Genomic DNA, 118,967 nt, shown 5'->3' on the forward strand with positions numbered 1-118,967 from the left:
TGGCGCTGAGGTGTAGAAGCGATCAGATGGTGGTGTACTGTTCTCCGCCCAGTACAAAAAGCTGGATGATGAAAATAGAACATCCAGCGCTTTACTCCACTACATCTACCACAGCAAATAGGGTGTTTTTTTTTTTTTGTTTTTTTTTTCTTTTTTTTTATGATTCGGACAAAATAAAACTGAAAAAAGAATGTCTCATCAAATTGAAAAAAGGAAAGCGAAATTCGAGAACCTTCCGCGAGTGTAGTAAACACTTCAGTGAAAGCGACTCCGTGTATCCTGTTGGTTCCATTGTGTTTTGTAAGTGCTGGTCTTTTACTAGTTCCAACTTGACTATTTTTAAATTTTGTAAACCAGTAAACAAACATTTGGCAAAAATTTCCTCAAAATTCCTTGCAGAAACGGTGACTGGCTTCCGGAGTCGTTTCAATGAAATCCCTGCTTATTCACGCTGTCGACGCGAAACGTGCGAGACCCCGTCGCGATCGAAGTCTTAAATCTAGTAAATCCACCCCCCCCCCTTAAAAAAAAAAAAAAAAATAGGCTAACGCGCGGCAAAGCCTGTTATAAATTACTACCGTTCGTATGTTTAATTTTGCGGACCCAAATGGCCATAATGCATGAAGCTCTTCTCAGCGAGCGATTTTAAACTTGTAAACAATTCTTAGTAAAAATTGGATAGGACAAATTAATCAATCGCCTGAATTCGCCAGGCCATGTCCGACAATTTAGGAATTTGTGAATATTTCTGCTTTTCTTTCGAGCAGAAGTCGCAATGTAACAAGCTTCTTTGCCACGTATTCGATGCGGGAGGAGCTAACCGTCAGTTCCTAACGAGGTCAGCAACTGTCGAGTCACACTTGGATGGAAGCGTCGGTATCGGCAAGCTCAATGTAGCTAAGTGCGCGGTGCTTTGCAACACAACTGTGCGCGCTTGCACAGTTAAGAAGGCAGCACGTCATTTATTCTGGTGAATGCAAAACCTTTTTTTACAGTAGCCTTCAGATCCGAAAACAAAACTAGAATCAAAGAGGCTGTGAATAGTCCTGGCACTCGCAGCGCAAGCTGTAATGTGAAGCTCCAGGCTTGTCTCTCAGCATTTTAAAGTTTTTAAATATAAAAATCAACTTCAAGGGGCTGTTAGTCATTAGAAAGCTCGGTCGCAAAAACGTCATACAAGTTTCTTTCATAAAAAAACCGGCATTGATGCGAACTAACATAGCCACTCCGTGCTTGACAGCGCGTCGTCTCCTTGCATTCTACCAGGGGGGCTATGTTCGCCAAATGTTTCGTTTCTCCTAAGAAGAAACGGAAGTGACGGTGTCGCGTCTGATTTTTTAGAGGCTCAAATGACAAAAGAGAGAACTTTTGTCATTTGAGCCTCCAACCGATCAGACGCGATATCGTCACTTCCGTTTCTTTCTAGGAGAAACGGAACATTTGTCGAACATCACCCCCCAGCTCCGTTACAGGAGAACGCCTGCGAGGTGACGCCGCCTAAACATCACGTCGCCAGCGCTGATCACGCGAGCGAAAAATGCCGAGTTACTCAGCTGCGGACGCATGCGCAGTGTCTGATATACCGCACAACAGGGCTACGGCGCATACTCAGAAGGTATTTCACAGCTCAGAAGACAAAGATGGCGACGCATCAGCCTCCTCGTCAATGTTACTCCTGTTTATCTTCCGCGTTACGAGCACGCGGTTACGAGAAGATGGCGTCTACGGCTTCACTCATTCTGTCCGAGTCTTTGACACTTATTGCAGCAGCGATGAGTGATTGTTATCAAAAGATGTTGGAAGCTGGTCATTTTGCTTCGACACACTCGCAACCAGCTCTAGCGACGACGAGATTAACGAGATCATCACGGACGAACTCGCCGACGTTTGCCACGATCTCGCACGTGCTTGCAGGGTGGAAGGCCAAAGGGCAAGGGGATCAGAGCACTAAAATTCGCGAAACTTCGTCTATACACATTGTTTCAAAGCCGACCACGCCGAGAGTCCTCGTTTTGTATTCTCCCCGCCAATGAAGCTGACAAGGGAGGCTTGAGAGGGTCGCGCACTACTTCTTGGAAAACTGTTTACTTGTAGTATTAAATTCGTATCTCAACAATAACGAGCTATGACAACAAAGTGTAAAAGGAAAACCAACGTTACAATTTCTCTTTACCACAAAAGAGGGTCACTTTGTTCCCTCCACCTTGACATTAGTATTTTATTTACGCAAAATTCCCATAATAATATTGGCCTTCTGAATCTTTTATTCTTGAAAAACGTCATTTAAGTCATAAAAGGTAAATTCATAATTTAAGTCATAATTAAAATTATCATCTAAATCTCGATTTTTGTTTGCTCTTAACACTATGCAAGGTTTCCATTGATTTTAAATGTAAGTGTAACCATCATACATGTTGCGGTCTTAAGAAATGTTTTTATTTTTTGTCCTGTAAAGGCAGAAAGGAGACTTTCTTAGAGGAACTTTCATTAAGTTCCAACTTCTTAAAACAAAAGGAACTTTGTGAAATATGTTTGATCGTGACTGGAAACGCAGGTAAAAATTAATAAATTGAGCTCCTTCCAACCTGTTCAACTAACATCTACAAGGCGAGTGAACAAAACTACACACTATACACAATAACACACATAAGAAATATTTTATTAACATGATAGAAACACTTCTTCATTCACTTATTCTTCTGGCATCCTTGAAAGAAAACTCCCCTTGGTCAGTGCTTGAGCAGGTGTATAAATAAGGTAAGGATCAATAGTCCGAAACTTCGTGCTCATGAAACCTTGCGTTGTGGCTATCTGTAAAAGTGCAATCAAGACCAAATGCATCAGAATATTTTCAACAAAGTAGCTGATGTGACAGTCATACTGCTGACTCCAAACTTGGGAAAATTTGAATGCCAGAGAACCTAAATTCTTCATGCATGTCATGACACAGAAAGTGATATGTATTGTTTTCAAAACACGTTAAAGTAAGTACATCTTTCTAGGTTGCTTGCCTGCCATTGCTCTAAGACAACCACGGAAACTGGTGCAACGCCGTAAACGCCACATAAAGTAGAAAGACATGCATCAAACGGGGCAACTGGGCAGAAAAGGGAAAAAAAAAAGCTCAAGCATGCAACATAACATACACAAAGGTGACAGCTTTGGACGTTTTCTATATGGATCAGTGGTCGCCCCTTGTCCCCCTCCGCTGTAGCAGCGGAGGGGGACAGGCTTTGTTGACTTCCGCGTGTCCCCCAGTCACGTGTCATTGTAGTTTCCGAAACCGCCAACGCGGCTGCACATCGGCAAATATTGGGTTTTTTCCTTTGCGATTATGCAGCGGAATAGCTGTTTTTTGGGAGCAAGGTGGCACATTTTGTTTGTTAGCTGTGCCTATAAAAAACAATATAAAAAAATACAAACTGAATTCTTTCAAGATTAAAATTATTACACTACCCTTTTAGCTCTGTTCCATCATGCTTTCAACTGTGAAGTCCTAAGTGGGGTGGTGCCAATATTACACTATCTTCATATTTTTCATGTGGCTTTGGCATTCAGTCTAGGCTGACTGAACCAATGTGTTCCTCCGTTTACGAACGCGGCATCCGGGGCAGGAGCAACAACGAAAATGGCCAAATCGACAAGTGCAAACGAGTCTAATTTATTCTCGGTGGCTTCACCGCGTTCGCACACACTCCTGTAGAGACTGTTGCAGCTCTGGCAATCATGCGCTGGATCGGCGAGAATGCGCGAGGAAGAAAATTCAACGTGCGCAAAGCGGTGGGCGAAGTTTTATCTTCGAATCACGGGCACACTTTCTCTTGCATGAGAAACTCTTCTCGGACGCGTCCCATACACCTTGCTTGTTTTCCAAGATCGTCGACAGTGTCGAGCAGTCGATGCCGAAATGTTGAATTCCTTGGCGATCTTGGACTCCGGCCGTCCACTTCTACGAACCTCACAGATCGAAGCGATTTTCGGTAAACACTGCCATACAATGCACATGTATGCCGCAGGAGTGCAAATCGGATGCTCCCGAAGGGACGATCTCGTCCGGGCTCCTTCACTTCCTTGTTCGACATCGTTGCTGACGCCACGACAAAAGGCACTTGTTCATTCAGGTGCTGCTCCTGTCCGCTACTACCCCACCGAAGCTTGCAGTACATTACCTGACCGAAGCCCGTGGTCCCAGGCATCTAGAAATCATTCTTGCAACACTTCAGAGAATTGAAGCTTCACAAACTGAGAGTTTGGCAAAAGTAGCGTCCTCAGAAAGTGGACTGAAGGCAACTGACGCAACTGTTCAGCAACTGTCTACCAGGTTATCTGCAGTAGCAACAAGGCTAGATGTGACGAGCCCTATATCTGGGATTTCACCCATCCTTAATACGTCTGTCGAACTAGCCAATATACCGAAACAGTGCGAAGATAACGAAAACTGGCTTCGAAGATTGAATCTGTTATTTTTTTGGCTGCCTGGATGACTAAGTGCAAACACGGAGCCAATCGGAAAGAAAAATGATCGACTTTTGCACAAACATTGTAGGCGTACAGCTGGATACCTCTAATATAGAAAGATCTTATTGCTCAGGGAAATTTCAACCAGATAAAAATAGACCAATTATCGTCAAGTTTACCTGACTTGAAAACAAAGAGCATTTTGGCTGCCCGACTCAAACTGAAAGATACCCCTTTCGCTGTTTGCGACGATTTTCCCGAGTCTGTACGCTTTACCTGCAGTAAGCTTTATGAGTATGAAAAGAGACTAAACATGTTGTTTAAAGTTTGTTTTAACAAACTGCACATCAATAACAAACGTTTCGCCTTTAACTTGGAGTCTCAGTCTGTAGCAGAGCTCGCATAACTAAGTAGATGTAAAAAGAAAAGTATTGTCATCTTCCTCTTTAGGGTGATTTCAGATAAGATCGACCAAAGGGTGGCTGGTCGACATTTTTAAATCAACTGATGTTTTTATATGACATTGTCTAGTGTCTGGTATAAACGAATCCACACTTAGTTTTGACCAGAAAAAAAATTTGGAGACAAGAAAAATCGTAAGGCAGGGAGAGGTGGACAGTTGCAATAACGCGCACTGATGGAGGGGGCAACTTTGAAAGTGAATAATTAAAACAATAAAATTAGGAGAATTTTAAAACTTTTTACAAACAAACTATGGGTACAACTTGCTTGTAATATAAAGTAATAATATTTATTAAAAATTTATTTAGTTTTCTAAAAATTGCCAAACATGCCTGCTCGAACGACAAATGGCAAACTTTGGAAATCTGTATCTCATGAAATAATTTAATCATTAATACATAACTTGCAGACATTATTTTACTAATATATGGCTATTATTGAAAAAATAAATAAGGTATCTGAGTGACACAATAGTTACAATATATTTAGGCAAACATGGAAAAAAATCAAACAAAGAAAAATTCCAATGCAAATAAAAAAAAAACACCACCTTCGATTTTTTTTAAATTTGGGTACCCTGTTATACTCTACTTCGGCATTCATTTCTATTAAAAACATGTTGCATCATTGCACTGTGAAAGAAGAAACAACTCCCCAAAGTAGGGTCCTTTTTCAAAGCCTACACTTAGCAGTGTCCTATACAAGAAGTGACTCTGAGTTCCAGTTTCATGAAACTTGCACACATCTTTTATATACATTTATTCAGATGAGGTCATTGATAAAAAGAGTGATCGGTCACACAGTAAAAGGGAGGAGAAACTATATACAGCATTTTACATAAGCGTACAAAGTGGTATCATATTAGAGACTAATGATTTGAGAAAAGATGATGCAGTGTGAAGTTGTACCTTCCGGTATATTTTACATCTAGAGTAAAATAAATAACTTTACTTCCACACACAAAAACAAAGATATAATAGTAAGATATTTAGGTTGGCTGTATATTTACGATTACAAACAATTTCAGGTGACGGATGCCATAGTGCTTAACTGGAGCAGCTTCGATGCTCTCGGTGTATGAATGAATCATGGCAAGCCGATATATCTTATCCTGCTCGAGGATAACATTTTGGGATTTTTTTTATAGTGATCAGATAAAAATTATTAGTAACCACCAACAAAAACAGTAGGTTAAATACCCCGTGAAGAAAAATGTGATAAATAAGATGTCCCTGCATTCAAAATGAGCAGTCCTTGGGAAATCAAATTCGGCACTTTACGCTAAGGTTTTCCTCGCTGTACCCATTTAATAAAGTTGCTTCCAAGCAGATCCGACTGTCCGTGCTACATATACGTCACAGGTCCCTTCTGTTGATGACTTGCTGAGCTGCCACGCGTGCCAAGACTGAATGCGAGGGAAGGCGCGCACCGTCAGCCACTCTTCTTTTTTTTGTTCACGATACCGAACAACCTCATTTTCGTCCAGATATACAAGATGCACGCCTTTCAGTTTCTTTGATAGAACGCTCACCATTGTCCTGGCCGTCTGAATTGCGCTTACTGAACGTTCTCTCAGGTTGTTCAGCGTGGCCTGGTGCTTCACGAGTCCGCCAACTCCGTCACATGCATTTTTCCCATGTCCAGATGCAGAAAATAACCACTGGGCTTGTGGGCAATCGTCCTTTGCAAATTGGTGAAGCTGGTAGCGATTCTTGAAATGACTGGCGGCGCCGTCACGTACGTCACGTACGAGTATACCGCAACGTTGTCTTCAACCCACTCCTTCACTTTTTCTAGAGCCAAGCAAGCGTGAGCGGCGTCGTGACACAGGTCCTCACTGATGATGGCAAAGCTGTTTGTAGATTTTCTTGTTGTCACTACACATGTAAATATCGAAACTTGTTTTTTTTTTCCAGTGATATGCTTGCACTTCGTCAAGAAGCACGATGGTCCAGTTTTCAGCAAAGTCAAAATGAAAGACAATGCTCCCGCGTTGCATGCACTGTTTTTCATCGTAGATCGCTTTACCTTGCGTTTGCCGGATATGGTTGTGAAGTACCCAACTTCCAACCGTCACTTGGATGACTTTTAGGAAAGTCTCAGGTTCCAAAGTTTTTTTCACAAGGTCGCCGGACTCCCATGTTGCAAGCACAATCTCTTCATCCTCCGGGATATCAAGTTCCTGGAGTGTAAGAAACTGGCCTTTTGGGCAGTGATCACAGTCTCCTTGAAGGCACAGTTCTGTTGCTGGGTCGCACAGAAATGCCGAGTTCATTTCACCAGTGTTGAATGTTGAGCCTGTAACGTTCTCTAGAGCGGCAATACAAAGATAATAATTGGCGCAGCGCACACAAACACACACTTCCTGGTGTGGAATACATTGGACCCATCTAGGGCGCAACGAATAAAATTTCGTTAGCCCAACGCCGGAATCGGGATGCTTGTCTTTGTATATACGGAAGGCCTCTCGTATTGAGCGTGTCATGAAGCGTTTTGGCACGAACGTTTTCTCTCCGTTGAGCATGACAGAGATGACGTCCTTCTGGTTGGGACTTTGGCGCGAACATTGTAGCTCGTCTTTCGTGAAGTACTCTAGGGCAGCAGACAGGTTCTCAGGGCTCACCTTGCACCTCGTGTAAGGATCCGGCTCATACCACACGCCATGCTTTTCCTTGCGTTTTCGGGATTTACTGATGAGGTACATTGAGGCCTGTGGAATCATCTTTTGAACCTCATTCTTCGTCAGTGTTGACGGCAGGAGTGTAAGCAGTTGACAATGTTCCCGGAGAGAGGTGGCGGTTTCAAAGGCCTGCCGAAAGTTGTCCACCCACTCAGTGCATGTGGAGCATGTTGGTTCGGACGACCCCGATGGTGCGTCCCTGTCGTACGCAATACGTAGCCTTGAGCGTATATTCTTGACAGCAACCTGCTCCAGTTCTGTCTGCTTTCTCTTGACATAGGCAGGCCTGTCCCGACTTCTTACGACGCTTGGTTGTCTCAGCGGCGACACATCTGTAGGTAGTATGCTGCGATTTAGTTCTTCAATTGCTTCTTCAGCTGGCACAAATATGTCAGGGCACTGCTCTGAGCTTCGCATCGAGATCTCCTTAGTGATGTGCATGAAGCAATGGTAGCACAGGTAGTCCGTCGCACTCACTTTGGTGGAACAGTCAGGCGGAAGAATTTGCTTCAACGAGTTTAGGTCCAACTCGCCAACACTTCGAAAATTCCGCTGCTTTGGTATACCGTAAAATACCGCGTAATCGCCCCCCCTCGTGTAAGCGCCCCCTCCCTTTTTCCGCACATTTCGCATTTCCGTAAACTACCAAGTAAGCGCCCCCCCCCCCCCCTCCCCCTATTTCCGCTGCCGGTGGCCGCGAAAAAAGTTTCGTTCTGGAAGTTTTGTTTTTATGTGTAGCCAGGGATCCAATCCAATCCAAAAGTAAACGTGAACCACGTGAACCTTTTGTTCGCCATTTTGTTGTTTGACGGCGCCGGAACCAGTCGCGTTACTGTGTGCGCTATGCACTCGTACATTGTGCAAAAGAAGATAGAGGTCGTCCAGTGGCACAGGCTGGATGGCAAGAACGTGCATCGGACATCGCGTCAGTTCAAGCTTGATCGCAAGAGAATCCGCAAATGGGACAAGAAGTATGAAGTGCTTCTTCAACAGAACTTCGGAAAGTCGAAGTTACGACGCAAGTTGGGAAACGGAGCCCCCGTTTTCAGCGAGGAAGTGGACGACGCGCTTTTTGAATTTCTTGAGTGCGAAAGAAGTGCTGGACGTGCCGTCAGCAACAGGCTCCTTTCTGAAGAAGCTGTGAGGCTAGCAAATAACCTACAGCTGGGCAATTTTGTGGCCTCCAGTATGTATTTAAAAAGGTGGAAGGCGCGGTTCGGTGTTTCGATGCGGCAAGCAACTATTGAGAGCCAAAAAGTGCCCGAGGACTGCGCGGAGGAGACGCAAGCATTCCGTGCTGCAATCGGCTCTCTGCGAAGTCGCCACAACCTGACTCTATTCAACATAGCGAATATGGATCAAACAATGGTCCGAATGGACACTCCGGCGAACCGGACCAACAACCTCGTGGGAGAAAGTACTGTCCGGATTACAAACACCGGCTGTGCCAGGCGGGGTTTCACGGTTGCCTTAGCAGCCTGCGACTCTGGTCACAAGCTCCCGGCGTTTATCATCTTGAAGGAGCCGAGCGGAAAAATTTCAGTGAGGGCCTTCATGAGCCTTCGTGTACCAGGTGAGAACAACATTTTGCTTGCTATTTTGCCAACGAGAAATAGTATAATGCATTATGAGCTCGCGTTAAATACAATGTCTTTTTTTTGTTTCATCTTTAGCAAATTGCCACGTGACCGCTTATAAAACTGGCTGGATGACTTCGGAGAAGTTCAAGGAGTGGCTGACCAAGGTATGGGGCCCTAACAATGACGACGTACGGCGGCTCCTGGTGTTGGACCAGGCGCCAATACACAAGACCCGAGCGGCAAAAGATGCAATTCAGGAATGCGACACTGACATCGTGTACGTGCCAGCCGGTTGCACCAGACGTCTTTTGGAACAAGCCGTTTAAGGCCAATCTTTGGAGAACCTGGGAGGCCTTTATGCGGAAGGGAGAGAAAACGCCGAAGGGAAACCTGCGGAAACCATCACGGCAGGATGTGCTGGACTTTGTGGCTGAGGCGTGGGCTGCCGTCCTAGAGGAAATCGTAGAGAGCTTGTTCAAGGGCTGCGGCATTACGAACGCGCTCGACGGGTCCGAGGACGGTGAGCTGCACGATCAGCTCGCTGACATCGGCGCCGTGGTCCCGTAAGACCGCGACAAGCTGAGGGATGAGTGTGTGGACCTGGTTTTTGGGTCAGATTCTAAGGAATCCTTTGATGGTTTCGACAGCGAATAAAAGGATAAAGTTCGCAAAGAAACTGTCTACAAAAAACATTTTTGCTAAGACTGCAGTCTAGATTGCATACTTTTAGTGGCCGCCATTTCTTTATCCGCCATCTTGAATATTGGTGCGGAACCGAGGAAGGGCCCCCCCCATATTTTGGTTGAATTATCTCTTGAGTTGGGGGGGGCGCTTTCTCGGTATTTTACGGTAGTCTTTTTGTGTTTGCAAAAGTAATCTGCACAAAACACTCGTTCGGAGCTCCAGGACGTCTTCATAATGTATACATAAATAATAGAAATTAAACTTCAACTGATGGCATATAATTGCCAAGTGAAAGAACTACTGGGTGCACAAGTGACAAGTCCGAGGCTGAGGAGCTCACTCACTGCAAACGTACATTTGAAAAGAGAGGTCACAACTGAGGCTGTCGGCAAAGCTTGATCCACGTCAAAGGAAGAAAGAGGGAAAGTCTCCAGACAAAAAATTGTGGTCAGCGGCCTTCGAAAAAGACTTTCCGGAATCGCACTGTCGTCCCTCCACGCGCTGATATGAAAGCACCCGAGCTTCTACCACGTGGTTCATGACACAGCCTGAGTCATGTCGGCGACCGGTTCGCGAGGGGTTGGCGGTGGGGTTACGTTGATGGTCACTCGGATTAGCCCTTGCTGTACTGAGCTACCGCCTGCAGTGCCTTATCGCCGGCTGGTGTCAACAACGAGAACACACACACCCTGTCTACACCAAAACTACAAGCGTTCACCGCACACGCGTCGCCGCCGCTTTTAAGCTTTTGTGAAATTGCTTTCTTTTGCCGCGGAGAACCGCCTTATCTTAACTACGCGCCTGAAATCCTTCCAGGCGGGCGTGCACAATATCAAGCGTTTCGAGAAATGCCCGTGGAGTAGAACTATGGGAAAATTCGGAGCCCGCGATGTCGATATCGTCGCCGTTGTGTTAGTACGCCGTCGCGTACTGCAGTCCCCCGTTGGGGGAGGGGGGGGGGGGGGGGGGGGGCGGTCTTACTACGATAACATGGCGACAGCGTTTACACTCTATGTATTTACGCGAGGCTCGAGTATTTGGGGATAATGCTGCCGGTTGGTGTGCCCCTTTGTGCCTAATATTATCGCCCGTGACGCCAGCGAGTGAGATGACGACAGGCATGACTGCTCAGTAAACAGGCGTCGGCGGCCATGTTTTGCTGGTTGAAGCGAACCCCCTTGTCCTTGACAGCGAGCGGGGAAATGCGAAAAAAAGATTGTATCGGCCGTTTTGCCAGAACTAGCGACGAGTGTCGTCTGCGGTTTCCGGCAACTATTTTGCCATAATCGTGAGCTTAGCGAGGAAATGATTTTTGCTAGCCACAGAACACTACCACGCAGAAAGGGAATGCTTGAACATGTTTTTGTTCTGGATATATATCAGGGATATATATGAGAGAGAGAGAGAGAGAGATGAAGGTAGAGCGGAAGAGGGAATAGCATATAGTGTCGCAGGAGAATAAAGTAAACAAAGTTCCTAGTGGCCGATGGCTGCATGATCTTTTCTCGGATCACTAGTCCGTAATATGATACCTCTTTGTACACAGTAGTTTCTCCTTAATTTAAGTGTGTGAACGATTTCTTTAGTTATCATTGGCCTCATCTGAATAAATATATATAAAAGATGTGTGTTGGTTTCATGAAACTGGAACTCAGAGTCAGTTCTTGTATAAAACACTGCTAAGTGTAGGCTTTGAAAAAGGACCCTACTTTGGGGAGTTGTATCTTCTTTCTCAATAAAATGATGCAACATGTTTTTAATGGAAATGAATGCCGAAATAGAGTATAACAGGTTACCTAAATTTAAAAAAAATCGAGGGTGGTGTTTTTTTTTTATTCGCATCGGAATTTTTCTTTGTTTGATTTTTTTCCATGTTTGACTAAATATATCCTAACTATTGTATCACACAGATACCTTAGTTATTTTTTAAATATTAGCTATATATTAGTAGAATAATATCTGCAAATTATATCATAATGATTAAATTATTTCATGAGATACAGACCTCCAAAGTTTGCCATTTGTCGTTCGAGCAGGCATGTTTGTCAATTTTTAGAAAAATAAATAAATTTTAAATAAATATGATTACTTTATATTACAAGCAAGCTATACCCATAGTTTGCGCCTAAAACGTATTAGAGTTCTCCTAATGTTATCGCTTTAGTTATTCACTCTCAAACGGGCCCCCTTCATCAGTGCGCGTTAATGCAACTGTCCACCACCTCATGCCTTACGATTTTTCCTGTCCCCAAGTATTTTTTCTAGTCAAAACTAAGTTTGGATTCTTTCATACCAGACACTAGACAATAACATATAAAAACATCAGTTGATTTGAAAATGTCGACTAGCCATCCTTTGGTCGATCTTATCTGAAATCACCCTTTATCATAACGCGCAATAAAAGCAATACATTTTCTGTCTTTATCACCAAATATTTGCAGCATCATACAAAAACAAGACGAGCTGCATAGTGTTCTTGAGGACAATTTGTGTGACATAGTCATTTTCACTGAAACCTGGTTTAAACCTGATATTGAAGATAAATAACTTTTCCCTATACATCTATGTTATAACAATTTCCGGCACAATCGGCCCAACCGGAGAGGCGGCGGTGTGCTAATTGCAAAACGAAGGCATATTTATTTCAAAATTTGTTTAATAAACCATGGCTCAGAATTTGTGTGCATACTCATTTGTACACCGTCTAGTAAAGTCATTCTTGGTGTATGTTTTAGGCCACCCGATTGTGCTTCATCCCTTCATACTGAACTGTGCTGTCCTTGTGGACATAAAAATTGGCTCATGAAAGTTGTTCTTAGATATCTGCCTCACTTTCAACTTCACGCAGTTAGTTCATAAACCAACACGTACAGACAACATTCTTGACTAGATTTTAACTCTGTCATCAGACCTTGTCATCAGACCTTGTTAATCTGTTCACTACTGCGATGGGCTCAGTGATCACAAAGTTCTGCGTGAAGCACTCCATTTCCAAAATCATTCACGACTATAGCAAGGCTGACTACACATCAATTAACCGTGAGATGACAATTTTCTTCTACCGTTTCATTTCTCATTTTTATTGCAGATCAGTAAAAGAAAACTGGGCATTATTCAAAACTAAAATGAATAATCTTGTTCACATGTTTGTTCCAACAATTTGTTCCAACCATTCTCTATCTTGTATACAACTTCATTTTGCGTTTTACTAGTTGTATGATTTGTGTAATTCTGAGCAGTCCTGAGTGTGTAGTTTTAGTTTCCTTTTGTGTTTTTCATGTATTTGCATTTCTTTATTGTATAAATCTTGATTATCCTTCCCCCCTTATGTAATGCCCTTCACGTGCTCTTAGGGTGTAAATAAATAAACGAATGAAATGAAATGAAATTCCGACAAGAGTAGTGCGGCGGGTATCGTGCATGGCGTTGGAACATGGATGCTGCCCCCTGGCCACGTAGGCGCATCGACATTGGAAGCAGTGCTTCGCACTCCGGCATCCATTTACTCTGTTTTCTGCTTGCCCAGTTTACCGTATGCCTCAGTGGACGAGGAGGGAGTGCAAGGGTCTCTCGTGCACCTCTGTGTAGGCTCGCGTTCCTTTCGGCCCCTCGGCCTTCGTAAAAAGTGTGTTCGGTAGCCGATACAATTCAAATAATCTAGTTAGAAATGCATGCATTTCAGTCGGAACCACAGTGAATTTCAAATAAAGCGATTTTGTTATAACGAGGGACTACAGTGTTTTTCCCTCTGTATCTTGCACGACCTGGCACAGCTACTTGTAGGCTTTAAATCTCTTGCACCCACACTAAAAAAAAGCATTACCTATTTTTAGAAATGTTAATTCAATTGAATTAATTTAGTTTAAATCAAATTGATTTAATTTAAATTGATGCAGGTAGAAGTTAGCGATTCTTTATCAAAAGATTTATTTCTTTTAACGTGGCAGATTGATTGATTCATCAGTCCAATCACCAAAAACAATGTGGGAGAAGGAGTTAGCGTAACCTAAGGTGCCATATTTTCCCGGTTACAGTCTACATTTGGTAAACAGTCCACAAAAACCAATCTAGGCCAAAAAAAAAATAATATTTTGCATTCAGTGTATAGCCCGCAAGCTGTGCATGGTCCCTACATGGTGCTTAGCCGACACGAAAATCTTCTCATACACAACACACCTCGACAAATGTCTGCTTTCTTGCATTATACAAGACATGATTAACACACTCTTTGATTCACAACGTCCATCCAGTCTCGTCATAATGAACAATCTTGAAAAACAAAATTATTGTACAGTCCGCATGCGTAAATAGTCCACACAGTCTAAAATTTCAAATTTTAAACGTGTATAGTCTGCAGACTATAGCCCGGGATATACGGTAGCTTAATCAGCAAATTTTTATCGAAGTAAACCCAGCCATACTAAAACAAAAACAGCTAGATTTTCTACGTAGAAAAAAGCTCAATTTCCCTTTTATTTTGTATTCAGATTTGCTTGCAACAGGATGTTACGTAACTGACAGACAAAGCGTTAAGGCCCGTTCACACACTAGAATCTTTAGGAGTGTGAGCCTTAAAACAATACACTGGTGCCATCTATTGGGTAGCCGAGGAACATTTTCAGTGGCTGCACCATTCCCATCTCTTTCACGCATCATTCCTTCTTGGCTCAAAAAAAATCGATGACAATGTTATAAACAACCCATTTTGGTGATAGTATGTACATTTGGTCTTGCAAATGCCGCAAAACCTTTGTTCTATTGAAATTAGGTTCCAGGGCCGCCTCATAAATGGCGCCAGCGTGTTCTCTCGACCCAAAAGGTTTTAAGAGTTTTAAGACACAAGGTCCCAAGAAAACCCAAGTGTGTGAACACGGACATTAAGGTAAAAATCAAGCTCAACGCCCAAATTCGCTCGTAAAAGCGCGACTTTTTGATTATGTAGTCCTTTTGAATCTTTCTTGGTTGACAATTCTTAGATTTAAATCCAAAACAAAATTCATATAGAAATAAGCATCAAATTATAGACAAACGGTAAATAAAAAAATATTTCCGGAATTATTTTTGTGGGAAAGGTTTGATCGAAATCACCACAGCTTGATCAAAACTGGTCCGATATATAAATCATAATTTAGGTCATGACTTAATGCGGAATTAAATTGTATTGATTTTTATATTCCACTCTGCTTGCACACTGTTGCGCGTCTCTCTCTACTCTTCGTTTTGTCCTCAAATATGACAACTTCCCCATTCTCCAACCCATCATCATACTTCCCTCCTTGACATCACACTGGTTGTTTTCAACTAGTCTCAGGCACCCCTTTTTCTACCACTTTACGAAGGGTGTATACCCAAATGTTGCATTTTATTCCCATCACTATCCCTTTTCACGTGGCACATAATTTTTTTTTTCTATTTGTACTTCCATCCCAACACCAACAACATCAAATCCACCAAACCCATAACAGATTCTATATAAGAACAAACCTCATAATAAGGGGAGTTCGAGCTGGGTCCGACAAGCTTCACTTTTGGGACACACCCTCTTACTATACAAAACTATGTCACATAAGTAGTCAAATTAGAATAGCCGTCTCACCTTGTTCTGTTGCATCTTTCTTGGGCACTTTGCTGGCAGCATCAGCGTTCTAAAAAGTTTGAAGATGAGCCTCATGATGAGAAAAGGGCCACAAAAGAAGTCCCAGTGAGACACGGGCATGAGGAGGACTTACTTTGGTAAACTGCTTGTTCACAGTAGCTGCAAGCCTCTCTGGACTGGGAGAGTCCCTTCCCCTTCCCGAGCATTGGTCTATGAACATGCTTGGGATGTCCTTGCCAAAGTACACCTTGCTGTTGGCCGAAATAGCTTCGTATCGCTTAATCTCCAGGAACTCGGGTGTCAAGAGCAGCTGTATGGTCGGAAGGGAAAGGAAGTGGACGTCTCAGATCACAACCTCTTTAGAGACTTCCACAGATATGATTATGTTGGCATCGTCTGCAGCAAAATTTGTAGTTTTGAGATTATGCTAAACGAGATACCAAAAAAGATTCAGTACAATACAACATGCACAACTGTTTTAAAGATCATACAAAGATAAAGCTCCTTCATATGATCTGTATTATAAGCTACCCACATCTTGACAGTGAGGGAGTGAGAGCATCAATATTCAAACTACAGTCAGCAGAAGGCTGAAGGTTTGTTCACACACTTACGTTCAGAGCAACCGCTATGACAACGAATAAATGCAACTGGTTGGAACGACGGTTAGCCGTGGCCATGAAGCACCGGACCGCCGTGTCGTTTGTTCACAACGCAAGGAGTTGAGCTGCGCTCAACTTTTTCACTACATTTGGAAATGAGCGGAGAGACCACGCCGACAGACCAATCATGAGCCAAGGAGAGCTCAGCCGCACGCATTGAGCAACAGTTGTGCTTCCTGCTATCTGCTGAAAAACATTGCGTCAGTGGTGGTCGTCAACATCTGCTCCGCATAGAGCACAATCCTTGGCTGTCAATTCTCGTTGTGTGTTGCAAAGATCAACCAGCATGTTCTAAAAGAAAAGATGCACCTACTCATGCGGCAGTGTCGTGACGGTACCCTCTGTCTCGGAATTGAAGAGGTCGTGTGGGCGTCATATTTAAATCAGGCAATTAACGTAAAAACAAAACACAAACTGTATTTACACTAACAAATCAATCGAATATACATTACACAGAAGTGTCTTGATCAACTTGTCTGTCGTTCGCCTTGTTCCACTCGTGACTTGAAACTTGTTCTTTCTTCTCGTTTTCTTGTGAGCTTCAAATTCTTTCCAAACTGCAACATCCTCCCCCCCTTTCTTTCTTTTTTCACGTGAGAGTTGCCTTGGTTCATTCACTTGCCAGTCCAGGGGGTAAAGGAGCTGCACGGGGTGCCGAAGCGCTAGCCCCCTTGGTAGGCGCACCAGACAGGAATGCACGTGGTTGTCTCTGCCCAGCTGAACTGTTTCGATCCTCCCCGTTCTCCACATGAGCCGTGGAGCCTTGTCTTCGTGAACAAGAACGAGGTCCCCGTTCTGTAGGTCATTTGTTCGCGTCTCGGGCGATCGGTGTGCGAAGCGGAGCTGAAGGAGGTATTCCTTCCGCCACCTCCGCCAGAATTGGTCCAGCAGTTGCTGCCTGTGTAGCCAACGTCTGGTGATGTACCCTCTCGCAGAACCTGGAATAGTTTCTACGTTGACTGATGGGAAAGCCGTCAGACGCCTGCCCAACAAGAAGTGCGCAAGCGTTAAAGCATCCTGCTCGTGCGGAGCGTCGTGAACAGGGGCCAAAGGTCAGGAATTCACGACGGCTTCCACCTCGTGTAGCATGGTTGTCAGTTCTTCGAAACTAAACTTATTCCTTCCTAGTATATTCCGTTGACTATGCTTCACTGTCTGGACCATCCTTTCCCAGAACCCGCTCCACCAGGCTGCTCTCTCGGCAATAAACTTCCACTTTATCAAATGCTGTGAGCAGTGGTCCTGGAAGCATCGGTTCGTGAGCACGTCCCATACGCCGCGTAAGTCCTTTGCTGCCCTCTTGAACATGAGGACACTGTCTGAGTAAACGACGCTGGGTAAGCCACGTCGAGCAGTAAAGCGCTGGAAGGCCATGATGAACGCTTCTGTCGACAGGTTGGAGACAAGCTCTAGGTGTATGGCTCCCGTCACCGCACGTGTGAAAAGCACAATGTACGACTTTTCATCTGATGCTGTAGTCTTTACCATCAGTGGGCAGGCAAAGTCGATCCCGACTACCCCAAAAGGATTCGCTTGGGTAATCCGATCCTGCGGCAAAGGTGCGGTCGAAGCGTTAGCCGGCTTGAGTTGGGCCAACCGACAACCATTACATTTGTTGATGACCTTCTTGGCCAGCTGTCTTACTCGCGGTATCCAGAACCGCTCTCGAACTTGGGTTAAGGTGTCCTGAAGTCCGCTGTGCAGTGTTCGACAATGGCAGTCTCTTACCAATAACTCAGTGAAGCGGTCATCGGGAGGTAGCAAAAGCGGGTACTTGACCTCGATTGTTTCGTTTAATTGTTGCAGTCGTCCCCCCACCCGCAACAATCGATTGGGGTCAATGAAAGGGGCGAGCGAGACTATGCTGGATCGCCTTTCCAGATTCTTATCTGCCATTAGATTGTCCAATTCTTGAGTAAAAGCTTCTTGTTGCGTTTGTGCAATCCACCAAGTCTCGGCTCGTTCAAGCTCTTCGGACGCTAGCGGGCCCTCACCTCGATTTCGCCGCGTAGTTCTTTACAGACAAAATAATCCATGCAGTAATCCTGAGGATCCGTTCCAGCGCCCCGTACCGTTTAAGTTCCAATAGAGGTGCAATCCCCTCCGTTGCATTCTGCAATACGTGATGTTCCAGCTTTCCCTCCTCTGCAATAACTGTTACTGGAACGTCGTCGCCCACGATGAGGTTCGGCCATACGTCTTCAGTTTTACCAAGCCACTTTGAACCCTTCCCCCACAGTTGCATACCTTGTATAGTTTCCGCAGATATTCCCTGCGTCATCAAATCTGCCAGATTTTCTTGTCCGGGGCAATGCTTTCGTGTATCAGGTGACCTTCCAGACTGGAGCTCTGGCACTCGATTTGCCACAAAGGGCTTCCACTGAGTTGCTGACCCGCGGATCCAGTGAAGTGCGACAGCGCTATCTGTCCAGTAGAATGTCTCTTGAATGTTCATGATCTCTCCAAGATACTGGCCCATCCAGTGAAGTGTGATAGCGCTATCTGTCGAGTGGAATGTCTCTTGACTGTTCATGATCTCTCCAAGATACTAGCCCATCCATCTTCCAATCAATGCAGCCATTAGTTCTAGTCAAGGTAGTGTTATGCGCTTTATGGGCACCACACGTGATTTCGAAAATCTCAAGTTCACCTCTACCTTCTCCCTCAGCTCTCAGGTAGGCACAAGTGCCATAGGCCACCGGACTTGCATCGCAGAAGACGTGTACAGTATAGACCACTTACAACGTAACCGCTTATAGTGCAGAACCGCATATAACGCGGCTTTTTTAAACCACCGGTTCGCCTCCCATAGGACTCCATGTAATTACATACCGCTTAAAATGCAGGCACGCAAAGGGAAATACCGGTTATAGTGCGGTTTTCGGAACAGCCCGGCGACCGCACCGACTGACCGACGCAGAGAGCACGCTTCCCTGTGCGACACTAGATAACGGCGCGAGCCGCAAGCGTCACTCGCGGGACAAGGAGGTTGCTCGAAGAAGCGGGGAGAAGTGAAGAGAGAGGCTTCAGTTGCCATAGCGATGGAGGGACGCACGCACAAGTCATTCACGTGCGTGCGTCTCTCCGCTGCGTTGGAAACGTTGGAAACAACCGCAACGACAGACCAATCGCAGGTCGAGGAGAGGTGTTCGTGCACGTTACATGCCAGTCGCGGGCCGGCCGGCTGGCTGCTTTTATCCGCAAACATGGCGTCAGTTTTGATCGTCGACGGAGACGGCGTGGTAGAAGCTCATTGTTCCGCGTAAAAGCGCTATCCTTGACTGTGAATTTTCGTTGCGTGTCACTATGATAACCCAGCACGTACTAGAAGGGAAGATCCACCCACTCGTGCGGCGATGTTGTGGCGGCACTCTCAAGACGGCAGAAACGCCCGTGTCGTCGTGTTTGTTTACTTCGACTACAATGGTGCTTTCTAAGCATTTGCGTTTTTGAACATCGCCCGGATTTCTTATTTGGAGCATTTCATGCCTGTGCTCAAGTTGAAGGTATTACTGGCGCGTACCGTATAAAGGATGCGAATTTTCACGCGTTTTCATCGCCGGAGAAAAGTGATTAGGGTTAGCAATCCTAAACACTTGCAACGTCCGTCCGCAACCCGCGACGCCGTTAAAAGGCTGCGCCAGGCAAAAGTCGCTCATTTCTTTCAAAATCTGTGACATACTTGAGAGAGAAGTGTACTAGTTTCGTGAAATAAAGACTTTCCTCAAACTAAGCTTTATTTTTCATCTAACATAAAATAAATTCTTTTACAAAGGTAAGTTGTCTGATTGCATGCATTTTGGCCTGAAAAGTTGATGTTTTGGTTATAGCACGATACCGCTTATAGTGCGGATTTTTGCGACTCCCGCGACATACGTTATATGCGGTCTACACTGTAGTAGGAGAGAACATATGACTTCTCTTGGCGTCTTCACGATGCAGCGAGGAATCACAACCTCTTCTATTTGTGGAAGTTCTGCGCACCATCGCCGCCATTGCTCCTGCAGGTCGTCTGTTAAATCGTCGTCCCAACCGATTCCTCGTTCCCAGATCTGCTGAAACAAAACCTTGATTCGTATGACGAACGGAGCAAGGAATCCAAACGGGTCAAAAACCCTAGCTGATGCATGGAGTAGATAGTGCTTCGTCGTCCCACTGCACATGACGAAGTTCAGGATCCTCTCCACTGGAATGGCCAGCGTTTTAGCATCACGTCGCCAAAGCAGTCCAAGTACAGCTCTCGGCTCGGAGAGTACAGACGTTGATGCAGCTTTATCTAACAATCTTTGCAGTTCTTTTGCGTTGGTAGACCACTTTGGGAGTCTCATTCCTGCATCTTCTAAAATATGGTTGGCTTATTCCTGTATTCGCGCCGCTTCTTCGATAGCGGGGGCTCCGATCAGGAGGTCGTCGACATAGAATCCCCGTTGAAGCAGTTCCGCAGTCTATCTCAATTCTCCATTGACGTTGCTCAGATGATGAGTAAGAGTGGCGGTTAGTAGAAAGGGGTTGGCCGATGTCCCAAAGGGCACTCTCGTAATCCTCTGCTCTTCAACGGTTGGTTCTGAGCTTGCTAACGACGATTCTCTTTGAAACCTCAGGAAGCGTAGGACGTCTCGATCTTCAGGTCGAGCGCTGACCTGCAAAAACGCCTTTTCTATGTCCACTGTTAGGGCAATTGGGTGTAGACAGAAGCGCACCTAGATTCCGACCAGATCAGCGTTCAAATTCGGTTCCTTCTCCAGGTGTTCATTGAGTGAGGCAGCTGTTGGGAGAAGAGAAGAAGCGTCGAAGACGACTCTCAGCCTGGTGGTCTCGGATTCATTCCTAATTACGGGCTGATGGGGCATATAATAAATCCATGGGTTTGTCGTTGGAACCTTTTCTGCGTGTCCTGAGGTCATGTACCTGCATATGACGTCGTAATCTTTTGCAAAGGGCTCGTCGCGTGACAATCTCTTCTTCAAACTCTCAAGTTGTTTCAATGCCAGCGTGTGGTTATCCTTCAGTTCTCCCGTGCCGACCCTGAACGGTAGACCCACTTCGTACCGTCCATTCACTTTCCGTATTGTTCGGTCAAACTTGTTCAGCAGTTCGTTCTGTTCTTCCATCTTGTTGGAGGGCTGGTCAGAAATGCCAATGCTCTCCAGCTCCCAAAACACAGCAGGATGTCTCCGACGTCTTCGTTTTTGGAACATTCCGTTCTTAGCATGAATACCATGCTGCTGGCGCTGCCTTTGACAGAGCTGTGGTTTGACACTGGGCCTTGAAAGGTCCAGCCAGAAATGGTGCTTATAGCTACCAGCTTCTGATTTTCCTGGCAATGCAGCACTTGGTCACCGTTTACTCGCCACAGCTGGTCTGAACCGGCCAGAAGAGAAATGCCCTCTTCAGCAGTGGCCAGAGGGGAGAAAAGCATGTCTGCAATACGACGGCCATTTTTCATCATACGGCGAACAAATTCGAGGTCGACGGGTACCTGCACAACGTCCTTAAAGATGAAGGGTACCTTGACGGCCTCGATGACGCACTCTTCTTGGCCGTATTGGCTGTGCAACCGTACTTGTACTAGTCGCCGACGTTGCGGTCGTGACGTGGAGTGGCAGAACGTATTTAGCCGGAGGCTAACATCTCCCAGAACCTTGAGGCCAAGTTTGCGAGAAAGGTCCTCACGAATGAACGTTCGTTGGCCACCTCCATCGATAATAGCTCACACGTAAAGTCTTTGGTTGCCTTCCTCAGCCCAGGCTCGGAACGTTTGAAGAAGCACTTCGGAATCCAATGGAACGTCAGCACTGTCAGAGATTGCGTTCTGGACGCTTGCTGCAGGGGCACCTCTATCCGATTTCTTCACGTTAGGTTTCCAGTTCGGGTCGCACATGGATGTGGCATGTCGACTGGAGCAGCAATCGGAGGGCACCCTTGCCCGGTGCCCTCCGATTGTGCATCTGAAGCAGCGGTTTTCTTCCGCCAGCCTCCTTTTCTTCACCTCTAATGTGAGGTTGCCAGTGCATACTTCTGCTGCATGCTTTGTGGACCGGCAAAACAAGCAGGGGCTTGTGATATCTGCATGTAGCACAGAGGCTGCTGGCATTCTGGGTCTTTCAGTCCTTTTCTTCTGCGTCTCTTGCTGTTCTACTACTTCGACTCTCTCCCCACTCTCAACATCAATCCGAAGGAAGCTTAGAATATCGGCGAGCTCATCTTCGGCATCAACGAAAGAGGGCGACCTTGAAGCGCTCCGGGTGGAAAGTGGTCTGTCGACAGAGTGTCTGGTGTCCGGCACCGCTGGTGAAGTCAGTGAAGTCGGACTGTTTTGCGTTTCTCCCGACGACCTGTAGGCAGTGCTGATTGCCTGCTGCCGGTGATAATTTACGACGACTGCACTCGGCAAAGCCTTGAGGAGGATATCAGACATCATCGTGCAGTACGTTGCCAATCCCATGCCGAGCCCCTTCAGACCGCGGATGTTCATCTGAACGTGATCGTACATCAGACGTGTACATAACGTGTTACAAGTAACGAGTTACATATACCTATTTACTGTTTTCGGTAACAAGTAACATATTTAGTTACTTCTTTTTTAGAAAAGGAACAAGTAACATATTTAGTTACTTTTAAGGCAAAATAATGAGTAACGGTATCTCGTTACTTTTGAGGAGTAACATGTACAACACCGCTTAAACGGCCTCGTTTTTATTCGAACCTGAGTATGCGTCTATTCCGACAAAGGCAGATGGGCAACCCGAAAAACAACTAAACCGCAGACAGTATTCAGCAATGTACATCGCTGAACACATCGGTCGAACAGTTAGACTGACATGTCCAGCGATAAATGTTGCTGTCCTGAACTCTACAGCTGGGAATGCTTTTCACCCAGCGAACACAATAAGGTTCGTTGGTTGAACCTTCTAGAACCGGGTACAGACCGAATGTAAACCCGGAGGTTGCGAACTCGCGAAGGCACATAACCAATTACCCGCTGTCCTCAGTGATGGCGCAGTTCCACCAGCTCTTCCAGAAGCACAACACTGCCGTTCCTTCGAGTGCGTTGGTAGAAAGACTCTTCAGCGTCGCTGGAGATGTATTTTCAAGGAAGCGGGGAAACATAACTGATGAAAACTTCGAGAGGCAGCTACTGCTTAAATGCAACAACTACTAAAAAAAAAAAAAAAAAACATGAAACAAAAACAGTTGTGTATTTGGTCGTCACAGTAACGTGAAAAGTAACTCGTTACTTTTGAGGTAACTCTCGCATTCCTTTTGAGAATCGGTAACGAGAAACATACTTAGTTACATTTCGAGCGAGTAATGAGAAACAGTATTTAGTTCATTTTTTTGGGTAACGTGTACATGTCTGTGGTATATCTTTTGGAGGCCTTTCATGTCTTTCGCGGAGGCAACAGGAAGCAGTGCTCGGAGCTTCGCCAGATGATTTGGCTCAATCCTTCGTTTATCACCGAAGCGCATTGCATCGTCGTAGCAGGCCTCAGTTGCCTGCAACCCAGCGATGGCCGCCGCCGCTGGTCCGGTGACATGGTTGCGCAGGTACTGAAACTCGTCCGATCGTGGAATGCTATCGTTTTCGTGGAGAGCACGACCGAACTGCTCCCAGAAGCTCTGCCACGCGCTGACCTTGTCGTTGAAAGTTTGAAGTCATAACTTGGGAAGCTTTACGCCGCTAGTCATGTTGGTGCGAGTTCTTCCCAGGTCTGTAGTAGCAGTTGCAGATGTTGTCACGGATGTGGTCATCTGGATGGCCTGTGCCTGTTGTTTTTTACGTCTCATTGAGTCAGCCTTGCAGTCCAACAGCACCATCATTCGAATGGCCTCGTCGTCATACTCTGTGACTGTAGTGTATTCTGTGACGAGATCTTGTTCCGATACAAGATCTTCTGTCTCCACGTTCAACTCTTGAAGAGCCCTGTTATTGGCCTTCAGCCTTTCTAGCCAGGCAGTCAGCGATGCCAGGTCCGCTGTCTCCATCCCCGCTGTCGCCCCGTGAATAATTTTTGTGTTTTGCGACCACTTCACCCCACGCTTTGCCTTGAGACGTTCCATGTTTGACGATCTCCCACACAGCTCTCGGAAACAGCGTTACAGGCAGGTGTTGCACAAAGGTGGAAAATCCGCTCACCTCAATCGTTCCCGATCCTGGATTTCGGCACCATAACGTCTCAGAATCGAAGAGGTTGTGTGGGCGTCGTATTTAAATCAGCAATTAACGTAAAAACAAAACACAAACTGTATTTACATTAATAAATCAATCGAATAGACATCATTACACAGAAGTGTCTCGATCAGCTTGTCCGTCGTTCGCCTCGTTCCACTCGTGACTCCAAACTTCTGCTTTCTTCTCGTTTTCTCGCGAGCTTCAAATTTTTTCCAATTTGCAACACCCTCGAGACAGCAGAAATGCTCATGCTGTCATGTTTGTTCACCTTGACTCGGGCACGTATCCAGGGGGGGGGTAAATGGTAAATTTTTTTTCTTTTTCGAAATTACTAGGCACGGGACCTCGAGGATTAGTAGGCCACTTCAATATGCTTCAAATCCTGGGTACTTTTTTTTTTTTTTTGTACACTGGAGGTTACGTTTGGGTATGAAAAATGATTTTATCCAGCCTCTTGTGAGTAATGTAATTAAACAGCGCTTTTTATTTGTATTTTTTTTTCATGAGAGCGATTGGGTGTGTTGGCATCACTCACTCAGCTTTAAACAAAAACAATCAAAGCTTTTTTTTTTTTTTTTTTTTTTCAGAACTATTGAGCACGAGACCTCAAGGATTATGCTACCGTAATAAAATAAAAAGTTGAATGAAAAGTAACGCGGGAAGTAATCGATTACTTTAGAGTAATTTTTCGATTACTTTAGAGTAATTTTTCGATTACTTTTTTAAGGCTGTAATTGTAATCGGTTACTTTTTTTCAATGTGTACAAGTCTGGCCTGAAGGATGCAAATTTTCACATGTTTTTGTTGTCCAAAAAACTGATTATAGTGTCGACACTTCCACACTGTTGCAACGTCTATGTGATCACGAATTCATATCTCTATGTTGCTATATCGCTGCTGAAATTGCAGCGTCTTCTGTAATCATAGAAAAAGCCTGTGGTGAGATTTGTACCACAGTCGCCGACCTATTTTTTGGACTTACTGAAAGTGGAGAAACTCCACCTTTAGTACGCACTCGCTTTCTTTCACTGGGCTCTGGCTGAGCGTGTGACGAAGCGTTATCAGAGGCAGAAAGCTTGCGCTGGAGACGGAGCATCTACCGAATTCTTAACACATAAATGACTACATAGTAAGGTATTTTGAAACTTAGGTCGAAAAGATGGGACGAAACGATTATGTCAACATCGGCGCTAAGATATGAACATTGCAAATTCACTTTTTTTTTTTATAAAAGCATGGTAGTCTATTTGGCTGATGAAGAAGACCTGCTCTGCCCTTCCTTCAACATTTGAATGCCCGGTCCTCAATGTCTACTTGTCTCCTTTCTCCTTCACGAAATGTTGCCTAGCCAATCACAGCTGATGAGCCATTGCTGATGTTTGTAGCAAAGAAAAACCACAATGAATTTAAACCCTCAAGCACTGTATACTATGCAAGAGAATTACCCTAAAATACCAAGTATGTCCCCATGTTCCAATAACAGTGATGGAAACAGCATTTGACCTTTTGTAGCAGGCAAAATATTAGTGTGGAGCATCCACTGACAATTTTGGAGCAGATGCCAACATCTGTTTAACACACCACTTGAAAATGAAAAAAGTGATAGCACAACAAAATGCACACATTGCAGACGTCTGAACTGCATTTCTTTGTCTTTGATGATGATTGAGGGTTCCTCTTTGGTACTGTACCATATTACTTATTACCTTTTTAGCATGCAAAAGGAACACACCTTATCAAAAAGAAAAAGGCTCAGGTCAGATAGGTTCCCCTTACAGTGGGCATTAAAGAAAAATATGGTAGTTGAAAAATTAATCATAGTGCTACCCTTCAGTTAAGATAGAGCCTTTCTCCCCCTCCCCTTTTACACTCAGTAGTTTATTTAGCCTATCAATATATTTTTTGTAAAATACCAGCAAAATTAGCATACTATTTGCTAAAATGTCTATCAATAAAAATATGTCCCCCCAAGTTTTATGATCCTATTAAACCCCAGATTCCAATATCATGAGTTGCAAAAACAACCACATACAAATATTATGAAAATCTACAGTTGTGCTTTAAAAGTGACACTGCACATTAACGGCATAGTAGCCAGAGTTGAAGAAGAGTTCGCTATTCTTTCGGCCAACTACTGTATGAGAACTACTTTGATTATTGTATTTATTTAAATATAGACCCATGTTTACTTTTCCTTTTCTCTGAACAGCTTTTAAAACTAGAGGTCAACCTACAATCAAGATGAAAGAAGGTCGACTTGTAATAGTACCTAGCATAATTCCCGAGCCAATTGCGCTCACTAAGGCGCTTCCTCATATCAGCCACTGCTCCTAGCACTCCGGTGAAAAGCAGTGAAGCTTGATTTGTTCCCTCCAATGGGACGTGGTGAATGTTGTTGCAAGCAGCACAAGTGCCACGGTACGCCATAGTCAAGACATGGAGGCATGTGACAGGCATAATAATCAAGTGATCTCATCAGGAGTAAAAGACCCTGGTTCTGTCTTATCACAGTAGCTGCCATCCCCCTAATGCACTAATTTTTATCATGACCTTTAGCTCCTGATATTGCCGACATTGCTGAACATTCAGACGATGACGGGCCAGTGAAGTTGAGGAGCAATCTCTATACTTCTTTTCGCCCGAAGTCAAAACAAAGCCGACACTACGAGTCAATGAGACAAATCAAGCAGTGTCAAATTTGTGACATTATGAAATTCGTTATCTTTCTCTACATATTCTTTTATCAGCTAAACCAATCAAGCGCTTTTACTTGCACTTTTAGCATGTGTGTTTGTGGTTCCCTGTGCTCGAGCCACTGACTTTATTATGACCAACAATGAAACATTATTATTATTTCGTTTTGCTTTGCTTATTAAGCTTATTTCAGGGCAAAAAATGGCATTTTGGAGCAAGATGTAGCAGATTTTCATTCATGGCAATTTGGTAGAAATGGTACAAACAAACAACTCCCTGCTTTTGAAGCCACCTAAATATAAGCAAATGTCATATCAAATTCCCAGCACAGCAGACTTCCGATTCCACCAAGCTAACCGAGAGCTCCTCCACGTCAGCTGCTTCTCCGAGTATGTCGGTGCAAGCGGCAAAGCTTTACATGCACACACAGGTGCAAAGCGGTGAAGCTTGACATGACAGCACTGGCACAAAGTGGACCTGACAAGAACTGTGTGTGTGCTTTAGAAGCCAGGGATTCCAACACACCCTTATTCTGCTACTGTACCATTCCTACCAATTAAACAAGGGCCAAGCAAGGGACAACCCTACCATGCATCCCTTCTGCTTTCAAACCTCAAAAAACACCAACACCTTTTTTTTTTTTTTTTCCAGTTTTTTTTAGCTTTTGGGTGTGCGCTTGCTCAGTATTTTATGGTATGTTTACTGGAACATCTGTACAATTTAGAATTTTGACCTACAAGTTCCATCTTGGATATGCTCTCCATAAGTAGAAGTCACTCAAAAGTTTGCCTGCCAGTTTGGCCAAAAGATGTATAATGCCCTTTCATGGGTAAAAGTACAATAACAAAATGCAAATTACCTTGTTGGCTTCAGCCAGCTTCAGTTTCGAATAGTATTCCCCATCTGCTTTCATTTTCTCACGCGAAAAATGCATTTCATCTGAAAACAAAATACTTCAATCATGAAGTAAGCCAAATACCACGAGTTTACCATTAAGCCTCACTTTCACATTCTGCGGATGCACTAAATCTTTCACATACCTTCGATGTATGACATCTTTTTCAATGACTCTTGCTCCAGGATTTTTTGGGTGTACTGGATCTTGGCAACTTGGGCGACCTTCTCAGCATCTAAAAGCGGAAATGTGCAAGAGGCATTAATAGAATACTTGCAATCAATCGAGGAAGTACAAGTTTAAGTATAACTAGGGTTCCGTGTTTTCGGACAAGTCCGCAAAACTCCAAAAAACACTCACCAACAAAAATTTTCATCAATTTAGATTTAACCAAAAAGCTCCATATTTCGAGATCACCATGGCAATATAAAAAGCAAAAAAACTGTATTTAACAAATTAATTTCGTAAGAGCACAGGGTCGGTAATCCTAAGGAGAAGCCATTTCAGTTTCCTTTGAAATTGCAGACTACTGATGAAAGGAGGTTTCTGGGTCGCGAAAGAAATCACTGACCCGGCTGTCGATTCAGACAGCACTAGTTGTGCTTCTTAGAGGGAGGAGGGGTCATGTTTTTATAACACTGAAAGCTATGAACCTGTAGATTTCATAGCAGAGGAAAGGCAGTTGAAGCTTCCATGCTTCTCAGCAACTACATCCAGCAGTCATTTCAAGGCATTGACGTTTATTGAAGCAACACTTGCTTGCAAGACTTTGTCGTAGAAGAGTTAGTGTTGCTTATCACAAGGGCGCCAACAACAGATGCAGCAGCAGAAGTATCATTCGACACAGGCTAGTTTTTAACAATTTACAGTACTTTTGTATTTGCAGATTATTCATTTCAAATATTAAAAAAATTTAGAACATAGTAAAATTAAACTTCGAATATCTGAGAATTGGGAATTTAAAGAAAATAAACTCCAATAAGCCCCAAACTTTCGGCAAAAAATGAACTCCGAAAAATATTCTCCGAATTTCGTGATAAATGAACATGTAACTTTAGGTATAACACATCAAGCCATGTCATCCTAACCACAACCAATTGTGTGTGCTGTACTTTCCATAATCCCCTTCATATTCACTTTTTACAATTATGTGAGGCGTTCTAATACTGTATTCTTTATTTACTTATTTCGACACAATCAAAATTCTACCGTAATAACCCGAGAGATAGCCCACCTAAAATCGAGCACAAAGGGAGTGAAAATAAGAAGTGGGTTAACTTTCGGTGTATACAACCAAGAAAAGTTGAAAAACAAAACTTCATATGTAGATTATGCTTTTCTGCCAAACTTCCTATCCTGGCAAGGAACAATGAAGCAAAGATGACTGCAGCTCCCAGTCAGCAATGTTCGCTTATATCCCGCCATAGCTACCTAGCCGCATTCACACCGAGATTATCACTGATCCAAAAGATAGCCCAGTCCTAGTAATCGTAACTAGGACTGGGCTATCTTTCAGTGTTTAAAAGAAAATAGCAAATCAAGTTAAGCAAAGGGGTGGGTTATCTTTCGAGGGTGGGGCATCTCTCGGGGTATTACAGTAGGCAAAAGCCATTATAATAGACAAAGAGCAAAATGGGCAAACACAAAGTAGAGCCAAGGACAATGGAAACATAATAGAAAATAAAGGGCAAACATATCTGACACATACCATAAAACCCTCAGTGTAGGAAGCCCTACTTTCCCACTAATCGGGCACGGTGAACACATTCTCAGCTCTCAAATTTTGTGAATTTTAGAGACTAGGACCCAGGACTTGAGCCAGAATGTTCAGCACAGTACCTACATGAGGCATTCCAAAATCCAATGACCTTGCAGCAAACATTACCTATTCATTGTTGAGGAACTCAGCTGACCTGTTTTCTTTCAAAAGTGTCTAGTAGCTCAAGTTTTTTCCAAGAAAAGAAGGTATCTGAGAATTGAATATTTAGAGATAAGCTATTTACGAGAGGGAAAGTTTCAGAGTTATAGTTAGCAGTCAGGGTAAAACTGATCGCTACACTTCTCTTTTTTTGAGTTTCTCCCTCTGGTTGTGTTTTACCATATATGCTATTCTTGTTTTATTTCTACGTAAGCTTAAGGGAAAGCAACCAAAAGCAACCAAACTCCTACTCCTCAACTCCGACAGTTGTTAGTTGACATGAGCAATTTGTGCCGCTGGTTGAAGCCTGCGAGTGGAAAGGGGGGGGAGGGGGATCCCACGTGAAGGACTCAAACCAAGAAGCCAGTGCAGCCTAAAGCCTTGAACCAGATGTCAAACTCTGGCAAAGAAAGGAAAATGTTCAGGATACACGACCAGGCAATAGTAGAACCTCATTGCTGCAGTCTCAGTTTACACGTTTTCTTAAACTCTAGCATTCACAAATAACATTCCCATTGAACTCCCATATGGTCATGTATGTATCGATTTCCCAATTGTTGTGCTTGCCTTCCTGGTTCTTACATCTATCAAAAAACGGGCAGACTGTATTACGACACAGTTGCAAGTTTTCGACATGACGATATCTATATGCCAAGTCTATTGAAATGAAACGCATGCATCGAATGTAACAGAATTATTTGTAAGTCCTAAAATTAAATAGAAGGAAACACAAGTGTCAGTGTCCGTGCCAAAGAACTATTAGACAACGACGAAGAACATTCCCGCATTCCTGACCCGGCTGCACCGCTATGTACCAGCCTCCTTTCTGTAGATATTACAAAGAGCTTTATGCTTTCAGGCGCCCAAGTCAAGCAGTTTCCACGCCTACCGATTCAGAAGTGGGATGGACCGCAACTGCGACCGTACAATGAAATCGTACGAGCAACCCGCTGCAACGAAAATCCGAACAAGTCATTTAGGCCTAAGGGGCGATGGGCGGCCGGGAGCAGGAGTTGCAATGAGCTGATCATCTGAGAGGTCAGCCGCCTCCCAGTGTTTAGCATCACCGGTCGACGATGTGGGACTAAAAGCTCGTTTATTCACAAGTTCAGGCCACTGCTCGCCCTCTCCCGAGCTACCAAAAAACCAGAGGAGCAGGCACGGCGGCGGAGACAATGCCAGGGGCTGCCGGCCTTGGTGCCGCTGTCACCGCCTGGTTCTGGTGCGCATGTTTGTGCGTCAAGCAGTTGTAACGGAAAAAGCGAGTGCGGTAAAATGGGAATAGACCAGTGCCACCAAGCGAAATGCACAGGTGTGCGCTTTCCGGAAGTGGTGTTGCTGCCATGAAACTTGTAATCTTTGCCTTCTGGCTTCCCAGCTGTGTAAGGCTGTGGTGCACGTATATCATCGGACATCATTGTTTAGGACACCCTGGTATCAGCTTGAATTCTCCTGCTTGTCTGTACTTATTAAGATTGCGTTGTTTGTGATGCCTTAGTTTGCCAGCAACCAGAAAAAAGCAGTTTCAGCCGACTTATCGCTTTAGAATAGCTTTGTCATCTGCTTCTTCGTATTCGTGAACGCGTGGACCCACTGCGTTCATGCGGTGGTCCCGCTGTGACCGCAGGAACAACAACAATGTCACTACTCCAGCACTCAGGCTGCTTGGGCGTCTCAATGAGCTTGAAAACAATTGAACATCTAGTTCAATGGCGGAGCACTAGAAAATTCTAGGGACCATCAGCTCGATGTAGCACCGCGGAACAGTATTAAATGTGTCAGAAGAAAACTGAGCTTGGTAGTGCTCAGGCTTCTGCATAATGCTTAATTGACAATAAAGTAAAAAGAGGCAAATAGACCTTCTTGGGGAGCAACAGTTTTCTAAAAGTCATCTCATTCTGGTTGACAGCCTGTGCGACAGGGTATTAGTGAATTGCGGCGAGAAGCCTGCACACAAAGAAGAAACAATCTTCTGAAAAACCATGCCCGATATGCCATAATAACTCACATCTGACAAAAAGAAGCAACCATACCAGATGCCTGAAATCTTTGGGTGGAGATGATTTTTCGTGTACAATTTCTATTCAGTTTTATTTTGTTTGCGCAAGCTCCAAATGCCAACAGTCGCCCGACAGTGGAAGTTTTTTTCTGCGGTCTTGATTGATGTTAATGCAGAATGGATCAGTAACGCCAGTCAAAATCAAGTTGTGGCATAATAGGCTACAAGGTGGGTGAGGCTTTTTGCTATCTTTTTGGCAGTAAGTGTTGCACTACTAAATTGCGCTATGCGGTCATTTCACTTTTTGTATGAAAAAAATGGACTGCTTTCGGAAAAGAAGTTTTATTTCAAGTGATGCATATCGGGAATCACTGCTCTTTTTTTAGTGATTGTCGTGATCTTTTTGAAGCACAGTCGTACGTGAAACATGCCACAATAACAGTTATAGCCACCAAAATACATAGAGAAAAAGTGCACAAACAGCCACCGCAAAGCAGAGCGATGGTCCCGACTGAGATAGACCAGTGGTTTTCAAATGGGGGTCCGTGGACGTTTCGGGGTCCGCGAAGTCATTTTAGGGGTCCTCGAAGCCCTGCCACATCAGTCAAGCCCGGCAATAAAAGTTGCCTTTTTTCAAATTGAGAAGAAACATTCCAATTTTTAGTTGAGCTTTCTCGTGTGCATGCTAATGAGAGAAGTCTACTTCACACAGCCTTTAGTTATATCCATTTATCAAATCATTACCAAAATTAACCTATACCCTTTCCCTTCCCCTCACTACGAACGGGGTCATCCATCATCTGTGCCAACCCTCAAGGGGTCGCGAAACACCAATGGTTGAGAACCACTGAGATAGACTAATGGATAGACTGCTACGGAGCGAGTGATTGGGGAAATTCCAACAAATGGAACACGGTGGCACGACCTGCTATATGTCTGGTGCCCTGTAATCTCACACTTTTTAGCTAACTTGCGATGGGGTGGATATAAATTCAGAAGCAAATCTCTAAACAAATTAAACAGACTCTTTTTCTTGCCACTCTGTCCAGCTCTGTTTACCTTTCTTAGCCACTCTTTTCGGAGGCTGCTTCCTTTCGGAAAGACAAAATCCGATGCCCTTTTGCCCGGCGCTGTTATTGTAGCGCCCTGGCACACAACAGGTGAAGCCACCCATTAGAAACCGTGAGTAAACACCTGAGTAAAAGTGTTATGTACTTCGGGGTTCGGGATTAACATAATACTTTATTAACTAACAAGCGGCCGGAATGACAGCAGCCTTCCATCCACACGGTTCCAGAGTTGGCTCCCTCTCACGAGAGTTCCTTAGCCTTCCTCGACACGGTCGTTACGGATTTTGTTGTTGTTTGCGAGTTTTATGGAGCAAGAGCTACGATGGCCATACTGCGCCAAACTAGGTAAACTAAAATTAACTAGAAACAATGTACCAAGAAACGTTGGATTTTTTGGGGTCCGCTATAGTTTGTATAAAATCGCTATATTTTCTAGAAAAGCTAAGAGACGGCCAATTGATATTAGAAGCTGCTCCCCTAGGAACAGGGTAGGATGAAAAGGAACACAGTACTTGAAAAGCTCAGGAAAGAAGAACTTGTGTTGTTGTAGAAGACCAGGGCAAACAAAAACATGTAGAACGGACAATGTGTCTACACAGTGGTCGCACACTGGTGGTTCCCCACCAACAAGTATGTATCGATGGGTGAGGAAGGTGTGGCCGATCCTCAACCGGCACAGAAGAACCTCACGGAAACGGCTCCGGTTATAGGAGCTTTCTCAGGTACCGATGCTTGGCTTGATGATATGAAGTTTGTTGTTATCGGCCAAATCCCACTCGGACTGCCACAGTTTTAGAAGTGAAAGCCGTATGGGCCTTGTTAGGTCTTGGTATGGTATGCGTGCGTGTGATGGTCAAGGTTACACGACGAGGCGGCCAGCCTATCTGCAGCCTCGTTGCCTGCAATGCCCACATGGCTCGGGATCCAACAAAACCTAATACCCCTCCCATCTCCGAGGCCCAGTTGAACTTTAGCACGTACAAGTTGAGTCAGCTCGTTCTTGGTTGGATTAAGTGAACATGCTGCAGTAACAACGCTCCAAGAGTCTACAGAAAGAACTGCTTTCATCACTTTGCTCCGGATAATATAGTCAAGTGCTGACAGCACGCCATGTAGCTCGGCAGTAAAATTGCTAGCGACATTATTTAGCCGTGTCACATGTGTAAACAAATTAGAATGAACAGCAGAGCCTACATACATTGAGGACTTGGCTCCATCAGTGTAAAATTGATGATAATTCTTGTACTTTTCTTACAGTGCAAGAAATTCCTGTTGTAAAATGTAAGAGGAGACATTATAATTATTAAATTTTGTGAAGTACCAATCACAAGCTATAGGCTTGATATCCCATGGGACAATATGACATGCACTTTCTATGAGGTAGACGTTTTCACGAGGCAGGCCAAGAGAGAGACGAAGGTTCTCAAAACGAAGGCTCGGGGGTCGAACAACAGTTGGCTTGTGGTCAAAGGTACGACAAAATCTAGACTCTCGGATATAAGTGTGAGCTGGATGACTAGAATCCGACAAAACTTTGTAAACATAGACTAGACTAAGGAGCTGCCGCCTTTTCTCGAGTGACATTTCGTTAGAGTCAACATACAAGCTTGGGATAGAGGATGTTCAAAAAGCACCATTTGCTATACGCAACCCAAGATGGTGCACTGGATCAAGCATCTTCAAAGCAGATGGCAGTGTGAAATGAGAGATGGCGGGAAAAACCATGCAGGACCGGATGGACGATTGATGCAGTGTACTAGTGTCAGTCTAGAGGTTTTTGCGCGACACAAGGGACAATCACAAGCGAGTAGACACGGACAAGCACTTGTCTGTGTCTACTCGCTTGTGATTGTCCCTTGTGTCGCGCAAAAACCTCTAGACTGCATCATGGACCAACTTGGCCAACAACAAGTTTTAATTGACTACTAGTGTCAGGTGGCCACTTGCGCCCCTAGCTCATGCATACTTAATTATGGTACTCAGTTCAGTTTCGGTTTTGAAAGGCGACCAAAATTGGTCCTTTGGCGCAGGCTTGGCACAGATTACCTATATTTTGGCAAAATGTAGCAGGATGTATCAGGGTTAGCCCTTTGGTGCAGTTTGGCACAATTGGCGCAGCTGTCACATCCCTGGTCGTACTACTTGTGCCGTTTTGTGGGCTTCTATTAGTTCTTCCATGGTGTTGCAGACGCCTAGCTCGAGGAGACGATAGGTAGAGGCCGTCATTGGTATGCCCAGAGCTTGTTTATAGGATCTGCGTATGATTGTGTTGATCTTGTCGATTTTTAATCTAGTGAATTTTAAATATGGGGTCGCATATACCATTTTGGAGATGGCGAAAGCCTGCGTGAGGCATGGTAGGTTCCATTTGGAGAGTCCATGCCCTCTATTTGCTGCACTCGAGATCATGCTGTTCACCTGGATCGTATGTTTGTAAAAGTTCTGTATGGTCGTGTTCAAACCATTGGTTTAAATCTAGGATCTTGATGGTGTCCACCGCCTGTATTGGGGTACCCGACAGGGACCACAACTTTATGCGCTTATTCTCCAATGGTGTTCCGTTGCCAGGGTAGATTGCCGAGAGCCCCGACTTGTGCGGGGAGCACTGCAATCCCTTGGGAGTGACATGTTTTTCAACTTCTATTGCTGTTTATAGAGAATCTTGGATGTCTCCGTTACTGCCGCCCATAGTCCACAGCGTGATATCGTCCGCATATAGACTGTGGCGGAGAACCGTGATCTGGAAGTGCTGTGGCAGATCGCGCATTCAGGGGTGAGACAAGTGAAACAGGTTTTGGAGCAATTTTTGGAGCAGAAAAATCTGGATTTTGGAGCAGCACCCACACGAATCCAGAGTCGGCTCCCTCTCACGAGAGTTTCTTAGTCTTCCTCGGCACAGTTGTTATGGAGCGGGTCAGTGGCGCCATCTAGTGAGGGCGTATAAATACACAGCAAAAGTCTCGTGCTAACCTTGAAATTTCTAAATGTTGGGCGTACAATGTGCATTGACGCGACCGGAAGACCGAGAACTACAGGTACCAGAACGCACCGCAGGAGCGATGGTGTCGCGGAACTCCCGGTGAGATCGGTCTATTGTTGTGTTTCACATCACAACAGTGTTGCATGAAGCGGGATGTGTCATTTCATTGGGGACTTTTTGTAGATCGCATACGCTGCGGATTTTGGGTCCTACAGTCGCCAGCTTAATCTTTGCTCAACGTGACGGCAAAAGTTCCCGCTAGTAGTGCAAAGCTCTAGCATATGCTCTACAAAAAGTCTTTTCTTTTCCAAAAGTAGGAGAGAACTGCTCGAGCAACAGTGTGTTGAGCAATAGACATGAGGAATAAATTTGCGCTTTAGGTGCTGAAAGGCCGTGACACGGAACATGATCGTTTGCTCTAAGCACTTACAAAAGACTTACTATGCGTACATGCCAGTGACGCTAATCGGCAGTTTTAGTATAGTGTAACTGCAGGCTATCAAGGGTACGGCAAAGCTCCTGGCGCGCGCTGGAAATCATGCTTCAAAGTCGCAGCGCGAGTGTTTAGTTGCAATGCCACACCGTACGAAAAACGGCGGTCACAATATGCTAAATCCGCACATAGACCTTTCACTAAATTACCTAAGCATCATGGAAAATGTTCAGAATTTACATAGACGCACTGCACGTACTCGTTTCCCATGCATAAAATTTTTTTAAGTAATTAACTGAAATAAGGCATTTTGGAATGCATGTATGAAGTGTCATTTCTTTTAGATTTTCGCTTTTAAGTAGTTATGTTTCCAGCATTCTTTTTGGTGCTTGTGTAAGTCGGCAAAAGGTCTATTAGTAACCATGTCGAAGAACCGTGGCACACGGCTAAGCAGCCAAGCCAAGCATGGCAGCGGACACGAACATCACAGCACATCACAGCAGTAATCGGTTTTTTGACAGTGAAACCGTGCAAATGGTTAGGCTGGCACTGACACGTAGCTTCCCATATCAAGTGGCAAGAGTGCCGCTAATGCAGCAACTACATTGGGTACCACAGAAAGGTTTGCAATTGGCAGAGCAAAGCCACTACTGCACATTTCCGTTAGCAGAGGCAAAAAAACATCAACAACTCCTGAGTAGGTACTGATTAAAAAAACTCATGGTTTAAAAGTATGTTATTCTTTTAACTCAAAGTATCTTAATTCAAAAAATTTCACTGTCCCTGCGAGCTTCATACTATTGAGAGTCAACTGTATCATGCAGTGCAATGTACACTTCCGTGATCTGGCCGCGGAAGCGTACATTGCACTGTCAGCATCCAGATGGGGGTGCCACCGACGATAAAATTATTTTATATATAATTCGCTCGTGGCCATTAATAGTCAGAGGACGCTTGTACATGCTATAACCATAAAAGTAAATTTTGAAAATTCCTGCAAAGGCCTCTCAATTTCAGTCATGTCAAAGAACTCATGTCTTGACATCCAATATGCAACATCAAACAAAGATTTTGTTACTATTCCGCAGCTCTATCTGTTTCAGCTGTTTTTTTTTTTAGAAATGCTGGTTCATATCACTATGGGAATGTACAATGCTCACAGAACTTATACAGAACATGCAAACTGTTTATCTCATAGGAACACTACCCTGGCAGTGGCAGAAGCACTGCTCCATGACGTGGCGCTCGATGAAACAGCCCAAACAGGGGTGGTCACTCGCCCAAAACCAAATTCATTCCGGCAATGTAAGCAATGCCGGATCCAGTGATGTGATTGCACACGGGGCGTTTTTTCATGCAACCTATACTGTAGACTGAAAATCAGAGCAGTCCAAATGCAAGAATGCATTACAGTAGCATAGTTTGCAATGATCCTCCAAAAAATTAGGGGAACAATTTACAATGATCTGGTAGCAACGGATAGCAGCGGGAATGCTGATAAAATAGTGTACCTATTCGCTAGCCTTGAGTGTCTAAGATGACCAGGTTATAATGCAGACAACCCCACTCCTCTAACTTGTGTCAGACTTGAACACAATGTCGCAAGCTCATTCCATAAAAAAAAAAAAAGAATAAACTCCTGCTGCTCACCAATAAGCGCCTTCTTCCGATCAGTCTCCGCATCTTTTTCTACAACCTTCTGCTTCTGCTCAGCGATCAGGAGCTTTGTCTTCTCAGCTTCCCTGCACACATATGGCAATAGAAAATGTCAACTTTGCAGTTTATCAGCCCCCTTGGAAGTATAAACCATGCAAATGACCAAATACTTTGTTTTCTCTCACAGGATATGTTCCAGAAGAACAGACAGTTTCAACTACAGTATAGACCACTTACAACGTAACCGCTTATAGTGCAGGACCGCGTATAACGCGGCTTTTTTAAACCACCGGTTCGCCTCCCATAGAACTCCATGTAATTACATACCGCTTAAAATGCAGGCGCGCGAAGGGGAATACCGGTTATAGTGCGGTTTCTCGAGCAGCGCTCCGACCGCGCCGACCGACCAGCGCAGCGAGCACGCTTCCCTGTGCGACACCAGATAACGGCGCTAGCCGCAAGCGGCACTTGCGGGGGCAAGGATGGCAAGGAGGTTGCTCGAAGAAGCGGGGAGAAGCGAAGAGAGAGGCTTCGGTTGCCATAGCGACGGAGGGACGCACGCACGTGTCATTCACGGCACAAGGCGCAAGGCATTGGCGAGCCCAACCAGCCGTTCGCGCGCGTTGCATGCCGGTCGCGGGCCGGCTTCTTCTACCCGCAAACATGGCGTCAGTTGTGATCGTCGACGTAGACGGCGTGGTGGAAGCTCATTGTTCCGCATAAAAGCGCTATCCTTGACTGTGAATTTTCGTTGTCTGTCGCTATGATTACCCAGCACGTACTAGAAGGGAAGATCCACCTACTCGTGCGGCGATGTCGTGGCGGCACTCTCAGGACGGCAGAAACGCCCATGTCGTCGTGTTTGTTTACTTCGACTACAGTGGTGCTAAGCATTTCTGTTTTCGAACATCCCCGGATTTCTTATTTGGAGCATTTCATGCCTGTGCTCAAGTTGAAGGTATTACTGGCGCGTATTGTATAACGGATGCGAATTTTCACGCGTTTTCATCACCGGAGAAAAGTGATTAGGGTTAGCAATCCTGAACGCTCGCAACGTCCGTCCGCAACCCGTGACGCCGTTAGAAGGCTGCGCCAGGCAAAAGTCGCTCATTTCTTTCAAAGTGTGCAACACACTTGAGAGAGAAGTGTACTAGTCTGGTGAAATAAAGACTTTCCTCAAACTAAGCTTTATTTTTCATCTAACATAATATAAATTGTTTTACAAAGGTAAGTTGTCTCACGGCATGTATTTTGGCCTGAAAAATTTATGTTTTGGTTATATAGCACGGTACCACTTATATTGCAGATTTTTGCAACTCCCGCGACATACGTTATATGCGGTCTACACTGCGTCAAGATTCAATTCAAGTGAACAAACATCATTCAGCAATGAGCTCCGACAGTTTCCATGCACTACCATGCTCCTGGAGATACCATGGCATATGCTATAAATAACCTGTGAAGGCAGCCTTTGATAATCTTGAAAAGACACTGACACCACCACCACCCAAATTTTGTTTTAATTGTTTGCTAAGTGATTTATTATGGTTGTCAAGAGACTACCCAATCAATATTTTGCTACAATATCCCGTATATATTTAATAAAGTAAAAAAACTGAACTGCTCAAAACCAAAAACCAAAACTGGACAGGGGAGGAAGAAGAAATATAGAAAAGGAAGTAACCAAAAATCACAAGGCTATGCAACTTTTTTTTTCTTTTTCAGTACATATTTTCAGCTTTTTAGAAACCACAATAAATGGGTATCAAATTTTTTGTCCATTTATAGTATTGAGTGCATGCCTTCGATGACCCACAACTTTGATTATCTTTGGTGGTTGTGTCTAAACCACAGAAAATGGCACGAGACCACAGAGAAGAGAGTGAGCGTGACTCAAATCGGCCAGTACTCGATCCGCGGTTTTCAGGCAGAAAGAAATAGAAATTCGAGCCGCAAATTGTGTTTTGGGTAGTTGGGCTCTCATATGTCATGTACAAATAAAAACCTTGGTGAGCATAAATACCCTGTCAATGTCCCTTTAATAAAACTTTCGGATTCAGCCTGGTTTTGCTTTGACAGGGGCTCTAAAGTGGTGCCGGAAGTAAAACTGATCATTTTCTTGTGTAAGCCAGAAACAAGGCTTGCAGCCCATCAAGTGAGTTCGGCAGAACAATAAACAAGTTAGCTTTTAAGCAATGGTTTACAATTAAGTATTACACTTTTCACTCTAAAAAGAAGCAAATGGTTCTTATGCATTATCTAGTACCGATAACGGATGGAAGTTAATAATTTGTCCATTCTAACAATTCACTCCTACTTAAATTTTGCCACAACTTTAGGTATGCCACCACTAGTGAAAATAAACCCGTTGCAAAACGTGCTGCACCGCCCATGGAGCCACAAGGAATGCCGGAAACAGCCTGTACAGAACTGGCTCTGGCAGACGAAGGAAATGTACTTGAGCAGAGGAGGGCAAGAAAGCATCTACACTACCCTTTCTCTCTTCAGTGTCATATGATAGATGCTGCGAAGGCAAGGAGAAGCATATGGCACTTTGCGCATGGCCTTTTCGGGACTTTTAAGCGAAGTCTATTAAGAGTGGGCACTTCTATTGACATAATAGTTGTATCGGCTAAGCCTAATAGGCTTGACACTCGCATCACACGTGTATGGAAAGAGCAACCTTCTGTTATAGCAGTGGCTCTCAAATGAAAGTCCATAGGCCCTTTGGGGTCCGCAAAGGCATTCTAGGGGTTTGCGAAACGCTGCCTTATTTGTCAAGCCTGCCAATAAAAGTTGGATTGAGAAGCAATGTTCTAATTTTCAGATGAGATTTCTCGTATGTATGTCAATGAGAGAAGCCTACTTTCCACTAGCCCTTACTTAATACATTTATTAAATCATTATCATAATTAACCTATACTTTTCCCTTCCCCTCACCACAAACGGGGTGAGAACCACTGTGTTGAAGGGATGCTGAAAAGAAATCTGGATTTCACAAAACACGGCGGCAAAAGCGTGCAACGCAATGCTACAAACACCAAAACACCACTCACACAACGATACCTCGAACGGATGACTGTATTTCTCAAGAAAAGGAGGCGCATTTGACAGATATGTTTACGTCTTGTTTTTCTGAGGAGGAGAGGGAACGGCCTCCCGTCTTCTCCGCCTCCCTGCTTTCAGGGGGCGAAGCCAAGAGAGGAGAAAGCAAGATATCTTGACGTCACATGCCTCATCGGCCTCGTTCAATCTCAACCTTTTTTTCCAAAAATACGGCCGTCCATTCGAGACATCGCCTTACGAGTAGTGTTGTAGGGATTGCAGCGTCCCGCCTACAGCTCCTGCATTGTTTCCTGAAGTCCAAATTTCGGTTCACCATCCGTTTAAAGTATCCCTCCCAAATCTGGAAAGTACTCTACCGACAGTGATTGATCAAAAGTGTCACGAGATAGGAGCTTCTCGATGGCCGAGAGGCTACAACAGCCATGGCACACCTAGCCAATGAGCGGGTTGGTATATCTAGTAGCAACAGAGGTTGCAATTTCACCTTTATTTTGAGGAGTGGATATATGTTTAGAAACTGGACTTTTTTTACAAAATAGGATCTGTTTAAACAATCTTACACTTTAATATCTGTCCCCTCAAATGTGGTCCCTTCTCTGTACACGCTGCTTCATTTGAGTTTGGCACTGTTGAAAGCAATGTTACAGGTCATCTTGCATCACACTCTTCAGCAAGTTAGCTGTTTTCTCCTTGTAATGGTGTACACAGTGAAAGCAGCACACATGGACTAAAAGCATCATAGTGCCTCTCATGGACAGTTGACACATTAGGTACCTATTCGATCATGCTAACACTCCTGATGTGAAAAAAAAAAAAAAAAAGCAATAGTACATATTGCCTCCAGTCTCAATTTCCTCGTCTAAATTTCCTTTTTTTTTTTTTTTTTTTTTTTTTTTTAAAGTTTTGGACAAGTGGAAGTCTTTCAGTGCATGGATTGATGTTTTGACTTTGGATCAACTAGGGCCCCACGTTTCACACATGTGGTGACACTTCCAAGGCAATCAGGCTGGTCTTTGACTTTTCCGTATATATTCTGCCGGTTTTCCCTCTGTTGTGAAGTAATTAATCAGTTTCTAACTTTGGACTCTAATGTCTATAAGCCCCACACTTAGCACAGTAACTGGCACAAGTCGCATGCATGCAACGTGCAACAAAGAGCCGGCCGATTCAAACTGATAGCAGACAATCTAGCAAAAGAACCCGAATTGGCCAGCGCTCCCTCGACGCGGTTTACACCATCTGTCGGCAGCACTTCTCTCTATGCGTGCATCGTCTGCAAAGTGTTTGCAGACGATCTATTTACCCTGTTTGGGCAAATAGATTGCCCAAACAGGGTTCTGTTTTTTTTTGTTTTGTTTTTCTATTGAAAGAGACAAGTTCATTCCTTCATTTTTTCAATGCAACCTTCCACCACCTGCTTCCACCTCTGTAGTAAATCGCAGCGCGATACGTTACGAAACCGATTTTTCCGGGCCGTTTAAAGCACCTTTAAAGAATTAGTCTACATGCCGTAGGGTGGTGGTTGGTGTGACACGGGAGGGCGCAACCTGAACCGAGCCACAAGTTCATGCAGAACAGCTCAAGACCTAGGACTGCCAGTGGTGCAGCCGAACTACCTCAGAGGAACACCTTTTCTTTTATGTTTTTATTGTAACGATCAAGATCTGCTTATTGATTTTTGCCTGCAAGTATCTACTTGGGCACCACAGGACACCATACGAGTAACGGGCGAGCGTACAACCGACCCCAATATTACAGTAGAGCTCTTGATACAACAGAACGGGGTGAAACTGTTTTGTCAACTACAGTCGCTGACCGTTTCTTCGAATTCCGATAATTCAAACTTGTTCAATATTTCGGACCCAAAGGAGGAACCGTGACTTACCCCATAGAAATAGTGCATATTCACGATCAATGTTTCGGACAGCTTGAAGTTTGAAAGTTTGATTATTCGGACACAATCGTCGCGAGCGACCAGTGGGAAACGCTACCGAGAAGTGGCCATTTTGAATTCTATGTTGGCTGCGAATGGATTGGCTTGGTTTGGCAGTACTACTTGAGTACTCCCCAGTCCTACTGCTAGGTGACGCTATGCTAGCCCTTTTTTTCTCATTTAGCTGCACGTCATCATCATCATCATCATTTTGTTTTGTTTCCTTCCATCCCTTCGCGCCTCCGCCCGTTCGCCCCACTTTCGCATCGCTATTTTGCGCTCCTGGATTTGCGCTTCTCATCTCGTTCGGACAACACTGGCTCGGACGTCATGGCCCCATCTGCTCTTCTGCCGCCGCGCTGTGTCGTTAAGAAGCGAAGAAGGTACTCGACCATAAGGCTAAAAAAAAGCAGCGATTCTCAAGCTAACAGAAAGTTGTTGAACGCAAACGGAGGTGTAACCAAAAGCACATCACGCAGGCGTAACCTGGAGCAAGGCATTATTTACGGCTTTTTTAAGCCCACTTGGAAGTAATAAAAGCAAGTTTTTCAATCTGGTGATTTTTTGGACTGCTCTATTATTCGGACGTTTTTTCGGTCCCTGCGAAGTCCGAATAATCGGTCGGCGACTGTATACTGATTTAAACGTCTCTAGAGTCTTACAGTATCAGACACACATACAAGAATAAAACAGGATGGTTTCGAACAACCCAAAAACAGCAAAGGACAACAACTCACATCATCTCATAGTTCCGTCTGATCGTTTCGGGGATCTTTGGCTTTGTCACACGCACAGCCTGAATGAACAACCCGGGTGCCATGATGATGAGGTCCCTCTGAAGAGCAGTCTTCAGATTCTCATCGATCTGGTCTGAAAGAGAAGCGATAACAGAGGTCAGTAACATGAGCAGCAGGAAACGCATCCAGGTCCTTGAAACCAGAGTAAAAAAGGAAAGCTGGCTGAAATACTCTACAAGTCAAATTTCCAAATGATCTGCAGCTATACTCCAGTGTACAACACCATCAAAGGTGCTAATGCAAGCCTTTCATGGTTTAGCCTTTGATCAGCATGCACTCTGATGCAAATTATAGATGCTAGATGAAGTCCCATGCCAATACCAGTAGTTTTGGTGGCTTCGTACACTAAGTATTAAAGGGAGGGTAACAAGCAACCAAAGCAATCTAGGAGCTTTTGAACGACAAACTGTCATGGGTTTCCTTACTAAAATGACTGAACATTTTTAGCTTGCCGAATGAATGACTGCAGTTTCCAACCTCTTCACATCCCATTTAGTAATATGTTACACTTTGTTGGAAAGCAGCCCTCATTTTGAAACCCACCGTGTCGTGCCATTGTGCCTTTTACATCTAGTTACCCTCAGGGCATTGTATGACATTGTAACTAAAAAAAATCCATCAAAAACCTACCAAATAAATTGATGTAGACCTCCTGAAGGTTATGAACGCTGCAGAACTGATTCAGTTCGTGATGCACCTTATTGAATATAAGGGTCCTGTCATAGTCCGCAGTGTAGTTCTTCACCATGTCGTACACTGAAATGAAAACCTAGGAAATATAGCAGGAGCATGAAGCACAGTATCGCAGGAAGAGAAATTACTTTTGACCACCAGTCAAAGACATGGCTCGACACAGATGGTCAGCTTGGAAACAAGCAAATGATGGGGATAACATGAAAAAAGTAATGTTAATGTTCTCACAAAGGAATGTCATATGTTATTAACGGTAGGATTAAATATAGGCCGGTCATTGCGCTGAGTGGCTCTGGTAATTATGCCAAATGGCATCGACAGATGCAAAGCACCGAGTGTGCTGAAACAACCAGTTTCTCATAGACAGCCTGTGCACCATCCTCATGTCTAGCCTTTCACATTAATAAAACAACACATATATATGACACTGAAGTGAGGGGATAATCCAAACATTTTGCACTGCACATGTGTTCAAACCTTCTGCACACTTAATGAAGTTTGAGCGTAGCATTCCACGCTTTAATTCCTTCTTCAATGTTACAGGGGCCATGAAACGAATTCGAAATCAAATTTTGTTTACCGCACGTCGTAGAAGGTGTGAAAAGAAAACAAAAACACAAAAATAGAGAGCCAAAAAACATTTTCGCTGCGTAACTTCTAAAGAAAAGCTGACTCGTTTATATCTTCTTCCCTTCAAAAGGTCTCTGCCTTTTCACTGCAATGCCTCCGCGGTGCCAAGGCACGTCTGCAAAATCCACGTCGCCTTTTGGGTAAGAAAGAGCCTACCTCACCAGCACCGCAATCATAAACAATAAATAGCCGGCAAATGCTTCTTAAAAGCTTTGTTAAGGAATACTCTGATCCACATTTTGTTGAATAATTAGCGATATGACGGAAATTGCCCAACTTTATAACGCTCGGAGCTATGTGCCATGTATCGTGTGGTAAACAAAGCAAGAGGAAGATCAGACTGCGCCTGCGCATAGCCACCTGTCTGCTGAAAAACATGTCATTGGTGGTTATAATCGACGAGGTCGGCGTAGTGGAAGCTCATCGTTCCGCATAGAGCGCTATCTTTTTGCTAAATTCTCGTTGTGCGTCACAATGCTAACCCAGCGCGTCCTGGAAGGGAAGATCCATCTACTCGTGTGGTGATGTTGTGGCGGCACCTTCAAGACAGCAGAAGTGCTCGTGCTGTCGTTGTTGTAAAATAAAAAGAAGAGAACTTGGAAATGCCTGAGCCTGGAAGAGGGAAGGGAAAACGACTTCGAAGACGAGCCGAAACCGAAGAACCAGCCCCTTTCCAGTAGACCGCTGAGAGGGACGGGGAGCCGCGGGGAGAGCGCGCCCCACCATGGGGTCACAAACGACGAGCCCCCTCTGGACCGAAGCTCGATGCGGGCGACTTCTCCCTTCTTGTTCGAACAGCCGGTCGAAGGCGGACGTGCCTTCGCTAACTTTACTTAAATGAATTTTCACTAGTAATAAACCGTGCTCTGTTACTCTAAAAACCAACGGGTCCTTTCCCTAATTCCACACTGTTAAAAAGTTGGTGCCGAAACCCGGGAATGAAGGAAATTAGGACATGACTTCAACGCAGAACATCCAACGACTGAAAAGTGAAAACGATGAACGAGAAGAAGGCAGGAGCCATCTTGGATAGCCATCTTGGATTCACCAATGGCTGAGGCAGCGAGAAGAAGGCAGGAGCCATCTTGGATTCGCCAACGGCTGAGGAAACGAGCTCCGGACCATGGAACGACTCAAAGGGAAACGAACTGCACTGCGAACACAGGTGACCAAACTCCTTTCTGAAATTGATTCGTACATCGAAAGCAATGAGAAAAACGAAAAGAACCTCAGCGTCTCCTCCGCAAGGCTTGGCGCCCTCCAAGCCCAACTGAAAGAGGTGGACGCCGCCATCGAGCCACTGGTGCCGGAAGGAGAAGCTGAGCAAAACTTTGTGCAAACAATTGAATACAATGATCGGGTCGTCACCTGCATTGCAACACTTCAGGAAGAGCTGAAGGAAGTCCGAGCAACGGCACTACGAAATTTGGATTCATCGCCGATGAGCAACAACGGAAAAGCGACAACGACTGCCTGCCGAGTGAAGCTCCCGAAGCTCGAGCTACACAAATTTGACGGCAAAAGCATCTCTTGGCAAAGAGTTCTGGGTGCAGTTCGAGCAAGTAATACACACCAACGACCAGCTAACGACTTTCGACAAGTTCGGGTACCTCAGGGCTGCGGTGACCGGCGAGGCGTCAAGTGCCATCAGGGGTTCGCCTCCCACATCACGGTGCTACGAGGACGCGGTGCTTCTGCTGAAGAAACGCTGCGGAAATGAGGACATCCTCGTTCAGACACACATGCGGAAGCTCCTAGATCTACAGCCAGTGCGAGACGCCGATGATGTCCGGGATCTCCGTCTACCCTACGACACCATCACCTCCCATCTCCGAGGACTGGAGGCACTCGGACAGAAGCGTCAGACCTTCGGTGCTCTTTTGTTTCCTGTGGTTCAGCCTGTTCTGCCAAAGGAAATCCTGCTAGATTTTAACAGAACGATCGTGAACGAGCAGGCATCGGACGTGTTGACGCTGGACGCTTCAGCCAGAGGAATGTCCACAAGATCCGAGGACTCTCAGGAACGACCAACAGAGACAAGCACCACTGAACGAGGTATCGTGACACTATTCTCACGACAGCTTGCCATTTTGAGAGTCGAAGTCCACAGCCGCGAGAACCTAGCTGCACAACAAGCTATGCACACAAGGCAACAGCCGCGTGGATTAAGGGCAGAGAAGAAAAACGAGAAGAAGGGAAGTCAATCCTCCGCAGCATTACTGCATCAATCAACGAAACCTGATAGCTGTTTCTTCTGCAAAGAAAAAAAACCATGCGACAGCTGCCTGCCCTGCTGACATTTCAATCGAAGAGAAGAAAAGACTGCTGCGCTTGGAGAGACGATGCTTCCGTTGCACGAAACCTAATCACCGCTCGACTGAATGCAGAAGCAGCATGCAATGCACAAAGTGTTCGAGACGGCATGCGACAACGATGTGCGACCCAGGTTACACGCCAACCAAGGTAGAAGCAAACCGAAATGCAATAACGAGCGCTCCAGTGAAACTGGAATCTGCCACAAGCGGAGTTGCCGGGCCAGCTGTCCTCCTCCAGACTGCAACGATCTGGTGTGCAGGAGAAACCAACGGGACGCTCGTCCGAGCTCTCTTCAACGGAGGGAGCCAACGTTCATTCATTACAAAGAACGCGTCCGAACATCTCGAGTGCAAGATCTTGGGACAGGAGACACTGACCGTCGGAGTATTTGGCAGACACCAATCAGAACGAGTATTTAAAAGGGTACTGGTTGCATTAACGGCACAAAACGGCAAGATACATAAGCTCAAAATTGTTGAAACGGACCTGATATGCGATCAGAAGATCCCTATCCCCGAACCCAACCTGAAGAAACTACTTGGGCAATTGAAAATGGCCGACTCGACTAACAACAAGCAACGTGGTGATATTGACCTTCTCATCGGCTCAGAGCACTACCGGGACCTTGTGACGGGGAAATCCAAACCACTAAAAGAGAAACTAAGAGCGGTCGAGACTGCATTCGGATGGAGTATCCAGGGTCCCGTGAGAGCAACAGTTAACGACGTACATTGTACGCAAACGATCGCCCTCAAGACATTCGTGGCAGAGGCTGAAGCAACAGACTGCTTAGAGCGGTTTTGGACACTGGAGTCAATCGGAGTGACTGAAGACGAATGAGTTGACTCGGCAAAACAACGGCAGCTAGACTCCTTCGAGGAGAGCATCAAACAAGTTGATTCCCGATACGAAGTTGCCCTTCCCTGGAAACCAAACGTGAATCTCGACGACAACAGGGAATTAGCAGAAAAACAATTGACCCAGCTGACGAGCCGTCTCCAAAAAACGCCAGACCTACTTCGCGAGTATGACGCTGCAATGAGACAGTAGTATTGTTCGGAAGGAATGACGGAACCGGTAACGAGGAACGACGTCGACGAGCAGAAGCCGACCTACTACGTGCCACATCAAGCGGTGCTCCGAGATTCAAGCAGTACGACGAGGTTGCGCGTCGTGTTTGATGCTTCATCCCATGGCAGCAAGTCGAAATCACTAAACCAAAACCTTGAAAGCGGTCCTAACTTGATTGCTGACCTTGTTGGTTTGCTACTCAACTTCAGAAGCCACAGAATCGCGTTGGTGGAGAGAAGGATGATTGAGATCCTTCAGGCAACGAGCTCCACTGCGGTTCCCTCAGTGCTGAACATTGAACGCTACAGTGATGCAGCACGCCTCTTTCGGGTGACAGCGTGGATTCTGCGCTATGTCGGAAAGCTACGGCATGTAAGCAGTAACACCGGTCAACTTACAGCCATTGAATTGGATCGGGCCGAAAAATACTGGATACGTCACGCACAGCGGGAAAAGCTGCAACGAGAAATCTAGAGTACGCAAAAAGGGGAGCGTCTTCCTTCGGACTCGCCTTTACGAGACATCCCAGTGCACATTGGCGATAACGGCATTCTTCGTGTCACCGGTAGGCTTCAACAGAGTGACAAGCCGTACTCTGAACGACACCCCAGCGTATTCAAAGCCAGAAACAACGCCAGGGAAAACTGCTGGAAGAGGGTGATCTGGTTCTTCACCATGACGGCCTGCAGCCCCGACAGCGGTGGAGACTCGCTAGGATCCAGAAGGTGTTTCCGGGAAGAGACGGCAAAGTACAATCATGCCTGCTCGAGATGCCCGAACGTTCAACGCACAAAAGACCCATACAGTTATTGTACCCTCTAGTGATTGCATTACGGAACAAAAAAAATGACGCTGTCATTTTGGGGGGGAACATGTTGTAAAATAAAAAGAAGAGAACTTGGAGATGCCCGAGCCGGGAAGAGGAAAGGAAAAACGACTTCGAAGAGGAGCCGAAACCAAGGCACCAGCCCTTTTCCAGGAAACTGCGGAGAGGGACAGGGAGCCGTGGGGAGAGCGCGCCCCACCGTGGGGTCATAAACGACAAGCCCCCCTCTTGGACCGAAGCTTGGTGCGGGCGACTACTCCCTTCTTGTTCGAACGACAGTCGAAGGCGGACGTGCCTTCGCTAACTTTACTTAAATGAATTTTCACTAGTAATAAACCGTGTTCTGTTACTCTAAAAACTAGGGTTGTGCGAATATTCGAAATTTCGAATAGTAGTTCCGAATAATTCACTATTCGATATTCGCTTCGAGAAGAACTTCACTATTCGCGTTTTTCGAAGTGTTGATTGCGGTGGGTTAGCCCCGTTGAGTGCGCTTCTTGCCGAGCACCGGTGCACTGCGGAGAAGCAATACCCGCGGAAGCAAGCTCCGCAGGTGTTGCTTCTCCGCATTACATCGGTGCTCGGCAAGAAGCGCACTCAACGGAGTAACCCGCCGCAATAAACACCTGGAAAAGTATGAATATCGCACTTGCGTGCTTGGGCGAATACCATACATTCAAAGCGGCATGGTGCGCGCGTGCCGGCTGTATATGAAAATAAATGGAAACTTTGCGAATGAGTATTCTACATTGTAGTAAAAGTTTTGAAATTAAACTGACTGTTTTGCAAGAGTATAATGTTGAGCAGAGATGCCCTTACAACCTGCGTTCATCATAGGCGAGTCATTCTTTTTTAACTCGAAATTAAAGAAAGAATATTTAAGATTTGTAAATTCACTCAATTGGGTATAGTTGGCCATTTCCATTGGATTTATTTTACGTCAAACTTGTTGTTTACTTACCATCCCAAGACATCAGACCTTCTGAGGTCACAGTTCATAAATATAGATAGATTAAACTTGGCTTATAAATGAACAGGTGGAACAACCTTCACAAGTTTCGCTGGGGTATTGTCTAAGCCTTATGTTATGGTAGTGAAAGGCGTGGAAGAACTATTCGATATTCGATTCGGAAATATTCGGCCAAAACCACTATTCACTTCGAATTCGCTTCGAACTCAAAATCGACTATTCGCACAAGACTACTAAAAACCAACGAGTCCTTTCCCTAATTCCACAGTCGTCTTTGTTTACATCGACAACAGTTGTGCTTTCTTAGCATTTGTCCCCTCGAACATGGCCCGGATTTCTTATTTTGCGCATTCCATGCGTGTGACCAAGTTCAAAATACTAGTGGTGCATACTGTATTTAAAGGCTTCGTATTAAGAATGCGAATTTTGATGCGTTTTCATTACCCGTTAAAAATTAATTAATGTTAGCATTCCTTGAACGATCGCAACGTCTATGTGATCACGAAATCATATTTCTACATTGCTATATCTCTGCTAAGATTACACTGTCTCTTGCAATCGTAGAAAAGGCATGTGGCGAGATTTGTACTATTAGTAAAGTTGTGTTTTAAAGTTGCGATCGTCCAAGACGGCGTACTGTATCTTTTTCTTTTCTTTTTTCATCCACTCTGCCCTGCGAGCCTATCCTGACAAAATAAAAGTTAACAAAGCTTGAGCCCAGAGAAAACTCTGTGTATTTTCTGCTATGCCAGTGAGTCACAGCGCGTCCCCTTCTTTTTAAAGATACCACGGAAACGGCTGTCGTGCCGACCACCTGCTGCGCTTTGTACCGGCATATATGGGACCAATCCCATTCTATCGCTGTAGCGCAACATATCTAAATTGAATTTCGCTCAGCTGTAATGTGTCCATGGCTATCGCAGTAACGAGAGGCACCGATTCAGAAAATATGTTGGTGGCATCGGTGCCATCAGCGCAGTAAAACCTTGTGGTAAAACCTACCAGCACACCGCCAGCTCGTCGCTAATGCTCCCATTCTCCTACTGCCGAGAGAACTTCCAGTTCCGGTGACAGCGCATGTTACGACCGTCAAAATTACGCCGTGGCTTGTTTTGCGGTGAGTTGGAGAAGAAAAACTCAATATTTCAATAATTTATCGAGTAGAAGTTAATAAACCGAAACAAAAACGGAGGCCTGTTCGGCGTTCAGTGAACATTGAAGGTTTAATGTAAAAGTTATTTGGCGAAAATAAAAATGTGATTTCATGGTCCCTTTAATGAGGGCAGACAACCAAGTTGAACATGTCTAATCAGTTAAGTGGCTAGAAATGTCTAGTTTAACTACCTATGCCATGTAAATGTAAATGGACCCTGCAATTAATTTCAACCATCACATGACCACAATTACGAACGCTTCCTTTAGAGTGCTGGGAGCCATTACACGAGTGACACACAATTTTTCTAAACCACTTTGTATTTTACGTTTGTTTTCTTCACTGGTGCGTAGTCGTGTTGAATATGCCTCAGTTGTCTGGAACTGTATTGGAGTGGCCAATTCAGGTTTAATTGAGAGTGTTCAACGTAGGTTTGTTCGTGTTTTGTTTGATCGTTATTTTCAACCGAATTATTTCTATAGGTATGAAAGGATTTGTGAACTCGTGAAGTTAGACTGGTTGCACAACAGGAGAACAACTCGTGAACTGACATATTTGTATAAGATTGTAAATGGTATAATTGATTCCCCAGAGCTACTCAGTCACATCTATTTGCACGTTCCTCGCAAGTCTTGTAGACTTTATACTTTGTTTTATCCTATCGACTTTTACCATGCTGGACCCATGACACGCCAACAACTGACTTATAACCATTTAGAACCGATTTGTGCGAATGCTAGCCTTGATATATTTGATGAAAAGCGTAAATTTCGACAGTGTGTTGAGGCTATTGTTTTTTCCTAACGTTTTGCTTTTATCCTGTTTAGCGTTGCATTTCTGAAGGAACAAGTGCATCACTAAAGAGGCGTCAAGCTGTTTGTGAGTCACTGAAAATAAGAAAATAAGAAAAAAAAATAAGAAGAACACTTCCATCATTCTTTTTTTGTTGTTGTAATATATGAGGCAGGATTTTTATACTTTATCATAGATTAGATAGAGAAGAGCCACTAAACAGGGTGTGTTCCTTGTGGGTGACCATGGAAACTTGAAACAATAAAGTAGGTCTAGGATCGAGGTGTGGCAATTCATCCAGCTCAACCAAAATACCATACTTACTCGAGTAACAGCCACACTATTTATTAACAACGGCCTTGCGTATACTTTCCCGCAGAATACATATACAGCCAATCATCTTGTTGCGCATAAATAACATAGCGAATAACTAGATCGAGAACACGATTCTCCATAAAATGCAATCTTCACAGATGACATCTTTGCGCCAAGACGTTATCTCTGTCCCGTAAACCGCTGCAATCGCACTGTCGATCGTGGTGATTGGCAATCCGCGTGCTCCGCGGAAAAGCAAACCCTCAGGTTTTCTTCATAAACAGTGTGGCTATTACTAGAGTAAATACAGTAATGTAGGAGTCAAGGATGCAAGCGATTTAAATGACTGCTTGGAGACAACCTTGCACTTTACTGTTCAAACCATTAGAGTCACTAAAATTGATCCCATAGCTTGAAGTTCCCAGAAAATGTAACATATACCACGCCAGTGATGCTTCATGTGACCCACTTCACATCTATGACCGACTAGTATTGAATAATCAACAAGCAGGAGCTGCTTTTAGGAGCGCATGTGGTCTTTAAACATAAAATCATTTTAGTTGCTAAACATAATACCTACACTAAAAGGTGCTCAATTTAATGGGCACCCAGGTTTCGTGTCACACAAATTACTTCTAAAGGACTTCGTAACTGGTAGTAAGATGTATGAAAAGACAACACAAACACATGGAGTTATCAGCAAAGTCAAAGTAAACAAAAGCCCCTCAACACACTGTGTTATACAAGAGAACCACTCAAATTTATCCTTACTTTGTCCACACTTGTCACCAACAGACTACGTAATAGCACGGCTGCCTATGGATCGACAAAATCATGGCAGAGTTCTGTTACAGCACAGTAATAATTAGTCCATAGTTGTGATCCTTATACACAGCCAAACACACTTGTAATTAACATTCAGTACCCAACTCACCACTGTCTGGACTCAAGATGTTCACAACTTCAATTCGATCAAAATAGATCATCACACCGCCACTGAAATAAGACAAGAAATAAATCTGGTCATAAATTTCGTTATTTGAGCATGAGCCAAAGAATGCACCAAAGAGTAATATAGCCTAAAGAAACGACCAGAAAGCGAGCTTTCTGATTGGTTCCTTGCAACCACACTGATGCAAGCTCAGTCAGTCCAGCAGAATAAAACAAAACAATTAGCATAGTACAAATGCTTGATAAGAATGGGGTATGCTTGCTTAGTTTAGCATGTCCAAAGCCACTTCTGCAGTGGCAAATTGAGTAGTTTTAAACATAGCCGCCTCGTGAGAAAGGACGACCAACATGCTCCAATAGCCCTCGACCATAAATTCAGTACCATGCCCCCATGGTGCCTTGATTTCATATGAATACAAACTATGCTATAAAAGCTGGAGATGTTTTGTAGGTGGCAGCACCATCTATGAAATCCTATCAGCATAAATCTGTATGATAAAAGATGTCAATGAAGGATCATCATAGCTGAAGCCAGCCAAACATGCTGCAGAAAAGCTTAGGTCATATATTGATAAATAGGACTATACCATAAATACGAAGCATTCGCCCATTCCACAATAAGCACCGACCCCTCAATTTTGTAACATTTGAAAAGTACAGAAGACATATCTTCACAGACTGCTGATGTAAGAAGTGTCCATCCACCAGTTTTACGCGATTGTCTTCAAATTTTGAGTGGGTGCTGGATCGGGATTTTACGGTAATCGCTTAACTGGGAAGTGTGAATGTCGCTGCTCTGTGCACTGCTTCAAATAAGTGTTGAAAGTGGATTTCCACCATATCAATTTAACACCATCAAAACTGTTGTCAACAACAAACCACAAGGTATTTACTATAGTTTCGAACAGAGAGCATGGATCAGACCTCCCCCCCCCCCCCTTCTTCCTCCTTCCTTCCTTTCCCCCCCCCCCCTTTATGGACCAGCAACGATCAGAATGGTTAAATGTGCTTGATACAATACACAAAGATAGAAGTAGCCCATGGAAGGAACTCAAAAACAAACACCCTGGAAAGCCTCAGACAGACAGCCAACATAATGAAGACTAAGTCTTGTTTAGAACCCCAAAGGTGCAATCTTTTAGCAAAAAGCAAACTGCCAATTAGCGTATGCCCTGAAATAAGAAACTTAAAATAGCCGGTGACACCGTTTTCTTACTCAAACACTCTTGGCAGCACGGACCTTTGCTATCATGACAGATAACACGCTATTGGGAAAGAGGCTGTTACTTGCTGCTTGTCAAACACTCTGCAGAAAAAGCTAGTGTTACGTCATTGAAAAAATTAACTGTGCATAGCCGAACACTCCGTATGGACCTGATGCCAAGGTTTTATAGCTTGCAGTTGCTTAAATCATGGGTTATCAAACTGGGTTCCGCGGAGTGCTCGCTTGGGTTCTGCAAGCACAGGAACCGACTGAACCAGGCAGCAGATATGAGGCTGGCCCTAAGCGTGACTGAGCCACGCATCGATTCGCTGTTGCGATCAAGGCAACCCCACCCTTCACACTAATATGTATACTGTCTTTCACTGTATTGGAACCCTTCAGTCTAACGTGTATTCCGCTCTTTATTGTTTTATCTGTGCAATAAATATTTTGTGGACTCTTCTACTGAAAGTGTATCCAGGCAGCAAAACACCGGGGAAGGGGGGAGGGGTTCTTCGGCACCCTTTAAAGGTTGCTGGGGTTCCAAAAGCCAAACTGGACGTTTTAGTGATTTATACAGCGTAAGGTTGGTCTGCCAGTAGGGGCGACACTGGTTTACACTGTAGATGAGCAATTTCGCCAGTGCAGTACGACTGCTAACATGGGGTCTTTAACGTGGTCACACAGTAGTGATACACGACCGCACGCCGGTACGATGCTCATCCAGATCAAAACGGGCAGGGGTGGGGCTCGAACCCAGGATCCCTGGGTTCGAGCCCAGGGGTCCTGGGAATGTTGACGGCTGCTGAGAACAAGCCCGATATTCTTATTAAAATATTCTGGCAATCACTTATAAATTTTTAATCAGATAATGGCAAGCTCTGAAACTTTGCCATCTGGTCTGGACTGCTAGAGCTGCATTGGGGCGAACTAGGGTGCCTACATGTTTCCGCTCCGCTTTAGGGTGGCGCCAACTTCTTGTTACCCTTTCCCAGACCCTCTCCCACCACCATTTTGACCCACTTCTTATTTAGCTAAACGTACACAACGTTGAGTTTTCGTAGTTTCGACACACCGGCAACACTGTGAGGCCACTTCCGTTTCCGTTCACAAGAGGAGTCGGACGGGACGAGTCGGAGGCTCAGCGGGATGGCGGTCGTCGTGGCTATCGCTCTCTTTATTCGGGTGTTTCATACTTTGAAGTTGCGAGCAGGAATTATGCGTTGCGTTTATCGAAACGTGAGTCCCCTCGACAAAATGGAACGCAACAGACCGGCATCGCACGCCGAAACCTTGCCGTCGGAACGAGAGCAGTGGGCGCTCCTTAGCCCTAACGAGGATTAGCGTAGTAGCGCGAGCATACGACTGGCGAGCGTGACAAAATGGTCGACGAAACAGCGGAGGCTGCCATGGTAACGAGGTAGGCAACACTGGTTTGTCGGCAACAGGTATCACAAACGTTGTCGCCACCCTAAACAGCAGAGCGGCAGAAACACGTAGGCACCCTAGGGCGAACAATAAGCAATCAGTGATTCATAGTTTATTTTTGAGGTGGAAAAACACTAATTTTTTTTGCCTGATACACTGCAAGCTCGAGAACATGCAGTGATGTGATTGGCCTAAGCCATTTTGGAGCACCTTTTGGAGCAGCCAAAACAGTGTTTTGGAGCAGAAAAAGTGACTTTTGGAGCATATATCTTACAAAAATAAATATTTGTTTTAAGTGCTGGACAAACGAAGGACACTGTATTGTGTTGTGATGTGACGTGTTGGGGCGGAACTCGCTGCTTGTGTTTTTGCTGCTGAGATATCCCACAAGTATACAGTGCTGTAGACGTTGCTGAGCGATTCCGAAAAAAAAAAAAAAACTTGCTATCGTTTTACTGGTTCCCGACGTGGGAGATTTTTACAAAAAGTAAGCAAACGTAAAAAAATGAAATTGCAAGCGTCCCGGCTGGTGCCCCTCGTGAGGGCAACTTCGGCAGGCTTGCAGTTACAGGTGCTTAGTCGCGTGAGCGGAGACAACGGCTGTTCGACCGAAACCGAAACCATGTCACTCCGCGCAGTCGGCAACTGTTTCCCAAAATAGTATGTAAAATGTAACTGTCCAGCATACGACAATAAACAGTCCAGCGGCGCGTGCTTGCCAGGCCGACAGGCGAGGTGCAGGCTAAACACACAGAAAAAAAGAACCTGAGCGTATCGATGCAAGACATTGCGAATCAGGGTCAAAAAGTTCTTGGAGCGCTTTGTGCAACGACTGAACTCGAAACAAACAAGCGCGGTGTGCGGGATCAGCATGCAGACATTGCCTTCTTTGCTTTAACTCACTTCTCGTCATCAACTTTCTTTCGCGGCAGATTTTTCACGTACCGGGGTCCCTCTCGAAAGAAAGCCCACCGAGAGAAACCTAAGTAACCAAAACTTCGCCAGGCAGTCATTGAGTTAAACAGGGATTTCTATAGCAGCGTATGATTTAAACAAGAGCAGGAATGTCGATGCGTTTCAGTTTAGAAAGCGCCATATCTGCAGCGACGTGGGAACGGCAACACACGACGTCGCGGGACCACGGCAACTGTGGTCGCGCGAGCGCTTCAGTTCACAAAGTAACTCTCGCCGGGCAAAAACGTGGTTTTGTTTCACAGCATGACGGCATGGCTGGCACCCGGCACACTAACGTCGGAGCGTCCGCACACGGCCGCGTCTTTCGCTAAAACAATTTCAGAAAAATAAAAAAATAAAGAAAGACGTGAGGCAAGATTTCCGAGACGACGACAGCGCGAAACGCGAGACGGTGGGAAAAATCATGCAAGACCGAATAGACGATTGATGCAGGGTACTTTGTGTCGGGCGGCGTCTTGTGCCACCTAGCTCACGCATGCCCAGTTACGGTCCTCAGTTTAGTTTCGTTCTTGAAAGGCAACCAAAATTGGTCCTTTGGCGCAGGCTTGGCGCAGATTACCCATATTTTGGCGAAATGTAGCAGGATGTAGCAGGGTTAGCCCCTTGGCGCAGTTCGGCGCAATTGGCGCAGCAATCACATCACTGAACATGACAAGACGAAGGCAGAGGTAGGCAGAACACGGCGCAACTCTCGACTGAATAATTTAATCAATCAATTCACACTTTCTAAACCCCAATATAGTGATTGAAACTGCCCACTGCTGCATACCGTCTCATCTTAGGACATACCGCAGGGAAGGCTAAAAGCCCGAGCTCGTAGCTTTTGGCAGTTGTTCCTGCTGCATACAACAAAGGTGCGTCCGTGAGCAAGGAGCTCGTGCTTGTAGCCTTCACTGCTGCATATCTAAAGGTGAAACATAATAACATCACACTTAACAGGAATTCACAATAGGCTTCATATTGGCATTTTGTTGCTTTCTACACCTGCGTGGATGCTGCTGCGAAAATGGTAAATTTTGTGTCTCCTTCGGGCTTTTCTATATTCATCTAACGGCTTCAGCAGGCAAAAATAGATTTGCTGGGAATGACATGCATCAGTTCAGTCAGTACTTCAAAGCCCGCTTGCGACTACAGTTGAACCTCGACTTAACGAAGTGACCGGACCCGCCAATTATTTTGTTAAATGGGGAGCTTCATAAAATCGAGAAAGACATTTTTTGGGCAAAGATTGCACGGGGAATCCGAATTTGTTCGTTAAATCAGAAAATTCCTAAAATTGAGTTTCGTTAAATCGAGGTTCAACTGTATTTTGTGGGAAATAAGCACAGTACGCACCGCTCAGGCTTCTTCCAATGTGCGCGTGTGATCCTGGTGGCTCCCAAATTCTCTGGTCGCATAAGCATGCATGCAGCTCATGTGGAGAAACCCCATAGACATTTGAACCACACATATTAACTGTTTACGCTGCACACAGCTTGCCTATGATGTCATTTTGGAGCGATGTAAGCCGTGGAGTGCTATTTGCATATGTAAAATTAATATGGTAAATGTAAGAATACACCAACTCAAACCTCCAACGTCCCACCACTGTGGTGGCACTGCTGTTGTGCGCATTTGCAGACGCTTCCTTCCCTTCCCCTTCCTTTCCTTTCCTTTCCTTCCCTTCCCCCCCCCCCCCCCCCCCCCCCCCCAAATGTGGTTTCTGTGCAAGCGCAGTGCCCACACCTGGTGTGGGAAAATGCAGACTAAATTATAAACAGTGTGTAAGTGTATAAAAAAAAAAAAAACAGCAGCAACACGAAGCAACGTCCATTCAAGGTATCACTGAATGGGTTAATTTGAGAATGAATGTTTATAAGGCATTAAGCCCTATGACTTCCACGGAAATGTCGCCGGTGAATTCACTTACTGTACAGCTCAATGCACTAATCCCAACCGAAACGAAGTTAATTATTAGCAACATGCATAAAAAGGTTTCATTAAAAAAAATAATCCACCAAAAAAAAAAAAAAAGATGTAAACTAGTTGTAGGATGCTAAATTGTTTACCTAGTTCCACATGGCACATTTTTCACCTCATCTGTCTGAAGGGTTACCTGAAAGAACAATTTAATAAAGAATAGAAAAGTTTGCAAAACTTTGAGGGAAAAGAGTACTGAAAGAAAAATTCGCTCGAGGTAAATCTTTCAAGAAACCGAGTAAAACTTACTTGAATTGATCTGAATGTTGTAATGAAGGGTATCATCATATGAAAGCCTGGACTACTCGTTTGCTTAAGTAATGCACCACCCTGGAAGAAAACAAAATCGGCAACAGATTAGAAACACCCATGGAAACTGAGCATCGCTTCATAAAGCCGGCAAAAACCGTGCTTACCCTGTAGTAGACGCCGACATGACCTGGAACATTGGGTAGAAAACAAACACAAATGCAACAGGCAGTTAGAAAACCTCGAGACAGCAGAAGGTTACGCTAGGAGCTGTAGGATCGAGGAACGACACTACAGATTTAGAGATATCTCATGGAACCTACCTTCATCAATCTTGTGTAGGGAAAAATTCACAACAAGAAACAGAACAAATGCAACTGAAAGAGCTGCAACACCGGAGTTCGGCATGGTATTTCCTGCACAGAAATAATAAATGAAAGGGCAATCATGCCTGCTCAGTTCGTTGAATTTGGATGCACATCTAAGAAGGCGTTTCAAGAAATGGGCGCGATATTTGCTCACCAGTTTCGCTCTATCGATGTGACGATGATGCACAGCTTACAATATTATGAGCACGTTCAAGCATGCAGCAGACACACGCTCTACAACCAGGTTTCCTTAAAACAACAACTCGTAAACACTACTAAAAGTGGAACATAACACAACAAAACGTCGGCAAGGCAGCACCTACACCGACATGGTGTCCATGGTGTACAGTCAGGAACTCGTTCGCCAAAAACTCGGTTCCAGCGTTGCCGACACTGTTTCTGCTGCCCGATAATGACGACGGCGAAGTAGTGCGGTTTTAATGGTTATGGATGGTTAGCCCAAAAATTACAAAACCAAGAAAAAAGCGACTAATGTTTCTTAGTGAAAGCCACAAAATAAAATCTCAAATGTTTAACACTACGTTAACTGCACAAGTTACGTCATTCATGAAATCAAAACCAGATCGAAACACGTGCGAGCGAAGCGAAAGCCACCAAAGTTGCGTGTGCGAATCTGTGCTTTCATCATAGCTGCCGTACATACATTGCTCGCACATAAATTGAAGAGAACTTTTGTCGCCAGTCCTTGCAGCTCTGGATCCGCTGCTCCCAATAAAACTATAAAAAAAAAAAAAAAAGAACGATAAGCACACGCGATTTGCGGGACAGTAAACATGCAGCCGATTCTCTAGCGCTCACGGACACTGTACCACCAGGCGACTTTTTCTAGTTGTTTTAGCCTATAAATAATGTAAATGAATTAGTTAAAGTTCAACGACATCCTCAACAATGAATAGGAGTCTCGTAAGAAATCATTTTTGAGCGACGACGGCGGTGGTATAGATATATTTTGGTTTCTTTCGCTTTCATTTGTAACTTTTTGCGCTCTATTTCGTGGACATAATTATTATTTAATCACAATTTATTTCTGTCACTCGGTGACTTTTTAGTAGCAAATGATCACGCCCCATTGTTCTACATTCCGTCCGCTTTTTGGCGTTGCTTTTCAGAACGTACCGCCTTTTCTGCTATTTGTTCCCCGCTCTGCTTTTACATACAGCTGCAGCACGCAATGCTATTAGTTGCTTTATTTGCACCAGCATTCCCGCCCAGTGAACTATAAATACCATTAAGATATCCCAGCAAGTTTAGAACACCCCAACCCTGGCAATACGCGTTGGAACGTCCCTGGGTCATCCCAAAGTGGTGTCCGTTTTCTACTCACAGAAGGATTTTTTCTAGGCATCCTAGGAATGATTAATCAAGACATAACCTGGATATAACCTTTGATAGGCCCAAAAACATGTAAATGCTACTGCAATCCACCAGAGCAAAAAAATTATAAATCTGGAGAGCCTCCATCTCCAGAGGTGTATGGAGCACCTGTGCTCTTCATTTATTCGATGACATTTGACTTTAACATTTTATGTAGGCCTGTAATTAACAAACATTGAAAGTGCTATAAAATAAAGAACTTTAATAAGTTATTAAGATAGAAAGCCCTGGGGCTTTCTATCTACGTTGGTTTGGCGCATCACTCCCTCTTTGGGTAAGTGCCAGCAAGTGGTACCAACCACGCCTGGAAATTACGACATTGAAATAAATCGCTTTTGCGAATCACTTATAGCAGCCACGGGATACTGCAGCTGCCTCCCACGAAGTCTGTTGTACGCACGCTGACGATTGAGATCGCGGAAGCACAGCCGATTCCGCGTAAGGTCAGGACCACCGTGGTCAGGACTCAGGACTGTATATTTCGCTTCACCACAGGTCAGTCTCACAAAAGGGGAGCTCCGGTTTCAATTTGAACATTTTCAACTAAACATATTTTTCTGAAAGGGCAGAAAAAAACTGGACCTGAAGCAGCAAGTACATTTCTCAAACATTTTTAATATCTTTTATCGCAGAAATGCTGTATAACCGACACCGAAACTAACCTGGAACTTATCTGTCATTTTGTTGTGACGTCAGATGTTGTTTTATCATCTGCACATGAGAAGCCTGAGCCCGTTTCGCCAGCGTCAGAGGCAGCCAGAAGGCCGTCGCGATCGTATTGGGAAATAAAGAAGGGAAACACAAATATAAAACTAAGCTAGGGACAGCATGACTTTTACACCTTAACATAGAGCAACACCGATGCACTGCCCTTCAGCCCTTGTCGGTTGTAAAAATGTCTCCTTGGAGCCGACGTCGTGCGGCAACTAACTCAATTTGAGTAAAGGTTTTTTGTTGTTTTTCATTTAGATAGGTCTTATGTTACTCAATGTTTTGACATCAGTTCAAGTCACTGTAAGCAAAAAGTAGTGTTTAAAAAAAAGTGGAGCTTCTTTGTTAATTATTGAAGTGCATTTATACGTGTTTATTTCACGTGTTTCGTAAATTTTCTTTGATAAAAATATTTTAATGTAATTTTTAGCATTCTGCGCACATGATGTAAACTTTTTAAGAAATGAATTAAAAAAAAAAAAAGAGAAGAAAACACTTTACTGCGTGCATGCTTCGGAATGAAATTGACGGATGTGCAAAGTGTCATAGAGAAACCCTGGCAATCTTCTCGACTCGAGCTTCGAACTTCCATTTCTCCGGAAGAAAATTAGCTACGGCGTTCGCATTTAGCTGAATGCTCCTCCCAAGAAAATAGCTTTCTTTTTTTACATAAATATGTAAAAAAGGACCCGGACATGCATCATTGCACGATCTGACGTGGAAACACGCTGCGGACATCTGTGATATCAAGTATAAGCGTTTCGGAGTTTTTTCCCCCTGCCGTTTCTGTATCCTTCTTCTTTTTTTTTTTCTTTTAGTTTTTAGTTTCAGTTTGGCGTAGTTTGCGGAGACGTGTGTTTAGCATCTGGCTAACACTCTTCAACTGTTGCATGCTTCATTTCTCAAGAAGAAATCAGAGACAGCATCGATAAGAAATAAAATTTGCATTAAAAGAACTGGTTTGTGGAATGTGAACAGGGAAAAGAATCTGTAAAGGCTGCGCTATGCGAGTATTCTCGGAAGCCACGAACGGGCGATGCAACAATTTTAACTTTAAAATAATCAGCATTTTTTTTACTTTTTACATAGTTTATCTTACCGGGAGGGATGGAGAAACCGCCTCGTTATTTCGAAATATTGTGATTCCGTTGCGTAATAGCAAAGCAAGGAACGGAAATATTTCGCAATTTGCGGCCAACCTGGAACCTGGGTCAATAAGTTGGCGAGATGTGCCAATTTGGGCTCAATCTAAGTCTATCTCTTATAAATATTGCCGTTTCAAGACGAGTAAATGCGTCCATTGCCTGATAACATCGACATAATTGTACTCTAATCAGTTTTAGCGACGTCATCTGCTCGATGTGAACAAAACCATTCCTCTCGCGAGTTTCACCCCGCCGCCACTTGGTCAGTCCGACTTCCTTACGGCAAGGCAAGCGCATCGCCCCTACATCCCTCTCCCCTCCCCCTCTCCACATCGCTCAGACCAACACCAATTTTTCTGCGTCACTAAAGAACGCCACCGAAGGCTTGGACACGACTACGACGCCAGCGTTTGGTTGAGACTCGCGCTCTCGCTGATAGGAGACGCGTTCCGGCCGAATGTGGGAGCAGCACTCGCGTCAAACTTGTGGCATAGATGGCCTTCTTTAGCAACGCCTCCTTACCTAGGAGGCGTTGCTCACGCCAACCTTCAAGGTCGCCATGTCTGCCAACAATCGCCAAACTTGTTGCACGGCCTCTTTAATTATCTGCGCGCACAGGTAGAGTGACAAAATGCTGAGGCAGTGATATGGACGTGGCGTAATCAGCTCTCGCTTACGGAGGCGAAACGCACTCGGTACGGCTATAGATTAGGACTCCCGCGCGAACATAAAAGCGGCATTTGTGATCGTGACTGGATTGTGCTTGTGGGATCAACCTTCAACGAAGAACGAAGACTCCCAAGGTAACTTATCCCTGGGTACATATTCACATTTGTGCGCTAGTTGTCCATATAGTAGTCAAATTTCGAAATTCAGTGACTGTTCTAGCAGATAGATTTCAATTTTAGTAACAGATCTGTGGTCTGGTTCGACTACTGATTGCCGTCAACCACGGTCAAGTTGAATGTATGCCCGAAAAATATGGCTACGTGTTCGCTTTTTGAGCGCGTTTACTCTAAAAGGCCCAAACACAAACAGGGGTTTCAGTGCTGTTCAGAAAAGTTAGAACATAATAGTTCCATAAAAAAGCAGCTCTGTGTCGAAAACTGATTGATTTTTTCACAAAAATTATCTTTGTTTTTCCAGCTGTCGAGTTTCCCAAAAACTGCGCATATACTTTCACGTATCAATTCATTCACACCATTGTTACAAAAAGAAATGTTTAATTTTTTTTTTTTTAAAATTGCGAATTCGCTGTTTAGGGCAATTTGCATCGTAAGAACTGTGACGTAAAGCAGCATTCGTAAGTAAATAATAATAATCAATCAATCAATGTTTTTATTGAAGTGCCCAGGAACAACCTTGCGGTCTTAGTACAGGTGCACTCAGGAAACATGAAAAACAACACTACACACAATAAACAAACAGTAAGCAATAAAACACTTAAAAAAGATCACATATGTCACATAAACTCGCTAGGCTATACCACCACGATAGCGAAAGGAAAGGAAAGCGAGAGTATAAAAATTGGTTCAGAGCAACTTAATCAGGTGCAAAAAATAGGAAGCCAAATTTAGGTGAGGAACTTTAGCGCTCTGATGAACTCCGGTGTGTTATTGTTAAATATATCAATAGAGTCTGTAAAAGAGGAATTGTAGGTGTGCCCAATTCTCGACACGGGGTCGTGAAGATTAGTTACGGGAGCATTGTAGAACGATGCATTTTGCCTTGTAGTTTTTACGGGAATTTTCAAACGCACATTTGATATCAATGATGTGCAGTCAGTGATGCCATGAATAAGTTTGTACAGAAATAGGATGTCGGCATGTTCTCTCCTACGCCGCAGGGTGGGCAATGCCAAGCTATGTTGGACTGGGACTGCTGGATCATCGTTTGAGGTTGACGCATTGCGCGACGAGAAACGATGTCTGTAGATACATAAGAACTTATTCGGAACATGTTCGATTCTAGCCGAGGTTGTCGCGCAGATTCCATTCCATACAATAGAGGCATACTCGACGTGTGGTCGACATAAAGCACTGTACAGTGTGACAAAAGTACTAGTGTTATTAAACTCTTTAGTAATGCGGCACGTGATACCAAGCGTACGTAAAGCTGAGCTCACAATATGGTCAACATGACTCGAAAAGCGTAATGTACTATCAAATACAACTCCAAGGTCTTTGATTTCATTCACACGTGTCAAAAGAACTGACTGAATGTCATAAGAGAATATAATATTATGTGTCTTTCGAGTGTAGGACATGACTTTAGTTTTCGAACTATTTAGTTTTAGGGCATTCTGACTGCACCAGTTTTCGAATGCATATACATCATTTTGTAGCAGAACACAGTCGCGTTCGTCTCGTACCTCTATAAACATCTTAATGTCATCTGCATATTGTAGAAAGGAAGAGTGACGGATCACAGCCGAAACATCATTCACAAAAACTGAAAACAGAAGGGGGCCAAGAACGGAACCTTGAGGTACACCCGTCGTAGCCTGATAAGCAGCAGACGAATTACCATTCGAGCTGACAAAACACAGTCTATCACGCAAGTAACTTTTGAGCAATAAAAGTAACGACCTGTGGACATCAAGCCTTGACAACTTTGCCAGCAACATGTCGTGATCTACAAGATCAAACGCTTTGCTTAGATCAAAGTAGATTACATCAAGTTGGCCTCTATTAGAGACGACCTGAGCAGCAGTTGACATGAAACAAGTGAGGTTAGTCGTGGTTGAGCGACCCGCCATAAAACCATGTTGGCTAGGGATGATAGAATTTTTGAGCTTAAACGACAATATTTTGTGTAAAGCTGTTTCGAAGAGTTTTGAAAATGTACAAAGAAGAGATATAGGCCTGTAATTTGAGATGCTTGTTCTTGAATCGGACTTATGTACGGGTACAAGTGCTGTTTTCCACATATAATAATAATAATAATAATAATAATAATAATAATAATAATAATAATAATAATAATAATAATAATAATAATAATAATAAATTTATTGCAGGTGCTTAAACGTCCTCAGAGTATCATTTCGGGACCGTCAAAGTCCTAAAGACTTGTAGGACTGATCCCAACAAAATATATACAAAAGCACGCATAACAATGAAAAAAAATGCACACACACACAAAAAAAAAGAAAAAGAAAAACAGAACAAAGAAGTTACAGATTCAGAGACGCGACAAGGTAAATATTGTTAACGACGAATTGCACAGTACAAACTCATTACGAAAAGTCTTGAAGGTTGGCGCTATTTTCCTATGGACGGGCACATAGTCTTCAGTTTTCTTTTTAACTTCCCACGAGAAGTAATGTCACTCAGCACAGGTGGGAGTTTGTTAAAGGTGTTTGGAACATAGTAACTCCGAATGCATGTCCCAAAATGAGTACTAATTCGCGGCGTGGCATATGGTGCCACTTTCCGAAGGTCACGACAAACCACGTTGGGAATTAAAGGTATTGTCCCAGTAATGTCGGAGTATCACGGTATGCAGAAATAGGGCTCGAAAGGATGGTAAAGAGAGATCGTCAAAGATGTTGTCGGATGTTTGAATATTGGAGCCATATGGCCACGCTACGCAAATGCCCTTTAGGAGAGAATTCACTTTAGTTTCTAATAGGTTTGTGCACTGCCCGAACAAGGTAATTCCATATCGAAGCACACTATAAACGAGTGCGTGCACAATGAGTCTTCGGGTTGACATGGGGATAAATGTTTTTATATTGTAGAGGGTGCAGGATGCTGCTCGCAGCTTCTTCATGATGTAGAAAAGATGGGAGTTCCACGATAAATCAGAGTCAAAATAAATTCCTAAGTATTTTGTAGTGTTCACGTAATCTACTGGCACACATTCACAAGAAGCACAGTCTGAAGCGTGCAGAAGTATTGGCTTGTTTAAAATTACTCTCTTAAGCGGACATCACATCACATCACATCACATCACATCAGTTGCGTTTTTTTCGTGTTAACGCTAATAACATTTCTCGAAAACCAATCCATGATCTTAGTTGAATCAAACTGCAGTAATTCTACTGCCTTACTATAATGTAAATGACTTGGTACTAGAACGGTATCATCTGCATATTGAAATATCTTACTGTGTTTCACTACCTGGGAAAGGTCGTTGACATAAATATTAAAAAGAAGAGGCGAGAGCACAGACCCCTGAGGTACGCCAGATTTCAAAGATATTTTAGCACTGTATTGTCCAGATATCGAAACTAACTGTGTTCGGTTTGACAGAAGGTTTTTAAACAGGGAATAAAATGGACCCCTGAACCCTAAGCTAAGGAGTTTTTTCAAAAGAAATTTGTGTGACACAGAGTCGAAAGCTTTCGAAACATCTAAGAAAAGCGCACACGTAACAAGATTATTTTCGAAGGCAGTGTTCAACAGATCGGAGAAGTCCTCAAGAAGAGGTTGTGAGCCTTTTCCAATAACGAAACCAAACTGCTGTGGAGAAAAAAGATTAAATTTATCCATAAAATCAGTCATTGTTATAAAAATATGTTTCGCCAAAATCTTCGCTATTGAAGGCAAGATCGAGATAGGGCGATAGCATTCGACCTTACCGTGATCTCCACTTTTAAATAAAGGCTTTACAATGGCTATTTTAAGGTCGTCTGGAATTATGCCTGAAGCTATAAAACCGTTCAACATCCGTAGAAGTATATTTTTTTAGTGAGTTGTAATTTCTGCACAGATCGGACATTCGTACACCATCAATTTCAGGAGACAAACGAGGTTTAAAGCTCAACAACAGAGTTTGTAGCGCTTGCTCTGTTATTTCAGGAAGGAAAGCGGACGCTACATTTGGAATGATTGAGAGCGAGACATCAACATCATTATCGCGCGATATGCTTGAGGTTTTTCCGAAATAGGTGTTGAAAGCATTGGCGGCAGATCATCATCATCATCAAATTATTATTATTATTATTATTATTATTATGATGATGATGATTCGTTGTGTAGCTTTGATCACAAGTTATCCGCTGCTATATTGTCACGGGTGGTGACCAAAGGAACACTAAATAAACAGAAAGAAAGAAACGTTTAATGTGGCGAACTTGTGCCAAAAACTAAAAGGGTACAAAGATAATAACAGAGCGTCGCGGGCGTCGAAGTCGGCGTAGCAGCACAGTCGAACGCTGGGGCGAAACTGACTGCGGCTCGCCACGCGGAGCCCCTTATGTACAGTCGGCGGCAAAAGTTTGCGGGGCGCGGGAGCGTCAGCCGGAATGACTAGTTGCGCCCTCTGACGGCGCGCGGCCGTTCTCAGGATTCACGCTTCGAGAATGTGCTTCCTTTCGTGCTCTCTTTTTTGCTCGCTTCCGCCCGACGTGCACAAGATTACCGGGACCGGCGCCAGATGCCGCTATGACAGCCATCATGCCGCGCGTCTACCTCAGCCACCGTGATGGGTGACGGAGCACACGCATGCTGCAGATAACATTTTGCGGCATCTTGCGCCAGTCCCTGTTATCGCGTGGGTGTCGAACGGAAGCAAGCGAAAAAGCATGACCGCGAACAAGAAAGAAAGCGCATGCGCAAAGCGCGAGTCTTGAGAGCGGCAACGCGCCGTGAGAAGGCGCAACCAGTCTTTTCGGCTGGCGCTCCCGTGCCCCGCAAACTTTTGCTCCCGACTGTACATGCGTGGTCTTCTGGAATAATCGGCGAAGAAACTTCGACGCGTGGAACATTCGGGCCTGGAACAAGCAACATGATTCTCGAATTCTCCAGAACACTAAATTAGAGGAATAAACAAAAAACATGTCGCTCCAGGATTCGAACCCTAGCTTTTCGCGTGGGAGGCAGGCGCGATAACCATTAGGCCACGCGCGCGCTGCCTACTTGGCGAGCGCGCGCGGCATTACTCCCCCCTTTAAAAAGCGCATCGCCCCGATGCAGCACAAAACAAAAAGCAAACAAAAAGAACGGTAAACTAAAGAGTCATTTGGAATACGTAAGGTCCACTGTCCTATCGAGCGTAGTACGGCTTCATGCGCACGACGTGGACGACTTCTGGTCGTGGAGGGCGGCGTGATAGCCCGTGTTCCATCGGGCATCACCTCGTAGTTCAGATCACCGAGTCGACGAAGTACTTTGTAGGGTCCGAAGTAGCGCTTTAGGAGTTTCTCACTGAGACCATGGCGGCGGATCGGTGTCCACACCCACACCCTGTCTCCGGGCTGGAAGTGGACGTCCCGACGACGAAGGTTGTAGCGGCCAGCGTCGACACGTTGTTTGGCTTGAATACGGTGTCTGGCGAGCTGGCGGACTTCTTCTGCCCGTTGGGCAACCACCTGGGCGTCGTCGCTTCCGTCGAGAGCCGGTTCGTGGGGTAACATCGCGTCCAGCATTGTCGTTACCCTGCGCCCATGCACCAGTTGAAAGGGTGTCACTCCGGTGGTCTCTTCTACGGCCGTGTTGTAGGCAAAGGTGACGTACGGCAGCACCTCGTCCCATGTCTTGTGCTCCACGTCGACGTACATGGAAATCATGTCGGCGATGGTCTTGTTGAGTCTTTCCGTGAGCCCGTTGGTCTGCGGGTGGTACGCCGTGGTGCGACGATGGCTGGTGTGGCTGAGACGCAGGATTTCTTGGGTCAGCTGTGCCATGAACGATGACCCTCGGTCTGTGATCAGGACTTCGGGGGCGCCATGCCGGAGGACGATGGACTCGATGAAAAATGGCGACTTCCACAGCAGTCCCTGAAGGGAGGGCTTTCGTTTCGGCGTACCGCGTGAGATAATCTGTGGCGACGATTATCCAGCGGTTTCCCGATGTTGACGGCGGAAAGGGGCCAAGTAGGTCCATTCCGATCTGCTGGAACGGTGCGGTCGGGGGAGCAATCGGCTGCAGGAGACCGGCCGGTTTTGTTGGCGGTTTCTTACGTCGCTGGCACTCGTGGCACGATCGGGTGTAGAGGTGGACGGCTTTGGGGAGCTTTGGCCAGTAATACTTTTCACGAATACGGGCCAGTGTTCGGCTGTAACCGAGGTGTCCCGAAGTCGGGTCGTCGTGACATGCTTGAAAGATCTCCTCCCGAAGGTCGGTCGGGATTACCAGCAACCACGGTGTGCTGTTGTCGCCGAAGTTCTCTTTGTAGAGTACACCTTGTCGAATGGCGAAGGTCGGCAATACTCGTGAGAAGACACGTGGCACGGTACCCCCCCCCCCCCCCCCCCTTCCAGGTGCTCGATTAATGCGCGCAGCTCAGGATCGTCCCGTTGACGTCGTGCCATGTCGTCGGCGTTTACAGCTCCTAGGAAGCTCTCGTCGTCATTGTCGTCGCTGCAGCCGGAAGGGGTTTCGACGGGGGCTCTGGACAAGCAGTCGGCGTCGCTGTGCTTCCGGCCGGACTTGTAGACCACTGTCATGTTAAACTCTTGTAGTCGGAGGCTCCATCGAGCAAGACGTCCTGACGGGTCCTTCAGGTTAGCAAGCCAGCAGAGCGAATGGTGGTCCGTGACTACACGGAACGGGCTCCCGTACAAGTACGGGCGGAACTTCGTGATTGCCCAGACGACCGCAAGGCATTCTTTTTCAGTCGTGGAGTAATTTCGCTCCGCCTTGGACAATGTCCGACTTGCGTAGGCGATGACTCGCTCGGTGCCTTCTTGAACTTGAACCAGTACCGCGCCAAGTCCTGCGTTACTTGCGTCCGTGTGAATCTCGGTTTTCGCATCCTGGTCGAAATGTCCAAGAACAGGAGGCGTCTGCAGTCGTCGCTTCAGCTCGTCGAATGCCTGCTGCTGCTCCTCGGCCCATTCGAACTTCTCGGCGTCCTTCGTGAGGTTTGTGAGCGGTGCGGAAATCCTTGCGAAATCTCGAACGAAGCGCCGATAGTAGGCACATAGCCCAAGGAACCTTCGCACGGCCTTCTTGTCTCTTGGCACTGGAAATGCTGCGACCGCGCGAGTCTTCTCTGGGTCTGGATGAATGCCTTCGTTACTAACCACGTGACCTAAGAACTTCAGTTCGTCATAGGCGAACCGGCACTTTGACGGCTTGAGAGTGAGCCCGGCGGTCTGTATGGCATGGAGAACCGTGCGGAGTCGTCGCAAGTGCTCGTCGAAGTCAGCTGAAAATACTACGACGTCGTCCAGGTAGACGAGACAGCTCTGCCACTTCAGCCCTGCCAGTACGGTGTCCATGACACGCTGGAAAGTTGCTGGCGCCGTGCATAGTCAGAAGGGCATCACCTTGAACTCGTAGAGTCCATCCGGCGTGACGAAGGCTGTCTTCTCTCGGTCCCGTTCGTCGACCTCGATTTGCCAGTAGCCGCTCTTCAGGTCCATCGATGAAAAGTATCGAGAGTGGCGCAGCCGGTCTAGAGTGTCGTCGATGCGGGGCAGTGGGTAGACGTCTTTCTTCGTAACCGTGTTGAGCTGCCGGTAGTCCACGCAGAACCGAAGAGTTCCGTCCTTCTTCTTAACCAGCACGACTGGAGAGGCCCATGGACTGCTTGAAGGTTGGATTATGTCGTCATTCAGCATCTCTTGAACTTGCTGCTGGATCACCTCCCTTTCCTTCGCGGAGACTCTGTACGGTGATCGATGCACAGGGCGCGCGTCGTCCTCGGTAACGATGCGGTGCTTGGCAACCGCGGTCTGGCGCACCTTCGACGACGTCGCAAAGCAGTCGCGGTATTCGGCGAGGAGGATAACCAGCTGACGTCGTTTAAGGTCCAGAAGCTTAGGGTCAATGTCGAGCTGCGCTGGCGACGTACTGTCTTGCTGGGACGGCGAGAATTCGTCAGTAATCGCGGTGATTTCGGCGGGGTTTCGGAGTTCCTCGACGTGGCCCACGGCTGCACCTTTCGTGAGGTGTTGCGTTTCGTTTCGGAAGTTCGTCACGAGGGCCACAGTCCGCCCATCCTGAAGTTCAGCTACTCCCCTTGCGACGCCTATGCCTCTTCCCAGGAGCAATTGGAGGTTTCCCTCGAGAAGAACTTCACCATAGGAAGCTTCATCGATCCCGACAAGCACGAAAACACTCGACCGCGGTGGTAGGTTTACGTGGTTTGCGAGGACTCGGACCGTGGGTGACGTCGCTTGGGGTTCCTCCGATGGTGGAGCAGGTTTTCGTAGCGTCAGCCGGTTTGTTCCGAGGTCGATGACGGCGCCATACTCGCAGAGAAAGTCCATTCCGAGGATAACGTCCCTCGAACAGTCTTGTAGAATGACGAACCAGACAGGGCACGTTTCACCGTGGATCTCGACGCGAGCAGTGCATCTCCCGACTGGTGTAATGAGATGTCCTCCGGCGGTTCGTATTTGGGGTCCTTCCCACGGCGTCATGACTTTTCGAAGGCGGCGGGAGAGCCTCCCACTCAAGACTGAGTAGTCTGCTCCGGTGTCCACGAGTGCCGATGCGTCGTGGCCGTCAATGACGACGTTTAGGTTGTTGGACACCGTTGCAGGGGCGTCGTAGCGATGCGTGGCGTCGGGGGAGTGGGAGCGCTCCGTCGTTCTTGGAGGCTCTTTACGTCGGTCGTCTTCGGCAACTCCACCTCCAGGGGTTGCCGCGCCTAGTTTCCCCGGCGAGGAGCGAGGGGTGACAGGCTTTCACGTCGGGGTCGGTGCATCGGCGAAGCTGGACGTCGCGGCGATGGCGACCGGAACTCTCGGCGGGACGCAGGCTCGGGGGACTGGGGTCGTCGCAGGTACTCGTCGATCTCCCGAGGGCGTTCACCATACCGGGGGCGCGGGTCGTTTGGGTGGAACCCGCGCAGCCCGAGTCGTCGGTATGGGCATCGGCGGTACACATGGTCGGGTTCCCCGCAGTGGTAGCAGAGCGGGCGTCGGTCGGCCGTTCGCCACACGTCGGTCTTCCTCGACGAGGGTTGCTCCGGGCGGACGTCCTGGACTTGCCCTTCCTGGCGTCGAGGATACTGTGACATCGGAGGGTCTCGTCGGGGTGGCGCCGTGGCCTGGCGGTTAGCTTGCGGCGGTCGTCGGGCCATGGCGGCGTAGCTCAAAGTCGGCTCCTCTGGCGTCGTCATGTTGATCGGAACCTCAGGTTGGAAGGCCCGATGAACTTCATCTCGCACGACCTCGGCTAGCGACAGGGAGGACGGGCGATCCATAGCGGGGAGCATCTTGCGGATTTCTTCCCGGACGACTTCACGGATGATGTCACGGATGCCTGGGAGGTCGGTACCAAGGTTGTATCCGGATGTCGCCAGAGTAGTCACGCCAGGGTGTCGCTCGTAGTGCCTGGCGCGTGCTAGTAGGGCACGTTCCATATTCGTCGCCTCCGTGACGAACCCGTCCACAGTTGTCGGGGGATTGCGAATGAGACCTCCGAATATCTCGCTTTTCACACCCCTCATCAGGTGTCGCAGCTTCTTCTCCTCTGTAGCCTGAGGATCGGCGCGGGCGCTCAGGCGAAGAACATCCTCGACGAAGCCGGTGACGCTCTCGTTGGGGCCCTGGGTTCTGGTTCGCAGTAGGTCCTCGGCTCTCTCTCGGCGGTGGTGGTTGCTGAACGTAGCCTTGAGATCGGTCTTGAACATGTCCCACGACGTCAAAGAGGACTCATGATTCTCGTACCAGTGCTTGGCGGTACCCTCAAGCGAAAAATAGACGTTGTTCAGGCGCTGCTCGTCGGTCCAGCAATTGTGGCGGGCAACGCGTTCATACTGGTCAATCCAGTCTTCGACGTCTTCGTATTGCTCGCCGTGGAATGGAGCAGCCGTCCGCGGTACGACGGGCAGGTAAACGACGGCTGGAGCGGCCGGGGTCTCCGACTGGTTGGCCATCGTCGTCCTCCTTGTTTGCCTGGTCCTGGGTGGCAAGGGTCCTAACTCCGGGGGTAGGCCAAGGTTCCGGCGACTTAATCGGATCTCGGTCTGGTCCTCGTTGGGTTCTTGGGGGCCTGTGTTCGGACTTGCACTCCGAGAACTCGGAGGGGAGCGCTGCACGGGCATGCGGGTACCCCGCACCTCCACCAAAATGTCACGGGTGGTGACCAAAGGAACACTAAATAAACAGAAAGAAAGAAACGTTTAATGTGGCGAACTTGTGCCAAAAACTAAAAGGGTACAAAGATAATAACAGAGCGTCGCGGGCGTCGAAGTCGGCGTAGCAGCACAGTCGAACGCTGGGGCGAAACTGACTGCGGCTCGCCACGCGGAGCCCCATGTACATGCGTGGTCTTCTGGAATAATCGGCGAAGAAACTTCGACGCGTGGAACATTCGGGCCTGGAACAAGCAACATGATTCTCGAATTCTCCAGAACACTAAATTAGAGGAATAAACAAAAGACATGTCGCTCCAGGATTCGAACCCTAGCTTTTCGCGCGGGAGGCAGGCGCGATAACCATTAGGCCACGCGCGCGCTGCCTACTTGGCGAGCGCGCGCGGCAATATTGTTCGCGTTTGTAACTTTTATAAAAAAAAAATATAAAAACTAACTTTTTTGTTTAAAGTCTATTTAAGAAAAAGCGAATATCTGCTTTTCATCAATCTTTTTATATGGATTGCCCATAAAGTTGGGAGTCACCAAATTTTATAATTTGGTTGACGTTTATTTCTCTATACATAAAAACCTAAACGTTTTGTTGTTTTTCTATTAAAAAAAAGTAAATTTAATTTTTTTTAACAAAATTTACATACGTTATTAGGTTGAGTCACTGGATATCGATAACGACTGTTGTAATCTCGAGACAACCGGTTACATAAGCCGCGGTCGGGCTTGGCCCTCACTGTTTGGCTCAAGGATGTTATCTTTGCACTTCAACGCAACGTCGCTGGTAAACTCAAAAATAACAAATGTCGCAAAAAAAAAAAAAAACTACTTTAGCGTGTTTTTTTTTTATTCGAGGAGATTGGCGGGAGAGTATTTCCTTTATTAGAATTGTCGCTGAAGTATCCTATGAAATGAGAAAGAGATAAAAATGAGTTAACCGGAACGAATAACATATGCAGCAGGTTAGTACGAGTATCATTGTTGGGCGGCATCTCCGTGCGTAGGATTGAGCGTTGCTCGTGAGCAGCCGTGGACAAGCTGCGGGATGCTGAAATAAAAAGCGTAGTGTACATTTAAATATTATTAAGTAAACCGATATAGAGGAAAAATAGCGTTTTTTCTAAATACATGCGTAGAGCTTGCTTACATCCCAGACGAGAGAATTGATTGGTCAAGCCCTATGAGATATGCGTAGCTATAAATCAAAGCTCTTCGAGGTTCCCAGATAGGTATGAAATTATATATCTGATGCAAGTTTGTAAATGATTGACTTCGAAGCACACCCATACCAGAAACGGGGTCTCAGTGGTCGTGCGTATGGCGCGTGTTTTACTCGCTTTCTGAAGCGTCGAACACGCGCATGCTGGGCTGTGAAGATCGCACGCTGGGCTGTCATTTTGAAAACATCGAGGTGTTGTATACCGATAGCAACTGAGAGAGAAGAGGAAATGGAAAGTGTGCGAGTCGTCAGAGCACGGAACTCTGGTTGGAATGATTAGTGCACGAGGGTGTGTTGAGATAGGGCAGTCACTGCGGTGTCGTGACTATTTTTCGTTCTCTCCCTAAATTTCTCGGCGCATAGTCATCTGCCAAGGTGAGAACGAACGGCAAGTCGTCTCTTTCGAACTCCCGGCTTCCAGCACATGTTTATTTCCTTGCGTCATTCTCTGGCCTCGCGCGCACGCTCGAGGCTCCGAAAGGCCGGAGCGTTATCAAAAGTAGAAAGAAATTAAATATCACCAGCCAGGTTTCCCGGTTTCGCTATGTCGCCGCTGCCGGCATGCATCGTGGGAACTGTAGTCTTTCTGCACGCGCGACAACACCGTTTCGGAACGGCATGAGCAGAGTCATAGCCTCCTCTATAGACGCTTTGCAGCAGCTGTGCATGGACGCCGCCATAACTGACCTTCACTTTTTGTTTCCTCTTATTTCGCTTATTTCACTTCATCATTACCATAGCAGACCAGGTATTGCCACATTAGATTCAACTGTGTCTGCCGTGGATAAATCTCGGGGATTTATCCACGGCACCCACATCCCGCGACGAAAACGTCAAGCTTTGCGGTGTGCAAAAGCCTCGCGTTTTCGGCTCGTGATGCGGGCGTGCCGGGGAGAAATTCCTGGGATTTCTCTCTCGTGTGAATATACCTTAAGGAGCTTCGCCCCTAAAGGGGTATTCAGACGAAGGAGATATCCCGGGGATTTCTCTCTCGTGTGAATACACCTTAAGGAGCTTCGCCCCTAAAGGGGTATTCAGACGAAGGAGAAATTCCTGGGATTTCTCTCTCGTGTGAATACACCTTAAGGAGCTTCGCCCCTAAAGGGGTACTCAGACGAAGGAGAAATCCCGGGGATTTCTCTCTCGTGTGAATACTCCTTAAGGAGCTTCGCCCCTAAAGGGGTATTCAGACGAAGGAGAAATTCCTGGGATTTCTCTCTCGTGTGAATACACCTTAAGGAGCTTCGCCCCTAAAGGGGTATTCAGTCGAAGGAGAAATCCCGGGGATTTCTCTCTCGTGTGAATACACCTTAAGGAGCTTCGCCCCTAAAGGGGTATTCAGACGAAGGAGAAATTCCTGGGATTTCTCTCTCGTGTGAATACACCTTAAGGAGCTTCGCCCCTAAAGGGGTATTCAGACGAAGGAAAAATTCCTGGGATTTCTCTCTCGTGTGAATACACCTTAAGGAGCTTCGCCCCTAAAGGGGTATTCAGACGAAGGAGAAATCCCGGGGATTTCGCCCCAGCACGCGCGCATCACGAGACGAAAACGCGAGGCTTTTGTGCATCACAAAGCCTGACGTTTTCGTCACGGGATGCGCGTGCCGTAGAGAAATCCCTGGGATTTCTCCCTCGTGTGAATATCCCTTAAAACGTTGAAAGCGTCAACCGATCGCCCGTCGGTGATACGCTGTTAAAAAGGCTTCAGATCTATAATTTTTTCAACCACTGATACCCACTCCGGAACACTGGAGCGGTTCTTCCAGACCTCAACGACATAGCGTAAGGAGTCGGCAAAATATTCTTCAACAGGCCCCACGTCGAGATCCGCGTGACGAACTGCCATGCGGCACCTCCATATGCTGCGTAAACCTAATAACATGACCAAATCGAAGGATACCCATCGTTTTCGTTCTCTACTGCTAAAAACCTAATGCCCTGTTGGTCTAACGGAAAGACTTTCTTTAAGGTGCGCTGCAATACGTCCCAGAAAAAATACCCATCCCAACAGTTTAAAGACACATGTTCCACGGTCTCTGGATTTTGCACAAATAACGATGAACACCCCACGCCACAAACATCCCCTTTTCCCCCCCTCCACGTTTTCACTGGTAAAGTTCCGGTGTGGAGCTTAAAAAAGAAAGTCTTTATACACGCCGGCGCAAACATTCGTCTAGCGCGTTTGACGACATCCTGTCCCCGGCCTCCACTGTACAATGATCGATACAACGGGACGGGTAGGGTAACATCAACAAGATCTTTGTAAACCTTTTCGTAGTTACTTCGCTCAGGTACTCTAGAGAAAAACGTACTATGAAAAACCTGTAGGCTGCCACAACTTTACGCAAGAAACCAAAAATGCCCCCTGGCTCTACCGTATTTGACGCGACAATAAATTCAGAAAGAACCTTGCCCAACCGCACTTGACACATTGTACGCAGAAAAGGGTCCCTAACCTCGCGCAGAAAAAGGAAGCGATAAACTTGCTGCTTTAAAAACAGATGCGACACTGCAAGTCCCCCATTCCCCACACTGCGAAAAAGGTTTGTACGGCCCATGCGCTAATAAGAAAACCCCCAAATAAAAACCGCGAAATCCCGGGGCAACTTCTGAACATTCAACCTCGAACAGTGAAGGGCTTGGAGCACGTACCACAGTTTGCTTACAAAGAACAGGTTGCAAACGGCGGCACGTGTAAACTCCGACAAGTCTTTTCCCCTCCACTTCTCAGATTTGTCCCGAAATGCAATAACCTGCCTCTGCCAATATGGCTCGCTGTCCCGATAGTTCTCTAGCGGCACCCCCAAATAATTCACGGGCGAAGAGACCCATTTTACATTTTTGTACAGACTTGGTGTGACATCCCAGTTCCCGTGCCAAAATCCTAAACATGTGTCCCAATTTACAGCACTTCCACGGCTGCGGCAAAACCGTTTAGCAATGGCAATGACTTCACTCACACTCTTCCGATTAGCATAAAACACAGCGATATCAGGACAGGACACGCACTTCGACTGAGTGCAGCTCAAACCAACTAATAGCATTATTCTTGATTATGCTTAAACAAAACGACTATATACATACAAAAAAGCAACGGTGAGAGAGGGCAGCCTTGCCTTACTGACCTGGATACGCGGATACGTTGCCCAACTGACTTATTGACTATGATACTTGTGGCACATCCTTTGTAAGCCAAAGGCACACCTTCTATAAGGACAGAACCTACGTTAACATCTTCTAATAAAATCATCATGACTTCGCGCGACACGCGGTCGAATGCTTTCTCAAAATCTATCTGAAGGATGACGATGGTAGTGTTCATTATATCACAGCATTCGAGTACACTACGGGCACAGTGAGTATTTTTCGGTATAGACCTTCCTTTGATCCCACAAGTCTGATGGGGCCCAACAATATCTTTAATCACTAATTGAAGTCTCCATGCTAAAATCTTCATTAGTATCTGGTAGTCAACATTTGTTAAACTGATCGACTTATAGGCCGTGACATTACGAAGTTTCACGCTATCGTGAGTTTTAGGAACCAATACAGTATGAGACAACCAATAGGACGGGGGCAGCTTTTTCACCTCGTACGCCTCCGTGAAAACGTTGTATAACAAAGGCGCAACCCCGTGTTTAAACGCTTTGTAGAAAGCTGCGCTGAGACCGTCCGGTCCGGGCGACTTTCCAGGGTTCAGGTCATCGATTGCTCTCTCTATTTCATTGATGGTAAACGGCTGCTCCAAAAGGTCTTTAGTCTCCTCACTTAACCTCGGCCGAAGTGGTAGGAACTCATCACAAAGGTTTCTACATTTACGGGGTCGTAGGAACACAGTTCAGAATAATACAAGTAAAAAGCTTTAAAAATGCTTCTAAGGTCGCTCATGATTTTTCCATCAACCTCAATATCGGTTGTCGTGATCTTGTGAATGTAGCTCTTTTCGATACCTAACGCTCGCCTCGTCGGAAGCTCGCCCCTTGCAAGCTTATCTGCTCGCGCCCTGATAAGCGCTCCGTGATACCGCTCTTGTTCGAGGGCCTCAAGCTTTATTTTCAAATCGCGGATGTCATGTTTGAATTCCCCTGGAGCCTTGCTTCCTTCTGTAATGAGTGCTTGCAGTATACGCCGTATTATTGTTTCCTGCTCTTTTTGGGAATGCTTTAACGCACCAGCCCGTTCTATTGGGGAGGAGATCGAACAGTCACGCCGCTAGCGGCACGCTTCAGCTGTGGGGGCAACAAACCGAATTTTCTTGTTTGTTTTTCATCAGCGATATCGAAGATGACGACTCGAAGGCCAGCATTGGTCAGAGCGAAGCGCTCGTGTCCAGGCCGTGCATGACGAGGTTCAATTTCTTTGTTATGCTGTGTTAGTAAACACCGGGCTGTGGGGACAACAACCTCGATAAAGCGCACCCTATAGTTCGATCTCCTGCCCAATAGCAGTAACTTTAGGACTCCGTTTAAATATTTCCCATTGTTCGCCATAATTACTCGTAACTTCGTTTAACTTATTTAGACGGTCTTTAACCAATTCTGGAAACTCAGCGTCATCCAGAAGTCTACTATTCAGTTTCCATAACTCCCAGGAGAACTTCGTTTCTTTCTTTATACCACCTATACTGAAGGAAACCAAACAGTGATCACTAAACGAGACAGGCACTATACCGTGTAGCTACTACATATTGCGGTTAGATCTACAGAAACATAAGCTCTATCTAGCCGTGCATGGCTGCTCTTCTGAAAATGAGTGTACTGAGTAGCTCTGGCATGACACAGAGATTCCGCAATGTCCTCAAGCCCTGCCTCACTAACAATATAATTTAAGGCAATAGTGCTAACATCTCTGTACGGGGTCGTACCAGTATTATCTGCTGCCGCACAAACACAGTTAAAGTCGCCAATCAGCATGACGTAACGCCCACACAAGCAATAGCCTCTGCATTTTCAAAGAATACCCTCCGGTCCTCTACCTTATTAGGCGCGTACACGCAAATCACTCGCCACTCTAATGAAGAAAACGTAAAGTCGCAAAGTACGAGTCTGCCTGCTAAGCATGTAACTACTGACTGCTCAACGATTTCAATCAAATTTTTGAAAAGAAAACAGCATACTCCAGAGTTTCCAATATGACTAACGGATACATTGTACCGGGCTGTGAAAGGTCGCAACATGCCCTCTGTGCGGTCCTGGCTCTCCACCTTAGTTTCTCGTATCGCAACTACGTCCAGCCCCTCTTAGATAAACAGACAGCGAAGCTGGTACTGTCTGCGCCTGTCGCCTAGTCCTCCTACATTCAGAGTACAAATACGTAGAGCGTGTTCAAGTTCTATCATAGTCTAGACTCTAGAGCGTGACCGCTCGAATGGCATACCGTGAGAGGAAACAGGTCTACTGAGGAGGTCGGTCCTCACGAGGTAACGGTGAGGACCTCCTCGGTGACCGGCGTCTACTCTTCTTCGGCAGGGAGACCTTCCAGACGTCCTCACTGCGCTACGACACTTGCTCCCCTGCACAAGCCACAGTCACCTCATCGCGTCGGCGCTTAGCCGCCGCCAAGTCCACGTCGCCATCTTGGTTCGCCCCTTCGAAAGTCTTATACGCCTCGCACGCGGCCTCTTCCATCCCTTCTTGAGTTTGCGGTTCGGTTTCGGGCTGCTTCTGACTGTCCTCTTCCTTGGTGGGTGGTGAAGTAAGTGGACTCTGAACGTCACGGTCAAGTCACTGCCAGGAGCTCCGTTTACGTTGCTCGCAGCCTGCTCTGCCTCGAACTCATCCCTGACCTGTTCGCAGGTATCGTCGCCAGTCGTGGGCGCAGCGACCCGGGCGTAAGTCCGGGCACAGTCTTCTCTTTGGTGTCCAAACGTGCGACACGCAGAGCACCAAGGCGCCCTGTAGTCGCGTCGGATGTGCCCCGTGCGTTTGCAACGGAGGCACACCGGCGCGCGCCAGGGGACCATTACAAGGACCGTCCCTCCGTAAAATCGTAGTTGATGCGGCAGGCTTTCTGGTGTCATATCCCGTCTAAGGGTCAGGACAGCGGTCACCGTCGTAGAATCAATGCCTACAAGACCATCCACCCTCCATTTTTTCCCGGACGACGTCTTTCACCTCGCCGTAAGGGTCAAAAGCTCGACAAACGGCTTCGACGGGCATGTGAAAAATGACCCAATGTAGCTTCACTCTGATTTCTCGCCGGTACAGGTCGATCACCAAGCAGTGACGCCCCTTCACCTGCAGTTGCACCTCGGACAGAAGCTTATTGCCCTTGGCTTCCGGCGTCTTCAGCTTCAGCAGCCAGACATGACCCATCTGGTAGGCGCCAAGACCGGCCACCTCTGACAGCAACCCCCCCCCCCCCCCCCCCTGCTTCAACGAGGGCACGAAGTCTTTGGCTCGATAGGGTCGTCCACCGGTGTCAGAGTGTAAAACTACGCTGCACTTCAGCGATTCCCCGGTAGGCAACGGAGGCAACACCGCAGTGTCATCCTGGGCAAAGGTACCCTTATCGGAGGCACCGCGGCCGAGGCCGCTCGTCATCGCCACTGCTGAGGCGCGATCCATATCACACGTCCGTATTGCACGACAGCCGGAAGTGGAACCCCTCGGCCACGCACGCGCTTGCTCGCCAACGCGCGAGGCACTACTCCCCCCCCCCCTCCCCCTCCCTTTTAAAAATGCGACCTCGATGCGACGTGCCGGAAAGCAAAAACAGCAAAACACGAAATAATGGCAAACTACGAAGACTTGTGCGACACAATTCTATCGAGCGTATTACAAAACACAATTCACAGTCCTATCGAGCGTATTACAAAACACAATTCACAGTCCTATCGATCGTAGTACGGCTTGAGGCGCACTACGTGGACGACTTCCGGTCGTGGAGGGCGGCGTGATGAAGTCCGTGTTCCGTCGGGCATCACCTCGTAGTTTAGATGAGACTTGTACGTAATCCGTTACAAGTAACGAGATCACTTGTAATCCCTCACACTTATCACTAATTTAGTAACGGATTAATGACATATTTTCTAGAGTAATTTTAAAGTTTTCTTACATTTTTTACGTAACGAATTCCTTGTAATCCGTTACATTTGTTTGCAGGACCAACACCCCCCCCCCCGCCTCCCTTTTTAAAGAATGGTTTTTTGTTGGTTTTTTTCGGGGGGGGGGGGGGGGGGGGGGGTTAAGGGGGGCTTGGCACTCTTCAGTTCCGCAAAACCTTTTCTTTTTTCTTTTGCAACACCAAGCCTTTGAATCTATTTTTTAGACCCTGACAGCAATGTCAAAAAATCCAAATGAACATTTCTACTAAAGGAAAAAAAAAAGGGGGGGGGGAGGAAGGGTCAAGTTATATCAGCTTTTTTTAGTCCCTTTGTTTTACTTTGCGATCGAAGGCGGGGAGAGGACACCAAGTGATTGAATGGCTCTTCGAGAAGCTCGAGGCGGTAAGTGCACAGACAAGAATTAACAATGTCCTTCTCGTTTTCATAACGTCACAACACGAGACAACGCTCCGTCTACCCTAAAATTCACTAAAAGAGATGTGATAATGTGTGAAGGTGTTATTGCCACAAGCATGCCGGCTCGTGCTGCACCACTTATCATCTTCTCTTAGAAAACAGGATGTATCTTTCCCGGTTTCTTTCACCTTATTTGACACTGTTCTAGAAGCTACTTACTTTTTTGTAGTCCAACTTCTAGGGTTGGCCCACTTTATTTATGAATTCCAGCCAGGTTATCTGCAGCTGAGTCACCCTTTTTGTGAGTCATCTTTTTGCGAGCACTTCGAAAATGGTAATAGTCTTCCTATCTTCTTCTTCCTGTACTGACCCCAGCAGGACGCATCTTATCTCAAGCAGATATTTTAGAAATAAAACATAATGGTGTCTGACGTAGTTTTGATACTCTGGCTTGATGAGAGAGTGAAACTCATGAGTGGGGCCGTTGGGGCCATAGCGCGGCTTAGTACTGTGCCCTTCGCTGCCCGTGGCATCAGCGGACGTCTATCTGGAGAACACCGGAGTAAACTGCAGTCGGTTCGTGCTCCGTGCGTTTTTGAACAGCACCAAGAAATATACATAGGGCAAACGTGCGTTTACATTTCCTTGTTTTAACCGCCGTCCTAATTAATTGTTGTTATGAGTGTCATTTTTTTATTACTTATATTTATTTACTGGAAACATTTTTTTATTCACCAACGTCTCAACCGAGGCTCGACCTGTTCAGAACCAAAGGAAGAAGAATATCGAGCCAAACCTTATTTAATATTGAATTATCGGCTTAGTGTTACAACTATGTTTTGTTATTGTCTGGCAATATATACCGGTATAGTAAGATGGACATAATTCTTATTTTAGTTTTGGCTAGATCCTAGATGTATGATGACTACAGCTTCGCGATTTCGACAATGGAGAATTTTAGTAGATCGTCCCGATGAGTCCGATAACGATACCCGATACTCCGCCGCCGCCTTTGCGCATTCATCATATCGTTATCGGGGGTATCGGAGGTATCGGACGATCTACTAAAACTCTCGAATATCAGGCAACGGCTGCAACGAGCAAGCTTCGCTCCAGGGTTGGGCAGAAATACTCAATAATGTATTTGGAAATACAAATACTGGGATACTTTAAAATAGTAGCTAAAATACTGATACTGAAATATATCTGTAAAAGCGTATCGCGATACGTATCGGAAATACATTTCAAATAGAGGCAAAAGTATTTGGAAATACAAATACAGGAATACATTTCAGGGAGGGCAGAAATACAACAACAGAAATACTGATACTGCACTACATTTTTTTTCAAATTTATTTGAGACCAAATTAGATGAAGCTTGGAGTTGGAAGTGGAAGTTTTTGATCCTGAAATTACTTTCCCGTAGGCTTGGCACTTTGCCTTGAAGGTAGTGATTTCGGAAGACGAGAAGTCTTCAATGGGCTCAGAGAAACCTTCCATCAAGGACTGACCGTGGTCCCTTCCCTTACATCCTGCCTGTCTGACGAGGGATGCGAAAAGACTTCGACCTCTAAATAAATTCTGTCACCCTAAATCCCATCAAAACGTCACCACGCCCCTGTCAAATAAGGACGCCCCTGTCAACATTTATCATATGACGTCACGGTGGAGTGAATTGGTATTCTTTATCTGTAGGTGTAGCCCTGAACATGAAACTTTAACACGCTGCTGTATGAAAGAACAATACGTACTTTCGTTGTAGGTTACCTCGTTGAAGATCGTGCAGGATTTTCGAGAATGGTGGATTACCTGAAGCATCCTGGAACACATGTCTTATCTTCTGTTACGGTCGAAAAAACGGTACGGTGGCATCGCTGGTGTGAAGGTCCTTCCTGCTGACCCCCCGCCACGGACGCATGGATTGTAGTCATCAAGTTTCACCTTGCATACTCTAAATAGAGACCTCGTAAATTGCGACCTGATATTGCCGGCAGAGGTGCGAGCTCTCCGAGAAACAGCGCGCTCGAGACGAGTCGCAGGTGTACAAAGTCTGGGTCGGCACAGCGAGGCCACGTCTGACCTCCTTCCTGGCAGGGTTGGGCAGAAATACTCAAAAATGTATTTGGAAATATAAATACTGGGATACATTAAAATAGTAGCTAAAATACTGATACTAAGATACATCTGTAAAAATGTATCGCGATAGGTATCGGAAATACATTTTAAAAAGAGGCAAAAAGTATTTGGAAATACAAATACAGGAATACATTTTGGGAGGGCAGAAATACAAATACAGAAATACTGATACTGCAATACATTTTTCAAATTTTTTGAGACGCCAACTGAGATGAAGCTTGAAGTTTGAAGTGGATGTTTTCGAACCCGAAATTACTTTCCTGTAGGCTTGGCACTTTGCCTTGAAGGTAGTGGTTTCGGACGACAAGGAGTCTTCAATGGGCCCCAAAAAACGTTCCATGAAGGGCTAACCGCGGTCCCTTCCATGACATCCTGTCTGTCTGACGAGGGAATCCTGTCAACCTTGATCACATGATGTCACTGTGGAATGAACTCGTATTCTTTATCTGTACGTGTGGCCTTGAACATGAAACTCCATCACGGTGCTGTATGAAAGGACAATACGTACTTTCGTTTTAGGTTACCTAGCTGAAGATTGTGCATACGGTGTCATTTCGAATTTTTGAGAATAGTGGACCACCTGAAGCATCTTGGAATACATGTCTTATCTTCTGTTACGGTTGAAAAAACGATACGGTAGCATCCCTGTTCTGAAGGTCTTTACTACCGACCCTCCGCCACCGACGCACAGATTGCAGTCCTCAAGTTTTTCCTAGCATTATCCAAACAGAGACCCTGTGGATTGCGGGCTGATATTGCCAGCACAAATGCGAGCTGTCCGAGAAACGGCGGTCTCGAGACGAGTCGCGGGAACGTAGTCTGGGATGGCACAGCGAGGTCACTTCTGGCCTCCTTCTGGGTTTCGGATCACCAAAGCAGCAGGTCACGTTCACGTCGGCTGATGACGTACCCTTGAGCCGTGCAATGTTACGGGCACCGCCCGTAACATTGCACGGCTGGGTGTACTCTGTATGCTAAGGCAAGAGAGACGGTTAGCAGCGGGCATTGGATGCCAGCAAACAATGACTCAAGAAATCCCTACCTAAGGACCTGCGGCAGAAGATACTCTGACCCCACTCCTGGCACGCCACCTGGTTCGAGTTTCCGACTACGTAACACTTTTCAGAAGAGAGAAGAGGACACATAGAAAAATAGTTTGCAGAATCAAAAGGAACCTTGATCAGCATAGTAATAATGCCCCAGCATTTCCTTGACTTTGGTGCCCTCAGAAGTAAAAAAAAAAAAAAAAATGCGTTCGCACATGTTTTTTTGTTTTTTTTTTTTTGGGGGGGGGGGAGGGGGGAGTATTTCTCAAGAAATGTAACGAAATACATTTCATCCTGATTGTATCGCGATACAAAGAAACATTCCAAATGTATTTCGATACAGGAATACAGATACTGGTGAAAAAAAAGTATCGCGATACAGAAATACAGATACGAAATGTATTTCTGAAATACTATCGCGATACATTTGTATCGCGATACTGCCCAACCCTGCTTCCTGGGTTTCGGTTCACCAGAGCAGCGGGTCAGTTTCACGTCGACTGATGACGTACCCTTGAGCCGTGCAATATTACGGGCCCAGTCGCAGGCGCATATGAATATCTGTTGAACTTCACTGCGCGAGTTATCCTACTATTTCAAGTCACCCACCACCAGGGCCTTGCTGCAACGGACTGTGACTCAGCTTTGCCGGATGGGTGTACTGTGTACGCTAAGGCAAGAGAGAAAGTTAGCAGCGGGCTTTGGATGCCTGCAAACAATGACTAAAGAAACCCCTACCTAAGGACCTGCGGCACAAGATGCTCTGACTCCACTCCTGGCACGCCACCTGGTTCGAGTCCCCGACTACGCAACCGTTCTCAGAAGAGAGAAGAGGACGCATAAAAATATAGTTTGGAGAATCGGAAAGGAACCTTAGTCAGCATGGGTAACGATGCCCCAGCATCTCCTTGACTTTGGTGCCCTCAAAAGCAAAAAAAAAGCGTTCAGATTTTTTTTTTTGGAGGGGGGGGGGGGCGGGGGAGGGGGGGAGGGAATATTTCTTAAAAAAATGTAACAAAATACATTTCACCCTGATTGTATCGCGATACAAAGGAACATTCAAAATGTATTTCGATACAGAAATACAGATACTAGTGAAAAAAATGTATCGCGATACCGAAATACAGATATAAAATGTATTCCTGAAATACTATCGCGATACAAATTTGTATCGAGATACTGCCCAACCCTGCTTTGCTTTATCTTTGAGGTAAATATTACTTCCATTGCTTCGCTGAAAAATCTCAATGCAGAGCATAAAGCATTCGTGGGGCAGAATCTGGCACTACCATGCAGTGCTTCAGTTTAAAGGGTGCTCAGCGTAGCAGTCGGCATATTGAGTAAGAAATAACGCAAAATGTCAGACGAGACTTTTGAAAGTCAGCTGTTGCTCAAAATACTCAAGGTCATTAAATGGAACAGGTTGCAACATTAAGAACTTGAATAACCCTCTTCCCTTTGTTTCTTCTTTGAGGGCAATAATGTTGAAAGTAACGCCACGAAAGTAACGGATTACTTCTTGGGGTAACGGTCACTTACTTTTACTGGAGGGTAATTGTAATTGTAATAAATTACAATTTAGCCTCAAGTAGTTGTAAATATAATTCCTTACTATTTTTCAGTAACGTGTACAAGTCTGGTTCAGATCCCCGAGTCGAAGAAGCATTTTGTAGGGTCCAAAGTAGCGCTTCAGGAGTTTCTTGCTGAAACCCTGGTGGCGAATCGGTTTCCAGACCCACACCCTGTCTCCGGGCTGGAAGTGGACGTCCCGACGACGAAGGTTGTAGCGGCCCGTGTCGACGCGTTGCTGTTCTTGAGTCAGGAGTCCGGCGAGCTGGTGGACTTCTTCGGCCCTTTGAGCAACCACCTGGGCGTCGTCGCTCTCATTATCAGATGGCTCATGGAGCAGCATGGCGTCCAGCATGGTCGTTACCTTTCGAACATGTGCCAGTTGGAAAGGTGTGAATCCAGTGGTCTCTTGAACCGCCGTGTTGTAGGTAAACGCGACGTAGGGCAACACCTCGTCCCACGTCTTGTGTTCTACGTCGACGTACATAGAGATCATGTCGGCGATTGTCTTGTTGAGTCGCTCCGTCAGCCCGTTGGTTTGAGGGTGGTACGCAGTGGTACGACGATGGCTGGTGTGACTGAGCCGGAGGATTTCTTGGGTCATCTGTGCCATGAAGGATGATCCGGGATATGTAATCAGAGCTTCGGGAGCGCCGTGCCGGAGGACGATGGACTCGATGAAAAACTTGGCGACTTCCACAGCTGTCCCTGAAGGAAGGGCTTTCGTTTCGGCATACCACGTGAGGTAATCTGTGGCGACGATTATCCAGTGGTTTTCCGACGTTGGCGGCGGAAAAGGGCCAAGTAGATCTATTCGGATCTGCTGGAACGGTACGGTCGGGGGAGCAATCGGCTGCAGGAGACCTGCCGGCTTCGTCGGCGGTTTTTTACGTCGCTGGCACTCGTGGCACGATCGGGTGTAGAGGAGGACGGCCTTGGGGAGTTTTGGCCAGTAATACTTTTCACGAATACGGGCGAGTGTTCGGCTGTAACCGAGGTGTCCGGACGTCGGGTCGTCGTGACATGCTTGAAAGATCTCCTCCCGAAGGTCGGTCGGGATTACCAGCAACCACGGTGTTGTTGTCCCCGAAGTTCTCTTTGTAGAGTACACCTTGTCGAATGGCGAAGGTCGGCAGTACTCGTGAGAACACACGTGGCACAATACTCCCGCCCCTTTCCAGGTTCTCGATTAAAGGGAAGATGGGGCACTTCTACATTTGAGAAAAAACGCTTGAATTGCATTCATTTGGCCTTTAGAATAGCAGATATCACAATTATATTTCAATGCGACGCGCCGGAGAGCAATAAGAGCAATTTGAAAAAAGGCCTGAAGCCCCGCCTCCCTAGCCTTGGCAAGCCAAAAGATCCGTCGATGACGTCACGGACAGCGACTGTCTTTCGCGTTTTTCTCGCGTTTAAAAACACTTGCGCGGCAAATGGTTTTGGTATTCGGGTTCACGAGGTGAAAATAAACTAGAATTCACTTCTAACTCATTTTTTTCAAGAAGCTCCGTAGCTTCCCTTTAAAGCACGCAGCTCAGGATTGTCCCGTTGACGTCGTGTCATGTCGTTGGTGTTCACTGCTCGTAGGAAACACTCGTCGTCATTGTCGTCTCTGCAGCCGGAAGGGGTTTCGACGGGTGGTTTGGACAGGCAGTCGGCGTCGCTGTGCTTGCGGCCTGACTTGTAGACCACAGTCATGTTGAACTCTTGTAGTCAGAGACTCCGTCGAGCGAGGCGTCCTGACGGGCCCTTGAGGTTCGCAAGCCAGCAACGCGAGTGGTGGTCCGTCACCACGCGGAACGGGCTCCCGTACAAGTAGGGACGAAACTTCGTGATTGCCCAGACGACCGCAAGGCATTCTTTCTCAGTCGTGGAGTAATTTTTCTCCGCCTTGGACAGTGTCCAACTTGCGTAGGCGATGAGTCGATGACTCGCTCGATGCCTTTTTGCACTTGGACCAGTACTGCGCCCTGTCGCGCGCTTCTTGCGTCCACGTGAATCTCGGTTTCCGCATCCTGATCGAAATATCCAAGCACAGGTGGAGTCTCTAGTCGTCGTTTCAGCTCGTCGAATGCCTATTCCTGCTCCTCGGCCCATTTGAACTTCTCGGCGTCCTTCGTGAGGTTTGTGAGCGGTGCGGAAATTTTAGCGAAATCCCGAAAGAAGCATCGATAGTATAGGCGCAAAGTCCAAGGAATCTTCGCACGGCCTTCTTGTCTGTCGGCGCTGTAGCCGCTCCTCAGGTCTATCGATGAAAAGTATCGCGAGTGGCGCAGCCGGTCTAGCGTTTCATCGATTCGAGGGAGTGGATAGACGTCTTTCTTCGTTACCACGTTCAGCTGCCGGTTGTCCACGCAGAACCTAAGCGTTCCGTCCTTCTTCCTAACCAGCACGACTCGAGAGGCCCACAGACTGCTCGAAGGCTGAATTATGTCGTCGTTCAGCATTTCTTCCACTTGCTGCTAAATGACCTGCCGCTCTTTTATGGAGACTCAGTACGGCGATCGGTGCACAGGGAACGCGTCGTCCTCGGTGACGATGCGATGCTTCGCAACGATGGTTTGGCGCACCTTCGACGACGTCGCGAAGCAGTCGCTGTATTCGGCGAGGAGGTCACTCAGCTGCCGTCGTTTCGGGCCTGGAAGCTTGGGGTCAATGTCAAGCTGCGCTGGCGGCGTAATGTCTTGCTGAGGTGGCGATGATTCTTCAGCAATCGCGGCGATTTTGGCGGAGTTCCGAAGTTCCTCGACGTGGTCCACAGCGGTGTGCACCTTTTGTGAGGTGTTGCGCTTCTTGTAGAAAGTCTGTCACGAGGACCACGGTGCACCCATCCTGAAGTTTAGTCACTCCTCTTACGATGCCTATTCCCCTTCCCAGAAGCAATCGAAGGTTGCCTTCCAGAACAATTTCGCCGCAGGCATCTGCATCGGTCACGACGGGTACGACAACACTTGATCGCGGCGGCAGGTTCACGTGGTCGGCAAACACTCGGACGGCGGCTGACTCTGTTTGGGATTTCTCTGAAGGTGGAACAGGCGTACGCAGCGTCAATCTGTTTTCACCAAGGTCAATGACGACGCCGTATTCACACAGAAAGTATATGCCAAGAATGACGTCTCTAGCACAGTCTTGTAGAATGACGAATTTCTCAGGGCACGTTTCACCGTGGATCTTGACGCGAGCGGTGCATCTCCCGACTGGTGTGATGAGATGCCCTCCGGCGGTTCGTATTTGAGGTCCATCACACGGCGTTGTCACTTTTCGTAGGCGGCGAGAAAGCCTCCCACTCAGGACTGAGTAGTCTGCTCCGGTGTCTACTAGTGCCGATGCGTCGAGGACGTCGATAACAACGTTTAGGTTGTTGGACACCGTCGCGTCGGTGTGGAGCGGGGCGTCGGGAGAGTTGGAGCGCTCCGGCGTTATTGGAAACTGTTTGCTTCCATCGTTTTCGGCAGCGTCACCTCCAGGCGTTGCCGCACTTAGTTTTCCCAGCGACGCAGGGGAGACAGGATCTCTCGGCGGGGTCATGCCGCTGGGGACGCTGAACGTCGTGGCGATGGGGAGCGGGCTTCACGGCGGAGAGACGACACTGGGGAGGGCAAGCGTCGGAGGTACTCCTCGATGCCACGAAGGCGTTCGTCGTACTTTGAGCGCGGGACGTTCGGGTGGAACCCGCGTAGCCCCCGTTGTCTGTAGGGGCATCGACGGTAAACGTGGCCGGCGTCATCGCAGTGATAGCACAACGGGCGTCGATCGGCCGCCCTCCACACGTCGGTCTTGCGTGGCGCTGCTTGTTTTGAGTGGGCGTGTGCCCGATCTTCCTGGCGTCGGGAAAACTGCGGCGCTGGAGGTTCACGTCGGGGTGGCGCCGTATACGGGTGAGCAGGGGTCGGTGGTCGTCGGGTAGCAGCGGCGTAGCTCAGCGTCGGTGGTTCGGGAGCGGCGCTAACAAGAACTTGTGGCTGCAGCGCCTGCTGAACTTTGTCCCGGACAATCTCGGCGATTGCGGGCGAATCCGGGCTTGCGGCAGCAGGAAGAAGCTTCCTGGTTTCCTCCCGCACGACGTCCCAGATGATCTCGCGGAGGTCCGGGCCGTTGCAGCTGGAGGTCGAGAGGGCAGCGACGCCCGGAAGTCGCTGGTAATAGAAGCCCCGTGCTTAAAGGGCATGTTCGATGTTTGTGGCTTCCTTAACGAAATCTTCGACGGTGGCTGGGGGGTTGTGGACAAGTCCACCGAAGATGTCATCTTTTACGCCTCGCATCAGAATCCGAAGCTTCTTTTCGTCGGTGGCTTGAGGGTCGGCGCGAGCGACCAGGCGCAGAAAATCTTCCACAATGCTGGTGATCGTCTCGCTTGTGCCCTGGGTCCTCATTCGTAGAAGGTCCTCGGCCCTCTCCCGTTGATATTGGTTGGTGAAAGTCTGCCTCAGAGCATCTTTGCAGGTAATCCATGAGGTCAGAGAAGTCTCCCGATTCTCGAACCAGTGCCTGGCCGTTCCTTCGAGCGCGAAGTAAAGACTCTGTAGGCGCTGTTCTTCCGTCCATCGGTTGTGCTGGGCCACTCGCTCGTACTGTTGCAGCCAGTCCTCGGCGTCTTCATAAGGCTCGCCATGGAAAGACACAGGCGTACGGACAGCGACGGGAAGGACAACGACGGGTGGAGTGGTCATGCTCGCGGTCTTCTTCTTCTGTTTCTGCGGCAGGGGTACCAATTCCAGAGATTGGCCTCTGGTACGGCGGCTTGCTCAAACGACTGCGTCTTCTGCGCAGGGTAGCCTTCCGGGGCTGAGCACCTCACTTCGCCGGGATGTATTCGGAGGTGTACGCTCAACGGGCATAGAAAGCTATACCCAGAACCTACACCAGAATGTCACGAATGACAAGTGATGAGGTGGCAAATAACTGAGTAATAACTGAGTAAACGTTTAATGGGGCGAACTTGTGCCCAAAAGAAAATAAAAAGAAACAGAAGGTAACAGCAGAGCGTCGCGAGCGTCGAAGTGGGCGTAAGAGCAGAGTCGAACGCTGGGGCGAGACTGACTCCGCTTGCCTTGCGGAATCCCTTATGTACCCTCTAGGGTTTCTGGATTGTTCGGCGTAGAACTTTCGGTGCGTAGGACATTCGGAACTCGATCAGACGAGAATGTTCTCGAACTTAAGAGAAGGCCAAGTTGAAAGAATAAATAAAAGGACAGTCCGCTAACTGGAATCGAACCTACACCTTACGCGCGACAGTCAAGCGCATAGCAGAGCACAAGACGGCATGAGGTGTCCCGTTCACTGCACTGATGTCTATTGTAGCAGGCTGGATTGTTGACGGATGCTTGACACCAGCAAATGCATCGAACCCTTTGAGGAGAACGTGAGAAAAGGAGATTTCTCTCGTTTGTATTAGATTTAGGATGACCAAACTTTGACGAAGTTTCCTAGGTACGGTGAAAAAGTTTTGTGCAGTGATGTCAATACTTCCTACACTGAAGTTTTAGAGGAAAAATTGTTTTCTATCCTCCTCTCCGTTGACTTCCTCCAAGGGCTCCACGGGCAGCCAGAGAGAGCCACGCCGTCATGCAGGTTATAGTTCTTGTATAGACGCTTTACAGCTGCAGTTGTGCATGGGCGCCGCCATAACTGACCTTCAGTTTTTGTTTCCGCTTATTCCATTTTCTTCACTTCGTCATTACCCTAGCAGTCCAGGATTTTGCCATCTTAGATTCCATTGTGTCCTTCTTCACAGCATTGACCTTTCTGGAGGCTCGTCAACACCCGTTCCAGTGGCTCGGTATCTCCGTAAGACAAGAGAAGGTCAGCAATGGCGGCTGTATTCTGGCGCGTGTGTAAAGCCTCTATAGGCTCCCTACGGGAGCCAGAGTTGTGCGTTCATCCCCGTAGCGCCGTCTTTCCTGCATGGCATGTTGATCCAGCTCGTCACGTGACTGAATTCGGCGAATAGCAGCGCCGCGCTTTCGACGCGCGCGGCGTGCTCAAAAGCAGGGGAACGTTCGACGGGGCGCGCGCAACGTCTACTTTCCTGCACGGCACTTGATCCGGCTCATCACGTGATCGGATCTCGGCGAATAGCGGTGCGGCGGCACGTGGAAAACAGGCGCGCAACTCTGGCTCCCGTAGGAAGCCCATACAGGAACTCTTAGTGCCACTAAATAAGCTACGCTTCAGAGTAACAACACTTGGCCATATTGTGTCTTAGAATCATGGTTGCCAGTTATCTGAAGCTCTATCTGAAATCACAGGAAACGCTTTTCCTGAGCAAATGATTAAACAGCTCGCAGCAGAGCAAACCAATATTACATGAGCTTTCTAACACCGAATCTAATGCCGAGGTAGTCGCACTTTTGAATCATGACGATCGGCAGTTGCCCCTGCTCTGCCTACGAGCCAAAATGGCGGCGCCCACAACAATGTTGGAGAACGGAGTGCCGGTACTCTAAGCGCAGCTCATTTAGTGGCTCTAGGAACTCTAATGCAGGTGGCCAGAAAGGTTTGCTTCGATGTTTACTTTTATACTTTTACTTACGAAAGATTGCAGATTGCGTTTGACGCATAATTTTTGTTTTCACCAAACGTGAGGAACGGCGTAAGCAACACATTGTGTGGCTGTGTGTTTTGATCCAGCTTGCTCGGTGCATATGCCACCTTGGTTGTGATTGATTTTGTGTGTATTTAGGTCAAATCATCTTGCGAAAAGATCTCTGGAAGCCAGTGAACCCTCGCTAAAGTGCATCTGTGCAGACGACAGAGTTAATAACCGTCTCAACAGAAACTGACGACTGCAAAATTATGTCTTACTGTTCCTGCGAAACCTCTTAAAAGTTACTTTGCGAGACACTTCATATCAGCTTCAAAAACTTTATTTTAATTCATTCCCCAGAGACCTGCATGTAAGGTCTGCTGGCAAGGGATGGCTGCCGGTGGTTTCACCGTCGGGCTCCCAAACCGCCATCCAGCATATACAATAGAAATCAGTGGTTTACTGTCGCCTGCCTGTCCACCTTTTTAGCAACTGTGTTATGTGTATGTTTATTCAGCCGGGCCTTTTTTTTTTATGAAACCACCGGTTCCAGGTGTTTGGGCAGAAAACGCGCGTGCACACCACGTGTGCTGGCACGAACCTCTCGCTTGAAAGCCTGTCATGGTGGCTCGCGAATCCATGGAACGCGAACATGTGTCTCCATACCAGAAACTCTGGAACCATCACGTCTAGGAACGCTCGCTGTGATCGGTCTATTAGTATACCACCTAAACTTGGGGACAAATTTTCATGGCAATCGAAGTCAAAGCTATGGGTATACCTGTGCCCTAGCGCACATTCAGCGCCGATCACAGCTGTGCTCGCGCGGTCTTTACTTCTTCAGAAATGACAGAAGCCTGTGCATGACGTCATAGTTAGTGGATCCCAACACGCCTCAAGCGGCAAACACGCTGAAGCCCTACGAGAGCCGCAATAATTCGGCAAGACGCGTGTGCCTTGTCGACGCCGTGTGCTTACATCGCCTGGCTCTCCTGGCATCGACGATGCCAGGAGAGCCAGGCGGCGCTGCGTAAATTCACTAGGTGTGAGGTTTGGGGGGGGGGGGGGGGGGGGGGGGGACACGTTTTGTCTTCTAGGTTGTATTGCTTTAATTCACTGATATTTGTCCCGTCGACTGCTCACTGTTATGAGCCGGTGCTGCTACCTGCATGCCGTTTGCAATAGCAGGATGGCGGTACGTCTCGCAGAGTACACAGTTACTTATTTGAGCGTGATGTACATGTGCTAACAGCTGTGTACCGGAAACTTGATGCTGGAGCGGAGTGGTGACAGCTTTTGAAAGGATAAGAAATCGTAGAATTTTGATCACCAGCCGAAATATCAGGCTATCAGCCGACTATAGTATATGCCTCTCCAACAGAATTCAAGTGAGACAGTCCATCGTGCACGCAATTGACGGCATTTGACTGTTCTTGTGGAACGGCCTCAATAAACAAAAAAAAAAAAAAAAGAAAGAAAAACGTCGACAGCTCAATTTAGGATTTGTAGAATATCTGATGCTGTTAAAACGCGTTTTCCTTTTTTTTTTTGGGGGGGGGGGGGAGGGGGTTTGAGGAAGATTCGATTTTTAACTGGGGAAGAAAATGACAGTGTCCCGTGTGATACGTTTTTAACTTATGGCCTGTGCCAGAGTAGATCACCAAGTTTGATGCGCAAACACAAATGCGAAGGTTTAAATTTGCGCCACAACCGAAATAGGCCTCTTGCACCTGACGTCACTTCCAGTTAGACTCGAAATCGAAACCAACATTGTTGTCTGCTATCAGCGCCTTGGCGCCATGTTGGAGGCATTCGGCGCATTTTTGCGGCTACAGTAGTACCGTACAGTCATAGATCTGTTCTTCTATGACTGCATTTCAGAATATTTTCTCGTCCTAGTATATCACCAAAGAGGTTTCTCCCCTGCCACGAAATGCAGTCCGCAAACCTTTAGTTGGTGTACTTAGCTTTTCTGTCGATACCATAGAGTTAGTATAATAATCTAGAGTGAAAGGTCCCATGCGTTTGGCCGCTTCAGAACGGCGAGGCATAGAAGACATCGGCTGTGTCAGATGGCGGTCCCGATGAGCCCACACCTGTAAGGTCTGTACCTCGTTATTTTGTCGCCCATTTTACAGAAAAATACCAGAATAGAGCATTGACAATATTAAATAAAATTGACAATAGCTCGAGCAACTTTAACTTATCACGGCAAAACGAACACCCCTAACCCTTCGTCTGCTTTCGTTCTCTGCTCTTTTGTCACCTCCTTCTCATTCTTTCTCTCGGGACCGTAGAAATTAGCGTCTGTGATTTGCAGCGTTCTGTTCCCGTCTTCGCCTACCTGATGGATGTTGTGCCGCCGTATCCCACGGAGCCATTCATAACGCCGGCGAACCAATTGCTCGAACGTCGCCTTGTCCTGGTTCCTAATTATTCCCGGAATTCTAGAAAAACCAAGATATACTGCTAGCCGTAGCTTCGTTGTCACCGACTTGTACGGACAAACTAGAGTCCGACCACGGCCCCAAAGCGCACAAAACATCGACGAGTGCCTCCAACATGGAGTCCGGTGGGTACCGGTGAGATTTACAAACCGGTAGTAGCGTCGCATCATGGTCTGATGCAAGAACTCTATACAGCTGTGTTGTAACACGACAGAGGTCCGTCGAAAAACCTGTGGGTATTGTACTCAATGTAATAAACAAAAACAAAACCTCAATAGCTCAGTTGGTAGAGCGGTTGACTCCGGAGAAAACGATTGCTTATCATCCACAGTTCGCTGGTTTCAGTTCGGAAATTGTGTTTCCTTATAAACTCCGCGAAGACGGCGGGCACACCTGGAAGCCCCAGGTGCGGCACCTGGGAGCGATCATGTGATTGATGACATCACCTGGAGTAGCTGCTGCTGTGAAAATATTGTTTCGAGGTTTATACAGAAAAGCACCTTCGTTAATCGCACTAATGAAATGAATGTCCTTTGGTGCAGCCACTACATCATGAACCAGGAAGAACTTGCGGAAAAGTACAGGAGTCAGTTTGTGCCTGAAGACTATCCCGAGGCTTTGGAGACGATTCCTTCAGCCTACACCTTCTACCAAAAAGAGCTGCACACCATATTCAGCTCCCGTAAGTATATACATTAAATGAATACTAAAACAAAGAATTTAGTGTCCATAATAAGTGGCGCACGTTATTTTCCAAGAGTCAGCAGCCGCCAAGTGTGCGCAAGCACACGCAACGAAATCGACGTCATAGTCCCCCATTCGCGCTTATTATCCGTGCCACACGGGCAATTCGAATGTCATTTACAACGAATGACATTCGAGGGGAGGGCTAATCAGCGCGCGACACTCCGGGCGTAGCACATTCCTCGCGCAACAGATTGCGAGCTGATTCGCCGATCACACAAATGTCATTCGTTGTAAATGGCATTCGAGTTGCCCGTGCCACACGAGTTGCCCGTGACACACGGGCAACTCGAATGCCATTTACAACGAATGACATTAGCCCCAAATGTCATTCCACTGGTGCTACATGGCCTGCACGAATGGTATTCGCTGCGATTTGCATTTCCCACCGAAGGGGTTCGGCGGAACTCATTCGCATTCGGTCACGGGCCAAATCTGTAGCCTCTACCCAAACCTCAAATAAAAACAAAAAAATGTGATTACGTTAATCAATGTATACCCGAACTAAAAGTTATTAATTTTTGTTTGTTTTTATGTATGCATTCTTTTCTACTAGATTTGAAGCGCGACTTGTCACATAATTGCAAGCGGCTACTCTTTAACCCAGTAGACGCAACCACTTCGCCCACTTCGCCTGCGTCGCCATCTTTTTCGCGTTTCTTCTCGGTTTTGTTACGTTTTGTTCGAAGTTTGAAGTTTCTTCTGATGGAGCCGCAAGCGCCGCAAGAAACCAACTCCGGTTTCTTAGGTACCGCCCAACGCGATCGGTGCACTGGGCGGTGCGCAGCGAAAGCAGCAGTCAGAGCCACGGAGTTGGAGAGCAGCTGCTCTCCGATTTCACGAACGCGAGACTCATACACCACCGCACGCTGGTACGATGCTCATCCGGATCGAAACGAGCGGGGGCGGGGATTGAGCTCAGGATACCTGGATAGCCACCGTAACCTGGGTTTCGCAGCGCGAGCTTTCGCTCCACGTGCTCCGAGCTGGTGTGCACGAGACCACTCGGCCACCGATCCCCCTTGGATGAAATATGATTTCAAGATCTTCTTTATGGTCCCTATTAGCTTTGAGCTCTCTACGTACGAATGACAATTTTTCCGGTGCTTTTTTGAACTTGAGCCTCACCGCGAAATTGGGTCCAAGCTTACGGAGCGCGCCGATAGGACTCTCGCGACGATGACGCCACGCTTTTGTCGACGAAGTCAAATCGGCGCGCTTCGCGGTCTTTCGACTGCAACTTTGTGTCTGGTGAGTCTAAACCCTTTTCTCTTACAGCTGTGTCACTCTAGATATAAAAGAAGATCGAAATGACATGTAGATCGTAGAGAACGGATTAGTGTCCCACAATCTACCTTTGTACTGTAGAGGTTGGCCCCTGGCGGTAACCGGACAAAAGCTTACCGGACAAAAGCTCACACGTTTTTTCACAGACCAGGACAAAAGCTCGCCCCATTTTTTTTTTCGCTACCCGGGCGAAACACGGGCTGAAATAAAATGCGGACGCGATGGACATTGCACCATTTTTAGGTGAACTTGTACCCCATCCCACGCAAGGGTTTATTACAGTTGATCGAATGCCATTTCGTCAAAACATGTTTTAGAGAACGGTCACGTTTTACTGAAGCACGTTTTAGAGAAAGCAGAGCCTCACTTTAGAGATATGCCGTTTATCGAAAAGGGGACACTATTCAAAAAAGGCGTTTCTACTTCGCGCGTGTATTACTGGTGCGCGTGTTAACTCAAGCCCCCTCTGCGCTTACGCTGCTTTGCGGCAACAGTCCCTGCGGCGGCTCACTAAAAAAATTTAACTCACCTGACCTATCCGTACACGCCGCTTCGCGGTGGCCGAATTCGCCAAAAGGAGGCTCATCGCCTTTTTCTCTAAACTTCGTTTCCCTCTAAGACCAACATGAAATTTTCTCCTGGTGAGCTTTTGTCCGGGTCTGTTAAAAAATGGGTGAGCTTTTGTCCGGTGAGCTTCTGTCCGGTGAGCTTTTGTCCGGGAATCGCCCCTGGCAGCACTGATCAACTTCTGCGATGCAGAGGTTGGTCAGTTCAAGGGCGTATGCTCTCTATGGTCCCACCAGTAGAGTTCTTTGGTGCGCTGCTGACTTGCAACTTTCCTATTTTTTCTCGCGCTCTGCTGAAGCATCGCTCCATGGACGAAAGCTTCTGGACGTCGGTTGTGGCCCTACAGTTCACAACGTCTTCCCGGCTACGAAAAAGATAGAAGACATTGTGCTCAGCGATTTTCTGCCTCAGAACAAACTCGCAGTCGAGAAATGGATCCAGAAGTCTCCGGATGCAATAAACTGGTATTTTCAAAGCGAACCTTTGGCCATCCTCGAAGGATTCACGTAAGAAGGCTTTCCTCTTACGCGTGATCTTTGTAAAGCGCCGTAAAACATGACATGAGGGTGCCAACCGACACCCAGTTTAGAACTGGGTTTTCATAAAGGCATATCTGGTAAAGATATTATTTAACTATATGAGGGTTTTGAAAGCTGAACAATCGTTTATATCTGGCAATGATGTTAAAAGACTAACGTATGATGTGTTCAAGGCTCTGGTGAGGAGGTGAGGAAGAGAGGCCAAATAGATGTACACTCCTAAAACGAAAAAGCGAAGTGCCGGATTCAAGTCCTTTGGCATATAATATAACCACAATCATCTTTGTAAAAGCGACTGGTTCAAAGCAATCTTCGCCTCCCCTCCATTAAAACATCCTTGTATCCATAACTTGGAATCTGTAGGCGTCACATGCTATAAACCATTTAATATATGTTAGATAGGTCACTCTATAATTGATATTTTTATATTTACTGGAAAGGATTTAAGACTCTTTTTCTGTCAAAGATACTACGATAATCGTACGCTGTCCAGACTTCAGATGTTGTGCAATAAACAAGAACTCTGCTGTCCGATTCTAGTCGAGAAAACAAGTATGCGGGACGACGGTGACGTCATTCTGATACAGAAACATATATGGAGAACTCTGTTATGTTTATAATTGTTTACACCTTCCAGAGACGTAAAGTGTGGAGCGAGGGAGATCGAAGAAAGGACACGAATGGCCATCAGGAAGGTTGTTTTCTGCAATGTCCTGGATCCTCAGGTGCTACCTGAAGAGCACAACGAACCATTCGACGTGGTCCTCACCTCCCTCTGTCTCGAGAGCGCCTGCCTGGATGAGGGAACGTATAAGAAAGCTGTTCAAAACCTTGCTAATCTAGTCACACAGCGAGGGTATCTGATCATGTGTGGCATTTGCGGATCTGATAAGTATTTGGTAAAGGGGGTCACCTTTCCCGTCTTTCCCGTATCCGTGGATCTAGCGAAAGAGGCGATCACTCGCTGTGGATTAGAGATAGAGCGTTGCAGCGTCATTGAGCAAGGCGCGTCACAAGCTAAGGACACGTGTTATTGGACGCAGGCGTTTGTCATTTTAGCTCAGAAGTTTTAAAGGGGCGATGGAACGATCTTTATCCTTTGAGTTAATGCCGCTTAAAACAAATCCCTGACGTTAATTACCAATGAAACACGTGTACGTTTTTCACCACAGGCAATAGAAGTCGCAGAAAAAAATTAAACAAAAATTAAAGACGTTTTTAAACCTCTGTAATGCGAAATTAGCTGGTGAAATATGCCAGCTGAACGAAGGAAGAAATATACAGGACGTATATTTCTTCCTTAGTTCAGCTGGCATATCTCACAAGCATGAATGACCAACCTGCTCAGCTTCAGGAAATCACAGCAAAGCTAGAGCGCAGCTCTGGAGGAGGAGCAGGGGAGGGTATGAGAGGAGGGGAGGGTATGGAGGGGGTACCTCCCCCTCCCTACCCTCCCCTCCTCCTGCCCTCCTCCTCCTCTCCTCTTCCTCCTCTCCCCTGCTCCCCTCCTTCTCCTCATCTTCCCCCTCATCCTCTCCTCTTCCCCCCCCCGCACCCCTCCTCCTCCTTCTTTCATCCTTCTCCCCTCGTGCCGCTGAATTGGTTCGTGAGTGACGTGACACAAAAGTAGGCGTCGTTTTCCCTGCTAAAATTAGCGGGGACACTGAATTGGTGTTGAGGTGACGGGACGTCAATTTCCCCGCTAAATTTAGCGGGAAAACTTAACCCGTTAAAGTTAGCAGGGAAATTTTTCCGTTAAATTTAGCGAGAAAATTTACTGCTAAATTTAGAGAAAACATTGCGGAAAAATTTTAACGCCAAGTCAAGCGGAAAATTTTCCCGACTAAATTTAGCGTAAAAATTTCCCCGCTAACTTTAGCGGGGAAACATCCCATAATGCAACGGGCGGTTACGCCGATGTCGACGTCGACGGTGACGACGACTACGCTCAACCTAAATGAGCGCCTAAGAGCTGCGCTATAAAACGAGCAGCGTTCACACCCTGAACTCGCAGCCAGAACAAGCGGCCACGTGATCTGGAGCCGATTATAGGCCGCCAATGTTGATTATTGCCACGCGGGGTTGGCAAAGCACATGGCAGTCGCTGAGTTCCAGATATCGTTATGGTTTGGCTGCTGTCGTCATTGCAGCGATTGGAAACGGGCCACTACCCGAATGCTTGTCGGGCAATAACGAGCCTAAATCGAGGAAATCAGGTCCAGTCTGTGAACCGCATTCTAATATCGTCAATGGGGTGTACTGCGAGCCCCCAGCACGTGGAGCCAAAGCTCGCGCTGCAGAACCCAGGATCCTGGGTTCAATCCCCACTCCTGCCCGCTTCGATCTGGATGAGCATCGTACCGCGCGTGCGGTCGTGTATCACTACTACAGTGTATACTAGAATACTTGGGTAGTGTTGGGACCGGCTCGCATGTGGCGCGTGGTATTAATCGCGACAGGTGTCGACACCGGCGCGGTACCCAGAAGGTGTGCGCATGTGTGGCTGAAGGCGCGAAAATATGAATTTTTGGTGCTGCTTTGGTAGAGTGCACATAGGAGTTTTGATACTGCTACGACCTACCAGCAATCGTTCCGCGGCATCAATTACGCTGCGGCACGACCGTTGGCGACATGATGCTTTAATGTATTGCACGGTACAAGCTACAATACTCCGCCTTCAGATTAAAACAATTTCCAAAAATTTTGTTGTGGGGATACTTATACAGCGTCTAGTTGGTCTGTCATTTAAAGTTGCGACGAGTCACTTGCTGTAGATGAGCAATTTAGCCAGTGCACAACCGCTAGCCTGGGGTCTTTAACGTGCACCACGCAGTAGTGATACACGACCGCACGCCGGTACGATGCTCATCCAGATCGAGACGGGCAGGGGTGGGACGCGAACCCAGGATCCCTGGGTTCTGCAGCGCGAGCTTTCGCTCCACGCGCGTCGAGCTGGGTGTGCGCTTTAGCCCACTCGGCCACCGATCCCCCAAACAATCGCGACTTGAAAGAAGCAGATTGCAAGTTGTTTCAGCGTAGAATTAGCTGCGACTGTCGGTTCGTCGGCTGGTAAGCATTTTAAATGAAATGCCTATTTCCTTGGTTGCAAAATGCCAAACATTAGACATTTATAGGGAATATCTAAAACCCAAAAGCAGTTTTTTTTCTTTTTTTTGCTATTTTATTTTATGATGGAACGAAATGGCACATACCGAAGCCCGAGATTGTTTTAGTATGTTTTTAAGTACCCCAGGTTAACTTCTCTGTCTTCTTCTTCTTGACCTTAATCAGCTCACTTGTCACTCATTCTTGTGTTAATTTATGCAACAAACCAACCAAGCGACGGTCGCAAATAATGATAATCTTATATTTCTTCATGGCTGCCATGACCATCCGAGGACTACCCGACGTTCACTTCTAAAAAATGGCTTATAAGCCGTGACAATTTTTATCACGCGTTTTAACGTTGAACTTAAGTCCAAAAACTGAGACAACGTAGGCTGAAAAAGTAATGCTTTAGAAGATTCAAAGAAGAAAACAAGCAACTTTTTCACACCATTTAGACCACAAAACAACAGCACACGTAAATAAGGCAATGTAAAAGTTGTAATAGTTTACAGCACGGCATTAAAATACGTGGCTATACAATCTGCAGCGCATACATGGTTGCAATCTGCAGCCCATACATGGCCCTGAAGGTATACATGGATACCACATAAGGTAAGTTGTAGAAACAAATGAACACCGCCCTTTCGATGCTGACCTTGTTAGACTTCGACTCAAGAGCAGTCTCCAAATAAGCAACACCGTCGAAGTTGCTGAACTTGTGAACAGCCCAGTAGGGAGTTGGCCTATTCAGGGAGCCTAGCCGCCTAGCCGCCTAGCGCGTCGCGATCGATGCCTTGTGGGATCACGGCAGGAGCTTCGCTGTTCACCACCGGTGACAACGGGTCAATTTCCCAAGCGAGCACCGAACGCTTTGCAACGATGGGCTCTGGTGAACTTGCCTTCCACCTCCTTTCCTCTCGTCCTGCGGGAGGGTCGCCACTCAAGTCCTCGGGTACACTTGGCAGCAGAGTCGGCATTGCGTCTGGCGTAAGTGCGGGGTGTTCACAAGGAATCCTCACTTCCTTTCCGCCGATTATGTGGACGTCGTTTTGAAGGATCAAGCGGCCGAGGCTGGTGTGTTGTCAGGGTCTCAGGAACTCAGGACTCAACCAGCGTCCGTTTAGAATCGGCCATTTAATCATCTGTCTCGAGCGCCCCTCCCTTTTCTTCATCGTCGTCTTTTCCGGCTCACGCCTCGCGATGACTATAGCTCCTAGCACATCTCCCCCTTTTAGCTAAGGGCTAAAGCGTACTATGGGTTTGACTACTCGGCCACTTCGGGTCACAACGTGATCGGAATGTGGGGTCCCATAGGTCGGCTCTTGTGTTCTTTCCGCAATCGTAGCTTGCGGTGAAAGGTCAGGTGATTTGGGCACTGTCGGAATCGGGGCGAGATGAAATCGGTTCCGACTGAGATTCCCATCTTGTGTGTTGACGGAGTAGGACCTTGGAGTGTCCACCGACGACTGCACTATTCCAGTTTCGCGTCGATCGGTTATCCACACTCTAACACCAGCCATCAAAGGTTGAAGCCGGCGGACAGCGTGTCGTCGGTCATAGTTACGCTTCTGATTCATGATCCTACGAATCATGAATTCTGATTCATGAGAGACTACAGCGCCGTGCTCCAAGCCTTTGAGAACCACTTTGTCGTGAGACGGAACGTTATTTATGAGCGAGCCAGTTTCCATCGGAGATGTCAAAGAGAAGGAGAGAATGTCGAAGGGTTCATAACAGATCTGCACAAGCTTGCCAAGTTCTGCAACTTCGGCACACTCCACGACGAAATGATTCGAGACAGGATAGTGGTGGGACTTAAAGATCACAAGCTTTCTGAAAGACAGCAGCTTGATCCAGACTGGACGCTTGAAAAAGCAACAAATATGACGCGACAGTCTGAGGTTGTGAAAGACCAACAGACCAGACCTCACGCGTCCAGTGGAACCAACGTGGATCGCCTTTACGTATCAAAGAAGGCTCCTTCAAGAAAAGCCAATCGTGGAGGAAGAGTGGGCGAGAAGACGGTACCCAACTCTACTCAGTTTCAAGCACCGACTGGACACTGCTCACGCTGTGGCAAGAGTCAGCATCCGAAAGAACAGTGTCCGGCACAAAAGGCGATTTGCAACAGATGTCGCATAATTGGACATTACGCCCGCCAATGCCCAAACTCCGCAGCGCTGAACCAAGTTTCCAGTACAGAGACTGCATTCCTTGGAGTCATCGAATGCGAAAACAGTCAACGGTGGGCGGCGACAGTGCAAGTTGGCGAGGTGCCAATCGTCTTCAAGGTCGACACTGGCGCCGACGTGACAGTCATTCCGACAGAGACGTACAAAGCGTCTTTTTCAGCGACGTCCCTGCAAAGGCCCACGAAGATCCTAAAGGGTCCCGGTCGACATAAACTAGACGTGCTGGGAATGATCACGAAGGACATGACCTACAGAACCAGGTCGACAAAAGCGGACCTGTACGTTATTAACGACTTAGATGAAGCTCATCTTTCGAGAGATGCCAGTGAGAAGCTGGGAATCGTCCAAAAGGTCTGCGATGTTGCGACTTTACGTACTGGAGAGGTCAAGCTGGAAAGTCAGTTTCCCAAACTTTTTTCTGGGCTGGGACGCGTGAAAGAAGCTTACAAAATTGAGCTACGAGATGACGCAGTTTCTTTTGCACTGATGATGCCTCGGAGAGTAGCCATTCCCTTGCTAGGCAAGACAAAAGAGAAGCTTGAGGAAATGGTTAAGATGCAAGTAATAAAACCCGTGGAAGAGCCAACAGAGTGGTGGTCTGGGATGGTTATAGTCGCAAAATCCAATGGAGACGTGCGCATCTGCGTAGATTTGACCGAGCTAAACAAGTACGTGAAAAGTGCATCCTTAATTTTCCAATTGGAGAACACGTGCTGGGACAACTCGCTGGAGCGAAATACTTCTCTAAAATTGATGCCAACTCTGGATTTTGGCAGTTTGAACTAGCCGAAGAGTCTCAACATATGACGACCTTCATAACACCTTTTGGAAGGTTCAGATTCCGGAGATTGCCCTTCGGCAGCACATCAGCACCGGAGTTTTTCCAGAAAAAGATGACACAGTTTCTCGAAGGTCTGCAAGGGGTCCTGTGCAACATGGACGACGTTCTTATCTACGGAAGCACTCCAGAAGAGCATCATGAGAGGCTTCGTAGTGTTCTCCAACGACTTCAGGACAGGGGAATGACCCTAAACGCAGAGAAATGTGAATTTTTCGTTAAACAAGTTAAGTTCCTTGGAAACATCATCGACCAGGAGGGTATCCGACCAGACCCAAACAAAATCAGAGCAATTGTCGATATGAAAGTGCCGTCAAATGTGTCTGAACTAAGAAGTTTCCTCGGAATGGTAAACTACCTAACCAAGTGCGTTCCAGGCATGTCAGAGATTGCCTATCCGCTAAACTGCCTACTGGACAAGCGAATAACAAAGAAGTTTCGACCAGTTGAAGAACGCATTGACAAGAAGTCCAGTGTTGGCACTTTACGACCCAGGGAAGCACACAATCATTTCGACTGATGCTTCATCGTATGGGCTAGGAGCGGTACTGCGCCAACAACAAGAAGATGGAACGTACCGACCCGTCGCCTATGCCTCAAGGAATTTGACTGAAACCGAAAGGAGGTATGCGCAAGTAGAGAAAGAAGGCCTGGGGGTCGTGTGGGCATGTGAAAGGTTCCAAGATTTTATAACCGAACTTCACGTCTTGATTGAAACAGATCACAAGCCCCTTGTGCCAATTTTCTCGTCAGAAATCTTAGTGGACATCACTCCACGACTTTAAAGGATGAAACTTCGGATGATGCGATTCTCATACGACATGAGACACATTCCTGGAAAAGCCTTGGTTACTGCCGATCTTCTCTCTCGGAAGCCTCTACAGGAGACAGGTCAAGCGGACTTTCAGGAGCAAATTGCACTCTATGTCAGTGGACTGACAGCATGCTTGCCGGCAACCGACCATAGGTTGAAAGAAATCCGAGAGAAGCAAGTTGCAGATGTCACGTGCAGGACACTGGTCAAGTACAGTGAAGAAGGCTGGCCGACACGAAATGGGGTTAAAACTGACTGCAGGGATTACTGGCCTTATAGGTCAGAAATAGCTTTGCAAGACGGTCTCCTCATGAGAGCATCCCGCATTATTATTCCTCAGTCAATGCGTAGTGACATCTTACAAAGACTTCACGAAGGACACCAAGGCATTACCAAGTGTAGGGCGCGTGCCCGACAGTCTGTAAGGTGGCCTGGACTTTCCCATCAAGTGGAAGATGTGGTACGCTCATGCACAAAGTGCATCCAAGAAACACACAACCGACACGAACCACTGCTTCCATCAAAGTTTCCAGATCGACCATGGCAAAAAGTCGCAATGGACCTGTTTTACTTGGAAGGAAAAGACTACCTCCTCGTCACCGACTACTTTTCAAGGTTTCCAGAGATTGCACTTCTCAACAGTCTGAAGGCGACTACAATAATAACTCACCTGAAGATTTTCTTTGCAAGACATGGAACACCTGAAGTAGTCTTTAGTCAATTCCGAAAAATACAAGGGTCGGAGTTCCAGAAGTTCGCCGAAAGTTGGGGTTTTGAACACAGAACATCCAGCCCACGTTACCCCCAAAGTAATGGCTTCGTGGAAGTTGCTGTAGGCATTATCAAACGTAGTTTGAAAAAAACTGGGGACAGCCACGTCGCGTTACAAGCCTACCGCTCGACACCGTTGGGTAACGGCTACAGTCCAGCAGAGCTGTTGATGGGTCGGAGATTGCGTACTTCTCTACCAACGGCTGACTCTCTTCTTCAGCCAAGTCAGGTAGATAAAGAAGCCCTCAATCTTTGGGAAGAACGTAGGATCATGAATCAGAAGCGTAACTATGACCGACGACACGCTGTCCGCCAGCTTCAACCTTTGATGCCTGGGGATAGAGTGTATACAGCGCTTGTTTCTTCAGGACGCTTGTCCAATCGTTGCAGATTCCTTTCCCAAATATATCTCTCATGGCACTGTCCTTTGGAACGCTAGAAAGAGACGCCGTTTTCACACATTTCACTCGGATGCAGCCCGTTTAGCAACCAGGTGCGCAGCAAGAGTTCTGTCGCCGTTTCGACGACAGCATTTCGGCGCTAGACAGCGTGTTTCACATGCAGCGGTTTTGACCCTAGAGCGGCGCGATTTCTGCCATCGCGGCGCTCTGGCCAGCACTAGAGCCACTCTGTATGGCAGCGTAGCTGCCAGAGTAGCGACACGACGCAAAATTATCTAGATGCACGACGTCAGAAGCGCTGATAGTGATCTCCATTTTGGGCCTGGGAGGTTGCCATGGTAACGGTGCTTCTAGCGACGCCGGGCGGCAACCTTTGTAGTCTAGTTGATATCTCCATTCGTTCATTGAAAAGTGGTATAAGACTCTTGGCATCGCGGTACGGCAAGAACCTCTGGAGGAACAGTGCCTGTTTTTTCTGAAAAGACAGACGATTTGCAGCCCGGGGACTGTCGGGCGACGAGAGCTGCTATGGTATCGTACGTGCACGGACAAGGCGAGTGGTTTTCGGCGCCGCCGGGATGGCGGCCGCATCGTGGGACGAACCTACCGTCCTAGTACTTTCGGACTTCGCTCCGATGGAACAAAATCTTACTACGCCGGCCACGACAGTACGATTGGCTCGGGATATGACTGCTGCTCGACTGCCCCATAGTGAGCGAGTATATGTTTACCATCATACTTCTTCAAGACCCGATCATCCCTTCAAGATGAGATTCTCTCACCGACTGGTGAGGAGCGACGTCGACGGGGTTCAACAAAAAAGGACGTCATGGTGGTCTCTAGGGAATTTTAACGCCATCAAAAGAGATGGACGCCGGATATGAGGTGTTCTTGCCGACAAGCCAAATGGTCGTTCGGAAATTTACCGGCATTCAAGAAGTCAATATTTTTATCTGGTGTAGCACACATATCCGTGTTAAAGGGGCCACAAAATTATTTTTAAACTTCTTCTTCCTTACCTGTAATCCTCAACTCAAAAGGGAACTGTGAAATCACGCAGTCGTGACATGCTAGGGCACCGGTGCGATGACCCCAAGCTTTCACCGTGCTTTTTAAGCACACCGTAGAACTTGGCATTCGCAAGTGATGATAAGTTTTTTCACGGCACTCATTGGCCAGGAACGCGAATTCAAATATCCATGCACGAATTGATTGCTGACATCCGAGCGACGCAGTTTTCGTGTCCAATGCGTGAGTTGGGGTCGGCTGACGTCATTTTGGCCTTTGTAGGCATTGTAAAGAGGATATTTAGAACCATACACACATGATGATAACGTCATAGCACACTGGCATTAAGGAGCACAAAACGGGCCCAGCTACAGAAAATAAATATTACCCTCGTAAGAAATAAATACGTCTGTAACTTGTTAATTACAAAGACGAACACACCTCTGAGCATCTAAGTTTAATAGTATGTGTTGATGCATTGTTATATAGCAGGACATTCCATATACGTCACTTGAGCAAACGCCAGTTTTTCACTTGAAAAAAAAAAACACCAAAAAACACTGCGATCGAATGCAAGCTATTGCAACGAAAGCAAGTTATATCAAAATCTTCAGAACTGCCATTTCGTAAAATTGGCGATTAGTAAAAAAGGTTAAAGATCGCAGAGCTTCCTCACTAAAAAATGCTGTGATAATTCGGTGACCCAGGGCTGAAACAATTTCCCCTAGGCCCTACACGTTCCGTATACCTTTCCTTATGATTCTCAGAAATTCAGACTTTCAAAGGAAGCTAGAAAAATGCGAAAATTTTATCCTAAAAGCTATGTGGAGCGCAAGTTCGTCTGCTTCTTTTTGCAGGGGTTGTGGTGACATCAGAACGCCGAGATCTCAGTGGCTCCGATTGAAGGATAGTGGGTAGACCTAAAAGCAAGCTGCCTTGAGGCCTACCCACTATTCTTTATTCAGAACCAATCAGAGCTCGGCGTTCTGACGTCACCACAACGCCTACTAAAAGAAACAGACGAACTTGCGCTGCGCATATCGTAAAATCGTTGATTAGTATACTTGGGAGTTGTGTGAATATTTATACAGCGTGTAGTTGGTCAGCCATTTCAAAGTTGCGACGAGTCACTCGCTGCAGATGAGCAATTTAGCCAATGCAGTACAACCGCTAGCCTGGGGTCTATAGGTCTTTAACGTGCACCACGCAGTAGTGATACACAACCGCAGGCCGGTACGATACTCATCCAGATGGAAACGGGCAGGGGTGGGGATTGAACCTAGGTTCCCTGGTTGATTAGTACAAAACGTAAACATCGCAGGAGCTTCCTAGCTAAAAGTTTGTGATCATGCGGTTACCTGGGGCAAAAACAAATTCCCCAAGGCCCAACATGCGACGCATAGATTTCGCATCGATTCTGAGACACTCCAACGTTCAAATAAAGCTAAGAGAATGCGAAGATTGCATGCTAAATGTCTTATCGATCCTCAAACACATCCGGAAACCCGAGCACCGCTAAGGCGATATTACTGATGCTGTCGCACAGGTGCTAATATCCAGAGCGATCTTGCACAGAAAGGGCATAAAGTGTTATTCTTTCAGATCTTCACGTTACACCTACGTCAGAAAGCACGAAGAAGCCCTAAATCGTCTGCAAGCTGCGGTACATCACGACTCCGCGCACTGAACAAACTCGCATCCGTTACCGATGACAGATGACATCCGGCTCTTGAGAGGTCACGTGACGATTCGTCACTCGGTTGCTACGGAAACCGAGCCAGCTCAGCTCGTTGCTATGGTACCGCGTGTGACCAATCGCGGTGAGAGGCGGCACAGGGAAAAGCGTGGCGCTACTCTGGCAGCTACGCTGCCATATCGAGTGGCTCTAGCCAGCACCATGCGGTTGAGCGGCACGAGCGCCGCGACGGCAGAAATCGCGCCGCTCTAGGGCTAAAACCGCTGCATGTGAAACACGCTTTACGCGTTCACCATCCGCAAAATGAAAACATACAAGATTTAAAACATAATTCGATCGAACACACGGAACTATGAAATCATGGTCGGCTTACCAAGAAGCGCACCGTTCAGACTGAAAAAAAAGAAGCAATAGCGTCGTCGACTTTAAACGCATTTTCCGCCAAAGGTGGCGGGCTGCGCGATTTTTTCCGGGTAACTAGACTACAGCGCCGCCACAAACTGTCACACGCGCCCTTACGAGCTCCCGTTGCCGAGCCGCTCCGGTCCCAACACTACCCCAAGTATTCTAGTTGTTGTTGAAAACTTTTACTGGACATCATAGGCGTAGACTACGGGGGGAGGGGGGGGGGGGCCATCGGGGCTCGTGCCCCCCTGGCGAAATCCAAAAGGGGGGGGGGGGGCAGAGCCCCCCCCCCCCCCCTGGGCCATGATCCTTACTGAGACGCTGTTTACGTGCCATGTAAGGAGCTTCTAGTAGTGGCATGTAAACAAAATAACACCCGCGTTGCCTTTTGACAAAATACATGGGAAATGGAATCCCAGCGTGCTTTCGTTAGCTTCAATCTCCAGTTCTGGCGAGAAGGTAATGCGGCATCGATCACTTTGACGACCGCTTGGTCTGCTTCCACAGCAGCCTGCCATTTTGCGATGTTCCACTAGGAAAAAAAAAAAAAAGATAAATAAAATAATTGGAAATTCATTCATACTCAATCCGGAGCACAGTGAATAGTGTGTCCGGAGCTGTTCCAAAAGTCCGTTTAGTAGCGACTCCGACGGAGTTACCCGAACCGGAGTCGTGGAGTCACGACTTAACCGTTCTAGCAGGCTGAGAATCGTGCAGAAGTGCAGAAGTTGGCGGCTTTCAAGTTGAACTTCAATATCGGGCGAGCTCTTGCTGTCATAGCTTCGCTTTGCGCTTATATGTCAATCAATCAATTAATAACTCAACCAATAAGTGAATCGATAAATTAATCACCTTTTAATTTGCGCGAAAGAAAAGGGGTAAACGCAGAAGGCGTGCACGGCTGGCATAACCCGTATACGCAGTGGCGCCTACTATATCTGACCTCCTGAGCATACAAGGAAATGCAATTAAATAAAGGAGGATAAAGTTTAGATTATCAATGAAAATGGAATAAATTTACAGATGAAAGATACGATCCGACCATAGGTGTAGAAAGCATGCAAAAGTCTTCTGATGAACCCGCCAAGGTCGTTACTGGTCTGAAGCATAGGCGGGCCCGTGCGCCCAGTGAGAGGAGTGCCCACAGCTGATGGCCTCGTGTCGTCCAGTCCGAGCGTGAAGGGGTGATGGGAGTCCTGTGGGGGGCGGCTCGAGATCCGTGGAACCGAGGCTAGGTATGATCTGGCCATAAGGGAACATAGGCAAATACCCGGGGCGGATTCTTTCCACCGAGTGGCGATGGCACAGTCGATTCCAACCGAGAGACCGCAGGCGCACATCGCCTGAGGGTGGATCGCGACGTACCATCATCCGCGTGTGGTGTTGCTGATTTAGGCTCCAGATGCAACAGCGGTATTTGAGGCGCGGAAGGACCAAAGCAGTGTACAGTGTCCTCAGAATACCCCGTCCAAAGGGCCGCGGAAACCGGGACACAAAACATAGCATGCTGCGAGGCCTTGCTACGATTTTTGCAACGTAACGACCAAGGTCGAGTTTTGGTGTTAGAAATACCCCAGTGCCTGCACAGGAGGCAAAAGAAATCCACCAAGCCTGTAGTTTGAGCACTAGATTCGCTTGGCCGAACTAAAACGCATCGCAGCGCACTTGTGGTTGGTAGTAAAGACGTTCGTGGATGACTACCATGCTACACTGTCTAGATGTGCCTGCAGAGTTGCATGTTCGGAGAAGGAGCGAACGCTAATGGCTATTTCAGTCTCCAGTTCGTTGATCGCCCTCTCGCGGCGAAAATGGGAAGCGCTCCAGTGAGGGTCCCCAGCTCTCCTGCTCAGCGGTCACGGCGGAACTCCTAGCGATCAAGGCCCGCAAACAACACTCTTCATTATTACAATATAGTGCTGCAGCCGGCATGTGATTGTACCTTACTAGAAAGTTTTTGTATTGCGTACATAACCAAACGCAAGTGCAGTGCGTTTGCGTTCGAGTTGCGTGCTCCACGCTGCACATGCGCGTTGTTGCCATGCGCCAATTCAGAACCTCAATTGTGGAGTCCGCGCACGCGCAGTGTGGAACACACCATGCTAACGCAAACACACAGTGCTCGCGTTCGCTCGTGTACGCAATACTGAAACTCACTATTGTGTCACCACTTTTCCAATGACGCCAACGGAACGTACTGCGATGAGCCGACGTCCGTTCCTTCGAGCGGGAAAGGCTGAAATTGGCAAAACAGCGGCACGTAAATATTAAATTAAACAAGTGTTCTATGTAGTTTTCGAACTAAAAAAACAACGAAATCCGTTTTTTTTGTTTTTGTTTGGGGGGGGGGGGGGGGGCATTTGGTTTTTAAGGATTTTCGACGAATTTAGTAGTCTTGCTGATTGCCAAGTGTGGCGACTTTTGTGTATCACTATATGCTTTAGTCACAATTGAGGTCATTTTACGTGGATTTCTCTGACTAGCTAGAATGCTTTAATTGATTTTAGACTATTTTTATTTTATAACCTGTTAATTAAAAATGCTGCAATTTGCAAGAGTGATAATAATTTGCCAATTTTGGATCATTATAGTTGTTCGAAAGTATGAAATTAGATACTAAGTAACAAATTATATTAGAGTTTGAAAGACGACTTATTAAAATATTATAATTGCAATATTAATAATTGAAATTGCCGTCATGTAGGCACCCAATAAGTCCAAAATCCACAACCAAAGCCACAATTACAACAATTGTGCCATCTAACCATGCTGGGCGAGAAAGTCTAATTTTTCTTTCTTTTCAGCGTATGAAAAACTTTAACATCGTTATCGAGATAGACATAAACACTGGATGTAATATAAAGTCATATGCGTCACGTGATGCCTTAAAAAACACTCACACACTTCTTTTGTTTGACTCAGATTCTGTTTTGGTGTTTTTTTAGTGAGAACAGCGTTTCTTAATGTGTGCGTTTTAAGAACATATTCAAAACTAATCACCCGTTGCAATATTCGTTAAAATTTTGATTGATTACATTATCCTTGTACTGGGAATAGTGTGAAAGCAATAAATCATCTGGATGCCCAAAAACCTATTAAAGGGCACGCATACCAATTATTTTACATGAGAATCATCTGGGTGAGAAAAGGCAGCAAAACACATAAAAAGCGCTGATTTTTCAATAAATACAATGTTCTCTTGCCTCTAAGGTGTATGAAAAACCCTGTCTCTAAAAGGACACTAAACTCTTTACAAAAGATCTTAAGTTACTGGATTGGACAGGTATGTCACAAAATAAGGTTTCCGCAAGCAATTTCTTTAACACAATAAATATGCTCTGAGGCACAAGTTGAGTTAGGAGGAAAACCTAAGGTAACTTGTATACCAAGAAATTAAATTCAAAATAGAAATTAGTTTCGGTTTCGTTCCTGAATTGGAACGTGCCTCTCGGAGTAAATCTTACGCTAAATACCGTTTTTCTTTTCAGGATAAAGAGGTGACCTGCGGACATAACACCATAGCTTCTTCGTATGAGCGGGAATAATTTATGTCGCACAGTGAAGGCAGCACATCAGACAGGCTCATGAACTTGTGTACCAGCACTCATCTCCGACCATCTTATAACCGCCATTTTGGAAAACGCGTGGCGCCACCTACAGACAATTGGAGTCGCAAATAGGGTGGTGTCAGCTGCGTATGGCGTGGTGAGGACCTGAATAGGCTGGGGAATGTCGCCAACTAATATGCATTGAAAAAGTGGGGCCGAGAAGCGGGTCTTGAAGCAAGCCCGATAAGACTGGGAAGGTGTTGGACACGGAGCCCTTGTGGGCCACTCGATAACTGCGCCCCGTGAGAAGGAAGATTAATCCAGTGCAGAACATCACCCCCTACTCCACAGTCACCGAGCTTCCTGACGAGGCACTCATGTTTGTTGGTATCGAAAGCATCACTATGGTCCAGCTGGACAACATCTGCGGGATAACGACAGTGCATGTTGTCGCTAATGTGATGGCAGATAGAGGCCACGACTGTGTCGCAGGAGTGGGAGTGCCGAAACTTATGCTGTGAAGTCAAAAGCAGCTTGAGACGATCGAGTTGTTTGAGTAGGTGCTTGACAACAATCCGTTCGAGGGTCCGAGAAAGGATTCAAGTGAGGACACGGGGCGATAACTGTACATGTCGCACCCGATGCCGCCCACTTCGACGATAATGTCGAAAGAAAGAACCCCCTCGTGGCGCTTGCACTTCTTAGTGTAGTACGAGGGACGATGAAATTCTCTCACATTTTACAGTCGACTCTTGAACGCGTATACGTAGATAATTTGCACTCGTCACTAGCGAAGCAGATCGCACCGCTCACAAGCATTGTCAGCGTGCCAATGTCGGACATCATTGAACTCGCAAAGCCATACATAGTCTCGTGTTCTGTATTTTTCTCGAAAGACGCGATTTTCTTCACCGCAGCGAGCCATCGATTGCATCGGAACAGGACCGCCGTAAACGTTCTTCCGCTGAGATTCTCTGCTTGCGTTTGCGCCGACTTTACTGAAACTTGCGCTTGCTACAGTAGATCCAAACGCGAATATCGTGCTCTTTAGTATTGCCTATCGCAAATATAATCGTAGATACGTAGAAAGTGATGCTGTCCTGATCGACTGCCTTTTCAAGATGGCGGATATTAGCGTAAACTTGCGATTTTTCAAGCACCCCAAATCAGTAAGACGTTTTTTTTTGTTTTTTTTTCTTAACATCGGGTGCGTATATATATATTTTTTTTTATTCATAAAAGTTGGATGTCCGAGAATAATAAAGCAATCACACACACAAAAAAAACACTATTTACAATTTAAACTTCAGTTTTCGATCCGCATTTCCGTTTGATCAGCATAAGGTAGAAAGCCCTACGGCTTTCTACCTTATGCTGATCAAACGGGACCGGATAAGGTCCGGACCTCACGCAATTCAGCGTAAGGTCCGGACCACCGTGGTTAGGACTGTACTTCGTCTTCACAGGTCGGAACGCAATTAAAGGCTTCACGACATACAGAGCCAGATGCAAACCCTCAAAGTGCAAGGTCACGGCGCATTCGCTGCGCTCAATTGCCGATGAACACCGTGCATGCACATTGAGCTTGTGACGCTGCTTGATTAGCCTCATCAGCTCTTCGACTGCGCTATGATAGTAGGACTGCACGTTGGGCGCCTTCTAATATTATTGATTTATTTACAAAATCAACCTGCAGCGCCGAATATTTATAGAAAATATCCAGCCTATAGTCGGTTGCAAGCTAAGAAAAAAACGGAAATGCCTCTCAGAGGAAAATGTAATCCTACGCCGAGAAACGCCAGCCAATCGTTTTCATGACGTCACGATTCCGTAGACCAATCGCGATCCTTTTGAAAAAAGAAAAAAAAAAAGCTCAACATGGCCGCTGGCCTTAGCAACGCGACGCTAGTTTCTCATGACAAATATTCTGCTTTTTTGCACCGTGTTTTAGGTGCCCGAGGTTACGCCACGAAATCTTAATGGTATCGGCTTGCGTTTGCAGCAGTTTTTGCGCGACAACGTGAGAATCCAGCGACGCTATCGCCAACGAAAATTTCGAAGCGGGCGCGAGGCTTAGCACTGCTGAGAGGTATGTTAGACGGTATGTTAGACAGTATCTTGGACAGAAAATGAATTGGGAAGACTGTACATTGAACATGACTTTCTTTCTTTACTAAACAGCTATTTCGTTGACAAAAAAACGTGTTCTAACTTATTTAAATGTCCTGAATGAATTAAATAAATATTGTAGTAGTTTAAGACACGTTTCCTGGAGGAAGAAAAAGCAACGTTGCTAGCGAACTACTTTCTCGACGGCGGAGGCACTTCAGATGGGCGCAATGCGCTTGTGGGTGGAGCTAAAAAATTGTTCTCAGGTTGCATCTGACTATAGTATGGTTGGAAAAAAAAATTGCTGTTGTATTTTTCTCTGTTAATCAAATCGTCATGTATAGAATTGCGTCTTATGAAGAACGCACCGGTCGCTAACTCTTAAAGTCATGATCTAGTGACTTTATACTTCGTTTCAGCCAACGTTACTAGAACTCATATTGTAGGAGAAGCGTAAAAGTAAATTCACTCACGCTGAAAATGCACGCACACCAGAAAAACGGTCACTCACAGGAGGTAGAAGCTGAGCTAGTTGGTGGTACATATTACAACGGTTAGACCAGTTGAACTACGAAATGAAGGAGAAAGGAGTAAAGACAGGTGATCGCTGGACTACCAACTATTTAATAAAGATTCTTCGTTTTCCTCTCTTTGTCTACTGGCGTTGTGGCCACCTTCTCTTCTTCCTACTTGATTTTTCTGTTCCATCTCGGATACTGGTTTTCCGGAGGAATCTTTTTTCGCTTTCCTGTAGCGCAATAGATGGTGTACTAACGCAATTTTCTTCTTTATCTTCTATGGCCAAGGCCTCAAGTATTTCACGGGCGAGCTGGTCTTTGTGGTGGGCTAATATGGTACCCAGGTCGAGCTTGGCCTCGCACGTGCATACTCGACAATGAGCGGCTAAATGCCCCGGCCCTGTTAGGGCTCTTACGTTTGCTGCATGCTCACGTGCTCGATCGTTCACGCACCTTCCCGTTTGTCCAATATACACACGCCCACAAGACAGTGGTATGTTATACACTACTCCCTTTTCGCATTGGAGAGAGAGAGAGAGAAGTGTTGAAAGGAAAGGAAGCCTGGAACTTATTAACCACACCGTCGATTGGGGGCAAGCCAGTTCCAGCTTGGGGATGGGGAAAGAGGGGATCAAAAGGAAAGATTAGAAAGGTGAAGAGAGGAGAGAGAAGGCATCTTGGATGAAGTCACAGTTACTTGATTAGGTTTGTCCACTACTCTATATCTATTCACAGCACTGTCAGCACTTTTACAAGCGGTCCAGTAGGCAGGTATCTTCCAGGAATACAAGAAGAGAAGAGAATGTTCTTGCGGCATCACGAACGGAGCCGGGGGGGAAAAGAATGTCTTGCGTAGTAGAGCGGGCAACTCCCGCGATCTGCAGTTTGTCGAAGAAGATTTTTCTCTCTTCTGCGTAATTGGGACAGGCCCAAAAGAGATGGTCCACATCCTCAAGAGTGTCACAAGTAGAGCAGTTTGGGCTCATCGTAGCGTCAATTCGGTGGATGGCAGATGCAGTATAGGCACAGCCTGTGCGAAGCCGGTGTAGTACGGAGGCGCTTGCACGTGGTAGCTTCGTAGGGACGCGTGGGGGTGGTTTCCCGTCAGCGACCCGTGGGTCCGGATGATTCTGGATTATCGCTTGGTGAATTAGCAGCTTGGCTTCATGAATCTTTGGCACCGCCATAATGGGAGTACCAAGCTGGTGTGCCGCAGCGGCAAGAAGGTCGGCCGTCTCATTACCCAAAATGCCTACATGTGAGGGCAACCATTGGAATGATATTTCCCAGCCCTTCGCTTGGAGGTTTCTTGCAAGGTGTGCAATGTATCGGGCATATTGAGGGGCATCATCAAGATTACCAAGATGTTGTAGTGCTATTTTTGAGTCGGTAAGGAGCAAAGCTTTCCCGCAGTAAGGAAGTTTCTCCAGGGCGTCAAGTCCAAGTCTAAGGGCCACCAGCTCAGCGGTTGTTGATGTCGCGTGGAAGCTGAGCTTTCTGGCATGAGACACATTCAGGTCAGGTATATAAACCGCTGCGGTAGATGACTTGCTGCTACGAAGAGCTGAGCCGTCGGTGTATATTCGCATCCATCCTTGGTACAGTGTCTCAATATGATCCTCTGTAGTTGTCCGGGCAACGACCTGTGCTGTGTTGCGTTTGCTTTTGAGCATTGGAACAGTCTCATTTATGTTCAGTGGAGGGGCATATGGTGGCGGTGCCGAGTAGTCGGTGTCCGGATCACCAATAAAGGTCATAAACTCCGTTGCCAGAGAACCAAGGCAAGAAAGGGGGCGTTGGCGAAGGCGCTCCAGAAGAGGAGCAGTTGAGCGACAGACAGTTTGCCTCGCTATGTGTCGGAGTGTTAGTTCTCTACCGTGATTTTCCACTAGGTTTACCCTCGCTTCCACTAGTGTTGGAACGTGTGGTGAATATCTGGGTAATCCAAGGCACAGACGAACTGCCACTCTCTGAAGAGTCTCTACTGCTGAACTCTGGGCATTGCCGAGGTTCACCAGTGGCAGTGCGTATAGCAACCTTGAAAGAATAAGACCCCTGTAGAGATGCATCATCATTGCCTGTACGGTCCCCCATCTGCTGCCAATGATCATGAGGATAGCGTTGAGGTGTCGGCGACATCT

General features: G+C 46.4%; 2 protein-coding genes and 1 pseudogene across 4 annotated transcripts; 2 read left to right on the forward strand and 1 right to left on the reverse strand.

The window, feature by feature from the left end:
• Positions 1–2,638: 2,638 nt before the first annotated feature.
• LOC8031811 (erlin-1) lies at positions 2,639–60,292 on the reverse strand. Its single transcript, XM_029973042.4, has 14 exons — positions 59,791–60,292; positions 59,592–59,684; positions 59,436–59,458; positions 59,269–59,349; positions 59,109–59,155; positions 53,437–53,498; positions 44,367–44,492; positions 43,677–43,809; positions 37,935–38,026; positions 28,030–28,119; positions 27,849–27,928; positions 15,594–15,770; positions 15,461–15,509; positions 2,639–2,811 (listed from the first exon to the last, which is right to left on the reverse strand). The coding sequence occupies exons 2-14, from the start codon at positions 59,674–59,676 to the stop codon at positions 2,765–2,767; spliced, it is 1,092 nt and encodes a 363-aa protein (XP_029828902.1). The 5' UTR covers positions 59,677–59,684; positions 59,791–60,292; the 3' UTR covers positions 2,639–2,764.
• On the forward strand, positions 9,294–9,747 carry LOC120840340 (annotated as a pseudogene).
• Positions 60,293–63,331: 3,039 nt separating the features above from the next.
• Positions 63,332–100,638, forward strand: LOC8051223 (nicotinamide N-methyltransferase). 3 transcript variants are annotated; one of them, XM_040210824.3, is made up of 4 exons: positions 63,332–63,705; positions 96,827–96,966; positions 99,181–99,388; positions 100,059–100,638. In XM_040210824.3, the coding sequence occupies exons 2-4, from the start codon at positions 96,837–96,839 to the stop codon at positions 100,492–100,494; spliced, it is 774 nt and encodes a 257-aa protein (XP_040066758.1). In that variant the 5' UTR covers positions 63,332–63,705; positions 96,827–96,836; the 3' UTR covers positions 100,495–100,638. The 3 variants fall into 3 exon arrangements, with proteins under 3 accessions (XP_040066758.1, XP_040066757.1, XP_040066759.1); XM_040210823.3 differs by having other exon boundaries at positions 63,335–63,690; XM_040210825.1 differs by lacking the exon at positions 63,332–63,705 and adding an exon at positions 81,392–81,412.
• Positions 100,639–118,967: the final 18,329 nt, after the last annotated feature.

Source organism: Ixodes scapularis, unplaced genomic scaffold (genome assembly GCF_016920785.2).
Source record: "Ixodes scapularis isolate PalLabHiFi unplaced genomic scaffold, ASM1692078v2 PGA_scaffold3__209_contigs__length_174095766, whole genome shotgun sequence".
Lineage (NCBI taxonomy): Eukaryota > Metazoa > Arthropoda > Arachnida > Ixodida > Ixodidae > Ixodes > Ixodes scapularis.

Coding starts and splice junctions, on each gene's coding strand:
- LOC8031811 (XM_029973042.4), bottom strand. CDS start 59,676: ATGCCGAACTCCGGTGTTGCAGCTCTTTCAGTTGCATTTGTTCTGTTT. Junction 43,810..44,366: donor GGTCTACATCAATTTATTTG/GTAGGTTTTTGA, acceptor CTTCTCTTTCAG/ACCAGATCGATGAGAATCTG. Junction 38,027..43,676: donor AGACGGAACTATGAGATGAT/GTGAGTTGTTGT, acceptor ATATGTGTGCAG/GGAAGCTGAGAAGACAAAGC.
- LOC8051223 (XM_040210824.3), top strand. CDS start 96,837: ATGAACCAGGAAGAACTTGCGGAAAAGTACAGGAGTCAGTTTGTGCCT. Junction 96,967..99,180: donor GCACACCATATTCAGCTCCC/GTAAGTATATAC, acceptor GCTCTGCTGAAG/CATCGCTCCATGGACGAAAG. Junction 99,389..100,058: donor GCCATCCTCGAAGGATTCAC/GTAAGAAGGCTT, acceptor TACACCTTCCAG/AGACGTAAAGTGTGGAGCGA.